Source organism: Balaenoptera musculus, chromosome 5 (genome assembly GCF_009873245.2).
Source record: "Balaenoptera musculus isolate JJ_BM4_2016_0621 chromosome 5, mBalMus1.pri.v3, whole genome shotgun sequence".
Classification (NCBI taxonomy): domain Eukaryota; kingdom Metazoa; phylum Chordata; class Mammalia; order Artiodactyla; family Balaenopteridae; genus Balaenoptera; species Balaenoptera musculus.
Window position 1 is genome coordinate 99,203,983 of NC_045789.1, and position 144,179 is coordinate 99,348,161.

General features: G+C 43.4%; 2 protein-coding genes across 2 annotated transcripts; both read left to right on the plus strand.

The window, feature by feature from the left end:
* Nucleotides 1-47,886: 47,886 nt before the first annotated feature.
* Nucleotides 47,887-103,249, plus strand: BOD1L1 (biorientation of chromosomes in cell division 1 like 1). Its single transcript, XM_036852638.1, has 26 exons — nt 47,887-48,368; nt 53,470-53,594; nt 58,027-58,217; nt 58,715-59,329; nt 59,920-60,069; nt 68,055-68,221; nt 69,367-69,478; nt 70,139-70,277; nt 71,281-71,353; nt 73,216-79,192; nt 81,065-81,129; nt 82,007-82,091; nt 84,244-84,287; nt 85,735-85,792; nt 87,036-87,106; nt 87,722-87,794; nt 88,533-88,612; nt 90,244-90,328; nt 90,697-90,770; nt 92,647-92,722; nt 92,800-92,834; nt 93,925-93,970; nt 95,894-95,943; nt 96,041-96,125; nt 96,532-96,685; nt 101,981-103,249. Exons 1-26 carry the CDS (start codon nt 48,132-48,134, stop codon nt 102,096-102,098), a joined length of 8,985 nt encoding a protein of 2,994 aa, XP_036708533.1. The 5' UTR covers nt 47,887-48,131; the 3' UTR covers nt 102,099-103,249.
* An 18,260-nt stretch (nt 103,250-121,509) lies between these two features.
* On the plus strand, nt 121,510-123,989 carry NKX3-2 (NK3 homeobox 2). The gene is made up of 2 exons (XM_036853952.1): nt 121,510-121,969; nt 123,466-123,989. Exons 1-2 carry the CDS (start codon nt 121,510-121,512, stop codon nt 123,987-123,989), a joined length of 984 nt encoding a protein of 327 aa, XP_036709847.1.
* The last annotated feature ends 20,190 nt before the right edge of the window (nt 123,990-144,179 follow it).

Below are 144,179 nucleotides of genomic sequence, written 5' to 3' on the forward strand. Positions count from 1 at the left end.
CCCAAGTTGGCTGAATCATAAATTGTGCATAGTAAATACTCATTTAATGCTTTTTAGGTGAACGCATTTATAAATTAATGAATAATTTGAAGCTAAGAAACATTATTTATCTTTAGTTGAGAGAAATGCATTCTTAAAATAATAAATTAAGCAAAAGTTACTTTTGAAACATAAAGAATCCATGAGCTATTTCGTTGATTTTATTAGTACACATTTTCTACAAACCTGAGAAGAGTTGCTTGCCAAAAACCTGGAAGATGTCATCACATAAATGTCCATTTTCGTACCTATAATCAATAAACAATCTTTTTGATGGGGAGCATCCTCCGCAGGAGATCATATTGTAATTTTCCTTAGGTTGAGTGTTGCGTATTCTCAGTTTATTGCCAGAGACACAGAGATAGTAAAGTCTTCCAAAATCATCTGCGAAAACCAATGGACCGTGGGAGAGAAGAGGATGGGAGCAGTGGGATAGAAGGAGGCTTTGGTTTTATGCCTGACAGAAGAAGAGAGTCATTCTCTGCTCTCAACCTTGGTCCTGCAGCAACCTTGAGTCTGCAGCTTTCTGGGACAGGCCATAGCTGTTAAAGAATCAATCTTCTTAAATTTTTCTTCGTTTAAAAAAAAAAATCAGCTTTCTCTTTTGAAACCCTTAATGGCAGAATGAAATAATTCGTCTCTCGCTTTGGAGTTCATACTCCGCCGGGTAACTATAGGCGGCCGAGATGTGTGCCCGTGGATCTTTATTTGGTCAAGTTTCAGATCATATTCCATTCTTAATCTTTCATCATAAATCAGTTCTTCTGGTCTTTTAATCACTCTTGTTGCTGTGTTCTGAACTGGTTTCAGGGCAATAAATCAATTAAGAAGTGTTTGTAAAGTGCTTTAAAAGATAAAAATGTGGCTAAGTGCAGCATGTTACAGAAACGGGGCAGTTGAATCTGGTGTTCTAGGTGCGGCCTTTGTATGGGGAGGGGCTTGATTCTAATAAATTTCACAGTAATTACTGAGATGGATTGATTCATTCCCCCTTTGATATTTCTCTTATTTCCTAGAAGCAAAGCCAAATCACATTTCTTTGAGATGTTTGTTTGGGTTGAAGGATAAGGACAGCTATTTTTTTCTGGCTGTGCCATGCGGCCTACGGGTTCTTAGTTCCCCTACCTGTGATCGAACATGAATCCGTGTCCCCAGGGAATTCCCAGGACAGCTTTATTTTTATAGCAGGAGAGACTGTATTTGGATATGAGAACTTTCTGATGGCAAAAGAAGAAAACAAATAAATGGTCGACAAAAGGAGATGGTGGAGATTCTGTCAATGGAGATCTTCAGGAAAATAAACAAGCAAAAAAGAGAGTTCTCTTCAATTAAGACCAGGGATAGCAGATAGACTTCAAGTTAAGTTGACTTCTGATCAACTCTGATCAGTTGGTAGCAGCTGCCTGTAAAAATAGTTTTAAAAGAATGTGGAAGCTACATCCAGACTCAGAGGGAAAGCATCATGATCAATTAGCAATGTCTTCCCTGAGTGCAAAGGAGGCAGGTAAGAGGCATGCATCTTACCTACCTGCATTAGACATTAGACAACCTGAAGGCAAGATTTAGAGGTATGGTCTGACACAGGACAGGTGTTCTCCCACTCTAAAAGATTCCAAATTTTTACTTAAACAGCCTCACAGTATGCTCTACATTGCATAGAGGATGTATGGCCTATCAGCCAACACAAACTGCATACCTACTGGGCATAGAGATGGATGCTAATATTGGAGGTGGTGAGAACAAAATGTATTCCATTTGTGTCATACCTTAAGTTTACAGACATTAACATCTATGCTGTCTTATTTTATACTCATTTTAGTTTTCAACAAGTATGTATTGTGCCTACTGGGTGCCAGGTAATATACTATGAGCTGGATGTAATAGGTAAGTTGAAAATAAATACACTCCCTGCCTCTTGGAGTTAATATTCTCATGGAGGATAAGAGGGATGAAAAGGTAGGTATGGACTTCATTTTGAAGATGAGAAAACTGATGCTCAAATAACATATATAACGCATCCATTAAAAAAAAAATGACATGTGGAAGGACCAGGACTCCAACTAAAGGTTCCCAGTATAATTTTTCTCTCTGTTTATCCCTGGAGTCCTACTCCATTGTTTTACGTAGCCCCTGATCCCAGACCTGGCAGCCACATGGTTCTACTTTCTGATAATCCTGAGGACCACTTATCCCCTGGAAAATGCTGACCTTCTGGAGCTCCCTCATCTGATTCTCTGAGGGCTTTCCCAGTGATGCCCTCAATCCCACAGGCCTCTGATGGCTCCTTCAGAGAATGGTGCCCTGTGTCTGGAATGGAGAAGAGGGCTTCACAAGCAAGATGGAGTCAAGCCAGACTTCAGACAGCAGGTAAGATCCAAGGTGGAGAAGAAAGGGAAAGGCATTGTAATGGGGGAGGGTGGGGGGATTAAGAAGAAATGGCATGTGAAGTTAGAATATTATAAAACAAACATGTGGCTTCAGGGAACAATGCACAAATGAATTTGATTAATCCAAAGAAAAAACAAAATATTTAATTAGCACCTATGCACCATAGGCACCGGAAAATAATTTCATTTAGTCCTCACAACAACTGCATGAGTAAGAAAGGATGCCATCTTCCCACATTACAGACAGGGTAACTGATATTCATCACATTGAGTAACTCACCCGAGGTCACAGACTAGGAAGTGGCAGAGCCAGGTTCATGCCCAGGTCTTTCCATCTCCATGTACAGAGTTCCTTCTGGTCAAGTGTGCAAGGTACTCAATGCACAAGAGGGCGAGATTTATAGAAAGAGTGAAAGCAGACATCAAAATTGGGATGGAGAGAAGAAAGACTACCTTTGCCAATTTGACACTGTTTTTGTTACCTGCTCTTGCCTGATATATGATGTGTTCAGGGGAAGATGGCAGACAACTCTGTCAATTAATCCAAGCCTTCTGTCTGCCACGAAGAGGAAGGCTTGACTGTTACTACTTTGGGGGATGCTAAAAACTTAGAGATGGACTCCTCACAGATCCTCTTTTCTCTCCTGCTGCCTTTTCTCTGCAACAATTGTTCTCTCTCTTTGCCTCTTGCTGAAGATACAGCTTGTTGGCTTCTCAATACTGACCCCCTCTCCCTCATCCTTCCTACAGAACCTCAACTGCAGTCATTCATCCACACTTCTCTGAAGGCCATGTGTGACAGAGGAGGCAGGATGTACCCCCAATCTCAGCAGGTAACTACTGCTTAATCGAAGATGGTCCTGGTGGTCCCATTTTCCTTACCAATGGGGACTTAGGCATGAGCTTGTGATGCAATTGGGTGAATGAGACATGAGGATGAGTTTGCCAGGAAGCTTGTGGGAGAGGGTTTTTATTAATAAAGGGATGCAGAAAGAAATGGCTGCTACTTCCTCTGGATACCTTTCTGTCTATTTGTGATGCCTGGAACTGTGGCAGCCATGTTGCAAACATGAGGGGGCCAGACTAAGGACAGACCATCTTTGCCAATTTAACAATGTTCCCTCACCTAATTTTGTCTGTCATGTGACATATACAGAAAAAGATGGTTCACTGTGCTGATTCACTGTGCTTGACAGAGGGTTTCTTTTTGGGTTTTGACAAATAAGAGCTTCTGAAAATGGAGTTTGGGCCATGGAAGAATGAGACAGAAGGAAAATAACATTATAAGAAGGATCATTTTAGTTATTAAATGGGTACCATATAATGTCCTTTGACAAGAAGGAAAAAATAATGGAATTTAAAAAAAATTTTTGGTTGTTGAACTATGCTTCTTGATTATGACATCACTCAGAAACTAGACCACAATGATCATAATTTCAATAGTATGAAAACCAGCCTAAAGGAAATGAGTCACAACACAAGAGACAGCTCTTATTTGCACATTTGTTGATTTTATGCAAACTGTTCACTGTAGAACAGGGATTGGCAAACTACAGCCCTAGGGCCAAATCAAGCGTACTGTCTGTTTTTGTAAATAAAGTTTTGTAGGAACACAGCCAAATCCATTTGTTTACATATTGTCTGTGTCTGCTTTTGTGCTAAAATGTCAGAGTTGAGTAATTTCAACAGAGACTGCAGGGCTCATAGAACTGAAAATACTTTCTGTCTGGCCCTTAACAGAAAGTCTGCTACCCCTAATTTAGAAGGAAGAGAACTGAACTGACAGACTGAGTATACAAGTAAATACTGGCCAGACCACATAAAAAATGACCACACGAACCCATATGAATTCTGACCCACAGTCTACAGCAACCAGCCCAAGAAACCAATCCATTACCAACAGTAACCAGCTCAGGAAGTCAACCTGCTACCTGTAAGTCAGGCTTGTAGGAAGTCAGACCACTACCTCTGGCAACTCGTCCAGGAAGCCAAACAATAAGTCCTATAATAATCAACCCAAAACAGCTAGGACTTGATTAATAACTGACAGCTTTCCTAACTTTTGTCCCCGTTTCTGACTTAGGACGAACCAGAGACAGTTAAATCTGCATCCCTAACCAATCACATAGGATGTCCTTCTTCTAGGTACCCGGACAATTTCCTCATGCTGCAGCCTCCAATCGGGACACATATGAAGCCTTCCCTTTTTTCCACAATAAAGTTTTTCTATTCCTCTGCCTGTCTTTAAGTCTCTGCCTAAATGTAAGTCATAGTGGCTGACTCCTTTGCTAGAGCAAGTTCAGAAAAAAATAGTCTTTGCTTTTCTCATTTGTTTGATCCCCATTTATCTCCACAGAATTTGGAGTCGCAAGAGCTGAGTCCTAATCCTGAATCTGCCAATCATTCCATATGTGACACTGAATAACCCAACTTTTCTGTTTAAAAGATAGAGAGAAAGAGGCAGGGTCCCTGCCCATCGTAGCTCACAAGCTATTTACTCTTTCAGGGTGAGATTATTGCCATACTAGAAACATCTGGAAAGGACAGAGGTAGTTCTGAGGAAAGAGCAACAGAGTGTATCTGGGTCATTTATCGAGTAATTGTCTGGCATCGATTAATTGATAATCATTATCTTTGACCACTATTAATATAGTTGATAGGAAAATATCTTTCCCCTAAATTCATTAATTTCTTCCTTTTCAAGCAAAACTGTAAGCCACTCATTTCAAAATATGGATAAGTCATTTGTTTGAAAATCCAATTTCACAAATGGCTTATCTGTTAAAGTAATATTTTAATGGATCTTGATTCAAACCTTGATTCAAACCGTTTTTCTAAGGTTTCCATTAGTAGAATCATTTGAGTCTGTCTAGTTTGTTTCATGGATGCTTAAAAATTTCCACAAATGATACACTTCAGAATGTTTTGGATGTCTTTAATATTTTGTAGAAATTTACTTGATTTATGGTATGCAAAACAAAATACTAATTGTACAGAACATTCACTAAGATCTCATTGAGTGCCTTAAGTAATACTTCCACAGTTTTATCGTCCATGAGCAAATGTCTTCATGTAAGTTCAAAAATGTTCATTGTTTAAAAAAGCCTTTTAAAGCTACAGTTGCCATTTCTTAAAAAAGCAATATATGAATACTTGTTTGAATTTTTCAGCTTTAATCCAAATGTTATGGGACATATAAGCAAAGCCCATATTGTAAAATCTGTAATACTCCAAATTCTCCTTCTATATGCAAGTTGAAAGGTACCCTGGACAGTGTGGGAGTCTTGGTTTACAGTCTGGAATCTACCCTCTACTGTCTGAGTAACCTCCAGAAAATAACATCACATCTTTGGACCCGTTTCCTCTCTTGTAGGCTATCACTAAGTTTCATTTCAAGACTAAAAAGCTACCATCAGTCAGCTCCAGGAATTTTAAGAAGTACTAGTAGAAAATGACATTTTCCAGATGCTCAGCTGGGTGGCTTCCATCCTGAAGGAGGCCTGAGCTCATGAAATTTCTACAAGTTTTATACAAGGAGCACTGAATTCAAAGCTTAATCTACAAAGACTTCTATCCAGGTGGTGTTCCCAAGCAAAACAATACTTTGTTAGCATCATCAGCAAAGACTAGGGTAACTGACAAGGTCACTGAGGGGGATCCATTCATAGATCAAGGGCTGAGCTAGATTCTGGGGATTTGGGGGTAAGTAAGACACAGCCCCTCCAGATGCCCACAGCAAGTGAGGAAAGAAATGGATTGCACACACAGAGCAATGAAGACCCAAAGCAGCCATAAATAAATAAATAATTTTTTTTAAAAAATGGATTGCATATGAATAGAGACCATTCACTTGGCCTTGATCTCATTGTATGACCCATTGGAAAATATATGTGTGTATTCTTGTTATTATCAGAGGTGATGCGGTAGTTACCAGCAATAAGTCTAGAACCAGGCTTCCCAGGTTCAAATCCCCACTTTGTCACTTTGTGTGACCTTGAACATGACGTAAATGCCCTGTGACTTAGGTTTTTCCTATCTATAAAGCAGGGATAATAGTAATACACACCTGGAGACCTTCAAGATGGCAGAGGAGTAAGATGTGGAGATCACCTTCCTCCCCACAAATACATCAGAAATACATCTACACGTGGAACAACTCCTACACAACACCTACTGAACGTGGGCAGAAGACCTCAGAATTCCCAAAAGGCAAGAAACTCCCCACGTACCTGGTAGGGCAAAAGAAAAAAGAAAAAACAGAGACAAAAGAATAGGGACAGGACCTGCACATCTGGGAGGGAGCTGTGAAGGAGGAAAAGTTTCCACACATTAGGAAGCCCCTTCACTGGTGGAGATGGGGGTGGCGGTGGGGGGGAAGCTTTGAAGCCATGGAGGAGAGCACAGCAACAGGGGTGCAGAGGGCAAAGCAGAGAGATTCCCACACAGAGGATTGGTGCCAGTCAGCACTCACCAGCCTGAGAGGCTTGTCTGCTCACCCACCAGGGCAGGTGGGGGCTGGGAGCTGAGGCTTGGGCTTCGGAGGTCAGATCCCAGGGAGAGGACTGGGGTTGGCGCCGTGAACACAGCCTGAAGAGGGCTAGTGCACCACAGCTAGCCAGGATGGAGTCCAGGAAAAAGTCTGGACCTGCCTAAGAGGCAAGAGACCATTTTTTCCAGGTGCACAAAGGAGAGCAGCTTCAGAGCACCGCCTAAATGAGCTCCAGAGATGGGTGCAAACCGTGGCTATCACCGCGGACCCCAGAGACGGGCATGAAATGCTAAGGCTGCTGCTGCAGCCACCAAGAAGCCTGTGTGCAAACACAGGTCACTATCCACACCTCCCCTCCCGGGAGCCTGTGCAGCCCGCCACTGCCAGGGTCCCGTGATCCAGAGAAAAATTCCCCGGGAGAACACATGGTGCTCCTCAGGCTGTTGTAACCTCATGCTGGCCTCTGCCACCGCAGGCTTGCCCCGCATTACGTAGCCCTCCCTCCCCCCTGGACTGAGTGATCCAGAGCCCGCTAATCAGCTGCTACTTTAACCCCGTCCTGTCTGAGCAAAGAACAGACACCCGCAGGCAACCTACATGCAGAGGAGGGACCAAATCTAAAGATGAACCCCAGGAGCTGTGCGAACAAAGTAGAGAAAGGGAAATTTCTCCCAGCAACCTCAGGAGAGGCATATTAAACCTCGACAATCAACTTGATGTACCCTGCATCTCTGGAATACCTGAATAGAAAACAAGTCATCCCAAAATTGAGGCGGTGGACTTTGGGAGCAACTGTAGACTTGGGGTTTGCTTTCTGCATCTAATTTGTTTCTGATTTTATGTTTGTCTTAGTTTAGTATTAGGAGTTTATTATCATTGGTAGATTTCTTTATTGATTTGGTGGCTCTCTTCCTTTTTTTTTCTTATATATACATACATTTTTTTTCCTTTTTCTCTTTTTGTGAGTGTTTATGTGTATGCTTCTTTGTGTGATTTTTTTCTGTACAGCTTTGCTATTACCGTTTGTCCTAGGGTTCTCTCTGTTCTTTTTTGTTTGCTTCTTTGTTTTAGTATAGTTTCTAGCACTTGTTATCATTGGTGGATTTGTTTTTTTGGTTTGCTTGCCCTCTTCTTTCTTTCTTTCTTTTTTCTATTTTTTATTACTTTAAAATTTTTTTATTTTTAATAATTCCTTTATTTCTTATTTTAATAACTTTATTTATTTTGTTTTATTTTCTTTTTTTCTTTCTATCTTTCTTTCTTTTTTTCTCCCTTTTCTTCTGAGCCACATGGCTGACAGGGTCTTGGCACTCCAGCTGGGTGTCAGGCCTGCGCCTCTGAGGTGGGAGAGTCAAGTTCAGGACATTGGTCCACCAAAGACCTCTTGGCTCTACGTTATATCAAATGGCAAGAGCTCTCCCAGAGATATCCATCTCAATGCTAAGACCCAGCTCCACTCAACAACCAGCAAGCTACAGTGCTGGACACCCTAAGCCAAACAACTAGCAAGACAGGAACACAACCCCACCCATTAGCAGAGAGGCTGCCTAAAATCATAATAAAGTCACAGACACCCCAAAACACACCACCGGATGCAGTCCTCCCCACCAGAAAGACAAGATCCAGCCTCATCCACCAGAACTCAGGCACCAGTCCCCTCCACCAGGAAGCCTACACAACCCACTGAACAAACCTAACCACTGGGGTCAGACACCAAAAACAACAGGAACTACTAACCTGCAGCCTGCGAAAATGAGACCCCACACACAGTAAGTTAAGCAAAATGAGAAGACAGAGAAACACACAGCAGATGAAGGAGCAAGGTAAGAACCCGCCAGACCAAACAAATGAAGAGGAAATAGGCAGTCTACTTGAAAAACAATTCAGACTAATGATAGTAAAGATGATCCACAATCTTGGAAATAGAATGGAGAAAATACAAGAACCGTTTAATGAGGATCTAGAAGAGGTAAAGAGCAAAGAAACAATGATGAACAACACAATAAATGAAATTAGAAATTCTCTAGAAGGAATTAATAGCAGAATAACTGAGGCAGAAGAATGGATAAGTGACCTGGAAGATAAAATAGTGAAAATAATTACTGCAGAGCAGAATAAAGAAAAAAGAATGAAAAGAATTGAGGGCAGTCTCAGAGACCTCTGGGACAACATTAAACGCACCAACATTCGAATTATAGGGGTCCCAGAGGAAGAAGAGTAAAAGAAAGGGGCTGAGAAAATACTGGCAGAGATTACAGTTGAAAACTTCCCTAATATGGGAAAGGAAATAGTCAGTCAAGTCCAGGAAGTGCAGAGAGTCCCATACTCCTTGGATATGGATAAATCCAAGGAGAAACACACCAATACACATATGAATCAAACTATCAAAAATTAAATACAAAGAAAAAATATTAAAAGCAGCAAGGGAAAAACAACAAATAACATACAAGGGAATCCCCATGAGGTTAACATCTGATCTTTCAGCAGAAACTCTGCAAGCCAGAAGGGAGTGGCAGGACATATTTAAAATGATGAAAGGGAAAAACCTACAACCAAGATTACTCTACCCAGCAAGGATCTCATTCAGATTTGATGGAAAAATTAAAACCTTTACAGACAAGCAAAAGCTAAAAGAATTCAGCACCACCAAACCAGCTTTACAACAAATGCTAAAGGAACATCTCTAGGCAGGAAACACAAGAGAAGTTAAAGACCTACCATAACAAACCCAAAACAATTAAGAAAATGATAATAGGAACATACATATCGATAACGACCTTAAACGTAAATGGTTTAAATGCTCCAAACAAAAGGCATAGACTGGCTGAATGGAAAAAAAAAACAAGACCCATATATATGCTGTCTACAGGAGACACACTTCACACCTAGAGAAACATACAGACTGAAAGTGAGGGGATGGAAAAACATATTCCATGAAAATGGAAATCAAAAGAAAGCTGAAGTAGCAATTCTCATATCAAACAAAATAGACTTTAAAATAAAGACTATTACAAGAGACAAACAAGGACACTACATAATGATCGAGGGTTCAATCCAAGAAGAAGATATAACAATTGTAAATATTTATGCACCCAACATAGGAGCATCTCAATAAATAAGGCAAATGCTAAGAAGCATAAAAGGGGAAATTGACAGTAACACCATCATAGTAGGGGACTTTAGCACCCCACTTTCACCAATAGAGAGATCATCCAAACAGAAAATTAATAAGGAAACACAAGCTTTAAATGATACATTAAACAAGATGGACTTAATTGATATTTATAGGATATTTCATCCAAAAACAACAGAATACAATTTCTTCTCAAGTGCTCATGGAACATTCTCCAGGATACATCATATCTTGGGTCACAAATCAAGCCTTGGTAAATTTGAGAAAATTGAAATCATATCAAGTATCTTTTCTAACCACAACCCTATGAGACTAGATATCAATTACAGGAAAAAATCTGTAAAAAATACAAACACATGGAGGCTAAACAATACACTACTAAATAACCAAGAGGTCACTGAAGAAATCAAACAGGAAATGAAAATATACCTAGAAACAAATGACAATGAAAACCCGACGACCCAAAACCTATGGGATTCAGTAAAAGCAGTTCTAAGAGGGAAGTTTAGAGCAAAACAATCCTACCTCAAGAAACATGAAACATCCTTTTTGACCCACCTCCTAGAGAAATGGAAATAAAAACAAAAATAAACAAATGGGACCTAATGAAACTTAAAAGCTTTTGCTCAGCAAAGGAAACCATAAACAAGACGAAAAGACAACCCTCAGAGTGGGAGAAAATATTTGCAAATGAAGCAACTGACAAAGGGTTAATCTCCAAAATTTACAAGCAGCTCATGCAGCTCAATATCAAAAAAACAAACAACCCAATCCAAAAATGGGCAGAAGACCTAAATAGACATTTCTCCAAAGAAGATATACACATTTCCAACAAACACATGAAAGAATGCTCAACATCATTAATCATTAGAGAAATGCAAATCAAAACTACAATTAGATATCATTTCACACCAGTTAGAATGGCCATCATCAAAAAATCTACAAACAATAAATGCTGGAGGGGGTGTGGAGAAAAGGGAACCCTCTTGCACTGTTGGTGGGAATGTAAACTGATACAGCCACTATGGAGAACAGTATGGAGGTTCCTTAAAAAACTAAAAATAGAACTACCATACGACCCAGCAGTCCCACTACTGGGCATATACCCTGCGAAAACCATAATTCAAAGAAAGTCATATACCACAATGTTCATTGCAGCTGTATTTACAATAACCAGGACATGGAAGCAACCTAAGTGTCCATCAACAGATGAATGGATAAAGAAGATGTGGCACATATATACAATGGAATATTACTCAGCCATAAAAAGAAACGAAATTGACTTATTTGTGGTGAGGTGGATGGACCTAGAGTCTGTCATACAGAGTGAAGTAAGTCAGAAAGAGAAAAACAAATACCATATGCTAACACATATATATGGAATCTAAAAAACAAAAAAAGGTCATGAAGAACCTAGGGGCAAGATGGGAATAAAGACGTAGACCTACTAGAGAATGGACTTGAGGATATGGGGAGGGGGAAGGATAAGCTGGGACAAAGTGAGAGAGTGGCATGGACATATATACACTACCAAATGTAAAATAGATAGCTAGTGGGAAGCAGCTGCATAGCACAGGGAGATCAGCTCGGTGCTTTGTGACCACCTAGAGGGGTGGGATAGGGAACGGGGGAGGGAGACGCGAGAGGGAGGAGATATGGGGATATAGTATATGTATAGCTGGTTCACTTTGTTATAAAGCAGAAACTAACACACCATTGTAAAGCATTTTTACTCCAATAAAGATGTTAAAGACAAAAATTCTAAAAAAAAAAAAAAAGAACAGTAATACCCACCTCATTCTGAGCATCAATTACTCAGCATATGACACATTCATATGGTGCCTAGCAAATTGTAAGCATCCTTTACATATTGGTAATAATTCGTTCCCATTTTATTGAGCATTGTGTAAACAGTGTACACACATGATGTCATTTAATCTTCCCTACAGCAGGTCCTATTATTCCCATTTTATACATAAAGAGAGTGAAGCTCAAACAGCTTAGGTGAGACCATGACTGTATACTGTACAATATTTAGAGATAATGAAGGTAATGTATACCCCTGCATTAACAATAACTGTTTGTTTCACATTAAAATCCACAGTAATATATATCTTAACCTATAGCTATTAGAGAACTATAGTTTTAAAACACAAGTGATGCAAATTATTTTCATGTCCCACAGGAAGGCCAACAGAGCAGTGTAACGTTCATCTAATAATGTACAACAATCTAAATTAGTAATGATGAAACAAAACAAGCTGCCATTTATATTTATCAAGTATAAATAGCGGCATGTGAAAAGCACAAGCTACAGACTGCCCTGATGATACATGATGACTAGTCGTCCTTCCAGAATATAGCGGGAGTGCTGGCCCCCTGGATGCAGCCATGCATGGGAGCTTTGTGATGACACTGCTTGACTTCCTCCTGAACACCAATTCCAGCCTTCCCCATACTCCAGTACTGGCTAGTTTCAACTTCTAAAAGCTAAAACGTAATGTCCCTTAATGACTCACTTAAAAGATAGAAGTACATGGCACTAACTGTGGAAAGGAAAGGAGGGATGAGGGAAGAAAAACCTATGGAGTTTTGCATTGTCCACCAACAAGAACAGAAGAAAGGATATTCTCTGAATTTTTAGAAATCTTTCCTCCCGTAGTCTAGGGTACAATTCTGATCAAGTTTGTTTTTTTCTTCTCACTGGAGCTCATAAACTCTATGAAGCCATGGTCACCCCAAAAAGAGAAATTCCATCAGGCCCTATCTTAAGATTCTGTCACTTCTACTTTACTAACCAAGTAGCAATTCATTATTAAATTCAGAGTGGAAATTCTTTAGTCACTGCCCCTGTGAGATGAAATTATCAGTAAAGCAAGACAAAAATGCATCAAGTTTTCCCACTTTCAGCCAGATAAAGCTTGTAGTAGATATCTGGGGAGGTAATGGAAGTTCCAGTTACTACCATATCCTACCTCTTAGCAAGTTTATGACCTGGGCAAGAAAGACATCCAGCCACTTTATTTGAAAATTCACATGGCTCTTACTGTACCTTTAAAGACAGAACTTCCATGCATCTTTACTTATATCCTTATCCTATGCTCTGCTGGCCTGTTTCCCCTCTCAAGCCCTCTAATTTCCATTTTTTAAATACAAATTATGTCCCGACATAATAGGTATACCCTTCATTTCAGCATATACCAATGTTGAATCCCATCCCAAGTCCTGGTGACTCTAAAATGTCACATCTACCACCTTTTGTCATTAGATTCTTTTACTTCTCATAGTCTGCCCATTTGTATGGAGATCCTGAAACCATAATTTCCATCCTCCTTGAAAATTGTTCTTTCCTATAAGTCCCCAGACACATTCTACACCTCCATTCTTCTCCCTGAGTCATAATTATTATCACTCTAAGCAATTGTTTTCATGAGTGTTTCTCCCTTCCCATCTATATTAATTTCCTAAGGTTGCCTTAACAAATTTCCACAAACCTGGTGGCTTTAAATGACAGAAATGTATTGTCTCACAGTTCTGGAGGCTAGAAGTACCAAGTCAAGATGTCCGCAAGATTGGTTCCTTCTGCAGTCTCTGAAGGACAGTCTGTCCCATGCCTCTCTCCTAGCTTCTGGCAGTTGCCAGCAATCCTTGGCATTCCTTGGCTTGCAGAAGCATGGCTCCAATCTCGGCCTCTGTCTACACATAGCTGTCTTTTCCCTCTGTGCCTCTCTGTGTCTTCATACAGCCTTCTTATGACACCAGTCATTGGATGTAGGGGTACCCTAACTCAATATGGCCTCATCTTAACTAATTACATCTGCAACAATCCTATTTCCAAGTAAAGTCACATTCACAGGTACCAGGGTTAAGACTTCATACCTTTTTAAGGAGACACAATTCAACCCAACACTACTGATATTTACTTCGCATCCCTGCATTTCAGTCAACTACACTTCAGAACAAATAACCTGTTCTTCATGCTCAGAATGGAGCTAGCCCAAGAAGCCATCCTCATCTCCTCCTTAGCTCAGGATGTCAAGCCCATTATTCAACCCAATCTATACAGTGGCCTTGCCTCTCCCAAATCTACCTCTCCATCCCAAGATCAAAATGTCTATCTGGAAACAATGAAAACTTACTTGCACTCTCAAGTTCTCCATCTTTCTGGAGACATTTCCCTGATGACCTGACAGTGCTGTTCTTCCACACATGATTAGGAAGAACTGATAATAAGGTGCAGCATACCCTTGATCACACCCCAGATATACCCATCATGACAACAGCCCGCTTTCATGCGGCCAGACCCGGGGGTAAGAGTGAAGACGCTTCTAAGATAGACCTGGCTATGGATAAATCCTGGCTCTGCCACTTACCAGCTGTGTGACCGTGAACAAGATGCTTGACCTCTTTTTGCCTCAGAAAACTGAAGTTACTAACAGTACTAGTCATGGGATTATTATGAACATTAAAAATAATTAGGTAAAATGTTTAGCTTGATGTCTGTGATGGACTGAATCGTGTCTCTTGAAAATTCGTATGTTGAAGCACTAACCTGCCCCCCAGTACTTCAGTACATGACTGTATTTGGAAAAAGGGTCTTTAAAGATTAAGTTAAAACAAGGCTGTTGGGTGGGCCTTCATCCAATCTGACTGGTGTCCTTATAAGAAGAGGAAATTTGGAGGCACAGAGAGACACCAGGATGCAGGCACACAGAGAAAAGACCACATGAAAACACAGAGAGAAGACAGGCATCTGCAAACCAGGACCAAACCGGACCACACCTTGATCTTGAATATCCAGCCTCCAGAACAGTAAGAAAATAAATTTCTATTGCTTAAGCCACTCAGTCTAAGGTATTTTGGGGCTTTTTTCCTTCCAGCTTTACTGAGGTAAAATTAACAAAAATTGTATATATTTAAAGTGTGTAACGTGATGTTTTTACATATGTATACTTTGTGAAATGATTATCACAATCAAGCTAATTAACCTCACATAGTTACCACTTTCTTTGTGTGTGGTGAGAATACTTAAGATCTATTCTCTTAGCAAATTTCATGTATACAAAACCGTATCATTAACTATAGTCACCATACTGTACATTAGGTTTCCAGAATTTATTCATCCTGTGTTACTGAAACTTTATACCCTTTGAGCAACACCTCCCTTCCTCCCCCATACCCCAGCCACTGGCAACAAACCATTCTACTCTCTGCCTCTATACATTTTACAATTTTAGACTCCACATATCAGTGAGATCATGTAGTATGTCTTTCTGTGACTGGCTTATTTCACTTAGCATAATGCCCACCAGGTTCATCCATATTATCACTAATGGCAAGATTTCTTTCTTTTTTAAGGCTGAATAATATTCCATTGTATATATGTACCACATTTTCTGTATCCATTCATCCATCAACAGACACTTAGATTGCTTCCATATGTTGGCTATTGTAAATAACGTCGCGATGAACATGGAGGGGCAGCTATTTCCTCAAGATCCTGATTTCATTTTCTTTGAGTATATATACCTGGAAATGAGATTGCTGGATTATATATGGTAGTTCTATTTTTAATTTTTTGAGAAACCTCCATACTGTTTTCCATAGTGGCTCCACCAATATGCATCCCCACCAACATTGCATTAGGATTCCCTTTTCTCCACATCCTCACCAGCACTTGTTATCTCTTGTCTTTTTGATAATAGCCATTGTAACAGGTGTGAGGTGATACCTCACTGTGGTTTTGATTTGCGTTTGCCTGATGACTAGTGATGCTGAGCACCTTTTCATATACATGTTGGCCATTCGTACACATCGTCTTTGGAGAAATGTCTATTCAGATCCTTCGTCCATTTGGTAATCAGGTTATTTGCTTTTTTGCTATTGAATTGTTTGAGTTCCTTATATATTTTGGATATTAACCCCTTATCAGATGTATGTTCTGCTGCACTTGCCTTTCTCCTCCACCTATCAAAATCCAAATGTCTTTCAAAGCTTGGCTAAAATTCTACCTCCCGGATGAAAGGTTCCACTGAGAATCATCTGTCCTTTCTCTACCACATCCCAGCAACATGGAAACAGAACCCGAAATCCCTCTCAATTTGCCTTCTCTGTGTCACTGAGCCCAGGGCCCCACGGATAAATCCTTTTTTTTTTTTTTAACGTGTTTATTGGAGTATAATTGCTTTACAATGGTGTGTTAGTTTCTGCTTTATAACAAAGTGAATCAGTTACATATACATATGTTCCCATATCTCTTCCCTCTTGCATCTCCCTCCCTCCCTCCCTCCCTATCCCACCCCTGTAGGTGGTCACAAAGCACTGAGCTGATCTCCCTGTGCTTTGTGGCTGCTTCCCACTAGCTATCTATTTTACGTTTGGTAGTGTGTATATGTCCATGCCACTGTCTCTCTCTTTGTCTTTTTGGAATTAAGCAAAGTGAATGTAAAGCTGCAGCCTGGAGCAGAGAGACTGGGGAGTGCCAAGACGTTGTCTACTTAGGAAATAGCTTTATGTTTGAAAATTTGGCAAAGTACAAAACAGGAAACCCTTACAACTTGAATTCCAAATCCAATTGCATTCATAGGGATGAGATTCTACCAACCCCTCCAAGAAATATGCATCCCTCAGGCACAATGAGGAAAAACCTCCTCCTCCAGTACCTCGAATTCTCAGCCTCTCTTGAGTGAAGAGAGGGGCAAATGGGTTCTAGAGGGGAACCACAGGAGGGGGCCACAGCCTCACTCATCTCTGCAGGGCTGAAGGCCCAAAGCCGAAATGGCTTTGAACGGTAATGCAAGTGAAAAATGGAATAAACTGTAAATGTTGCCAGAGATAAGCTGCAGAAGTCTAAGGTTCAGTTTGCACCGCCCATAACACACATGGAGGCACTGGGGACCCAACCGTGAGGCAGGTAGGCAGCCTGCCTCATGGATGAGACATAAACCGCATGACCACAAGGCCTGCATTCAAACTGCAGCCCCACTGCTTACTGACAGATGACTTGGGACAAATTACTTAATCTTTCTGGGCCTCAGTTTCCCTTTATTCAAAAATACAACCATATAAGTTAACATTAACTGAGTTCTTACCATGTGCCCGGCACTGTGCCAACTGCTCTCCGAGCAGTGTGCAACAGGATTCAAGGAGTTAATGTACACAATGCTCTTGGTTCAGAATCCAGCACAAGGTAGGCATTCATAACAATAAATGTTGGTTATTTCTAAGCAAGGCATTATCCCTATGGCCTATAGGCAGATGGATTAACAGAGTTTTCATTTATCAGAAAGTTCAAGCACTAGTTCTGTCCCCCACCAGCTGCATGACCTTGGCTAAAGTTCTGAAGTATATCAGCCTTCATTTTCTCTGATCACCCAAAAATGCATGACAATCTCTGTTCCACAAGGTTGTTGGGAGACCCAGGTGGAATCTTGGAATGAAAGGCTGTAGAACTTATTGTACTATGCATGTGGATAATTTTATTCTGATTACTGCCCTGCTCCCCCACCACTGGGTTATTTTCTACCCCCATTCCCACAGTAAATGGCCATGACTCAATGTTTAAGGCAAGAGGAGAAATACACCCAGCCGCCCCATGCGTAAGTGAACGTGGCCAGCTGTTACTCCCTGCTATGTCACTTCAGAGATCTAAGCCTTATATTCTCAAATTCAGAGGACACCAATAAGCCACACCCTAGACAGATCAACAGACCAATAAGAGGGTCAAATGTATTTAGTCCATCCGTCTGTCCCCTCCAGTTGCTGTCACACCACTCTGGCTGCAAGGAGGGTCAGTCTAGTCAGAATGTAGTTGCAAGGACTACTTGAGTGACGTGGTAGGCTTTACCAAACAACTGTGGGGTGGGGCTGGGTGGGAAAGAGTAGAAAGGGAATCATAGATTTTAAAGAGACATAGGCAATGTACACTCCTGGCCCTTGTTTAAATGTCACTTCCCAATGAGTTCTTTTTTTTTTAATTTTTATTTTATATTGGAGTATAGTTGATAAACAATGTTGTGTAAGTTTCAGGTGTACAGCAAAGTGATTCAGTTATACATATACATGTACTGCATCTATTCTTTTTCAAGTTCTTTCCCTGTTTAGGTTATTACAGAATATTGAGCAGAGCTCCCTGTGCTATACAGTAGGTCCTTATTGGTTATCTGTTTTAAATATAGCCATGTGTACATGTCAATCCCAAACTCCCAGTCTATCCCTCTGCCCACCCTTCTCCCCTGGTAACCATAAGTTCATTCTCTAAGTCTGTGAGTCTGTTTCTGTTTTGTAAATAAGTTCATTTGTATCTTTTTTTTTTTTTAGATTCCGTATATAAACGATATCATATGATATTTGTCTTTCTCTGTCTGAATTACTCCAGTGAAGTCTGCTGTCTAAAATATCCCACCTCTTCCCATTACTATCCAACTCTTTGCCTCAGCTTCCCTTAATAAATTGAAAGATAATCATTATACCTCTTTTAGTACAGTGGTAAGGATTAAATGTATCATATAGGTAATTGTTTACAACAGGGGTGGCACGTAGTAAGTATTTAATACATTATCAATTTTATTACTATTACTTTTTAATCTAAGCACTATTTCATTCTAGCGTATTTGATATTCTAGGAAGCATTATTTTGGTAATCTTCTTATTTACAAAGTTGTTATCTGACTTCCTAACTAGGTCTTAATCTATAAGGAGGGGCCTAGGTTATCTCCCCACTAAGTGCTTAATGAATAAATAATTTAATGAGTGAAAAGGCGACCACTACTTTCATTACACTCATCCCTCATATCCCAACCACATACTTGTAGGACAGAGTTTTCTTATCGAAATATTAGTCATGAAATAAATAGTGACAGAGAAAAAAACTGAGTGATTTGTTCACACAGGAATGTGAGTGAGCAGCGATCTGGCTCAATGCCAAACACCATGCAAAGCCTGTTGATTGATTTACCCGGCCTTCTGGTCATTCAATCCAAGAACATATGCTAAACTCCTGCCCTGGACCATGCCATGGGCTCCCCAGACCATCCACAAGGGGGAGCTGTCTTTAATCCTTGACTACATCCCACCGTTATGATCTCAGTACCCCCAGGGGAAAGCAAGACTCACAGTGAAGAGGAGGCAGGGGACCACGACTCCCCCACCTCCCCACCCCCCAGCAGGTCCTGAGTGCCTGCGGCTCGGCTGAGTCTTCTCCCTGCGACATCTGATTTCCTCACAGATGACTGTCACAGCCAGAACTGAAGTGTCCCCAGAGCAACAAGGACATCTGGGTTCGGTTTCGTCAGTCTGCAAGTGCAGCTTTGTTGGCTCGGGCGGGGTGAAGTGAGGGGAGGGTGTTGATAAGCATCTCCATAATCGGGACTTGCCGTCCATGACTTACCATTCATTTCCTAATCAGTCATCACATTTTGTTCAAGCTTAGCGCTGACCTACTGCATTTAACGCCACATTCTGCAGCAAAGAGCTACTGCTGCGTTTATTGGGGGGGAACCAGCCAGCTCCTGTCGCTGCTGCTGCAGCAAGCAGAAGAAACTGAGATTTTAAGGATTCTTCCCCGCTTTATCTAGGAGTTTTCATTTTGTTCAAAGATTGTCTCCCCCTCCTCTTCCCTCTTTCCCTCCCTGGTGCCAAGACGACCTGAATTACTTCAAGCAGCCCTTTGTCTAGACTATCATCCTGCCCTGCTATCCTCACTCTGTCTCCGCAGTCAGTACACACTCCCAACGCAGATTATCAGCCAGCAGGACACTGTGTGACCTTGGGCCAGCCATGTCCCTCTAAGCCTCCTTTCCATTAACTATAAAACAACAAGGTTGGGCTAGATTATCCCTTTCTGCTCTGAAATTGCACAATTCTAATTTTCCCATGATTCTCAAATGATGGAGTTAAAGTCACAAGTTGTCTGAGATGGAAGACACTTTAGAAATAATCTGCTACAACAACTCCATATTTCATTTTGGAGCCATTTCATCACTTTTGCTACATGTATATACCACCTACCCTATTATTTGCTCAACTATTTTTAGGTTAACCTTTTTATCAAAATGCATGTGTTGAAGAGGATACTTTTCACTACCATGAGCAGAAAATCATAATCGTTTGCCATAAATAGAATTATAACTAAAGGAAAACAACCTAAAAAATTTCTAGCTGTGTGCTATTGTCCACCCAAAGACCCCGGTCTGCTGCTTGGCCCTCTCTGTTGAAATGGCAGCACAGCAAGTGTTAAAGCATAGGAAAGTCATGCTGGCCTCCAAGGAGACTTTCTCCTTGTCCTACTCAGCACTGGCAAGGGCCACAGCTCTCTCTCCAGGGGGGTTGGTGTTATTCAATACAGAGGATGGACGCCACCCAAGATCACTCCCAAGACCTTCACTTTGGGTAAAATGTCTTCACCACTGTTCTTTGTTCACTATTAAAATTAGTCCATCCAACACTCCACATTGTCTATTTCTGCATATTCACTGTCACCTTCATCTGCAGGCATTGCCAGGAAGCTGGAATGAGAAAACAGGAACACTCAGAAACACAGACACACACACACACACACACACACACACAAATACACAAGCACAAAATACTCCAAAACAATTTGGAAACAGTGCAGTGCCTCCCTTGGCACTTCCCCAAGTCTACAGCTTGAGGAATGTCTGACCTTGGGCAGTTCAATGTTGCTGCCTTTTCTAAAGGAACCTCTGCCTGAGTATAACAAAGACCAGCTTCCACTGAACATTGGGGAGCTCTTGAGGCTGCTGCCTTGTCTCCGTTTTCTCTCTTTACAGACACCATGTGGTGTAGGAAGAGGCTGGTGCACACTTGTGTTAGAGCAGGTACAGAGAAGGGGGTGGGGAGGATGCGGGACAAGAGAGAGTTGAAAGGGAGGCACTGCCTTCTGTTTCTTTAGGATGGTGTAGGGAAAAAACACGTAAATGGTCCAGGTTTGGATGCAATCTGCCTCCCAATTCTAATTCTATCTATTTGCAGCAACATAAATTTAGGCAAGTTGTTCATTGCCTACGAGCGTTCATCTCCTCCTTCTCAAAATGGCTGTAATGACACATCCTTGTTGTCGTGAAGATGTAACAGGAGTTATGGCAGGTGCGGTGCCAGCCAGGCACACAGATAAACACTCAGCCAAAGCTTATTCTCTTTCCCTTTTAGCTTTTTTTTTTTTTTTCACATTAGCACTATTCATGGAGGTCCAAAATTCTCCCTTTTTATTTGTTTGTTTGTTTTGCCTCCCAAATCCTGAGTCTCATCTGCAAAGTAAAAGAGAGAGAGGATGAGAGAGAGGGCTGTGAATTTTCATAATTTAAGGGTCTTTTTCTTTGACTTGATCATGGAAAGTGATGTATGCGAGCTGAGTGGAATGACAAAAGGGGAGAGAGAGAAGAGAGAAGAAAGACTTCACAAGAGCAAACCCAAAACTCAGCCCCTTTTGAATAATCATTAAGCAGCCTGTTGGAAGTTTCAAGTCCTCAAAAGATTTTTGGGACGAGAGAGTAACAACATGAATCTAGAAAATGTGGTACATTTTATCATAGATTTGAATTAGAGAAATCTTGGTTGGTTTTGCCTATTGTATTGGGGAGATAGGGAAAGGCACAAAGAAAAACAGAGAAACACTGCCCCCTGCTGCCTGTGTGGTAAATAGCAACACCGATGTAAAAAATTTCCGTGATCAAATAAAAACACTCACTCCCTAAATGTTTGCGAAGGAATCACTATGTGCAGATATTTGATTCTGTGGAATGCATTTTCCCATCCAAAGCTACCTTCAAAGGTTGTAAAAATGATCAAAGAACAGAGGCATGCTCTCCAATGATTATGTTCTTCACTGGGCTTTGTTTTTTTTTTTTTTTTCATTTATTTATTATTTATTTTTGGCTGCGTTGGGTCTTCGTTGTTGCTCGCGGGCTTTCTCTAGTTGAGGCGAGTGAGGGCTACTCTTCATTGAGATGCGTGGGCTTCTCATTGCGGTGGCTTCTCTTGTTGCAGAGCACAGGCTCTAGGCACCTGGGCTTCAGTAGTTGTGGCACGCAGGCTCAGTAGTTGTGGCTTGCGAGCTCTAGAGCGCAGGCTCAGTAGTTGTGGCACACGGGCTTAGTTGCTCCGCGGCATGTGGGATCTTCTCAGACCAGGACTCGAACCCGTGTCCCCTGCATTGGCAGGCGGATTCTTAACCACTGCGCCACCAGGGAAGTCCCGGTTATTTATTTATTTATCTGAATAGGAAATACATTGATGTGATTTTAAAATCAAAATGATATAAAAGTTATAAATTGAAAAAAATCTCACCCCTTGTTTTTGCCCTCCTAAACCATACCTATTTTTATTAGATTTTCATGTAAATACAAGCAATCGTGACTATATAATTTTTTTTCCTTCTTTCTCGTACAATAGTCAGCTACTCAATACTGTTCTACATACTGCTTTTATCATGTAACACCATGTCTTGGAGATCTTTCCATTTCAGGACAGAGTAAGCTTCCTTGCTCTCTCCTCACAGAATATTTTAAATGTGGAAAGAACACATTGCCAGTTGCAAAACCCTATAAATTGGTTACATTATTGCAAAATGTGAATGATTTAAATTTTCTAATATAAAAATAACCTCCTTCAGCCCACACTTTCCCACAGACAAACACTGTCCATGGTCCTTTGTAATAACCTTGTCTCCTGGTTGTTATTTTTATTCTAGTGCTCCTGGTGATGACAATCTCTCGCCTTGGTACCCACTGTGTTCCATGGCAGAACAGAGCTTTGCGTCACTGAACTTTAGAAGCTAGTGCTCAGAATTAAAAGAGCTTAATGTCACCAAGATTTCTATTAAAACACCCAAGGTGAAGGAAAAAGGCTTCCGCTTCAGCTGAAATGTTCTTGTAAAGGGCAAAGTGGAAAATACAAACACCACTGCCTTTTTGCTGGTTGGATACCACAGCCATCGGCGCCTCCTGAAAATGGTAGGGCTGCCAGCTCTTGATGGAAACCAGGTTTGGCTTTTTGTATTTGAAATGGCTAGAAAACAGTGTCTTCTAGTACAGATAGCAAGCCAGTGAGACTGTCAAGGTCAAAGAAAAACCCAATTATCCATAGCAAACACTGACCATACAATTAAATTATACCAGTCAGGAAAACATTTGATCCTTTGCAACTGGGCTTTTCCAGAAAACTCACCCTGAATCAATCTGAGCCATTCATCAGCTTCTAGCTAACCAATTTCCTTCTGCCACCCAGCATCCTACAACATGTCTGTAGTAGATACTTCATGCTGACCCATATCCCCTTGGTCCACCCTAGAGGTCACCTGCAGCATCACAGGAAGTTCCCATGCACACAGATATCTTACCATCAAGGATTTGTTTCTACCTGAGGGCTTTTTCTGGCTACATAAGTATGCCCTGGAAAGTCCAGGCATGCAGGGCAGGACAAAAGTACCAGGGAGTTAAAATTCCCAAGCAACCCTCAATCAATGAGGGACGGGAGTTGGTAGATAAATATCCAGCCCTCTTGCCTCTTGCTGGGGCAATGCTGAAGTGTGTGGCACCCAGACTCTCAAAGGGACACCAGTGTGATTGAGTCCCAGGTACTGACAATAGTGACCCACTCATTAGTACATTCCTTATTGGCTTTTGTCCCTTCCCACTCTTTCACCTTCTTCCTGTGATCACTTCCTATGACAGTCTGGATCCAATCAGGAGACGGAGCACACAGTAACTTAAACAGAGGAAGTGTAATACAAAGAACCATTAACTATGATAAAGAGTAACTGTAAGATACAAGTAAACTCTATAAGGCACCCTATGGCTTAGGCTGAACACCCACGGAAGGACAAAGTTGGGAGGAATCCAAACATCTTTGGAGAAGGTGTGGCTCAGTCCACAGTATAGTAGAGAAGTCTGCGGCTTTGGCTAGACTAGAGCTGGTCTGGAGGTGCCGCAAGCAGGAATCCACCCTCCAGAGTGCACATGGGGGAGCAGTCAATCAGCACCTGATTATGGGGATGTGGAGCCTGGGAGTCGGGGGGCATAGGAGTCCTTCGGAGCATGTAAGCTGTGCTCCTGGCTCTGGTTTCCATACCAAGGGGGCTGCATGAAGGTTATCACCACACCATGGCTCCAGGACCTTCCCCGAGTTCCAATGGGCAGGTTCAAACAGATGCTAATTAGGGAAGGGAGGGGATGAGGAGACAAGGGAGGAACAGTCAAGAAACAATAGTGCAGCCTTGGGGCAGCGTCCTGGTTCCCCCTCAAGGGATATAAAACAATATCTTTGAGCTGTTTTGCAGATACTGAAACCCCCACCAGGTGGAGAAATTAACGGTATGCTGCCCACAAGCACTTAGACCCCAGACGGGTTGGAACCAGAAGGTTGATGTCACTGACTCACACTTACCTCACCACCCACCAATAAGAAGAATGTCCACAAGCTGATCAAGTCTTCTTTGAACCACTACTATAAAACTTCTCCCTACCCCCTCGGGGTGGGGAGGGAACACACAGTTTTGAGGGCATTAGCCCCCTGTGGCCCCCTTTGCCTGGCAAAGTAATAAAGCTATTTTTTTTCTACTTCACCCAAAACTCTGTCTCTGATATTTAATTCAGTGTCGAGGTACAGAGGCTGGATTCGGCTTCAGGACCATATTTTGGCTTGTGGGCAGGTTCCACAGAATGTCCCCACACCCATATTGAGCCTCATCTGGCACAGAAATGGCAGGAGACCCTCCTTCTCCAGCAATATCCCTCCAGCATCCTTTACTGAGAAAGCTTAATATCATGCTCATGTTAAAGGAGAAATACTTAAAGGAATCCCTTTATCATACACCACATATTCAAGGGTGCATCAGATCTAAGAGGCAATAAATTGATAACAAAAACACCTCCCAAATAAACTGTTTGCACCCAAATCCTTTTCTCAGGGTCTGATTTTGAAAGAACTCACATTAACAGAATGCCCATCAAACCTGATTTCAGTCTTGTTTCTGTGTGACTTAGATGAAGGGCCATAACAGCTCAGTGTCCTCATTTTCTCATATGTAAAATGGAGGTGATAATAAACAATTCCCACTTCACAGAGTGTTGGTAGAATGAAAAATCTAGAACATTCACCATGCATCTGGTACCAAATTTCATCCTCTTTCATCCTTATTTTCAAATCAGTTGCAGCCCCCAAATTTCTTCTTCCATCCCTTAAGTAAGAGGCTAAGTGTCAGGGTGCTCTGACCTACCTAGCTCAAGACATTTTGTCCTTGACTGTGGCTTAGGACAGCTTTAGTGGGGAGGAGGTTAGAAGGACACTTTGCCCTGGAAAGGGACTCTTTGAAGCTTCAGAAACAACGGATAAAGACAAGTGCTTCTCTGTAGAGAAAACTTCAAATGGAGAAGTTCTCCCAGAAGAGGATACACCAATTTCTGTGGGCACTTAAATAAATGAGCTTTAAAGGGGTAATATAATAGCTACCTTGTGTTGAGATCTCATGATGTATCAGGTATTCATAGTCATAATCCTGCTTAATCCTCACAACAAGTCTCTAAGGGAAATGTTAGTTTTAATTCCAATTTTGCAAATGATGAAACAGAGGCTCAGAAAAATGAAGCCATTTGCCTAAGATCAGAGTCAGGATTTGAACCCAAATCTGACTCAAAGCCCCAGCTCCAACTGCTGTGGTGGATGGAGTCCTGATTTACACTAAAGAGTCAGAAGATTGTGATCCATGATTAACCTCTAAGTCCCTGTGAGATCTGGGAGGAAGTTGTTCCTTTTTCAAGGGAGAGATTCCCTCATCAGTAAAATGAGGGAGTTGAGTTAGAACCGTGATTCTTGTGGGGGTGATACCATCCCAAAGGATATTTTGTAAATTTATAGGAATAGTTGGCACTGTGATGAGAAGATGCTCAAAGGCATTTCATGGTTGAGTACCAAGAAGAGTAGACACCCTATACGATGCTTGGAATAATCCTGTCCAATGAAGAATATGCTTCATGCCATGTATATCCCACAAAACATTCTTCTTGCTGAAAAGTTTATCTAAACCTAGACCCCAGCACCATTTTACATAAAAAATAAAGCATTCTTATACAGTTTTAATATACAATGAATTTTTCAGAGCCAATTGGGGGAAGATTGTGCTTTTTTTATTAAAAAGTTTAGCAAGCATTGGTCACCATTTGGAGAATCATATCACTGACACCAATGCAACTCATGATAGGAGTTAGCAGAACATTGCCCCTCTCTCACTTTGCATTTGTACTGATCATATGTATAGTATCTGTTGCAAGTATCTGTGTATTTCCTTATGCCTTCCAATATAGAAGTCCCCAGACATTTGTATATTGAAATACTCATTACCTTACTAGAAATTACTTTCCTTTTATGTTTCCTTCACAGAAAAGTTAGGACACCAAATTGATTAAAAAGAAAATGTACGTGTAGACAGGTTGTATTATCTGTGAACTTTGTTTTGAGATATTTAAGGAGGCATTATAAAAGACTTGTTTTGAAAGGGGAACTCCGGGCACAGGGAGAGAGGTTCTGACCTCTCTGTTCAGTGAAACATGGCAGCCCCCAATACAAAGCCAAGAATCAAGATGCACAATATGCGTGTATTTTCATTTACTCAAAAATAACTCATTAGCACCGACTCTGAGCCAGGAATTGCTGTAGGTTCTGGGATGCCGTAGAGATCAAAAAGACTCAAACCCCTGATATTGTAGAACTCTCACTGGAAAAGGCAAAGGCTCATATCTACCAAAGCTAAATATTCTCCTAACCTATAGCTCAGTAATTCCACTACTAGGTATGTACTCTGGAGAGATAAGGGTACATGCCCACCCAAAGGCATTACAAGAATGTTTATAGCAGCTTTATTCATAACAACCAAAAACTGCAAACAACTCAAATGTCCCCCAAGAAGAGAATGGATAAATAAATTGTGGTGTATTCATACAGTGGAGTAGTACACAGCAATTAAAAAAAAAAAGACAAACTACTAATACCACAGCATAGATGAATCTCACAGACATTTCGTTGAAGAAGCAAGACACAAATGTGAAATTACTATATAATTTCACTTATATGAAGTTGAAGAACAGTCAAAATTAGTCAACGTTGATAAGTATCAGAATAGTGGTTGTCTTTTAGTGGAGAGGTTATTGACTAGGAAAGCACATAGGGAACTTTCCAGAAAGGTGAGAAAATTCTGTAACTTGGTCTGCTTGATGGTTTTACAGGTATATCTAAATTACCTAGGTGTAATCAAAAGTTCTTCAACCGGACACTTAAGATTAATGCACTTTGACAAACCTTAAAATATCCAAATTTCACCTCATTTAAAAAAAAAGACTCTATTTGAACACCTCAATTTAAAAAGTTAGTAACTTCAAACAAAACGTCTCTGAGGTCAGACAGATTTGGGTTCAGATCTCATTGCCAGTATTTTCTACATTGTGGGACCTTGAGAAAATTACTTATCCTGTCTGAGCCTCCATTTTCTCATGTATAAAATGAGAATAATAATTCATCCCTTTCCAGTTGGCTGAGAGGATTACAGACGTAACATATGTAGAAGTGCTACCACTGTCCTTATGCTTCTCCAGGAATTTCACACTCCATTAGCTTTGACTTCCCCAAAGCAGAGTTTGTGTCAGTGATGGCAAATGTAGGACACTCGTGTCCCCCATTGCCCACTCCTGAGCCCTAGGACATAGCTAATCAACTATGACACTCTTCCCTGCTGACCCTTAAAATCCATCTCCACACAGTTCTCCCTGAAGCGGCACACTCCGTGAGAGCTGACATATGAAATAAAACCTATTTGCTATCCTGACCTACATCACATTCATCTTTGCCTTGTCTGCAGCATCTAGCACAAAGACCTGTCGAGCTTGTAAAAAAATGGAAAAAGAACTGATATTTACTCAGCATCTAAAACTCAACATACTCAAGCCAGGTGTTTTTTATGTTTTTAATGGTACCACTTAAATCCTCACAAAAATTCTATGAAAGAAGCATAATTCTTGTTGAGTAACCAGAGAGAGTAAGACCCAAGCTTATTTAAGTGACACCAGTCCACAGGTCAGAGGCAGCTAAACCAGGTTCAAATCCAGAGTCTAACGCCTAAAGTCTGTCTGCCATGGCATGCCATGCTTCATTAACTTGAATGTGCAGTGCATGTCTAACATTAGAAAATAGACAATTGTGGATGAATCATTCAGAACCCAGAACAAGGAAATAGACATGTATTATACCATTAGGAGTGAGTTAAAAAGAGAATATAGAAAATGATTTCATGCCAAGGAGTAAATAAAAATAAGTGAGGTCTGATAATTTAAAAGAAGCAAGACATAATCAACAGTCTGCAAGATTAACAATTTATTGGCTGCTAATTCTGCAGATTGGCTTTTTCAAGCACGAGCCCATTGGGTATTCTGCTAATGGAGCAGAGAGCACCTTGGCTAATCCTGTGAAGTGCAGCTGCCCACACTCTGCAGAGCCCTGCCTGTGTTTCTTGCTTTCAGTTTGGTCTGCTTTCCTGCCAGTTTCATGTATCTCATCAGAGACCAGAGGTGGGAAAGCAGAGATGCTCCCTGACAAAGCAGAAGTCTTTGCAGTGGAGGACCAAGAGGACCAGTGAGCCCAGACCCCAGGCATGTCAGGACCACTGTTTTGAGTCTGAAAATACACATTGCAATGGCTTCTCTCCTGGGGAGACAGAGGGAACAAGAGAAGAGACTGGGAGGGAGAAGAATGCTAGAATGTCACAGCCGGGAGAGCCTCCAGAAGCCATTTTTCCTGTCTTCCCAAATGTCAACAGGTTTGCCAGATGCCTATATGATCTGTACTATTATTGACGTATTCTCCTTCTTTAAATAAGCCCACTTATTTGACTACATTTAGCCTCATCCTAAGCTATAGATCAATAAAATCATACACTTGATGTGCTGGTTATATCTTCCTTATAGATATTAAAATAAACATGGTAACTATGATAATTTTAAATGTTTATCCAAAACCACAATGAGATACCACCTTACACCTGTCAGGATGGCTATTATCAAAAAGATAACAAACGTTGGCAAGGATGTGAAGAAATGGACCCCCTGTGCACTGTTGGTAGCAACATAAACGGTGTGGCCACTATGGAAGAAAAGTATGGAGATTCCTCAAAAAATTAAAAATGGAACTGCCATATGATCCAGGAACTCCACTTCTGGGTACTTATCCAAAGGAAACAAAAATACTAACTCGTAAGATATATGCACCTCCATGCTCATTGCAGCATTATTTAGGATGGCCAAGCCATGGAAACTACCTAAGTGTCCCTCAATGGATGAATGGATAAAGAAAATATGGTATATGTACACAATGGAATATTATTTAGAGAAAAAAAGAGTGAAATCCTGCCATTTGCAGGGCCTTGAGAGCATTATGCTAAGTGAAATAAGTCAGACAAAGACAAATATCATATGATCTCACTTATAAGTGGAATCTTAAAAACAAAACAAAACAAGATACCAAACTCATACAGAGAACAGATTAGTGGTTGCCAGAGGTAAGGTGGGGTGAGAAAAATGGGTCAAGGAAGTCAAAAGGTACAAACTTCCAGTCATAAAATAAATAAATCTTGGATTTGTAATCTACAGCATTGTGACTAGAGTTAATAATACTGTATTGTATATTTGAAAGTTGCTAAAAGAATAGATCTGAAATGTTCTCACCACAAGAAAAATTATAAATATCTGTGGTGGTGAATGTCAACTAGACTTACTGTGGTGATCACTTTGAAATATATACATATATCAAATCATTATGTTGTAAACCTGAAACTAATATAATATTATGTCGAGCATATCTCAATAAAAAAAAAATGTTCATCCACATATCACATAAAACCAGCTTGAATCCCTCTCATGGGACAAGTACCACAGCACTGAGAAATACTGATAAATTTCATCGGATTCTAGCCTTTCTTTTCTTTAGCAGCAGAAATTAAGTGGTAATAGAGGATTCTGAGGAACCCCAATCTATCCAGTAGATAGCACAGAGAAGCTTTGATGAAAGTTGAGTAAGATGGCCAGGAAACCCAGCTCCTTAACATCCTTATTGCCGCCCATCCTGCCCCAAGCCCCCGAGTACCCTTGTAGAACACCCAAAGCTCAACAGCAGTATTTGAACACTGCCCTAGCTCCAGCCTTTTGTTGTACAGAGGAAGAAACTAAGGCACAAAAAAGAGAACTAATGACAAAATATTGCATACAAAATTATTGCAGAAATAGATCTTGAACACAGGGCCTCTGACATACCTCTGGAGATCTGTGCACTGTCCTGTGCCCTGGAAAACCTTCAACCCTGGGCCAAAGAGATGGCACATGGCCTCCCTCCACCTCTATCTCCTTCCACGCCTTCTGGTTTGAAGCAACCTTTGAGGTGAGAGAAAAGGAAATCTATGACTAGGAGCGAAGGCAGTGAGGTGGGATTTGGACCATTATGGTTATGGTGCTGCTTGGTCTGAAAGCTCTTTGGACTGAGAATATAAGACTGATGCATGAGAACCTCAGGGAAACTGACACAGCTCAATACATCTGTACCATTTGGGCCCCCTTTTTCTCCCTTGAAGAACATTTCAACTAGTTGAAGCATCTAGAAGCATGCCACAAACTCAAATCCTATTTCAAAAGCACTGAAGAATAATTTGAGATAGCTTCCCTACTTCTGTCTCCTTCCTCACCTGCAGCTCCTCTCTGACCCACCCCTGTCCAGCCATGCCCCTCCAGCCTCCCTTCTCTGGATCTTTCTCTCTAGAGGCATCCAGCATCTTTGCCCTCGCAGAGCACCCCAGCTTCTGCACATCTCCTCCCCAACCACTGTGCTGCTCCACACAAGACAGACAGCACAGCCCACCTTGCTGATGATGGAGTCTTCCTCCTCCAAAGGCTGGAGATGGCATCATAAAATAATAAAACTTGAACCATTTTTCTTTCTACCAGATTTTAGCTCAATATAAGGAATCATTTTCCAACAGCCAGAACTTCCCAAAAAGGGTGAGTTGGCCCCTTCAGGCAATGGTGTGCCTTCACCTCCAGGGGATCACTTGAGAAGGCATCCTTGGAAGATTCTGGTCTCAGATGGGAAATTTCACTGGATATCCACTAATACCTCCTTCCAACTCTAGAGTTTTCTGATTCAACAGGGGTCTGTGGCCTTTGGGTTGCAGCAAGGGGGAAATCTGAGGCAGTTTTGGGAAGCATATGTGAGAAGCATCTTTGACTCTAGCACAGAGATCATTAAACTTTTTCTGCAAACAGCCAGATGGCACAAACTTTAGGCTTTGCACGTCATACGATGTTGTTCGTTGCAATTACTCAATTCTGCTATTGTATCAGGAAAGCAGCCATAGGCAATATGTAAACAAATAAGTGTGATAATGTTCCATTAAAACTTTATTTACAAAATAGGTGGCATTGACATAGTATGAGTGTGTTTCATGTTTGGTAATTGCAATCATTGTTGCTTTTGTTGTGGTCATCCATGTACAATGCTTGGTGTCAGTCTATTTATCTCTTGTAAAAATAAAATACAGTGTGTGTGTGTGAAAAAAAAAATAGGTGGCAAATGAGTCTTAACTTATTTCAAAATAAAAAGGTAAAAACAAAAATTGGCAGCAGGCTAGATTTGACCTGCTGGCTATAGTAGGCCAATGCTTGCTCTAGAGGAAACTTATCCACCTGAATACCTCCCTCTCCCTTCTTGCTTCATCCACTCAACCACTGAGCCAAGTCAGCACTACCTCCAGAATATGTCTCATGGCCACCTATAAGAGAGACAAGCCGGCACCTTAAGTAATCAAACCCACATATTCCATAGTTAGCAACTGCAGGAAGACCCCCAAATTGACCTTCCTTTGAGAGACATGCACGCATTTCTTAAAATGTCAGTGGTCACTAAGACCCCAGGGTAGAAGTGTTTAGCCATTCAACCAGGAGAACTGTTGTAGGTTTAGGAGTGCTGATTATAAGCTCCTCCCTTCCAGATTCCTGAGAAATAGACAGCAGACCCAAGGAACCAAATGAGAATCAAGATCCAGCAGTGCACTTTCCTAAAAGGCCAGGCAAGTACAAATAGCTTCAATAGTTAGGGCTTTGGGTTTAACATGTTGGAGGACATGGCTCAAACCAGACCTTCCCCAATTTTACTCCTAACCCCTTGAAGACATTTGGGTCTATTCAGAGGAGAACCAAAGTTCCAGAACCAACTCAAACCCATCTGACCAAAAGTTGCTTTCTTGAATTGTTATAACCAGAGCAGGAGGGAAAGACAGCAAGTAATACTTGGGCTCACAGCTCTGCATTTAAGTGAAGAGGCTCCATTACTCTAATTAATGTGACTACCCTTATTGGTGATAGGGTAAGAACCTGGAACCACTGAGTTGTATTGGTCAGGGGTCTGGATCCCTATATTGACTACCGTACAGAGGCAGGAAGAGGAGGGGAGATAACTTGGTCCTGAGGTACCCACTTTTCAAAGGGACAACTCTGATTAGATGCTGATGAGCATTCATAATTAGTAACAGTGACAATAAGACATTACAAATTGCTCTTTCTGCATCTTTTCTCACTTATTTTCAGCCACCCTGTGAGGTTGCCATTCATGTCAACTCCCTTTACATATAATGGGCTGTCCAGAGGAGTTTAAATCCTAGACTTAATTGAAACTAAGAACACTGCCATCTTGGCTATTTTATGTGATTTCTGTGCTCAGGGTAAAAACTTGAACTTACTTTTGGGGCAAGTTGTCTTTTATCTTGGAAACAATCATTTCAGCAGTCCCTTTGAGTTACAGGTGTGCAAAGTAAGTGCATTCCTACCCATTGATTTTGGGAAAGGGACGTCTTCGGTGGAGATGGGGTTTGGAAAGGGCCTGGGTTTAGAAGAGGCTGATACGTAAATTCAGAATGAATCCTCTCTCATACAACAGTTTACATACGTGAAACTACATGGTGGGTCAAGGAGCCTTCTGCGAGAAAATAGTTTGGTATTTTTCTACTTATTATATTCTTTAGAACACATCTGACAAGGGTGGGTCTACTTGAGGCCGGACGATGGGAAGAAAGAGAAGGGTCTCCAAGAGGAAATTCATCAAGAGGGAGGAGTGTGGACTGGGCAACCCAGGCAAAGGCTGTTGAAGCAGCTGGTTCTGGGCAGTGATGCTTTAGCTCACGATACTGCTCTCTGGGGGATGGGCTGGGCCTTAGGGAATGTGGTTGCTTCTGTGTGAAATGAAAGAGCTGAGCTCTGATGGGCCGCATCCCTGGCAACCCAGGCCCATTGGAGAGAAGGGTATCCTTGACCAAGGGTAACCCAGGAGAAGGAGCACTGTCCACTGTTCTCTGTGGAGCCGCGGCAAGAGCTGACATTTCTCCTGACCACAGGGACTGCCCAGCTTCAGCAAGGGCCAGGCATCCCAGGTTTTGTTCTTCTCACCTGCAGAGCAGCAATAGGGGTTCTTGGGCTTCCCAGGAAAGGTCTCTGAAGACAAGGTGTGGGTGTGGGAGAGCCTGCACCACCTGCTGATCTGAACAGGTGAAGGATGGCAGTCACAAAGAGACCGTTAGCAAAAGAGATTCATTTTGCATTTGTATGAGCTGTTGAGGTCTAGGGACTTCCAGCTTCTGAGCATGTGAGCCAACTGAGGCTTAGAGAGGCTTGCTTAATAATAGGATCTCAGCCATTCTTAACTCTCACTCTACACAGAATTACTGGGGAAGTCCTAAAACAGACTGATACTTGGGCTGAACCCAGCCGAACTGAATCAGTCTTTTGGACTAGAGCCAAGGAATCAACTACATTTGAAAAGTTCCATAGGTGAATCTAATGTGTAGGAGGTTGTGAAGTACAGGACTAACCTAAGGCAGATAGATAGATGATAGGTAGAGAGATAGATAGATAGATAGATAGATAGATAGATAGATAGATAGATAGATAGGTAGAGATAGATAGAGATAGCCCCATTTTATGGAAGCTGAAGGTTAGAAAGTCAAATAAGTAGCCCAAGGTAATTCAGCTGATAAGCTTCAGAATCATATGTCAAATCTAGGTCTGACTGATTGCTGACCCCATATTGATTTTACTCTATCATGTTACCTTGAAGATTCTGGAGAATGAGGAAAAAGGAACCAAGATAGAAGAGAACAGAAAGAACCCCCCAAAGACTTCAGCTTCTTACCAGTTAAAAACATCCTTGCAGCGAATAAAAGGAAGATGTTGCACAGAGACACAAAAATCTTCCTTCTTCATGTCAGTGAAAAGCCATCCAGGCCAACTCAACACGCTTCAAGAAAGGTTTCTTTCTCCCACTTCTTTCTAGCCAAAAAGCTTGTCAAGCTCCTTGCACTTGTAGTTACATCCCTGGGAGGCAGGCCTTGAATGAAAGGGAGAAAGTGTGGTTGTTGTGGCTTGGATTACAAAGGAATCCCACCTGGGCCAGGGCTCCCAGCCTCATTGAGCACAGGCAGAAACAGAGCGCCATCTTGTGGGGAAATGGTGCAAGCCAGGTTGGTTCAGGGCTTTGGATCAGAAATGTGAGGCCTCTAGACCCAAGCACATTACAAGTGCCTCAGGGGCAGGAGTCCTCTGAGTGTTTGTGAACACCTAGTAAATAATATCATTTTAATTAGAGCCATCACTTATTGAAACTTACAATGCACCAAGTTCTAAGCAAAGCCTTTCCTGAGTACCCTCCCCATCCCATATACACTTGCAAACTCTGATGTTGGCAATATTATCCTCACTATAGGGATACGGGTCTAGAGATGTGGATAACTGACCAGCCCAAGTCACAGAGCTAGTAATGGATCTGGGATTCAACTGAGGGGAAAATAATACTGAACTTCATTTCCGCTAGGAACGTGGGGTCTGTTTGACTACAGAACTCTTGGCAGTGTATGTGACGCGGGAAAAATGCAGGCAGGAAACCAAATGCCAGCAAAAACCTGTCCTGGAAACCATCCCACCGTTTTTTCATGTCCTCTTGTTCTATAACTAGGCAGAAAAACGAACTAGAAGGGCACTTGCAGTTGTGTACTGCTGAGTGTTTAAAAACTGGCTCTATGGGGTATGAAAGCCCTGATTTGTGGCATTTGCCAATTTCTGTGGTATAAATACTCCCACGGTGGCCAGTTTCAAGCTACCAACTTGGCATCAACTACTTCACAAATTTCCTGAAAATTTAACATGAGCTTATTTAAACTGGTTCCAGTGCATCCAAGGAATCGATTTCATTCTAAGAGAATGATGCTTGTTAGCTAGAAGTAGGGACTTTCCCCATCCTCCAGTCCAAAATAACCCAGAGTATTTTGTTGTTGTTGTTGTTGTTTTTTTTTTTTTTTTGGCTGCGTTGGGTCTTCGTTGCTGTGTGCGGGCTTTCTCTAGTTGCAGTGAGCAGGGGCTACTCTTCGTTGTTGTGCGCGGGCTTCTCATTGCAGTGGCTTCTCCCGTTGTGGAGCATGGGCTCTAGGCGCAAGCTTAGTTTCTCCGTGGCATGTGGGATCTTCCCGGACCAGGGATCAAACCTGTGTCCCCTGCATTGGCAGGCGGATTCTTAACCACTGCGCCACCAGGGAAGTCCCAATCCAGACTGTTTTAGCATCCTTCAATGATCTCATTCAGGATTTTTCTCACAAGGGCTAATACATTGTTTACTTCAGCTTGGCAGACTCATACAATCTGGCTGTATGTTTGGCATTAATCATAGACACTAATGATTTAAATCTCTGGGCTTGGATGCACAGAAGATTCAAGTAAGTGATGTCCTAGACCAGAAGAAAAGATTTTGTGAATCTTGACAAATAGGAGAAAAGGTCCATTCTAGTTAGGATTGGGTTCAGTTAGTGAAAGAACAAATTAAAACCCCTAAAAATCAGAAAGCAGAGTAAAGTGGAGATGAACTACACATACATCTTGGGTGGAATAAAGTGAGGTTACAATGAATTATATAATACCAGCCTTTAAAAATCAATATAAAATAAAACAGATAACAATGGAATTGCAATAAAAGAAAGTATGATTACTGGGGACTGTGCCATCCCTCAGGTTCAGAATTGCTTTGCTTCTTCTTGGAAAACTAGCTTAAGTTGAGTTTGGTCTTCCTGGGGGTAGCACAGTGGAGTGCTTAAATGCATAGGCTTTGGGTGGAAATCTGTGGCGTTGACCAAGTTACTTAACATTTCTAAGGCTCAGTCTCCTTGTCTGTAGAATGGTGATATTAATGATGTATAAACATTTATCCACATTTCATTTCAAGCTTGTTGGCAAAGGGAAAGACTTAAACAACAACAACAAAAAAAGCTAGTTCAAATATTTTCTTTGGGGAAGACACCAAAAGTGACTTAAACACCACTCAACTAAACTTTTAAAAGAGAAATGTCTGGTTTGAAGGTTATTAGGAAAGCATGTGGCTTAAACAGTGTTGTACCTTTGAATATACGGTTAAGGGTTACTGGGCACATCTAAACAAGAGCAGAGTGGAGTCAATCTAACTTCCCAAAAGGAATCTAAATTGCTTTAAAGTCCATCAGAAAAATACTCCGGAGCTTTATTAGGAATGCTAGATCCTTCCCAAAGAGGCTGAAAATCACGTCAACCCACAAAGTTGTGCCCCAGATCAGGTTTGGAATGATTTTCTTTCACAGTAACCATCACATAGGGCTGGTGTGAGGATTATATGAAATGGTAATATCAGCTAAAACATACAGAGTGTTCTTCCTGTGCCAGAACCAGTGGTGAACATGTTACATCCATTATGAAATCATGTCATTCACCAGTTCCCAATTCTCTAGGGGTTTTTCATTGCACTTAAGACAAAACATGTTTCCTATCCTTGTGGTCAAAGCCCTTCGTGATCTGATTCCACCTGCTACTACTCTACCCCAATATCCTCCAGCTGCAATGACCATATTTCTGCTCCTCAAACACATCAAGCTGATTCCTGCCCCAGGACCTTAGCATTAGCAGTTCTTCCTGCACCAGCTACTCCTCATTTCCTCATGGCTGACTTCACTGCAACATTCAGATCTGAGAATGACCTTCTCTAACCTGTGAGCTGCTGTCCAGTCAACCTCCGCTGTATCTCTCTACTTCATCTTAGGCAGAGTACTTATCTCTTCTTGATATTTTATTCACGCATTCGTTTGTTGACCAGTTAATTCCACTAGAATGGAAGCACTGGTAGGGCAAGCGCTTGTCTGCCTAGCTTACCTGCTTTCTCTCCCATGCCTAGAATATTTCCTGGCACATAGAAGGACCCCAAACATATTTGCAGAATGAATGAATTATCTCAGTCAGTCTTCCCCAAACCCTATGGTAGGTCCATTTGTGTATTTCACAAATAAGAAAACAAGACACGGAGAGGTTGAGTGATTTGCCCACAGTCGTAAAGCTAGAAAACAGCAAAGCAAACCCAGTTGTGGCTCCAAAGGCCTCAGGCTCCACCTCTTCATCATCATGCCTGTAAAAATAAGCTTCCTCACTCACCCTTCCTGTTTTATATATTACACATTTAGTCTAAGAAATGGAAGTAAATCTGCCTTTGCTTTAGACTTACTTTAAATTAGCTCCTCTGCCATTCGTTAGTCAAAATGCTATCTACTGTTTTATGTAAATCTAAATTAAGGAAAATGCCCACTTCAGGAGTGAATATGCCTTTAATTGTATGAATATATATTTTCTAGTACTGCCCTAGATTAAGGTACTTAAGGTACTTAACTTGTTCAGGCCTTCCATACCCTCTGCCCATCCAGCATCCATCATTTCTTTCAAAACCAAGTTCCAGGCTGCCTTCCTGTAGATGGCTTCATTGATTAATTCAGTCCATTCCAGCCACCCTCCCACAAATGTACACATTCATTTTCTTCCACTTTGCCCTCATTTTGTTACCGAATGCAAGTTCGTGTACTGGACGCACAGTGAGGCTGAACAAACCAAAACGTCGGAGTTTGGAGCAGAGAAAGGTTTATTGCAGGGCCAAGCAAGGAAAATGGGTGAATTGTGTTCAAAAACCTGAACACCCCAGTGGTTTTCAGGAGAAGTTTTTGTAGGCAAAAGTTGGGGTGAGGGCTGCAGGGTGTGTGACTTTCTTCTGATTGGTTGGTGGTGAGGTAAGTGGGGGGTTCCAGGATTGTGAATCATCAGCCTCCTGATTTCAACCAGTCTGGGGTTCCAGCATGTAGTTACCATCTTCTGAAACAGGAGGGAAGTGGGCAGGGCACAACTTTTAAAAGAATGACATAGCCATAGGACATGACAAAAACTGGTTAGAACTAACTAGATCCAAGATGGTGGAAGGTTTGACTTCCAGTAGACCTTAAGCCTCATTATATGCTCATTGTAATACATTAGCTAAATGACACAACCATCAGCAGCCTGACAGTTCAGAGCTAATCATAAAAGGCCAAAAAGTGGGTGGTGGCCCAATTCCTGGAAATCCCCACTCTTTCCTCTGAAGTAGTTGGAATAATCCTCCCACTCATTAGCCTATGAAATTACCCAGCCCATAAAAACTAACCACGCCATATTTTGGGGCCTCTCGCCTTCCCAGATGGCCCACACTCTGTCTGTGGAGTGTGGTTCTCTCTAAATAAATCCACTTCTTACCGATCACTTTGTCTCTCACTAAATTTTTTCTGCCATGAGACATCAAGAACCTGAGTTTCATTAAGTCCTGAGACCAGGTGTGTGATCTCAATTAAAAGACCATGGGTTCAAGTCCCAATCTTACTTGCACAGTTTCACTTCTACCTGGGTGGGGGCCTTAGTTTCTGTAGAAGAACTCAAAGATATTGTTATGTATCTCCCTTGAGGAGGAACCAGGATCCTGCTTCAATAGCCCGCACTATCCTTTTTCGATTGCTCCTCCTTCATTTCTTCATTCCCTTACTTCCCTGATTAACAACTCTTTGAATCTGCTCTTTGGTATTCAGGAAGGTCTAGGAGGCTGAAGCCTTTATCCTGCAAATAAGAAACTGGGGACATGAAAAGGCTTTTGTACCTGGGAGGGCCCTACGGGGTCCTGCTTAATTTCAACTTCTACATTACCCAACTCCTCTTATTTTATTTCATACATGTATTGTGTGTGCATAACAAGCATGTTTTGTCTTTATAATCAGTGTGTTAGCTCCCTGAGACTGTGGCCCATGCCCATTAGGCTTCCTATTTTAGGGAAATCTACTTAGAACCAACAAGATGGTATAGAATTCCTATACAGTTGCCTAATAACAGAAAACATGTGCATATAAATGAAAGTACACTTTCTTCCCTCTTCCTTCCTTGTTCTGAAAGTTCTGAATTTGGGGAACAATACAAATGCTTTCTTTATTGCAAAACTCACTGTTTAACCACCATTGTAACTTGTTCAACATATTTACCACACCAAAGTATGTGTTTCTAATAACCTAAAATAGTAAAAATTCAAATTTATGTTTAATCTAAAAGAATCTTAGCCATTACTCAGCCTTTTATTATGTTTTTAATGGTTACCTGAATCTCACCTGTTAATTATGGTCTCTTCTTATCACAGAAAAAGAGTGGTGCAAAACATTTCAACACAAACTCCTTACTTAAATCCAGAAGAGTACAATTGTCAGTTTAGTATTCATTGTCTGAAAGAATTATTTGATGAGTATTTTTATTCAATTTTCTTTCAAGAAGTAAGCATAACTTCTCTTTTTCCAAGTAACTCATATCTCTTGAGACACATGATTCAACTCTATGAAAATCATTCTTGAGTCAAATCTTTCTAGCAAGAAAGTTCTTGCTTTTGAAATGAAGGAGGACCCTGCGAGGCTCTCCCAGTTACAAACGTCTTTCCATGACCCCTGTTTCTTGTTTGTAGGGAAAAGGTGTCAGCCTCCTAGACCTTCCCTGAGTTCAAGGGCAGATTCAAACAGTTACTAATTAGAGAAGGGAGGGAATGAAGAAACAAATGAGGAGCAGTCAAGAAACAATGGTGAAGCAATAAAGCAGCGTCCTGGTTCCTCCCCAAGGAATATACAAAACAATATTATCTTTGACTTCTTTTGCAAGAACTAAGGCCCCCGCCCAGGTGGAGGATGGTGACTTCAGGCTGAGCACAAGATTCCCAGAACACCACCCTGTTACCTCACCACCAACCAGTCAGAAGAAAGTCACACACTCTGCAGCCCTCACCCCAAATTTTGCCTATAAAAACTCTTCTCTGAAAACCATCAGGGAGTTTGTTTTTCTTGAGTACAAGCCACTCATTCTCCTTGCTTGGACCTTGCAATAAACCTTTCTCAGCTCCAAACTCCAATGTTTCAGTTTGTTTGGCCTCACTGTGCATGGGGCACATGACCTTGCATTTGGCAACACTTTTAAAGAGTTGTCCCCACCCAATCCATGGCCTCGCTGGAGTAACAGAGGCACTAATATTAAAAAGCAAGCCATGTGGCTTAAAGAATATCAGATTTGTACTGATGTTTTGAAGCATGCCAGCATGGATTAGTAGGAAGTGTCAAGCCAAGGCTCAGTTTACAAAGGGGGCAAATGGTGACAAATGCTGATATTCACTAGGTTCCTGTGCACATGGCACCATTTTTCACAATCCCTTCCCTTTTGGGTCCCTCCCCATCACCTTAACAAGGCATCTTCCATATTAAACAATAGAACCTTTATTAGTTTGAATGTTTTTCGGTATTTGTTTTACATAATCAAACGATGGGTAAGAACAAATATAACTAGGCCTCAGAAACAAGTGGAGGACAGGCAGGGCCTTCACTGTCCATCCCTTATCTGTGCTTCACTCTGCCGGTTGTCAGATGATTTTTCTTCTGCAGACTGGCTCTATCCATATGGCAGAGGAGGACCTCGTGGTTGACTACTCCAGACATCTGCTCACAGTGTGGCCACCAGAGAGGGAAACCAATTATCTTCAAAAACCCCAAGGATAGTTCTAATCGGTACAGCTTGTATGGGGGCTTATCTCTAAATGATTAGCTGTTGTCAATAAACTTCTGTGTTTTCCTCATTTTCTACAAGGAACTTGTGGAATTTAAATTTAAATTTAAAACACGGCCAAGAAAATTTGATGTTACCTGAGATAGACCATCCGGAATGGTCCCACAGCAATATCTCAATTTGTTCACCACAGTGTGGGGCCCAGCCTTCCGTTTTGCAAGGTCAGGGGGTGAATATCAGTACACAAAGTATGGATCTGAATCCCCCATGGTTTCACCATTAACCAAGTTCTTACAGCCTTATGCATAAAAATCATCCATGGGGAAAGATCTAACCACCAGGTGGAGAGCTTCCTATATTTGCTGAACAGCACTTTTTCTTCCTAGATGCAAAGCCAAATGTGAAGCCAAATATGACCCCAAGGTTGTCCAATGATCACAGAGTCAGAAGAGTAATGAATTAGATGATCTTAATGGCTGGCACCTATTAGCAAATGCATGCTTTCTGTAGAAACAATGTCAGTTCTAGACACTTTGGATCCCTGCCTTTCATAGATGCTATGCCAGCCATTTCCCTCTGAAGAGATTCTTCATTCAGAGGTAGAATACTTTCATTTCTTAGGTATAAGATTTCTTGGTTATAATCTACCTTCTTATCCCTTTCAGAATTTCTACACAGATGACCTGGATTAGATTTGGGTGATTCAGATAATATTACATCATTTCTACAAATCTTGCTTTCATTTCTACTTTTCCTAATTTCATTCCTGGAGGTGTGGCTTTCAGTTTGCAGGGAACGATCTATCATCTAGAATATTCAGGAAACACACATACACACACACACACGCTATTTTTAAAATAAAAACAACCTTCTTAAAGACTAACTCTTCTAAATGCAAAATTCCTTTCCATTTTTATAAGCATATTAAGGAATATCTTTTATTTCAAGCCATCTGATACACTGCCATCCCAATTGTCAAAATAGCCCGCAAGTCAGTAACATTAATTGACACTGGCTGCTTAACTTCATAATAAATCTTACTTCTTTAAATCTTATTGTTATCAATACCAGAAGTTTAAATCTTAAAGGCAAAGAAATATGAAAAAAGTAATGTTACCTGCATAAAAGGAGTATCCTCTTCTGAAAACAAAAACATGTTGAAACTAGGAAGTGTGGAATAAAAACCTGACTAAAAGGTAACCAATCACTTAAGGGAACCACGAATGGCCATCAGAGTTCCCCAAACATTGATGAGAAAATTCATATTTTAGAATTCTGTCTCAGCATACCCACTATACCTCCCCCAATGCCAAAAGCAATTTCTTCACAAAGTAGCACATCTGCATGTGTATTAACGGACAGCTTAATTAACTGATGGGGTACGTCACAGAACATTTCTAACAGAAATGAAATAAATATATGATACTAAATGAGCATTTATTGAACATGTCGTGTGCATCCAGTACCTGTACCAGAGACCCAATGTCCTGCCTTGATCTATTCTCATTCACGGTACGACTAGAAACTATAATAAAGGAAAACTTGGACCCTTTTCCTGTAATCTGCTCTTTCCTCAGCATGCAGAGTTTCCCCTCTCTCTTTGTCCAAATTCCACCCATTCTTAATAATTCATTTCGTATAACAAATTGTCAGGTGACAAAATGATGTATGTCACATTGTCATTTATGTGGGCTGGCTTGGTCATTACAACAAGCCTGTGAATTAGGCATTATCTTCACTGTTCAGAGAAGCAACTTCTTATCTAGTGAAAGGCAGACATTCTTGAATACAGGCTTCTCACCTCCAACGCCTCACAACCACACCATTGCTGCCTCCTTTTAGTCCAGGCTTTCGTAAACTTTTTCTATAAAGGCCCAAATGGTAAATCTTCTCAGTTCTGCAAGCCATGCAGTCTCTGTCTCAACTCTGGCCTTGCAGCAAAAGCAGCCTTAGACAATGCAAACAAAGCAAACCCAATGGGTTTGGCTATGTTCCAATAAAACTTTATTTACAAGTATACATCAACCAGATTAGGCCTGTGGGGCACAGTTAGTCTAGTCCAGTGTTTTTCAAATGGTGAACCATCAGCATTTGTTAAAAATTTCAACTCTCAGGCCCTGCCCCAGGGCTACCAAAAGTGAGATTCTAAGAATGGGGCCAGCACTGTTTTAAGAAGTCCTACCGGAGTTTCTATGCACACTAAAGTTTGAGAGCCACTGCTAATCTTCCTTATTACCCACACAGGACCCTCCCACATAAAGTATGAATAACTAAGGTGATGGTTATGCCCCCACTTCACCAGAAAGCCTCTCTCCACCTCCTTCCACTCACATCTTCTGCTCCAAATCATGATTTTTCTCCTCCTCTGGAGTTCCTGCCCCAATATCCCAGGGGCTTATGCAATCCAATCCTAGTATTCTGTTGCCATTATTGCCATCTTGCTGTCCCAGACCCATCTTCCATCTCTCACCTGCTAGAACTCAGCTGCCTTCTTTAATTCTGCAGCTTGTCCAGGTAGCATATGCTCACACAGCCACAATTCCCGAAACACCCCTACTCTTGGGCACTCCTAGCCTGGCAGGGAATAAGGAGGTTTCCCATCTCTGCCAGAACTGACCCTCCTCCTCTCCACCTGACCATCCCCTTGTGCCACCCTCACCTCCAAGTCCTGACAAGCCCTTCAACTTGTTTCAGGAGAAAAAGCAATTCCCCTTCTCACATTAACACTTTATAAAATGTTCTGCCCAACTACCATCTCCACCTTCATTGACTATCGTACACTGCAGCAGAAATATAGAGACTAGCTGTGACCACAGAGTTTGCTTTGGAAAGACAAATAATACATCTTATCCTCTTCCCCACCTCTTACAAAAACTGTTAATGGGGGTGTTTTGAACCCCACCGTAAAACGTGTTATCACTAAAAAAGTGAACTTTCAAGATTTCAACTGAACTTTGAGTTGATGGAGAGTCATTTAGGAAATAATATTCATCAGCCTTTTGATTATGAAAGGCAAGGCCTGGGGCCTGGTTTGGAATGGGGCTGCCCTGCGCATATGCGGGAAAGGGAACAAATGACTCTGCCTAATAAGCATATGGGCTCCCTGGGGTTAGGAGATCATCACTGTAAACTGATGTTTGACTTTCACAGGACTACCCCCAGAAACAGGGTTTGGAGGATTGGGTAGGGGTGGCGATGGGGCAGGCTGGGCTGTAGAAAAGAGAGGAAATCACAGGGGCCAGATATTTGGCAGGTATCTGGTGCCCAAGGACACAAATGGCTACCAGTAATGGCTGCCATAATAACTCACCATTGTTCCCCTCCTTCCCAAAGTGTTTGTAAAGTTCGTTGAAAGTCACTGGAGCATCAGACTTGGGAAACCGAATGAAAGCTCGATCATATTCAAGGAGAAAGTATTTGATTCTTGTTGAGATGCTGTGAATTCAGACATACATACAGTGGGGTAGGGGAGCAATGGCAAATTTTTTTGAAGACCTCACCAAGAGGTTCCCCACTATTATCAAAAATTATATTACTGATTCTAAAGAAATTGTAAGAGAAGAGAACAAAGCAACAAGGCCATTGGTTAGAAATGATGACTGCTTAAAACAGCATTTTTCCCCTCTTTTTTTAGATTTAAATGTACACCATTTTCCCCCTAGGTATTCACGATACTCATCCCTAGGACCTGCCTTCAAGTGGAAAGAAAAGCACCTTGGAACAGACAAAGCAGTACAGATCAGTGACCCTGATTCTTTTCAATGTAACTAGAATGCTTTCCAAGGCTAAAAAATTGTTCAAAGTTACACTGTACCCAGTATGTGTGTAACCAGTGTAACAAATCCATGGATACAAATATTCCCATTTCTTTTAGATTAAGTGTGTGTTATTCAATAAGACAGTTAACATACATTTTATAAAATCAATTGTGAATTATCTATTTAAATTATAATTTTCTACTTTGTCTGCCAAAAGGAACAGAATTTAAAATGCCTTCTCCAATCCCTATAGAGGTCTAAATTAGAGCACTCAGAGCAAGTTTAAGGGAACCATGAAAGGTAAAACTTTTCTTTGTGTAACTACTAGAGACATTTTATAGAGCATATTGTAGAAGTACATTTTCTTAGGAATACTGTTTATAAAAACTCAGTACTTCAAGTGAATTTGGAACATACACAGAGACTGATAACTCTGCAAAATAATAGGCAAAGAATAGGATTAATAGAAGTGGGACAAACAAAAAGAAAAAGAAACCATATTGGACCAGAAAAGGGACCCATCATCTTAAACCACCCATGATTTATAATTTTCACCAATAAATACTATAAAGAGGAATTTAAAACACGTGTGTGTGTGTGTGTGTGTGTGTGTATGTGTGTGTGTATGTGTGTGTGTAACATCTCTGGAAGATTATACCAGACACTGGTAATAGAGGTTGCTTCTGAGTAGGGAAACTGGGGCACAGGGGAGAGACTTAACATTCCACTGTGTTCCATGTGAATGTATTACCTAGTTTTTTAAAAAATTAAATAATTGTATATGCATATATATCAATATAATATCCAAAAGGATTCATACCAACATGTTAATAGTGGTTATCTGAAAAAGAGACTGATTTTCTTTTCTCTTTTGTATTTTATAGTTCTCAAATTTTCTACAATGAGTATTAACCTTATAATTACAAAAACATGTACTTTTAAATGTCTCTAAAAATATGGAATAGTGAGTAACCAATGAATCAAAATAAATAAAATAATATCAATAAAAAAGTAAAAACAGAATATAGTTAATTCTCACCTTATGACGTTTTAGAAAATATTTAGGATTTTCTATATGTTATTTACAAAACATAAAATTATTTACTAGCCACTGAACCAATTCATTTTTAGCAGCAAATATCTTATTGTTTCATTATTTTTTTTTGAAGTTGATCATTTGCCTAATTAAATTTATGGAATTTTGCTGAATTCTTATGGATGACTCTTTAGTTATTCCCAAATAGTTGAGTAAATTTGATACACACATCTATATACACCAAAGAAATACCATGCCTTTTACCATACTACACACAATAAGTACTATAAACATTTAACAATATATTGTATTGCACTGTTGGTAATTAACTAAAGGGCAACATGCCATATTCTCATCTTGTTTTCATAACTAATTTTGAAAATAGATAAAACAATGATATCTTATACCATTTTGATCTTGATTTGCTTTTAGTGATAAAGCTTTTATTGCACGACTTCTGTTCTCTGCAGTCTTCATTATACTCCTCAAAATGCAGGACACTTTATGTGAATTGAAACAATGAAGTCAAACTGTTTCTGATAGAAAGTAAATCCAATCAGGCTGATCTCGCTAGTTTGACAATGAAAATGGCTGTTAATTAGGTTATATGACAAATATTTCCTATAGTTGACAGTTTTAACTTTAATGAGCCGTTTCATTAGCTGCAAAGTTTTGACAAAAACAAAACTGAACTACCTGTAACCAAAAAAAAAAAAAAAAAAATTTATTTTATCCAAAACTATATATGCAAATGAACAATGTTTTTCCCAAACTTTGAGTATATCGGGTTAAACAAGGTACATCTCATTTTTTAAAAAGTCTAATTCATAGTCACTTGATGTCTTCTTTTTTAACACCCTACTCTAATCATTTGATGTCTTGATAAAGCCTACCTGGTATACTTTCTAGAAACCGAAAAAGTGGAAGAATAAGGACTAGGTAAACAAATCCTTTGGCAAGTCGGGTGGTTTTCAATTCTTTGCTTTCAAGAAAATTGAAGGAGGACTAATTGAACAGCCAGCTCAAAGATCATCAAATCTAATTTTTTGAGCGGTATTGCTACAATAAAACTCCGTTCCCAGGTACAGTGCTTGTTTATATGAACACAATTTCTCAGGTCATGCAGCTATGAAAACTAGAAATACGAATAGAATTGTTGCTCAATCCTTCCCGTTCTAGCAATAAGACATATTCATCCATAGATCTATGAATTTTAAAAAGCAACAATATCCATTTCACCAAGAGATGTATTTTCCCATAACTTTTACATTCTATTGAATAATTATGAAAATTTGTAATATTTATTTTGCTTTGATTGTGTACTAAGAATAATTTTAAAGATAACTCCATCAAGAATCAGGCGGTTTGCTCTCTGTGTAACCTTGGACACTTAATCTCTCTCGGATCTCAGTTTCCTGATTTGCAAATTAGTGATAATAAGACCTAATCTAGCGCTGTTCCAAAGACTGGGTGAATTAATGCACATAGAAAGCTCTAAACGCCACGCCTGGCCCTTAGTGCGTGCTATATAAGCATTACCTATTGATCAAACTAATCAATAGCAACACCCTAAAAACTAAAAGCCTGGGGGTTTGTCTTCACGGGTAGGAAGGAGGTGCTGGAGGGATCGGGTTCTAGACCACAGGCACACTCGGAGAGTAACGGGATGCTCAAGAGAAAACGGGATGGGGCGGGGAGGAGAGAGACAGGAGGCCCCTGGAGCTACCTGCCTCGAAGAAAAATGGGCAGGATCACAGATTGAGAACGAAGAGGGCTGGGAGAGTTTAGAATAGCAGTTCTACCAACGGTTCGCATGTCTACGGGTGCGAACGTCTACGGATCTCGACTGCTCCGTAAATCAGGAGCAACAACATCAGGCCTAAATGCCACCGCGGTTGGAACCCGGCTAACGTTTCGCTCCCCCGCCCCGGCCAGGTGCGAGCCGGCGCCCAGTCGGCCCTCAGGCCCTGGGGGTCGCGTGAGTCAAACGCCCGACTGCCCTGGACTCCAGACCCAGGACCCGCGCGCAGAGCCCGCCGCCCGCCTCCGCTTCCCACACGGCCCGGCCTTGCGAGGGCGCCTGCACTCGGAGGCAGCTGGAACTGGCCCCTCGCGGTCCCCGTAGCCGGACCTTCGTTGCTATTGTCACCGCCTTTTCCTCCCTTCCCCCGGTTCCCTTTCACTTCCGGGGTTGCCCTGGATCCGCTGGTTCCGTAACAACATCCCGTTGGCTTACTTCAGTCGGCGAGACCGGTGCAGCCGTCGCCTCCCAGGAGCGCCGCCCCCCCGGGCCCGCGCCCTCCCCAGCCCAGGCCGCCATGGCCACCAACCCGCAGCCGCAGCCGCCTCCTCCCGCGCCGCCGCCTCCTCCGCCGCAGCCGCAGCCGCCGCCGCCGCCGCCCGGTCCCGGGGCTGGCCCGGGCACGGGCGGGGCGGGCGGCGCGGGGGCCGGCGCCGGGGACCCGCAGCTCGTGGCCATGATCGTGAACCACCTCAAAAGTCAAGGGCTCTTCGACCAGTTCCGCAGGGACTGCCTGGCCGACGTGGACACCAAGGTTCGGGGCGCGCGGCGCTGCGGGCGTGCGGGGACAGGGGAGGACCCGCGGGCCGCCTTGATGGGCAGTCTCCCACATCCGTCGATGGGCCGGCGGCGCCTTGGCTTCCCCAGCCGGGGCCCCTCTGAGGCGCATCTCCTCCCGAGCTCCCTGTGCAGCCGCTTCCTCTCTGAGCTGCCGCTTTGTGCCCGGCACTGTGCAAGGCACGCTGTGTTCATTCATTCGCTTAGCCTTTCGTTCGCTTAACAGACTAGCGTTAAGCACCTCCAACGTGCCAGGCACTGCTTACATGCTGGAAATGTAGAGGTGAGCAAGACGGAGTCACTGTTCTTTTGGAGACTCTTTTGGAAACATTAACGTTAACTGTGCTTTCATCTCTGATTCCCCCCACCACCACGTTTACTTTGTATCCCAGTTATTTTTACCTTCTCTCGAAGATTTCTGGTAAGGATCATATCTTTGTTCTTTGCAGAAATTACTAAGTGGTAATGAATCAAATTATTTGCAGTGTGCATTGCTGGACTTTGTGAGGGGTGCAGGGGTGAAGAGGCAGAACTGGGGAGATCAGGACTTTTGTTTCTACCGATGACTGATGTAGGTAGCTTAGGCCAAGTCACTTCTCTAAAGTGAGAAGGGAGGTGGGGTGAGGGGTGAGGAGCAGAGAAAACTGAGTAAAGGATGGAGGAGAGGGGGCAGCAGATACTGAAGTGGAAGAAGGACTGGACAAAAGAGTGAGTTCGGAAGAGTAAGTGGTAGAGGAGAAAGGTCAGCACAGTGGTTCCCTGTACAAAAAGAGTTAGGGGCTAGGAAGGGGAAGGGATTTTGTACCAAATGTCAAAGTGAAAGGAGCATTAGCAGGAACGGGTAAACTTAGCTGGTTCTGCAAGGGATGAGTAGAGGACACCAGGAAGGAGCACTCAGTGAGATGGATGGAAACCCAGCAGAGTCTGGAGGCAAGTGAAGCAGAAAGCTTCTGTTGGAAACAATTGTTTTCTTTCTTTCTTTTTTTTTTTTTTCTTAGGTCTGTTTTGGTTCCCTGGTTTTAGAGTTTTGATGGGGTGAGGGTTTTCTCATAGTGTGTTCAGCTGTTCTAAAGAACCTCGTTTCTTTGAGAAAAGTGCTTTGTGGTGAACTGCGCACAATTCCTTTATCTTCTCTGGGAAGACCTTCCTGCCATGTGGGAACATCTTCCCTTTTAAAAACTCTGGCCCACCTTGTAGACCAGAAATAGAATGTGCCTTTTTTGAGTTGTCAGAGTTTCTGCACCACAGAAAATTCAGTTTACTTGGGGCTATTTATCTATGTAGGAAGTACTGATATGTAGTTTTCTCACTTTTAGAGAATATGCACAACCACCTTTTTGAAAATAATGCCTATTGCCTCTTTCTTCCTTCCTTCCTCCCTCCCTCCCTCCCTTCTTCCCTTCCTTCCTTTCAAAGGACATGGCCAAGTAAATGTTACCCAACTAAATAAAGCCGGTTATTTGTATCCGGCAAGTAAAAATTTCACTTTGCTGTTCTCAGAAACCTACAAATCTGTGTGTTATTGTGTATGCAGATTGAAAATTTAATATGCTGATGGTGGGGGCGAGGGGGCTGCAATGTCTAAGGCTCAACTTTTTCTTCTTCCCCATCCCCACTGAGTGTTATTGTTGTATCTGTAATATCCCTGCCAGATCCTCTCAAAGTGGAGTCTTAAAACATTTCTTGGGCGGGAAGGAGGGAAGCGCAGTGCTTTCTTTGACAATCTAATCAAACTAAGGAAAATGCACATGTTCACATTAACATACAGCCATCAGATCCACCTAATGCTGAGGCTCCTCTGCTGTAGACTACCAGTTCCCAGACCCCTGGAGCAAGCTGAGAGGTTACAAAGCCATTCTGACCCCTTTGCACTGAGTAGAGCATGAGGAGGGAAAATCATGAGAGGCCCATCTTTCGGTCCCAGGCAGGGAGCTCACTGACCAAGTAAATATGGCATCTTTCACCCCAGGTGGTAAAGGCCAATTTTTGGATACTTTCTCAGTTATAAATGGCTCCTGGTCACTATGATTATTGTCTATTTCTTTTTAGATTCAAAAGGAAAATCAAAGACAGAGGTATATAAGTTTATTCACCCAACAAATACTTATTATGTACCAGGCATTGTTTTAGGTGCCAGGGATAGAGCAGTGAACAAAAAGTCCCTGCTTATATGGAGCTTGAATCCTGGCAGAGAAAAACAGACAATAAATAATATGTGAGAGGTTCTATGGAAGAAAGAAAGCAGGATGAGGGTGGAAAGGATTGCTGATGTGTTTTGAGTAAGTTGTTCAGGGTAGATTTCAATGAGATGACATTTGAGCCATAACTGAAGGAGCTGTCCAGCTATCAGGGCTGAGGGTTCCAGGTGGAGACCACAGCAAGTGCGGAAGGCCTAAGGCAGAACCTGCTGCGGGAGAAAGTGACAGGAGGTGAGGTAGAATTGCCCCTCCCTCCCTCCCTCCCTCCCTTCACAGATCTGTCAGGCCTTGGAAGCCTTTGTAAGAGTTTGGCATTTACTGGAGCTGAGAAGCCACTGGCAGGAGTTGGGCAGAAGAAGGACATGATCTGACTTTCATTTTAGATAGCTTGACCTCGTATAATTATTAACAGTGTCCCCTTTGCACCCAGTCATGATCTGGTTTGGACAATAAATTATATGGTTACCCTAATTTTAGAAGATTGGCACTAGCTGCACTGTGGAAAACAGACTTCAGACGAGCAAGGGTAACGCAGGGAGGTCAGCAACAATAATCTAGAAAGGAGATGAGAATGCTCTGGACCAGAGTGGTAGCAGTGAAGCAGGAGGGAAGTGGTCAGGTTCTGGCTGTTTTTTGATGCTAATGCTGACAGGATTTGCTGATGGTTCTGGAAGAGGGGTGGAAGAGAAAGGGAGGAAGCAAGGAGGACATCAAGGCTTTTGACCCGGAGCGCTGGAGAAGGAAGAAGAGATAGATAGCTATTCCCAGAAGAGTAATGGAATCTAAAATATTTCTCTAGTCACTAGGCTTTTTACCTAAAGTAGAACTTAGAAACCAGGAGAATTACCTGTTGTAGTTCAAATTGAAGCTTGTTTTATGGGGCAACTAGAGAGCTAAATTTGTTGTGATGTTCGAGCCTAACTGTTTCTGAGATTTGGGAATACTGCGAAGAAGAATTATGTTTTAGAATCATTGGGGAGAAAATTAATTTTCATTCACATTGGTTTTGGATAAATGGAGAAGAACATGAAAAATGATCATGAGACCGTTTTTGGTAGGATTGAACATAGGTATTAGCAAAAGTCTGGAAATCGGAAGAGATGAAGGGGTGTCACAAAGGGATAAAATCTTTATCATCTGTGTTACCTAGATAGTTACCCAGTCATCTCACCTGACAACTACTTTTCAGTTGCTTATCTGCCTAGCAGTGTGAAAAGGTGTGTGGAAACAAAGATTGAAAGAGTGGGAGGAGCAGGCTTACATTTCAGTAGGGAGATAAATATTCCCCCTCTCCCCAAAAATGCAGTACAACACAAGAATTCCTTGAATGACAGTATGTATAGGAGACAGTTAGTACGTGGGAGAAGGGCCACAGAAGCCTACCTTGGGTGTCAGGATGACTTCACAGATTTGGGTGAACTCCAAAAGCGAGAAGTTTGCCAAATGGACAGGGAGAAAGAATGGTAGGTGCACAAGATTGAAGGCATGAGAACTTACCACTAGAGAATAAGCTTTGAAGGGTAAGGGAGCAAATAGCAGAAGACGAGGCTGTACAGTTTTGCTTAAAATCATTCGGAACACGCAAACTCATCTACGTTAAGAGCCACGTAAAAGAAAGGTATAAACAGCATGAGATGCGGGGGACAGCTTGGAGGAACGAAGCATGCAGTCCTGACTGAGTGGTCAAACATTCCTTCTAGGCAGCATCCTTTTAAGATGAGATGACATAGTATGTGTCCTTTCTCCTGCTTCCCTTATGTCAGGAGTGCTCAGCGCTAGCACAGCTGACACTTTGGGCTGGATAGTTCTTTGCTGTGGGGGTCTGTCCCGTGCACTGTAGGATATTCAGCAGCATCCCTGCCCTCGACACACCGGATGCCAGAAGCAACTCCCCTCAGCTGTGAGAATCAAAAATGTCTCCGGACGTTGCCAGATGTCCCCCCCCAACCCCGGGGGGGTGAGGGGGGCAACAATTGCTTCCAGTTACGAACTGGTGATCTACATCAAATTTAATGCCTAGCTCCAGTGATTGCCACTTCATAATTTCTCTCGAATCCATGTCTTTCAGCCCGTTTTTGCCACCCCAGTACAGACCTTTATTATTCTAGTCATTGCATCCTTTCCTGAGTATATTTTGTGTCTCTTTACTCTTTCACCGTAGGAAGATTAAAAGCTTTATCAGAAAGCTTTTAATTTATCAGAAAGTTTTCATCAGAAAGCTCAGCTATCACATATCACTCTGCTCATATGTGTTGTGGGTTCCCGTTCTCTATCCCATAATTCCAGACTTCGTATACAGGTCCCCAAATCCTTCCAGGCCCTGGCCCCAAGCTCTGTCTCCAACTTCATTTCTCTGCTTTTTTGTAGTCTCTTTTCTATCCAAATTGGATTTAACAATGTGGGGGGCTCCCTAATGCTCCTGACCCCACGTTTTCTCATCCACTTGCCCTTATATTGTTGGGTGTACCTGCAAGGCCTGCCTTTCCTAGTCCCAGCTGCGTTGTGAAACTCAGGTGCTGCGTTCTCAATGAAGGCTTTCTTTCTCTGCTCCTCTCCCTTTCTTTGCTCCAAATCATCTAACAGTAACACTTATTGGTATCTTATTTTCTAGTCCCTTGTCTGTAAATAGGAGGTAAGTCTGTCTTCTTTGTATTCCTCATCTCCAAACATACTGTCTTAGACAAAATAAATGGTATTTGAATGACTCTGAAATTATCCTGAAGCAGTATTGTCATAAACTGTGAAACTTTGTTGCCACATTGACACTGTAATCTAAGAAATGTTTAACATTGTTAAAGATACTCAAATTCCTGAGACTATCGATATTGTGTAACAGCGGAGATTTTTAACATTTATGTCTTTTTTCTTCTTTCTTTCTAGCCTGCCTATCAGAATCTGAGACAACGTGTTGACAACTTTGTTGCAAACCACTTAGCAACTCATACGTGGAGTCCGCACCTCAATAAGAACCAGCTAAGAAACAATATTCGACAGCAAGTGCTCAAGTAAGCCTCAGAATTGCAGAGTTTCTACAAGGGCTTGCGAATGTCACCATATACTTTGCCTGAAAGCAGAGACATTGTGCAGAAGTTTGTTCACCTGGTGATAATTTTTGTCAAGTTTGGTGTGACTACTTTATATTATGATACAGTGTGATTTTAGAGTAGGCTCTAATCACTTCACATTTCCCCCATAAATTTAACAGTCTGATTTCTCCTGTAGACCTTTGGAAATATTGAGGGAAGGGAATGACAACGTGACTTCAAAAAAAAAAATAAAACCCTCTAGATATGATATGAATAGATGGTTAATGCCAGATTGGTACATATATCCTATACAGTTACATTCACAATTATTCTCTTGGCCCTAAAAGAGCAGGCTTTATTATTCCTGATTTACAAATAAAGACATTAAAGGTCACTGAAATTAAAACATTTTTCCCTGATTTGAGGCTGTGTCTTCTGTGTTCTAATATTGCCCCTCGCTTTTTCTTTTTTCTTTTTTCTTGCATTTTACTGTGATTTTACCTGTGCTTTTTAATGATGACATATCTAAAAAAGGTGGGAGAAGTGCATTTAGACATGTCGGAGTCGTTTTTGGTAAACATAAAGAGAGTAAGAAAAGCTGGAATGTTTAGAGGGACCTAAAAAAATCATATTTATTCCTCCAAAAGCAGATTAACAATATTATCTTGTTCTTGAATATAAGTATTTGCCAAGACAAGAAGACTTGGACCCTCTATCCCTGCTTCACACCCCAAAAAAGTGACTACATTGTTTAAAAACTGCCTTAGTCTCCCTGCCTTGACAAATATTTACAAAATGTGGCTTTTAAACAGTTAAACAAATGTTTTTACAGCTGTTACCTCTTTTATTTATTTATTTATTTTATTTATTTATTCTTGGCTGTGTTGGGTCTTTGTTGCTGCACGTCGGCTTTCTCTAGTTGCGGCAAGCGGGGGTTACTCTTCCTTGCGATGTGCGGGCTTCTCATTGCGATGGCTTCTCTTGTTGCAGAGCACGGGCTCTAGGTGCACGGACTTCAGTAGTTGTGGCACACGTGCCCAGCTGCTCCGCAGCATGTGAGATCCTCCCAGACCAGGATTCAAATCCATGTCCCCTGCATTGGCAGGTGGACTCTTAACCACTGCGCCACCAGGGAAGTCCCTACAGTTGTTACCTCTTAATTCCCTCTTGTCCCTCAGGAACCTTGCAAACCTACCTACTGTGCTACTCCATTGATAGTTCCACCCACAGGAAGCCCCACAAATAAAACTTTACACTCTGACTCAAAGACCCATTTAGCCACAGGTAATACTAGATACTAGGAGCCTCGGGGCTCAGACTCTGTGTCCTAGTAAATAAGAGAAGAGGGAAATTTGACAATAGCTTTGTTGTCTGCATTTTAAAGGATGTTCAGGAACCTGTAAAAGAGTCCAGGTAAGATGAAAGATGCCATTAGAGGGCTGCATAATAATACCTTTTGGGAAAAAGTCAAAGCCTTTCCTGTTGGGTGGCAGGCCTGGGGGGGTTACTCATTTCCAGACCTTCAGGAGAACAATAACCAAAATAGTAGGGGGGTGGGAGGCTAAGGGTGGGATGGGGGAGGGAAGCTTACTGACACTGTCCACACTTGCAGAGCACTGTCCCACAACAATTTGCATATCTGCTTCCCTCTCACAAAGGATGACATTGCTTTAAAAGCGGAAGGGGAGAGTCTTGGATTCTTTTTTTTTTTTTTTTTCCATATATTGAGAGACTAAATGGAAGGCAAATTTCCTGGAATTTACTCCTTAGCATACAGAACCTATAAAGTAGGGAAACAGTCATTTATTCTGTTCTTCAAAGGGAACTAAACTCAATCGTGCCCATGTAAAATCAAGCACTTAAAATTGTTGTACCAATATAAGGCATTGTTTTCACAGAATCTTGTTTGGTGAGGGATTGCTGGGCACATCAGCAGAGGGTTCTTGTGACTGTCAGCAATTAACACTACAGCAGTCCACCTATGGGTGATGAGGACTCTCCTCTAGAGACATTTTAGAACAGGGGAAATAGCTGTCTCTTGGGTAATATGGGCATTGCTCTTACTGTGATAGCTGTATATTTTTTTCTAGCTCTGTTACTTATTTTTCATAGAACTGTTCTCTTATTTAAATTCCATTAGTAAATTTATGTCTCTTAAATAACATGTTAAAGTTTCTTAAAAGAAAAAGACTAGTTGTGTCTAACTAATGGTATAAGGATGGACTATCACCTATAAATACAATTTCAGACAGTTTTTCTTACATATACTTTGAGAAATACTCAGTTGACTCTGTTAGATTGAACCATCTACAATTGCCATTTTTGTAGGACAGAACAGTCTAATATCAGCAGTTTTGGATGGTTCAGCTTAATAGCCAATCTGCCAACTCAGTAGATGGAAAAAAGTTTTATTTTATTCTATTTATGCATTCGTTTGTACAACAGAACCTAAAAATGCTAGGGAGCTCAGAAATAATGACCTTAACTGTACAGTGTTTAAAAGGAAGACAAGGAAGTAGCTTTAACCAAGGCAGTGCCAGCTACTGGCATTTTGGCTTTGCCCTTGGACCTAGAAGTGTGACTTCTCCTCCCTCTGGTGTGGCAGCTCTGGCCACACCTCAATGAAGTGAGCCCACGAAGAGCAATGTGGTCGCTAGCACTGGCCTCCGTTTTTGTTTTTGTTTTTCCTTTAACATCTGTATTGGAGTATAATTGCTTTACAATGTTGTGTTAGTTTCTGCTGTATAACAGAGTGAATCAGCTATATGCATACATTTTTAAGATCAGAGCTGACCTCTGAGTGAGAGTAGACGAAAGTACACAAGGGCCCAGAACATAAGCATCAGGGAAAGAGACTGAAGCAGTAATTTGGAGGTGGGTGGGTTTTATTTTTTATTTTGTGCCTTTGTGCTTGTGCCTTAAATCAAAACGTTTTTCAGATTGCTTGTCATTGCTTCTTTTCCACCTGCTACATTTTAAAGACACCTCTAAGATGCAACAACAATGTTTTCAGGATTTTTTTTTTTTTTTTTTTGTATCATATCTTAGAACTTCAGAAAGCAGGTTACCTACTTTGGGCAGCGTTGACTCATTTTTCTCTATGGCCCACATAAGTGGAATTATAGTATCCCAGGGCTGCGAGGTGCCTCAGGAAATGAAAATCACATCCATCCTGCACTCCAGGCAGCGCTGCACTCAGAAATAGCATTGCAAAGTATAAGGAGAGACACCTCACCCGCTATGCAGGGAGAGCTTGAGGCCTCGGAGCTGCAGAAGACCAGCAAGCACCACGCTCTCCCAACTCTATCCAGGGAACTGTGACTCCTCAGGTTCTTTGTTAGAAAGGAACAAGGTGGAAGTGTGTTTCTTCAGATAAATTCATGTCATCTTATTTTGCTCAGACGACTTTGTGATTTTCTGCACAGTTCAGACTTTACTGTCCCTTTTGCTCCTCTGTCTCTTATGTATGATATTTCTTTGTGCACTTTCTTCCCCTTCTCTTCTCTGGAAATCAAGCTTTCCTTAGGAAAGCTTTTGCAAATAATCTCAGACATAGCTAAAAATAATAATATCCTACTGTTTTCCTACAGCGTATGGTGTGTTCTAGTGCCTATCATGTTGTATTTTGTTTGTGTCTCTCTCTCCCACCAGAACAGGGACCAGGTCTGATTTGTAGTGGCCCAGTGGCTAGCATGGTGCCTGTTGTGTAGATGACACTTGGAACATAATTGTTGAATGAATACATCATTTAGTTTTTATAGCAAGAAGATAATAAAAAGAAGGCCAGAAGTCTTAAGTTTTATTTTTGTTCTTCTAAAGTTTTCTTTCTTTTTCTTTTTTTTTTTCCTTTTTTGTAAGTTTGGTAAAATTATACTTTGTGTATATTCTTCAGTTTTCCTGGAGGCTCTAATACTTACAAGAGGCTTACATTTTTCTGGTCAAAAAAAAAAAAGAGGTTGCAGAATCCATAGATTTATTTTATACCCAGAGCTCAGCTTTAATGATCATTTATTCCTATCACTAAATGATCACTAAGGTCATTTAGTGAGATAAGCCATGGGCAGGATTGAGGTAAGATAAGCATCACCTACAAGCCTGGGCTTTAGGTAATGTGCTGTGTCTAGTTCTAAGGGTATTTTGTTTTGCTTTTGTTCTGTCTGCCTTAGTATTTCCACTGGTGACACAGTGGTGGGAAGTTTACATATTTTTTTGCAGTATGGTGTATTAAATGCCACTGTATTGTGAAACGTATTTTCTTTTGGGTATTCTTTCTGTATATTCCAAGTGAATGGATTGGAGGCAATTTAAGGTTGAACATATATGTAATAGATATGGCTTTACTTAAAAGTAATTAATGCAAATAATGTAGTATTATCTTTTTCACCTTTCTGTAAATTACCCTGTGTTTCAGATCAGGAATGTTGGAGTCTGGTATTGACAGAATTATTTCTCAGGTTGTGGATCCAAAGATTAACCACACATTCAGACCTCAGGTGGAGAAAGCTGTGCATGAGTTTTTGGCCACACTAAATCACAAAGAGGAAACAGGTGGCAGCACAGCCCCCGATGATGAGAAACCAGACTCTTCCATCGTTACACAAGGTGCTTTGCTTTTACTCTTGCTCAGTTCCATTGCTTTCCTTCTTGAACTGAGTATCAAGTTAGGGGTATTTAGTTCTTTAAAACATTTATCTATTTGGCTACTCTAGTGAAATTATATTTATTTTAATTATCACCCAGATTCTTCAACTGGCATAACATTTTTTTTTTAATGATAAGCATTTTAGTAATGTAGTGTTTGTGTGTGTGTGTGTGTGTGTGTGTGTGTGTGTGTGTGTTTCAATAGAGGGGATAATTAAAATAATTAGAAAACACATCCTTTTTCTGAGAACTAGACTAGTCTCACATTTGCTGGTGCCTTTCCTAATATACTGTATTACAGAGGTAGAGAATTTAGAATGTGTTAAATACTAGCACCAGTACCTGAAAGTCTAAAGGTGTATGTGTCATATGAAGATGACAGTGGCAAGTGACCTTGATTCAGCAGAGCGGTTTACCTTCTGCATAAATTTATTCTAAAATATGTCTTTCCCTCGAAGGTGTCCCTGCCCCTGGGCCCAGTGCGAATGTGGCCAGTGATGCCATGTCAATCTTGGAAACCATCACTTCTCTTAACCAAGAAGCTAGTGCTGCCAGGGCTTCGACAGAAATGTCAAATGCAAAGACCAGTGAGAGAATATCCAAAAAACTCCCATCTCAGCCAAGCACTGAGACTACTGTTGAGAAAGAGAGAACTTCAGAGGACACGGCTGATAAAGAAAAATCTACACCTGACTCTGCAGGGGAAGGACAGGAAACAGTCCCTAAGTCTGAAGAATTTAGTGATCTCCCTTGTCCAGTTGAAGAAATTAAAAATCACATAAAAGAAAGTAATAGTTCAGTTCTGCTAAATAAGGATGTTCAACAAGAAAGCAGTGACCAAAAAAATAAATCAACAGACAAAGGTGAAAAGAAGCCAGACAGCAATGAAAAGGGAGAAAGAAAGAAAGAAAAGAAGGAAAAGACTGAAAAGAAATTTGATCACTCAAAAAGGAGTGAAGATGTCCAAAAAGTAAAAGATGAAAAACAAGCAAAGGATAAAGAAGTAGAATGTTCAAAACTTCCTTCAGAAAAAAACAATAATAAAGCTAAAACCAGCGAAGGGACCAAAGAAGGTAAAAACTTGGAAAAATCAACAACAGTTTAAAGAACAAATGAGTGTCCACTGGGGGCACATCAAATTTGCCTTCAAATTTTGATAAAATGTACTTGATACGTGTGTTTTAAAAGCCTGAAAACTCATATGCTCTTTGCTAAAAGATGAGCAATAAACATTTGTATATTTCTTTTCTATACTAATGTACCAATTCACAAAGTAAACGAACAGAGAAGTTCTAAACCTTATAATGTAACTCTTGTAATTTATTCATATACATTATTCCAAGCAACTTAATTCATAATCTTTAAAATATTAGATAGTACATACTTTCAGTTCCTTACTTAAAATTTCCTTTGTTTATATTATTCAGACCATGAATTATGAGTTTCATTAATTTTACAGGATAATAGTTTGCCTTTGTATTTTCTGCAAACAACTGTACCTTATTTGATATTAGTTACTAATGGTGAGAGATTATTTCTGAAGTTGAAGTTCTTTGACAGTATTTAAACCAGAAAGTTTTAAATGTAATTTAGGAATTGGGTGCTGTGTGTATTCTTATATAACAAGATGATTTATTTTCTATGTTTTATTTTCTTCTTGAAGATTTCTCTGTGATAGATTCTGATGTGGATGGACTTACAGACATCACAGTTAGCTCTGTCCACACCAGTGACCTTTCATCTTTTGAAGAAGACACTGAGGAGGAAGTTGTAATGTCTGATAGCATGGAAGAAGGAGAGATTACATCAGATGGTAAAGCATTTTACTTAATAATGCCTTTGTGAAGCTTCCCATTGAGCAGTATTTGTATATTCAGACGGCTGTATCACGAAAGACAGTGTGGTATAGTGGCAAGAGCACGGGACTTTATAGTTGGAAGATTTGTCCCTGAGTCCCAGCCCCGAGGTTGTCTGTCTGAGCAAGCTAGGTAAGTTACTAAACCTCAGCAAGCCTTGGTTCTCTATCTCTTAACTCCATTCCCTAGGATTATTGTAAAAGATGAGATCTTGTACGAATATGCCATGTGTCAGTGGCACAGTCCACAAGACTGCCCTCATGTTTGACACCAATTGCAAATTCGGAGTCCCCAAGACCACCTTTAGGTTTGGTAATCACTAGAAGGACTCACAGAGCTCATTGAAAGTTGTTAAACTCATAGTTATGGTTTATTACAGCTAAGGGGCACAGATTAAAATCAGCCAAGGGAAGAGGCACATAGGCTATAGAGTCTGGCAAAGTTCAAACACAGAGCTTCCACTTGTCCTTTCTTTTTTTTTTTTAAATTTATTTTATTAAAGTATAGTTGATTTACAATGTTGGGTTAATTTCTACTGCACAGCAAAGTGATTCAGTTATACATACATATACATTCTTTTTCATATTGCTTTCTATTATGGTTTATCACAGGATATTTTTTTTTTTTTTTTAATTTATTTATTTATTTATTTATTTTTGGCTGTGTTGGGTCTTCGTTTCTGTGCGAGGGCTTTCTCTAGTTGTGGCAAGCGGGGGCCACTCCTCATCGCGGTGTGCGGGCCTCTCACTATCGCGGCCTCTCCTGTTACGGAGCACAGGCTCCAGACGCGCAGGCTCAGTAATTGTGGCTCACGGGCCCAATTGCTCCGCGGCATGTGGGATCCTCCCAGACCAGGGCTCGAACCCGTGTCCCCTGCATTAGCAGGCAGACTCTCAACCACTGCACCACCAGGGAAGCCCAGGATATTTTTTTTTAACATTTTATTTTATATTGGAGTATAGTTGATTAACAATGTTGTGTTAGTTTCAGGTGTACAACAAAGTGATTCAGTTATACATGTATCTATTCTTTTCCAAATTCTTTTCCCAATTAGATTCTTACAGAATATTGAACAGAGTTCCCTGTGCTATACAGTAGGTCCTTGTTGGTTATCCATTTTAAATATAGCTGTGTGTACATGGAAATCCCAAACTCCCTAACTATCCCTCCCCCCCATTCTTCCCCCCCTGGTAAGCATAAGTTCGTTCTCTAAGTCTGAAAGTCTGTTTCTGTTTTGTAAATAAGTTCATTTGTATCATTTTTTTTTTTTAGATTCTGCATATAAGCGATATCATGCTATATTTCTCTTTCTCTGTCTGACTTACTTCACTCAGTATGACAATCTCTAGGTCCATCCATGTTGCTGCAAATGGCATTATTTCATTCTATTTAATGGCTGAGTAATAATCCATTGTATATATGTACCACATCTTCTTTATCCATTCTTCTGTCAGTGGACATTTAGTTTGCTTCCATGTCTCGGCTATTGTAAACAACGTTGCAATGAACGTTGGGGTGAATTTATCCTTCCAGACCATGTTTTTGTACAGGTATATGCCCAGGAGTGGGATTGCAGGATCATATGCCAGCTCTGTTTTTAGTTTCTTAGGGAACCTCCATACTGTTCTCCATAGTGGCTGCATCAGTTTATATTCCCACCAACAGTGTAGGAGGGTTCCCTTCTCTCCACACCCTCTCCAGCATTTATTGTTTGTGGATTTTTTGATGATGGCCTGGTGGTGTGAGGTAATATCTCATTGTAGTTTTGATTTGCATTTCTCTAATAATTAGTGATGTTGAATATCTTTTCATGTGCCTCTTGGCCATCTGTATGTCTTCTTTGGAGAAATATCTATTTAAGTCTTCTGCCCATTTGTCAATTGGGTTGTTTGTTTTGATGATATTAGGCCACATGAGCTGATTATAAATTTTGGAGACAGATCCCTTGTCACTCACATCATTTGAAAATATTTTCTCCCAATCTCTGATTGTCTTTTCATTTTGTTTGTGGTTTCCTTTGCTGTGCAAAAGCTCTTAAATTTAATTAGGTCCCATTTATTTATATTTGTTTTTATTTCCATTACTCTGGAAGATGGATTGAAAAAGATATTACTGCAGTTTATGTCAGAGAGTGTTCTGCCTGTTTTCCTCTAAGAGTTTTGCAGTGTATGGTCTCACATTAAGGTCTTTAACCCATTCTGAGTTTATTTTTGTGTATGGTGTTAAAAGACTGTTATAATTTCATTTTTTTACATGTAGCTGTCCAGTTTTCCCAGCACCATTTATTGAAGAGACTGTCCTTCCTCCATTGTGTAATCTTGCCTCTTTTGTTGTAGATTAATTGACCACAGGTGCATGGGTTTATCTCGGGGCTTTCTATCCTGTTCCATTGATCTATAGTTCTATTTTTGTGTCAGTACCATACTGTTCTGATGACTAGAGCTTTGTAATATAGTTTGAAGTCAGGGTGCCTGATTCTTCCAGCTCCAATTTTCTTTCTCAAGATTGCTTTGGCATTTCGGGGTCTCTTTTGTCTCCATACATATTTTAAGAGTGTTTGTTTTAGTTCTGTGAAAAATGCTATTGGTAATTTGATAGGGATTGCGTTGAATCTGTAGATTGCCTTGAGTAGTATAGTCATTTTGACAATATTGATTCTCCCAGTCCAAGAATGTGGTATATCTTTCCATCTGTTTGTGTCATCTTTGATTTCTTTCATCAGCGTCTTATAGTTTTTGGAGTGCAGGTCTTTTGTCTCCTTAAGTAGGTTTATTTCTACGCATATTATTCTTTTTGATGCGATGTTAAGTGGGATTGTTTCTTGAATTTCTCTTTCTGACCTTTTGTTGTTAGTGTATAGAAATGCAAGAGATTGCTGTGTATTAATTTTGTAACCTGCGACTTTACGAAATTCATTGATGAGCTCTAGTAGTTTTCTGGTAGCGTCTTTAGGATTTTATACATATAGTATCATATCATCTGCAGACAGTCAGTTCAACTTCTTCTTTTCCAATTTGGATTCCTTTTACTTATTTTCTGATTGCCATTGCTAGGACTTCCGAAACTATGTTGAATAAAAGTGGCGAAAGCGGACATCCTTGTCTTGTTCCTGATCTTAGAGGAAATGCTTTTAGCTTTTCACCGCTAAGTATGATGTTAACTGTAGGTTTATGTATATGGCTTTTATTATGTTGAGGTATGTTCCATCTGTGCCCACTTTCTGGAGAGTTTTTTTTATCATAAATGGGTGTTGGATTTTGTCAAAAGCTTCTTCTGCATCTATTAAGATAATCATATGGTTTTTACTCTTCAATTTGTTCTTGTATCACATTGATTGATTTGCAGATATTAAAAAATCCTTGTAACCCTGGGATGAATCCTACTTGATCATGGTGTATGATCCTTTTAATATACTGTTAGATTCAAGATTGCTAGTATTTTAAGGATTTTTACATCTACGTTCATCAGTGATATTGGCCTGTAATTTTCTTTTTTTGTGATATCTTTGTCTGGTTTTGGTATCAGGGTGATGGTGGCCTCATACAATGAGTTTGGGCGTTTTCCTCCATCTGCAATTTTTTGGAACAATTTCAGAAAGATAGGTGTTAACTCTTTTGTAAATGTTTCATAGAATTCACCTGTGAAGCCATTTGGTCTTGGACTTTTGTTTGTTGGGAGTTTTTTAATCACAGTTTCAATTTGAGTACTTGTGATCAGTCTGTTCATATTTTCTATTTCTTCCTGGTCAGTCTTGGGAGATTGTACCTTTCTAGGAATTTGTCCATTTCTTCCAGATTGTCCGTTTTATTGGCATACAGTTGCTTGAAGTAGTCTCTTAGGATGCTTTGTATTTCTGTGGTGTCTGTTGTAACTTCTTGTTCATTTCTAATTTTATTGATTTGAGTCCTCTTCCTCTTTTTCTTGATGAATCTGGCTAATGGTTTATCAATTTTGTTTATCTTCTCAAAGAACCAGCTTTCAGTTTCATTGATCTTTGCTATTGTTTTCTTCATCTCTATTTCATTTATTTCTGCTCTGGTCTTTATAATTTCTTTCCTTCTACTGACTTTAGGTTTTGCTTGTTCTTCTTTCTCTAGTTGCTTTAGGTGTAAGGTTAGGTTGTTTATTTGAGATTTTTCTTTTTTCCTGAGGTAATACTGTATTGCTATAAACTTCCCTCTTAGAACTGCTTTTGTTGCATCCCATAGGTTTTGGATCTTTGCTGTCATTTTCATTTGTCTCTAGGTATTTTTTTATTTCCTCTTTGATTTCTTCAGTGATCCATTGGTTGTTTAGTAGCATGTTTTGTAGCCTCTACATATTTATGTTTTTTTACAGTTTTTCTTTCTTTTAGTTTATTTCTAATATCATAGCATTGTGGTTGGAAAAGATGCTTGATATGATTTCAGTTTTCTTAAATTTACCAAGGCTCTCTTTGGGGCCCAGCATGTGGTCAATCCTGGAGAATGTTCCATGTGCGCATGAGAAGAATGTGAATCCTGCTGATTTTAGATGGAATGCTCTATAAATATCAATTAAGTCCCTCTGGTCTAATGTGTCATTTAAGGTCTGTGTTTCCTTATTAATCTCTGTCTGGATGATCTGTGCATTGCTGAGAGTGGGGTGTTAAAGTCCCCAGCTATTATTGTGTTACTGTCGATTTCTCCCTTTATGGCTGTTAGTATTTGCCTTATATATTGATGTGCTCCTATGTTAGGTGCATATATATTTATAATTGTTATATCTTCTTCTTGAATTGATCCCTGTATCATTATGTAGTGTCCTTCTTGGCTCTTATAACAGTCTTTATTTTAAAGTCTATTTTGTCTGATATGAGTATTTCTACTCCAGCATTCTTTTGATCTCTATTTGTGTGGAATACCTTTTTCCATCCCCTCACTTTCAGTCTATGTCCCTAGGACTGAAGTGGGTCTGTTATAGACAGCATATATACTGGTCTTGTTTTTGTATTTATTCAGGCAGTCTATGTCTTTCGATTGGAGCACTTAATCCATTTACATTTAAGGTAATTATCAATGTGTAAGTTCCTATTGCCATTTTCTTAATTGTTTGGGGTTTGTTTTTGTAGGTCTTTTTTCTTCCCTTCCTCTGTGGTTTGATGACCATTCTTAGTGTTGTGTTCAGGTTGCTTTTTCTGTGTGTGTGTGTGTGTGTGTGTGTGTGTGTGTGTGTGTGTGTAGTAGTTTTTGGGTTTACTGTTCCCATGCAGTTTTGATATAGCCGTCTATGTATGTACAAGATTGTTTTAAGTTGCTGGTGTCTTCCCCGCCTAGAGAAGTTCCTTTAGCATTTGTTGCAAAGCTGGTCTGGTGGTGCTGAACTCTCTTAGCTTTCGCTTGTCTGTGAAGCTTTTGATTTGTCTGTCAAATCTGAATGAGAACCTTGCTGGGTAGAGTATTCTTAGTTGTAGGTTCTTCCCTTTCATCGCTTTAAATGTATCGTGCCACTCCCTTCTGGCCTGCAGAGTTTCTGCTGAAATATCAGCTGATAACTTCATGGGGATTCCCTTGTATGTTGTTTGTCATTTTTCCCTTGTTGCTTTTAATATTTTTTCTTTGTCTTTAATTTTGTCAGTTTGAATACTGTGTGTCTCAGCATGCTCCTCCTTGGGTTTATCCTGACTGGGACTCTCTGTGCTTCCTGGACTTGAGTGACTGTTTCCTTTCCCATGTTAGGGAAGTTTTTAGGAATTATCTCCTCAAATACTTTCTCAGGTCCTTTCTCTCTCTCTTCTTCCTCTGGGACCCCTATAATGCGAATGTTGGTGCATTTAATGTTATCCCAGAGGTCTCTTAGAACTGTCTTCATTTCTTTTCATTCTTTTTTCTTTATTTTGTTCCGCAGCAGTGATTTCCACCATTCTGTCTTCAAGGTCACTTATCCGTTCTTCTGCCTCACTTATTTTGCTATTAATTCCTTCTGGTGTCTTTTTCATTTCAGTTATTATATTGTTCATCTCTGTTTGTTTTTTCTTTAGTTCTTTAGGTCTTTATTAAACATTTCTTGCATCTTCTCGATCCTTGCCTCCATTCTTTTTCCAAGATCCTGGATCATCTTCACTATCATTATCCTGAATTCTTTTACTGGAAGATTGCCTATCTCCACTTTACTTAGTTGTTTTTCTGGGGTTTTATCTTTTTCCTTTACCTGGGACATATATACCTTTACCATTTCATTTCATCTAATTTTCTGTGATTGTGGATTCTGTTCTGCAGGCTGCAGGATTGTACTTCTTCTTGCTTCTGCTGTCTCCCAATTGTCCTTTCCTTGTGGTGGTGTGGACACACTGCCCTTCCTGGCATTGACATCTGACAGTGTATACAGATTATTGCCAAGCAGGGAAACTCACTGGAGTCTTGATGTCTGAAGTTTTTATTGGGACTTCATCATGTACACCTAGTTGACTGCCCATGTGTCTGGCCTCAGCCTCCAGCCCCTCTGGAGGTCAAACTGATACCCCATGACCCAATGCTCCTACCCTAAATCACACTATTAGGCAATTTGGCTTGACCCATGACCCTAGGTAAATAAGAACACTCCTCTCAGGCATGGCATTCCAAAGGCTTAGAGATTACCTCCCAGAATGGAGGAGAAAGACCAGACCTCTCTTTTATTATATAGTTTGTTTTTCAGCCAACACTTATTAAGTACTTAGTGTGTTCCAGACACTGTGCTCAGTTATCACACTATTGTATAGGTGCAGGTGAGGAAACAGAGTTGCCAAGACAGGGTGTCTCGTCCAGGGTGATATAGCTAGTGAGCACAGCGCCATTTCAAACCTGTGTCTGGGCTTATAATCAATACCTTATGCTGCTCTTTACCACATGATTAAATATTGTTTATGACCTTTTGAAAAGTCAAAAATATTGAATATTATTTGCAATTGCCTGTAGGTAGCATCTTGTAACTTTGTTGCTATCTCTTGGATAGAATACCTAGAGAGAAAACCATAGGGGAGAAAAAGTAGAAGGTTTTAATGCCACAGATGTATTTTTCTGTATCTCCCATTTTTCATTCTTTTCTTAGTATCCATTAAAAAACTGAACTAGCAGCAATCTCCACTGTTCATAATTATCCTCATGAGGTCATTTGAGTACCGATGTAGGAAGAATGCTCTCATCCTGTTAACACTCCACTTTCTCTAGCCAAATGGAAATTTTAATTCTAGATCCTTTATTGAGTCTTTTCAAGGTTTTTCCTGGACAGAACTAGATTTTCTATGTACGGGATCCAAAAAGTAAGAAAATGGCTCTTTTGAGAGTACTAAGCAGTACTTAGTACCACTTCTTTGCTTCTTGCTGTGCCATGGGGAACTTATCCTCCTTCCTAAGGTAGACAGGGGTTTTAGTATATACTTGGTGTAGGGCCAATTATTGATTCTTCCCTCTTCCATAAAAGAAAGATCACAGGTTGTCATTAACATCTCAAGTTTACTTTAAAGTGTTGCTTCAGGTGAATTTGTTCAATTAAATAGTGGTAAAGCATTCATACCAAGTCTATTTTCATACAAATGAGGATTAACTATTTGTCAAAGAAACATAAATAACTATAAGGCCTAATTTTTCTTTGCCTTTTTGATATGTGGGAAGCTGAAAGAAAGGAAAAAATAAGTCAAGAGGACTTACCTGGTGGTCCAGTGGTTAAGACTCTGCATTTCCAGTGCAGGGGGCACAGGTTCAATCACTGGTTGGGGAAGTTCCACATGACATGTGGTGCAGCCAAAATAAATAAATAAATGGATTATAGCCTTCACAAATGTCAATATCTGGATGTTCAGATACTGATATTTCTCCTGTCAGACCTACAAATACACACTCAAACTACATTGATACTACTTTTGCCTCCTGATGCTGATCAAGCATAATGTTGATCTTATTGCTGATTGACAGAAGTGCTCATCTTTCTATTGACTTTCTTCCAGACGAAGAAAAGAACAAGCAGAACAAAACAAAAACTCAAACCAATGATCCCAGTGAAGGAAAAGCAAAAAGTGTACGGCATGCTTATGTTCACAAACCATATCTTTATTCAAAGTATTATAGTGATTCTGATGACGAGCTTACTGTAGAACAACGGCGGCAATCTATAGTAAGTCAGATTTGATCTCTTATTATTTTAACCTATTAAATCAGGTTGGCAAACTTGACTAGTCTGTTTACAAGGTACTGGTGAGCATTTGGAACAGTGACATATAGGTTCTACTTTCAGGAACCTTGTCATTTAACCAGGCAGAATAGACATAAACATATGATGGAGGCGTTTGTATCATGATTAATGTTAGTGAAAAACTGGTAACAACCTAGGTGTTTCATAGTGTCGAAATGTTTGACTCAAATATGGATCCAGCCATAAAGAGAGGTGACATCAGACATTAACATAATATTAAGAGGGAAGCGCAGTCCATCCACATATTTCCTGCATTTGAAAATACTTCTAAGATGTGCTATTAACAGCTTTTTAGAGAAAAAAAGTGCTACCTTGTTGTATATGTACATCAATTTTAAGATGGCTTACGATTTCAGAAACGTTAAAATATGAAAAATTGTGCATCATAGATTGAGGAAATATTACTACATGAAAAATGACTTGAAGGAAGTGCACCAAAATGTTAATAGTGGCTTATCTCTTGAGGTTAGTTGATAAGGAGTTACGCTTAGGCTTAGGATGTTTGGTGCTTTGAGGCTTTGAGTTCTGGGTGGGAAAGAGATGGTGGAGTAACACACAATGACTGGATTTTCCCTGGCTTTAAAATATGACTGCAGAAAGTCCCATGTCTAAAACCTGGGTCTGAAATCATGACCAGAAAGTCACATTTGTTGTAGGACTAGCCTGTCACTTGAATCTGTATTTCAACTTTCTTTTTTGAGAAAATAAAAAAATTATGGAGACCTACCTCTACACTTGATGCTCATAGATATTTTTAAAGCTATCCTTTTAACTGAAATAGCAGTTTATTAAGCCACCACTTCCCAAAATGATACCTTTAAATTGATGGCATTCTTTAAGAGTAATGAAAAATTTAACTTCTCTCTCTTTTATTCTTCTGGTAGCTTCCAGATTGAAACACATGCACACGCACATACGCACATATGTATATAGTAGTAAATATGCACTTTTGCAGAGCCCTTTAATTTGTAAGAACATCTGAAGGGCAAGTGTACTTTTTTCCCCAAAGTGTTTTTGCTTTTGCCTGATAATCTGTCAGGATAATTATGAATATTTTGTGGTTTTAGGCTAAAGAAAAAGAAGAGAGGCTTTTAAGAAGGCAAATTAATAGAGAGAAACTTGAGGAAAAACGAAAACAGAAAGCAGAAAAGACAAAGTCTTCAAAAGCTAAGAATCAAGGTATGGGAGATGTTAACTTTTAATATTTTAAACTACCTTATATACTCCATTATTTTCTAGCTATTAATATAACTTATGAGATATAATTTTGATTTTATTTTATCATCATATCTCAATAAAACTTCACTTTTTTAAGTTACGTATTTTAAGGTATGGAAGATTTCCTTTTTAATCTGATGTGTTTCATCACTTTCTTAATTATATTTCTGTATCTAAAGTAAACATTCTATCACATACCAGATAATACACCTCACATGTTAGCAATTTATTTTCCAGTGATGGTGGAATGAATTATCACTGGAAAATGTATTGTTAACCTGTGAGTCCTCAAGCCTTGCAGTGATAATAATGGAATTCATCTATACTTTATGTTAACTAAAATGTCAAACATTTATCTGGAATATTTCATTGAACAAAATTGAACTTCCTCTGGACACTGATCTTGTGTGATATAAAATACACAGATGTACATATATGAACATTTGAAATAAAAAATATGACTTCTCCATCTAAAAAATTATTTTTATTCTAACACAGCTTGGAGATATTAAAGCCATTTTGCATTTTTACAGTGATTAGAAAATCTTAATGAAAAATAAATATTACACTGTTTTTAAAACTCTGTTGTGAGATACAGTTTATTGATTGCTTCTTTCCCAGGCAAAAGCAGTGTGGACTTAGAAGAATCATCAACAAAGAGTTTGGAACCCAAAGCACCCCGAAGTAAAGAAGTCCTTAAAGAACAGAAAGTTTTAGAGAAAAAGGTAGCCTTAAGCAAAAAGAGAAAAAAGGATTCCAGGTACATATTTTATCTGGCCACATTCCCACTGTAACATTCTCTCGGCATGCTTTCAGAAGAGAGGCTTTGAAAATGACAGTAAAGAGTGAGACCTTTAATGTGTATGTTATGCCATGTTTATGAAAGACCTTAGGGTTTCCTTTTCAGTATCATAATTCATTGTGTTAATATCTATAATATTTCAAAGTAGTGTATACTAATCTTTTGAGGGGGGCAGGCTTTTTTGATAATCTGACGGAAGCTTTGGGCTCTTTGCCCAGAAAAATGCACATGCATAAGCACACAGTTGTCCCTAGAGTTTCAGAGAGTTTATAGACCCTCTGGAAGTACTCAGGAAGTATCCCTGTTCTGGACATTCAGTTACCTCTTACTGACAGTGACTGCTTCCATTCTCCAGTCTTTCCAGGCAGTTCACTTCACCAGAATCTCATACTTCTCCCCATAAACCGGAGGTCCGAGCCAAATTTTTTTTAGCACTGCATTATCATGGTTAATTCTATAAGAATTACAAAGCTGAAGAGATTGAGAGTGGCTGTCTAGGCATGGGCTATAACTTTGCTGTTCCATCGTGATGCAGTTATATAAATTTATCTTAAACTTGAAGATAGCTGAATCAATCATTTGCAGAACTCAGTGGGAGGAGTTAGCTCTCATTTTTCTCATAGACCTCATTCCAGTTGATCTGAATAAATAAAACTACCCTGTTTATTCAAAAGATAAGACTTTCAAAATGAAATTGTAGCCCATATCATATTCATCTTCAAGCAAAATTCAGGAAATTTTGTTTCAAGAATACTTTCCTATAGGGCCAAGAGTGTTCCATGTCACATTTGGGATTGAGTTCTTCACTGTTGACCAAGAATAGGATTTAAATTGAAATGCACAAGTCTGTATGTATAGATTAAGTGTTTATAGTAAAGAAAAGCTAAGGTTTTTTTTTAATCTTCCCGAGAAATTCTGATATTTGATTCAAAGTTCATATTTCACTTTTTCCCCGACCTAGGAACGTTGATGAGAATTCTAAAAAGAAACAGCAATCCGAAGAAGATTCCAAAGAAACCCTCAAAACAAATGAGGTGTGTCTTAATTAGTAAAACCCCATTTTAACTGTTCTTTTGTTAGATATACGCCATTCAGTCCTTTGTAGTAAAACTTAGAATACAATCTGATTTTTGCAAGTTCAATAAAAAATCCATCACATTCAGCATTCTAGCACCCCCATCCTATTATGACCTGAATTCCTCATTTTGGCAAGTTGATTCATATGATCTTTTATCTGGATAATAGCTACTTTTCTACTCCCTTCCCTTCCCCCAACTTCCCCACCTCTTATTTCCTATTTTGGCAATAATAAAATTGCCAGGAATAATAATGAAAAAGAAAAGGGAAAAAAAGCTAAAAATCCCTCCGCAAATAGATTATCTGTTTTATTCTCTTCCATTTCTCATCAACATATGTTCATAATTTTGTAGAGTAGATGTAATCTTGCAAAGTGTTTTTAATGTTCCCTCTTTACTCATTGTATGCTGTAATTTCCTAATTATAATATTTGATTGTATATTATATTGAATACCATAATTTAAGCATTTCCCCTTAGTTGAGCACTTAGATTGTTTCTAAGATGTGATCATTTTAAATAGTAAAAATACGTACATAAAACTACCCCAAAAATGTTCAATAAATACATTTCTTCTCCTTTTTGCCTTATTTTCTTGGGATAAACTTTTGTTTTCACTGGGTTTAAATGTTTACGTATACTGCCATATTTATAACTCTGTAGCTGAACTATCTTAACGCTTGTAAGGGAGACACTAATGGTTTAGTAATTATTTATGCATAGCCAGTAAATGTTCTTGATGTCTTTATCCAGAAATTAGAGGCATATTTATAAGTATATCCTGATATTCTAATGGCATATCTTTAAATATTTAACTTTATTTTATGAGAAATTTCTGTGAAAAATGATCTCATAAAATTTTATTCACATTAATTGGTTAGAACTTACTGTAAAATTAGGTTGATGAAATCCCTGTTCTTTCTTTGAGGAGTTTAATTTTAAAGTACTTTTTTAAGATCTTGCTATGTCCTGGTCCCAATATTAGTAGTTGTTGAAATGTAAAAAGGTGCAGTGATATACTTACCCAGAGACACAGAGGGCTTTCTGAGGACTTCAGCCCATTATTTGAATAAGAATAATCATAGCTAGTCCATAAGTCTTTATTAGAGTGTGCTTAGTCATTAACATTAATCCCCTCAGTGCTGTACTGTGGGGTAGGGAGGAAAGTTTGGATGTTTTGGTCTATCAGTATCCTCCCTTGGATACATCAATGTATACATACGTTATATATAACATTATTATTACCGTGATTTATTGTGTGCATTTGAAGCTTCCTAAGTAGCTTGTCTTGCAGGTAACCTAAATTCATGGAGTTCCCATAAATAATTTGGGTTTCTATATTAAAATATAAGAAACCTTTATTTCATTGCAAAATTTTTAAATTGCCTTCATTAGGTTTTCAGCTTTTGGACTAAAAAGAACATTGCTTTGTCATTCTTTCAGCTTATATTTATTAATGACCACTGGGCATTAGTGGGCTTTAGCAACTTAGAGTTTAAGAAGGCCTCCTAAATGCATGGACGCATCTCAGGAGAAAGAACTACTCTCTAAAAAGATGCTGCAATGTAGTGGGAAGGGTACCACACTCAGATTGAAATCATCTGAACTCGTTGCTGGGTGTCAAGTTATTGAATCATGCTGAGTTTCAGGTTCCTGATGCATAGAATGAAGTTAACAATATCTACTGGCTGCTGGCAAAGGTTAAATAAGTAAGGTGTAACATGTGACAGCACTCAACGTACTATATGCACCCAAATGTTAGATGTGAATATAAAAATTAATGTTAGTATTTCTTATATTTTAACTTTTATTTTCTTACAGCATTGTGAAAAGGAAAAAGTATCTTCTTCAAAGGACTTGAAGCACGTTCATGCAAAGAGTGAACCAAGTAAACCTGCTCGGAGACTTTCAGAGTCTTTGCATTCAGCTGATGAAAACAAAAATGAATCCAAAATAGAAAGGGAACATAAAAGACGGACATCAACCCCTGTTGTGGTGGAAGGGGTGCAGGAAGAGACTGACATGAGAGATGGGAAGAGGCCAGTGGAACGGTCAGAAGGTGGCACAGAAGAACCCCAGAAACAGAAATGCACACTTAAAAATGAAAAGCATCCAAAGAAGGATGATTCTGAAACACCACACTTGAGAAGCCTGCCTAAGAAAGAGACAAAATCCTCCAAGGACAAGCCTGAAAAAGAGAAAACTTTGTCAGAAGACAAACTGTCTACAAAACATAAGTATAAAGGTGACAGTACACATAAAACAGGTGATGAGACTGAGCTTCACTCTTCTGAGAAAGGCTTGAAAGTTGATGAAAATATTCAGAAGCCAAGTCAACAAACAAGGCTTTCTTCAGATGATAAAGCTGAACGAAAAAGTAAACATAGGAATGAAAGGAAATTATCAATTTTGGGCAAAGATGGTAAACCAGTTTCTGAATATATTATAAAAACCGATGAGAATGTTCGTAAAGAAAACAACAAAAAAGAGAGACACGGGTCAGCCGACAAAACTAAGGCAGAGCACAAATCAAGAAGATCAAGTGATTCTAAAATTCAGAAAGATTCTCTGAGTTCCAAGCAACATGGAAGCACATTACAGAGAAGAAGTGAAGGTTACTCAGAGGATAAATGTGATACGGACTCGACTAATGTAGATAGTATTTCAAAAGCAGAAGAGGTTGTTCACAAGGAGAAGCGAAGAACCAAGAGCTTGTTAGAAGAGAAACTGGTGTTAAAATCTAAATCCAAAAGCCAAGGCAAACAGTTAAAAGCAGTTGAAACAGAATCACAAGAAAATGTCATGAAACAGGTGACCACTTCAAAACCAGATAAGGAGAAGAACACAGAAGAAAGTGACCCAGATAGGCTGCGGAAGTCTAGAGTTGAAGACAGACCTTCTGAAGAAAGTGGTATGGAACCTGCATCAGAGAGCATTGCCTCTTCAACACACGGTGCACAGAGAGAGTCCAGTCACAGAGCGAAGTTACCACTGGCAAAGGAGAAGCACAAGGGTGATAAAGAGTCAACCTCCGCCAGACTTGAGAGAAAGTTATCAGATGGGCACAAAAGCAGGAGCTTAAAGCATAGTAGTAAGGATGTGAAAAAGAAGGAAGAAAATAAATCAGAGGACAAGGATGGTAAGGAAGTTGACAGCAGTCATGAAAAGCCCAGAGGAAACAGTTCAGTCGTGGAAAAGAAATTAAGCAGAAGGTTGTGTGAAAATCGAAGAGGAAGCTTATCCCAAGAAATGACCAAAGGAGAAGAAAAACCAGCAGCAAACCCTTTGGGTACTCCCAGTAGTTCCTCCCTTCAGAGACCCAAAAAAAGCGGTGATCCTGCCTTGATGCCCGAGCAAGAGCCAATGGAAATTGATCTGGAGCTGGCCATGGAAAATGCATTGGAAGTACCCAAAACCCAAAACATCAGAAGCAGTAGTTCTCAGCAAGACTTTGACTCAGAAAATATTACAAAACAAAAAACCAGCACTACAGTTCTAAAGGATGAGTTACGAACTTCCACGGTAGATTCAAAAACAGCAGCGCCAGCCTGTAAATCAGGACGTGGAACAGGAACCGTTGGTAATTCTGAAAAGCACGCTGATCATAAAAGCACCCTGACCAAGAAAGTGCAGCTCCAAAGTGCTGTGTCCAAACCGAATCCCGGGGAGAAAGAGCCTGCTCAACAAGGAACTCATGAAATGAATGTAGACTCTGAAACGAGTCATCGATTGTTACCTCGTGCCCTGTCAGAAAGCGACAGGGCACAAAAGAATTTGAAAAACACCACCAGACCCACTGAAGAACGTGTTGCTCAAGGAGATACTGCTCTTGAACATTCCACAAATGTAGACTCCTCCCCGTCCTTAAGTTCTGTGACTGCTGTGCCTCAGAAACAATCTCATGATTCAGGTGTAACTCCTTTAGTTGACAAAAGAACTGTTTCAGAAGGTGGCACAGCCAGCACCTTGCTTGTGGACCACTCTGAAATCCCTAACCAAAGCTTGACTGTTAGGGAATCAGAAGGCCCTAGGACAAGTGACAGCAAAGAAGGTGATGCAGTTTCCACAGTAGATAAACCAGCAAAAGCAAGCATGGATAACAAAAGACACATTCCAGAAGGTTCCCAGGCCACTGTACTCTACAGCAAACAAGGAAAAGTAAACACGCCTCTTCGTAGTGAGTTAACAGACATGACTATGCAAAATGAGAATGTTATCAAAGAAGGTGGCTCAATGGACGTGGCTGGGAAAGGAAGTAACTTGAGTTCAAAGCAGACAATTAAAGCTTCTGTAGAAAATGGCCAAAAGGATGGCATTGCTGTTGATCGGGTGGTAAGTGTGAGTACAGAACAAGATGCTGAAACTGTTGGACTTAAGCATAATAGAGGCCCAGGTGAAATAGAAAACATGCCAACTGATGCTGACAGAAGGAATGAAAACAGTGAGGTGGACACCAGTGCTGAAAGCAACACTGTATCCTCTGTTTTACACCAAAGGAGCGGGAAAGCTGAGACTGCAACAACTGGGTCTGGTAGAGCAGAAAAGACTTCCATTGCCACCAGTACTGAAGGGAAGGACAGAGGTGTTCCCCTAAACCCAGTAAAGGCGGGGGATGCCACAACCACGTCTGCAGAGACAGCAGAGGGCAGGGTGGCTGTGCCTTGCACAAGCATCGAGGCGGATGAAGGCCTCACGATGGGTGTGCACTCCAGAAAGCACTCTCTTCACGTCAGGCTGGAAGCCAGGGAAGGCACCATCTTTGCTGCAGCAGAGGAGGGTGGGGGTGTCGTCACAGAAGGATTTGCTGAAAGTGAAACTTTCCTCACAAGCACCAAGGAAGGAGAAAGTGGAGAGTGCACTGTGGCCGAGCCGGAAGAAAGAGTGGCTGACCCAGTGACGGCTCCCGCAGGGACCACCGAAGATGACGTCAATAGCGCAGCACCAGAAGAGAAGGATGATGCTGTGACCAGTGCAGGCTCCGAGGGGAAGTGTGATGGTTCTTCAAGTGGAGACTCAGGACTCGTGGAGGGAACGGTTACTTTTATTAGCGAGGTTGAAAGTGATGGAGCGGTAACAAGTGCTGGCACAGAAATCAGAGAAGGGTCCCTAAGCAGTGAAGAGGTGGATGGATTCCGGAGAAATATGATGAGAATGGGCCCCAAGAAGGAAACTGAGGGGACTGTGACGTGTACAGGAGCAGAACGGAGAAGTGATAGCTTCGTCATGTGCTCAGTAGCTGGTGCAGGGCCACAGGAGGAGCGGAGGGTTACAGGGGCCCCTGAGGTCACAGTAGATAACGACACGCCAGCGGAAGCCAGTCCCACCCAGGAGGGAGGCGGGTCTGTGAACGACGGCCCAGAAGGTGAAAGCGCGGTCACCAGCACAGGGATAACAGAGGAAGATGGGGAGGGGCCGGCAAGTTGCACAGGTTCAGAAGAGAGCAGCGAAGGCTTTGCTCTAAGTTCCGAATCAGAAGAAAACGGAGAGAGTGCAATGGACAGCACGGTTGCCAAAGACGCCACTAACATACCATTAGTCGCTGCTGGTCCGTGCGATGATGAAGACATTGTGACCAGCACAGGCGCGAAGGAGGAAGATGATGAAGGGGAGGGTGTTGTGACCAGTACTGGAAGAGGAAATGAGATAGGGCACGCGTCAACATGCACAGGGATCGAAGAAGGAGGTGAAGGGGTGTCCGTTTGTGAAAGTGCAGAAGAAGGGGATGGTCGGATTGGCACTGCGGTGGGGCATGTGGAAGCCGAGGCCGGGGCTGCCATCCCGAATGCAAATGAGAGTAATGTTGATAGCATGAGCAGTGCCGAGAAGGACATTAAAGATGCAGAGATCTGCTCCAGCGCCAAAGGGATTGTGGAAAGCAGCGTGACCAGCGCAGCTACAGGAAAGGGCGAAGTGGCTCCAGTTCGTGAAGGTTGCGAGGGTCCCATGACTAGTGCAGCTTCAGATCACGGTGACAGTCAGCTCACCAGAAAAGAAAAAGTCGACGATACCAGTATTTCCACTGGCCTGGTGGGGGGCAGTTATGAGGCTCTTGTATCCGGTGCAGTCCCGGAATATGAGGCTCATCACACATCACCAGGCGAAAAAGCAGATGAAGGTATCATCACCTCTGTGGAAAATGAAGACTGTGACGGCCTTGTGGCTGCTAAAGCCAGTGTCAGTATTACCAACCAGGCTTGTTTAGCCAGCGGTAAAAGTCAAGGTAAAGGCTTGATGATTTCTACCAGTACAACAAATGATTTCACCCTGCAGCTAAACACGATGGTAGACATGGAAGAAGGTCGTTCAAGTGCCCTGAGAACTGAAGAAAGTGTGGAAGGCCCCAGAATGAACGTGGAAGAATTCGAGGTCCCCATGCCTAGCGCGGTGTCAGGCGATGAGAGCCAACTCCCGGCTGCTAGAAACGAGGAGAAAGACGAGTGTGCCATGATTTCCACAAGCATAGGGGAGGAGTTCGAAGTGCCCATTTCCAGTGCGACAACCATCCAAGGTGCCGAGAGTCAGCAGCCAGTTGTAGCAGTTGAAGAAAGAGCTAAAGGGCCAGTCTTGATGAGCGCCGATGACTTCGATGTGCCCATGCCCAGCGCACCTGTGGAAGTCGAGAGCCCCCTCGCTTCAACCAGCAAGGAGGAGAAAGATGAGTGTGCCCTCATTTCCACCAGCATCGCAGAAGAGTGCGAGGCCTCCATTTGTGGTGTGGCTGTGGGAAGGGAACATGAGCGATCCATCCCGGGCATGGAAGAGAAAGATGGGAGTGCCATCATCTCAACAAGCTCAGTAGAAGACTGCGAGGGCCCAGTGTCCAGCGCTGTCCCTCAGGAGGAAGTCCATCCCTTGGTCACACCAGCGGAGGAGATGAGCGACACCGCCATGATTTCCACCAGCACCTCGGAAGGACGTGAGGCAGTCATGGTGGGCGCCGTCCCACAGGATGAAGATCAGCCCAGCATTGCGGGAACAGAGGACTTGAGTGATGCCGCCATCATCTCCACCAGCACAGCCGAATGTGTGCTGGCCGCCACTGGCCTAGACAGGCACGAAGAGCATCAGCTGACTGCAGGCAGCCCTGAAGGAAAAGATGACCTGTCACCCTCGAAGATGAACAAGGCTGAGGCCCCTCTGCCAAGCCTAATTGCTGAGGACAACTGTCAGTATCCTGGGCCATCAACAGGAGGAAAGGAAGTGGGCCCCGTGGTGGCAGTGGGCACCAGGGAAGGGCACGACAGGGTGTTGGTCAACGTGCTCTCTGCAGGTGCTGGGTGTGCATCGGAGACAGAGAAGTCTGGCAAGGACTGTGCGGGCAAAGTTCAGAGAGAAGATGAAAGCCCTGAGGCAGGGACATCGGGGGACAGCACTCAAGGCGGGTGTCCAGCAGGCGTTAGTGTGGACTTGCCTCTCGACCCTCGAGGACCAGAGCAGGCAGCCAAGGACTCCTCCATCAGGGTGCTCTGTTTGACAGCCATAAACACTGGTGCTAAAAAAGCTGATGATCAGCAGGGGCCTGAGGGCAACTTGAAAACCACCACCACTGAATGTATCAATGGCCAAGAATCAGAAATTGCTCCTTCTCATATGACAGTCCTTCCTGCTACCTACGCTGTAGCTCCCTCGGCTCCTAAATGCAAGCAGGACTTGACTGTCAGGAGTGATCACAGTGGCAAGTGGACTGCTCCGGCGTCTGCTGAGAAAACAGGAGATGGTAACAGCATGACCATGTCCTTCCAGGAAGAAGGAGGCCTTGAAGTCACTGTTTCTTCTGAAGAAAATTTGCATAACATAGGTGAGAATCTCTTAAGTGCAAATTGTCGCATTTTACAAAGATAGTTGTGTGTAGAGGACATTTAAGACAATCCTCCAAAAGATGGTTTGGGTTCTAGGACGTCACAAAATAGCTCTCATCCAACTTGAAGGTCAAGCTTCTCTAAAATTGTGTTTAAAAGCTTAAAGCCTTAGACCTGCTTCTCATGTGCGATGAGGCCAGAGGCTGAGAGCCAGGTCATCAGCTGGCCAAGTGTTGTCTGCAGGACTGTTGCAAGTCACTAAACCTCTTGGACCTTCAGGTTTCTTATCACTCAAAATGAAGATCCCTTACAACAACGTATGAAATCACCCTCATTTTACAAATGAAGAAAAAGATCCAGAGAGTTTAAATAACGTGCATAGTACTCAGGTGCCTCTTAGAAAAAAATTACTTCTGAGCCTCAGTTTTCTGTTGTATAAAAGGGGATAATAGTACAAAAACAAGCATCATTCCAACCCTTATCTGACTCACAGACTTGAAATATGTGTCAGCTCAGTCTGGCTGGCTACTTCTAATCAGGGAGCACATTATTTTTTTTAATGGAGTTTATTGTTCATATAAATGAGTTAGTTTCCGGTTTAGAATTGTTTGAAAAGGAAAAGAAACGCGTTCCTTCCTGGTAGATTTCAGAGAGTGCTGGTCTTGTTAGAAACAGTTGGTAACTTTCAAAGGTGTAAGCTTTGAGCTCGGTCATTCATACGCTCCCACTTCAGACACATTACACCAGGTACCACTATGGATTCAAAGATAAATAGTCAAGATGGGAAAACAGCTGTGAATCTAGCCATGTATAGTACATAGGCCATGACACTGCAGTGTGACAGGTGCTTAGAATAGGGTTAACCACAGAATGCTGTGAGAACTCGGAGGGGGCACATGGGCTGGACTTGAAGGGATCGGGGATGTTGTCTTCCTTTCTACTCTGATCGTATAAATTGTAGCATCCTGGACTTTTCAACTGGAATAGACCTTAGATACCATCTAAATGCAGCCTCCAGAGGCTGAGGCCAGTAGGTTTAGTCCTGTTCATTATAGGGACTTAGATAGGAGACATTAAGAAATGTTCCAAGGGTTGAAATAAATGACTAAAATTTTTCATTGATTTTAGCTTAGGGTAAATGGAACACTGTGGAAGTTTTTATGACTCAACCATTGCTACAGTCTATTATTCCTCCTGCCTCCCCTCTTTTCTTCCCCCTAAAGGAACAGAAATAGGAGGGCTTTTAGCAAAGGCAAGCTTGCAGCCTCTTGGAGAAAGGAAGGGTTTTCTTTGGAGGCTTACATGTGGGCAGGTGAGAGAAACTAGAAGTCACAGGACAGAAGAGAGAAGGAAAGAAACGACCAAGACAGGGATAGGTTTGAGTCTCTAGCAGAGAAAATTCTGTTCTCTTTTTATCCACTTCACAGTTTTTAACTTTATGTTCAACTTTGCTGTGTCAGCATGAAGCAAGTACAGTGAGTCTATTCACAGATCACCTTCTTTATTGGGAATATACCACAGTGGCCTAGAATATTTTCTTTTAGGGACAAACTTGATGTAGATCACTATAGAAAAATTCTTGGAAATAAGACATCCTCACAAATAATATTGTATCATTCTTTGTGGGCAGCCATCTTAACAGCAAAAAAACATTTTCACACCCCCTCCACCAAAAATGAGTAAATGACCCCTTGCCGTTCATCTGAGAATTTTCGTATATATTCTTTTTTACTGTTTTCTATTGACAGCAAAATAAAACAGCAAAGGAAGAGGGCATGGAGTACTAGATAACAACATTCTGTTACCTTTTGATTCAGGATGTATTTTGCAAGCAAATTCTTAAATTGATTTAGTGCTTTGAATTTCTTTAGGCACTGAAGAGTCTCCATTGAATGATTTGGGAGGATTGGGACTGAAAGCCAACTTGAAAACTGAGGTATGGCTGGTAATTCAGTTATGCTGAACTGTCAGTGGTGTAAGTACCTTTTCACCATATATAGACATATGTACACTTGAGCAGAATATATTTCCTGTATTCTGTATAGCTATACAAGCAGAGTATAGCTTCTAATTGTACTTAAGACATTTAAGTTTTGTTATTGTCACATCCTATAGGGGAAAAGCTAAGAACCTCAATAATCTCAGTTAATAGTGCCATCATCAATTCCATCCACTCAAACCAGAAACCCAAGAGTCACCCTCAGTCACCCCACATTCAGTCCATTTCCAAAATATAACTTGAATCCATCTATTTCTATTTCTACAGCTTCCACGTAATCTAAGCCACGACTTCAGTAGTGTCCCCATTGGACTTTCTTCCTCTCCGGTCCCTCCTCTAGTCTTCACACAGCCCTGAGAGCTATCTTGAAAAACATGTCATTGCTCCGCTTGAAATTTCCAGTGGCTTCCCATCATACTTAGAATAAAATCTAGTTTTGGGAGTGTTTTTTGTTTTTGTTTTTGTTTTTTTATCACAGCGGGCACTGCAGTGGTTCAGGGTGAGCTGTGGTGAGACTTGAGCCTCTTGAGGAAGTGGGGCAGATCAGGAAAGGCCTGGTGTGTTGTACTCTTTTACTTTAAAGCAATAGGAGAGCCATTGATGGATGAAATTAGTTATATCATATCTTATTTTATTTTTTTGTTTCTGAAGGTTGACAGTATTCATTTTTAAATTTCACAAACTTGAAAGTAGACTTTTATATTGTCACAGGATGCTGGGTGTTTTTTTTAATTCACTTGAGGTGAATTAAACTTACCTTCTTATTTCAAAAACCTCATTTAACTTATTTGTTATGGTGCTTTGGACTTTTTAGGTATTTGTGCCATCAGAGGAAGAGAAAAATCATGAAATTCCAGCACCACCAGAAAGTCCAAGTGGGAGAAAGCTGAGTGGAATCGGTAAATTCCTTTTAGTGGTTGTTCACATTACTTTTTCCTTGCATGTGGTTTTATTGTTTATTGCCACATAAAATTAGTAGCTAACTTGTAATACGACATCGACAGGCTATATGGATTTACCTCTCACTTTTTAACATAGGTTAGAGAGAACTCTTTTCTATTTCATTTTTAACTTATACTTTTTCTCATGAAGTATCAATATTATGTCAATCAATGCTATGTAAGGTAATTGTTTAAATCCAATGTCTCCAAATAATTGTGGCCAAACAAGTTGCTTTGGAGCAAACCCTTGCTCTAGCTCACAAATGTGTCAGTGTGGCCCTCCCTGTCCTTTCAGGTGCTATCACAGTTCACTTCCAAAAGGCTAGTCTCCGGCCCCTGTTCCCACTTTTTTTAACCTCACGCTCATGGCTCCTGGGCTCTGGCAGTTGCCCAGTTACTGAAGCTACTCCCCACTTGCATAGCCTCTTCTCAGTCTCTCTGTGCAGTAGTATTCGGTGTCCACTAAGTATTTTTTAGGGGAGAGCCTCAGTGTCAGACGGGATTAGGACAGCGGCTCTCAAACACTTTGGTCTCAGGACCACTTTATACTTTACAAATGACTTCATCTAAATCTGATTACCTCCCAAAGGCCCTAACTCCAATACCATCACATTGGGGGTTAGGATTTCAGTATATGGGGTGGGTGGCAATATAGTCCATGTGAGGGGGACAGAAACATCCAGTCCATAGCATTCAAAAAACTGAAAAGTTCGGGTAAAGCATGATCCTGGAGCAAAGACACAGCTTGCAAAGGCCCAATTTCTTATCTTCTCCTTTAGCCCCCAGCAGAAGTAATCACTTTCTCATTCTTGGTCTTTAGGAAGATATCTTTGTGCTGTCAATCATGGCTGAAATCCTGAGACTTATTCTGATTCAGTTTAGGTACCTGAATTATACTGTTCTATAATTTTTTTTTAACTCAGCCATGTATTGTGGGCAGCCTTCATTGTCAGTGTACACAGATCAACTTCATTTGTTTTAATAGTGGTCTGTAACGCATTTTCCCATTTGTTATTTCAGTGGTCTCCAGTTTTTGTAGCTTTTACTAGCTGCAGTGAGCTTCCATATGCATGTAACCATGCATTTCCCCAAGTGTTTTCATAAGAGTGAGTTGAGAGGTCAAAGAATATGTAAGTTTTGCATTTTCATTTCAAGCACTTGATACTCCCCCTAATTTGGAGGCAAATACTGAAGGATAAGTAGGTGTATATTCGGTGGACAAGGCAAAGAGAAAGGCAGTGTGTATAAATCCTCACCTGGAACTATCTGGGGCAGTCAGGGTGGGGACCTTCCAAGGCACAACCGTCTGAAAGGGCAGCCTTCAAAGTATGTGACCTCAGAAGCCTTATAAGCAAAAGTACCAGGCAGTCCTGGAAGACCACCGCAAGACCTGGTAAGCCATTCATGCTCACATGTTAAAACCCTAACGATGACTAATCTATCCAAAACTTGGACAGATGCATTAATTAAAATTTGTATGTATGTGTTATAATACAAATAATTAATATCTCATTTGTTAATTGTCAAGAAGGTAACATTTTTGGATTCTGGAGTCCTTTGTTCCCCCAGTTATATTTCAGGTTACTTTGCTGTGTTTAGGTACGGTTGAATAAGAGATCTACTTACGTAAAAGGAAGTTGTTTTTAAAAGAAAAATGTGTGTTCTGTCATTGTTGAGTAGAAACAGTAGACCTTGTACTTCAGGTTTCCAAAGAATATAAACAGACCATTGCTGTTTGAAGGGATAGGATCTAACTTTTCATTTGATGGCATTATTTTTAAATGAACCAGTGTTACACTGTCGCTTAACAGTTACAGCAAAGGCCTTCCTTCCACCGTCCTTCTAAGCTTCAGATCGCTGACATGGTTACATCACTATAGTGATTTAATGGATCACTGCCATTACTGTAAAAATGCAGGCAACATTGTTTTTCTGGTAGTACGACAGAACACGGATTGTAGAATGTAATTGGTCAGAATTTTATATTTCACAAAAGCAGCTAGGCCACTTAGCGACATATTCCGACTTAACTAAAAAGCTCTAAATTTGTTTCTCTGTGGTTCAGAAACAACATTCAGTTTCCTTATTTCTCATTTTTATTTTTGAACAGCTGAACTACAGAGGGAGCCTTTGTTGGTGATTGAATCACTAAATGTAAGTCATTGTAATGGTTAGAGTTGTGTTGTTTTTAGTTGGGGTTGCTTTGATTTGGGGTTTTGAGAGCGATTACATTTAGGGGAGGGGCTGGCTGTGCATTTCTTTAGGAGACAGGACGTGCTCTCCATTCAAGTTCAACCTACTGACACCTTCAGTTTCATGTTCAACTATATCCACTGATGTCAGGAAATTTAGTTGTTTTTCTCAGAAGAAAGGAGTCACTCTGAATTCAGCAGCACTGTGTTCTAGTGGCTCTTCAGGCCAATGTCATGAAACAGCACTAAGGAAATAGAAAGCGGCCCAGATCCCTCAGACTAGGGAACTCCCCTGGTAATCCTAATGAAATCCTTCAAAGAGCTAGGAGCTTTCTATTTTTTTATTACTATGATGGGATTGCAAATTGGACTGTGATGTCTTAAATTATCCTGGTGCTGTAGACCAAACCGACTTTATTTTAAGAACTAAAGTTCACTTTATGTCTTTAGAAAGCTTTTGTGAAGATACTAAACTATAATTGCTATATATACATATTTTTTCCCAGCTGTGGCTCTCATAATCCCTTTTGTGCTTGAAAGAGTTGGGTTTGTGGTTTTTTTTTTGTTTTTTTTTTTGTCTTTCTTAATACATAGAGAAGTGAACATTTTGTAAAATGCTTGCAAATCACAGACAGCTACATTCTTTCCAGTGCCCCTAGAGGACTCAGAAGAGCTTTGCTTCCTACCAGACAACTGTGGCATTAAAGGGCTTACCTCACCCTGTTGAGACATCCCAGTCTGTATCTAGAAGCTCACACACAGTCCACTGAGTAAAAGGAAGAGAAAAGCCCCACTTGGTTCTGTTCAGGTTTACCCTCCAGGAGTTCAAAGGATTCTAAATGTGGCCGAAACCTCCGGAGCTCCCCAGCATCCGACCTTGTTTCCCTGAATCCCCCAGCAGCTGGCTTTTTCCCGTCTAAGCACAACTGTCCTTTCCAAATATGAAATTCTGTAGCTAGGATTTAGAATATCGTAGGATATTCTAAGACTTCCTCTCTGTGTAAAAAAAAAAAAAAAAAAAAAAAGTACAGTTGACAAGATTTGCCAAAGGGAAACCTTATGACAGAATGACAGAATCCCTCAACATTTTTTGGTAAAGAAAATCTTCAGGGATTGTTGGATGGGAAGAGAAATCATAGAATTCAGAAATTTTTTCTCTCTTATTTCTTACTCTTTTGCCATAACCATTTTAAAGACAAGGAGAATAAACACAGTGTGATGCTAATTTGTTAAACTGAAACTTCTTCAAAAGGAGAATGCCCTATGCTCTTGAGCTTCTGAGTGAAATTTTAAAAAAAAACACGTACTCCATTTCCTTTAAGCGTTCCCACACACGGCCAGATTATTTTCTAGATATTCAAGATTTGTGTGAGATTATCCATAAGTAACTTTCTCTATTGCGTGTTTAGGTCGAAAATTCAGGCTCAAAAACAAATGAAATTCATAGCAAATCTCAAAGCAAAGAAGGTAAGTTAGTGAATTTCATAGTAGTAATTTTAATATTATAATTATCATTTGTTGAGTGCCTTCTGTGTGACATGCCCTGTGCTAATTATAATTAGTTTGCAAATTTTCACTCATCTAATTTATATGATCCATTACAATGAGTGTTAACAGCATCACATCTGTAGTTGAGGAAACTGAGGCATGGAGTGGTCCAGTGTCTCATTCAAGGCCACATAGCTTGTAAGTGGTGCCTTGCCTTAAATAGCTACTAGAACTTTGCCAGAAACCTCACAGTGGATTTATCCAATGTGGATACAAAATGTATAGCCCCCAGTGGTTTGTATCATAGGAGAGGCTCTGTGCTGAGTACTTAACCGTTGATTTCTGACAAGCAGTCTCAATTTGGTAGCAGATCAGGGACATCACATTTATGAGGCTCATCGCCCAGGAGTCAGGCCTCATCGCACGCAACCTGCAGAGACTGCCGACCCCAGAGGGATAATTCTCTTCTCAAAACAAAATATAGAATTTTGTTGAATCCTACTGATTTTGTTGATTCCCTATTCCAAGAATGGGGAAAGAGGTCTTAATCCCCTATACAGTTATTTTTATAACATGTTATACCATATTTCAAACCAAAGTAAAGCGGCAATAATTATAAACACCCATGTACCCATCACCTAGTTTTGTCATATCTTAAAATGCAGTATATTTGCTTCATAACTTTTTAAAAATATGTTACAGATATAGTTGAATCCATATTATACAACCCCCTCCCCAATCCCAATCTCTTTTTTGTCATGTTGACATGTATAACTCTAGTTACTTTACTTCAGTTGCTCTTTAGTATTCCATGGTGTGAATATACCACAGTTACTATTTTGCTTCTTTTGTTAGTGGACATTGAGGTTTTTTGCAACTTGTCCCAATTACAAAGAGAGCTACCATGCATGATCTATTGTTTTCCTTGGACACTTGTTCATACTGTGCTGCTACAGGAGCTGGGGGGAGAAATGGCTTTGAAATTTGCCATGTAAATTCCAGTGATTCTCTTCCCTCCTTCAACTCCATTTACTCAAGTCTAGAAATGGAAATCATGGAACTTACCTGACATAGTTTTTGTGAGGATCCCACCACAGTCATTTGTAAAGTATTCTTTCTTCTTTTCCTTCCCCCTTCCACACACACCCCTAAAATAAGTATTGGAGTGAATACTTAAGGTGGGGTTTTGTTTTTTCTTTTTTCTTTTGTATTTATTACTCAGAGATATCCAATAGTGGAAAAGACAACACAGAAGCCATAAGAAGTCATAATGTTGAAACAAATCCTAAAGAGGTGGGTTTTCATAAGAAACTCAAGTATTTCATGTTTTATGCATAGTGCTTTCTCCTGTGCACAAAGGCTTTTACCTCTTTGTGTATATAAGAAATTCAATGTATGTATTAAGAGTTCTCCATATCACTGTTACTTCTTTATGTTCTTGTAAGGTTTAGGTAATTTGGCAGGTCCCAGGTTATTTGGACATGTCCCTACGGTACAGTCAAGGATGTTTTTTCATATAACTCCCATTCATCAGCCCTTTAGTAGGCCACCAAGAGGGGAGAAAAATGATGCCAATTAATTTATGACATGCCATCAATTGTAAGACATAGTTTGACTTCAGAGATGGTAAAATGAGAATTTTTTTTAACGTATTTTAGAATTGTTGAAATAACAGTATGTAACCAGAAATAGATATGGATATTTTGTATGGATTTATATTAAAATCTTAAAAAAAAAAAAACCCTCAAGCTTACAAAATGAGTCTAATCCAAATCTAGATGCCAGAAACATTATTCTAGATTTTTAAAAAATTTATTTCAAGGGCTAGAAACTAATACAGTGTGCCCCTCTTTAAGTAGATTTGGATCCAAATTCTACTGCCTTTAATATAGTCACTCTTAATTCTAGGTTGAAGAGGAAGAAAGGCACATGCCTAAAAGAAAAGGAAAGAAGCAGTACCTCTCTTCAGAAGATGAACTGGGTATCTAGAATATACATGTTCCTGTTTTAGATATCTTTGAAAATCATATTATTTTCACATCCAAAATAATGGGCCGGTAACATAGAAAATTCTTGAGGGTAGCAATTGTTTACAACTCTTAACTCTAGTGTGTTTCCAGACCAGCTTGACTCCTCCAGGGTCTTTTCTGGACTTGATCTAGAAACTAGATTATTCCCTGCAGAAGACCCAACCCCTGGAAATCACAAAAACCCAGGCTTCCTGTGTAACCTGGGCCTGGGCCCCAGCCAGGTGCCATCACGTAAATCTGATTCCCAAGAGCATGGTCTTAATTGCTAAGCCATACCTCTTAGGTGCTAACCCATTCAGGAAGTTAAAAGTATCTGTGGACGGAGATTCCCTGGAGGTCCAGTGGTTAAGACTTGGCACTTCCACTGCCGTGGCCTGGGTTCAATCCCTGGTTGGGGAACCACAGCCACACAGCTCAGCCAAGAATAAAAGAGTCTCTGGAAACGCTATGTCCTAAGCCTTCTGCACAGAACCTCCTGCTTTGTTGGTGCCATTTGAGCATTTGTAGATTTTTTTATTTTATTTTTTTGGTTTTGCTAGGGCCAAGGCCAGTGTTCAGTGCTCAAGTCACATGATATCATAAATGCCTAAGAAAGAAGTCTCAAACTGTCATTTTTTAAAATAGAACTATGCATTTCATTTTTCATTTGGCTTTTATTCCTTTGTGATTCTGTGCAAACTGATTTACAGATGATAATCCAGATGTCCTGGATTCCAAAATAGAAACAGGACAGAGGCAATGTTCTGAAACTGAGCCACAAGATACAAAGGTACTTTTTCCACATATTAATTTTAAGTTTTAGGGGTAACCTAATTACATCACTGTGTATACTTATTTTGTATTATATATATGTGTGTGTGTGTATATATTATATATATAGTTCTAATATCCCTTTTACTTTATGTATCTCTAATAATAAAAGGTGTACATTTTTTAGGCTCTCTCAGAGGAAAAAAACAAATGTTGTACTTTATAATCTTAAACTGCAAGATTATATTAATATCACAGTTTAGATATAATCATTGCTTAGGTTTTTGTTCATATTATTGACTTCCTTAGGTTTCTAGGTCCTTTCTTCCCAAGTGTAATATGCTTTATTACAGATATACTCACATGAGAACAGTGAAATACAGTGATACATACTGTTTAAAAATTTTAATATTTGGCTTTCTCTTTACCATAACTCCAGCCCCTAAAATATAGGTAGTCCAAGGATGGGCCCTCCCTCATTGCCTCTTTTTTCCTATGAGCTTATTTTCACCTTGTGACTCAGGGAAGCGGCTCACAAATTTTCATTTCTGCTCTTACCCTGTCTTTTGTTCTAGGCCCAGATTTCTCCATTTCCTGGTAGATAACCTCTTCTTGGGTGTTCTTCCATTTCCGAGACTCAGGACTTCTCAGTGTCTATTCCAGTCCACCTCCATCTTCTCGTTCTCTCTCCTTCCCTAATCTATTGTTTTTCCGACTTGTTCCAAAAGTATTTAAGTCACCTTATAAATATATGCAGCTGACTTCCAGCTCACTAAAACCAATTTATAATCTCTTTTCCTCCCGATAACTGATAAACTAAATAAAAAGTAGTAAAAGAATTTTAACAACCGAAGAGGTAAAGTCACATATTGTCATGAATTTCAGTTGGTTGTGGCCAAGGAAAGATACTGGGTTTTAAAAAAGCCCATCACTCCCCCTGCCCTATCCAGAGCAAAAATCTTGAGACAGTGCTCCTGAATTTGGAAAGAAACAGATTAAAGGGTATCCTTTTATTTTCCCTTCAACTTTATGTAAGGTTTTTAATGTTAAGTTTAAATATACTCTGACTTAATTATTTTCATTTAAAAATCACATATACATGTAATATTCTCAATATAAAACAGTACTCTGATTTTAAATTTAACTTGTATATTTTTATTTACACATTATATTAGTATCATAGTATAAACAATTTGGTATTTCATGCTCAAAACTTCTTTGCAACTAAGGGCAAATAATTTAACCATTGAGAGATCATTGCTCTAAATCAGCCCAGCTGGATACCCAGAAGTTCTCTTTGGCATCTTCTGCTTTATTCCTTTCCCCCAGTCCCTCCCCTCCACCAACAAAGAAAAAAAAAAAAAATCTGTTGTAAATTCCTTTCAGTTCTTTCTTTGGAGTTTCTCTTGAAAAGTCCAGGGTGAGGGAGGAGAGCAATTTCCATTTTGCAGGGGAAAAAAAATGGCCTTGTTGCTTTATAGCCTTATCTCATGCTTTTCTGCCTTCAGATTTTGTATCTTTTTGTGTAGTCTCCCAAGCAGCAAGATTGTTACTTTTTAAAAAATTTCCCACAAATACCTAAAAGACTGCTAGGAAATTATTGTTGAAATAAGAAAAAGAAGCTTCTTGTCTTGTTCAACTTCTCCATAGGAAGAGAACTCTGGAGATTTGGAAGAGTTACCTAAAACAAGTTCTAAGACAAACAACACTGCTTCAAGGGCCATGGAAGAAAAAGGTGAGTAATACATCTACTTAGATAAATTGTTTTAAGAGGAGACTAATCCTTCAAAGCAGTCAGCATATCTCTCACCAGGCTTCGCCAACTGAAACTGCAGTTTGCCGATCTGCCTTCCCTTTATAACACAGTACGTCGTGCTGAGTATCAGTAGCGCTTGGGAATCATTTTTAATCTGGCTCCTGTTTTACCCAAAGTGTGCTTCTTATCGGTTAACCAGACTCTGGCTTATTAACTTTGGTGTGTCCACCTGAGAATGGAGTCTGTGTGCATGTGTGATGGGGACGACGTAGGTCACCTTGGTAGGTGTCCTGGCGCTGAGGCTGAGTGTAGTCCCCAGCAGTGAACGAGCTCTGCTCTTTCTGCAGATGAATACAGCAGCAGTGAGGCTGCTGGCGAAAAGACAGAGCAGAATGATGATGACAACATAAAATCTCAGGAGGTGAGAAATGTTTTCTATATTTATTTGTTCAGATTTATTTACGTACTGCAAACAAATAAAATACATTCAATGCTCTTACCCAAAGTTCTTCTTAAATGCTTTTGAAGTAGCTCTTTTTTTTTTTTTAGTGCACTAGGACAGCATTTCATGCAGTGCACTTTATCAGTGTCATTTTGATTCATTTTGTTCCCTATATCTTAATTTTATCCAAACATTTGTATGAGACCTACTTCTGTCAGCCACATGGGATCAGCCCAGATCTGTACCTCAGTGTCCATGTCACTTCCTGACCCAAAGGCTTAGCACAACCAAGCCAGGCAGCAGCTCAGGTCAGAGAACAGGGAGCTGCAGAGCCCTGGAGTCCAGCAGAACGAAATGGGAGCCGCAGCAGCAGGATGTGCGGAAGGCCTGCAGCAAGTGCCAAACGGGACCCAGTTTGACAAGGTGAGGTCAGGGATTCCTAGGAGGCTGCGGGAGAGGCAGACCTCCATCCCTGCCCCCTCCAGGCCCCTTCGGATTTGCAGAGAGCCCAGTGGGACACAGAATCACAGTGACCTGAGACGGAGGCCCATAAATCAAGGGAAACAACTTGTACACCAGCCAGATCTTCTAGATAACCATTGCCAAGTTTGCCAGTCTTGATATAACTTCTTTTTTTTAACATTTTTATTGGGGTATAATTGCTTTACAATAGTGTGTTAGTTTCTGCTGTATAATAAAGTGAATCAGCTATATGTTTACATATATCCCCATATCCCCTCCCTCTTGTACCTCCCTCCCACCCTCCCTATCCCACCCCTCTAGGTGATCACAAAGCACTGAACTGATCTCCCTGTGCTATGCAGCTGCTTCCCACTAGCTATCTATTTTATATTTGGTAGTGTATATATGTCAGTGCTACTCTCACTTCTTCCCAGCTTACCCTTCCCCCTCCCCATGTCCTCAAGTCCATTCTGTACCTCTGCGTCTTTATTCCTGTCCTGCCCCTAGGGTCATCAGAACCTTTTTTTTTTTTTTTTTTTTTTTAGATTCCATATATATGTGTTCGCATACAGTATTTGTTTTTCTCTTTCTGACTTACTTCACTCTAGGTGTGACAGACTCTAGGTCCATCCACCTCACCAGAAATAACTCAATTTTGTTTCTCTTTATGGCCGAGTAATATTCCATTTTATGTATGTGCCACATCTTCTTTATCCATTCATCTGTTTATGGATACTTAGGTTGCTTCCATGTCCTGGCTATTGTAAATAGTGCTGCAGTGAACATTGTGGTACATGACTCTTTTTGAATTATGGTTTTCTCAGGGTATATGCCCAGTAGTGGGATTGCTGGGTGGTATCATAGTGCTATTTTTAGTTTTTTAAGGAACCTCCATACTGTTCTCCATAGTGGCTGTATCAATTTACATTCCCACCAACAGTGCAAGAGGGTTCCCTTTTCTCCACACCCTCTCCAGCATTTATTGTTTGTTGATACAACTTTTTAATAGTTCTGTTTGTTTTCAGTGGCCTCCTTTATTTTTTATAAGGGATCCCATTTGGTCACAAGTGACTAGGACTAAATCCACATTTAAGTGGACATACATATTTATTACAGAAGTAAAAGCTGACACTGAGCGCTTACTTCCATTATCACATTATCTCATAATCCTCAGGACTCCGTGAATTCATACTCAGTTAGCATTGTTTATCAAGTGAGGGGACTGCACTGAGAGAAATGAAGCACTAAGCCTAAGGTCACGTATTTTTTAAGAGACAAAGCTGGGATTTGAGACCTCTTAGGAGGGAACTCTAAATCCCATTTTGAGAAAGCAAACTATTCGTATAATAGAGGATAAAACTTTTTATTGCTTTTTTTTCCCTTTCCCCCTTAGGAAGATCAGCCGGTAATTATTAAAAGGAAAAGAGGAAGACCTCGTAAACACCCTGTAGAAACATCATTAAAAACAAGTAGGTATTTGGTGTGTTTTCAGTTCGCACAAAAGAAATTTTCAACTGATTTTCTAAGTGAGATTTTTATTTTTTAGAAGATGACTGCAAAACAGATGCTGGCATTGTCACTGTAAGTAATTGCAAAAGATGAGAATTCTTCAAATATCTGCTCTTGACCTGGAAAGAGTATACTGCAATATTAGTATTTTCAACTGTCTTTTTAAAAAAGTATTTGAAAAGCTTTAAGAGATTTTCTTAAATAAAACATCAAATAACCATTCAGATTATATTATGATTACTAATAGCTTCATATAAATATAATTATATTAATTGTAATTCACTCTGATTCTATCCTCACCTGTCAGTTCAGTTATATAAATTATCTAGGGACTTATCTTCTTGTCATCCTTGATTAAAATACAGAAAATAGCTGTTTTATATGATTTTTACATAACGCCTTCTTTATGGAAACCTCCAAAGTGTCTATCTTACTACTTTCTATGGAGGCCCTTTTATAATAGAATGTACACCAATTTTGATGCAGGAAAATCGGCAGTAATACTTTATCTTTTTTAATATTCTTTATCTTTGACCCTGAGGTGTATACCCAACAAAACCATTGTACCAAGACATCATTGCATGAGTTTCCAATGATAGCATTATTAAGAGGACAAACATGTCCACTGACCTAACAAAAGCAAATGGGATTCAAGCCTCAGCTCTGCCACTTACTCCCACATCTGTGATACTGGGCCAGTCATGTGACCCTCTCGAGACTCCCATTTCCTTGGATATAAAGTACTATAACAATATCTGCATTAATTATCTCACTAGAATTCTTATAAGACAACAGAACCAAAGAGCCACATGTAAGAGTGTGAATGCATTTACCAACACATAAGATGGTTTACCGGGCCGGGTTGGGGAATATTAACAGCGGGCCATGCGTGTCCCTCCAGTGCTCGCCCCCCGGCGTAGCAGCACAGTGGCTGGGAAAGAGGCTTGTGGCAGCCCTAATCCTCCTTGTGGAAAGACCTGTGTGTTCAGAATCATAGGCATCCATATTTGCTTGGTATGTTTAATCAACTGCAGGAAGTAGGTTCCAGATATTCTGCCTACATAATAAACAGAGGTCCTATACCTTCTTTACATTGTTGATTAACTTTCTATGTGATGATAACAAACTGCTGACTCCAGTTTTTCTCTTTGTTTAAATTCAGGTAGAACAGTCTCCCCCTGGCGGCAAACAGAAAGTAATGCAAGCAGGTGTGTACCTAAAAGCATTGCTCTGCGTACGAGCTGAGGAAGGGGTGGGGCAGCCTGGCTGTCGCGGACGGTTTTAGAATTTCATTGTTTTTCAATGAAGTGGGTGGCTTCCTTGGTCAAAGCAGCTGTCCTTGTAGCCACGAGAGACTCTGACTATTGGCTTTTCCTGTGATCTGAGTCATTCTCAGTTTTGTTAGTCTGGGAAGCCTTCAGAGAGGAGGGGGAGGGCAGCACGGAGCAAAAGAGGGAAGGCACTGCTGTGTCCAAACCATACTTTCGTGGACATGTTTTAGGGAGAAATAGATCAACCTGGGACTGGGAACTCTTATCAGGAAGACAGGAATTCAGCCCAAGAGCCTATTGTTTTCAGAAGAAGAATTTTGAAAGCAGCCTGTGCAGCTTCCAGAACTAGGATGCAAGAGATAAAATTGTTTCAATGAAGCGTTTTTGTCCTCATTCCAAGGAGAAAAAATGTTCCAAAATGTTGATAATGATGAGCTCCGGGTGGTGAGATAGTAGGGACATTTCATGTTTTTACAGTTGCCTGCATTTTCCAGAATTTTTACGATGTGTATATATTAATTTCATGGTTTAAATTTTTTGATACATAAAAGCAAAAAATAGCCATTGATGGGTTTGAAAGTGCTGACACAGGCAAAAAAAAAAAAAGAATATGACAAGTATTTTGGACCAAATAAATAGCATGGTCATATCAGGAAAGTACATATTTTGATTAGCAAGGTAAAAGCAAATGTGTAATTTAAAATTTTTTCCACATTTAACTATGTGTGGGATCTTATGATCATATTTTACTTTTTCTTGCCTCTTTGAAAATTAAGGTTTGTTTATTTTTTTTAACAAAAGGAGGTTTTGCTTATGTTTTGTTTGTAACCATCTTTTATTCATAATTTTATAATATTTTATATCCATACAACAAGAAATCTTTAGAACTCAAATGCCCTTTAAAGAGTCTATTGTAAGCTATGCAATTATGTTTTAGTATTGTCGTTGGGCAGTCGTTTTCTGAATCTGGGTAATGATGACCAGTTAAAGACTGGATTCTTCTTTGTGAGCCTTTTTCATGGTTTTTAACTCTTCTACCTATGTTAGTTTAGTGAACTTGCAGAAAAGGCAGCTACACAGTCTTCATCACTAATAAGTCCACTTTTGGGTTGTTGAGTGTCTAATCAACATCCTCATAATCTTAGCTTCAAACAGTGCATTGAACTTCATTTTTCTTACCAAGATACATTCTCAGAAAATGGTAACATCTACAGAAAGGAAATACATAAAGAATAGGTATTCACAACCTAAAATAGGCTTATAAAATGTACTTTTCTAGATACCATAAGTATATGGAGTCATAAGAATTCCAACTCCCCCCCACCTGCTAGTTATGTGACTCTGAACAAATTACTTAAGTTACTCAAGCCTCATTTTCCTACCTATCAAATGAGGGCTGTGCTATTTATAGAGCTCCATTACAATTTGAGTAAAGTCTGGAATCCTGACCTGCAGTTCCTGCTGTTTCTTGGGGACTCCCTAGATGTACCCTTCCTCCTCCCTTTCCAGGTTCAGAGCATTTGAGCTGAAAGAGAGAAACCATGAAGGCAGTCTAACCCAAATCCTCATCTCACAGATGAAAAAACTGAGGCTGAGGGAATTTAAGTAATTTGCCTAGATCACATAGCTTATTCATGACAGATCTGAAACGCAAACTTTGGTATCCTGACTTTCATTCCGACATGCTTTTTTGCTTAGGTATTCCACCTCAACGTTTGCTTGGCTGATACAAAAACAATGATAAATCGTGTAAGAATACCTTAATTAGCACTGGTACATTCACAGACAGCAAGCCAGACTGCTGAAATTTAATTTGACACTAATTAAAATATTAATGCAGAGATCTTCCTTTTCTTAAAGATGAGTCCAATAAAGAAACATCTAACCTACAAGAACGAAGTGGAAGCAATGTAAGTGTTAATTTTCTTATCAAGACATGTCTTTTACAAATAAACTTAGTAAATGCTCAAGTGACCACCATTTCAACTTTAATTTTATTGCTTCTAGGATGACAGTGAAGAAAAATCTGTAGCAAATGTGCGTCGGAGAGGAAGAAAGCCCAAGCGTTCGCTCACTCTATCAGATGATGCTGGTATGTTCCTGGCAGAGTCTTAATTACAGAGTCTTATCATTTCAGAATCACCTTTTTAAGAGTTTTTCTTTGGATGAGGAAAAATCCAGGGGGTGCAGCTAGTATTAATACTACATAAATATGTGTGAAATGGCTCTAATCCTGTGTCAGAAATGGTACATCCCAGATGCTTTTCTGAGTACATGCGAATTTTTTGCAAATGCTGGCTGTGAACTGCCTAAGTAAACTATCCCAGAGATTAAATTAAACAGTTGTGAATTGCAAGTGCTGAAACAAAAAGGAAGTGGAAAACCACTTCTTCTGCCTCCAAAGCCCTAATATCCTTTGTTCTAAACTCTGTGACTCTGTCCTTTGTAAGTGTCTTTGGGAATTGTACAATCCAGGTGTTACCCTTCTATCTGAACAGAATCCTCAGAGCCAGAAAGAAAACGCCAGAAATCAGTTTCTGAGGCAACTGAGGACAAGAAAGACCAGGAGTCTGATGAGGAAGAGGAAGAAGAGGAAGAGGATGAGCCCACAGGAGCCACCACAAGGTCCAGCACCAGATCAGAGGCTCAGAGGTAACAGGGGACGAAGGAGAGCGTCCAGAACCTTCACCAGCTTCTCCATCAGAAAATAGCTGCGGGTTTCATGGGATTCTCTTGTCTTTGACTCACTTGTGCCACAGTGTGAGCTCTTTCCTTTCGTTTTATCCTCAGCAGAGAGCACATGCTCCCAGCCCTCTGACATTTCAGTTCCTCTGGGAGAGGCTATTTTCCCTCTTAAACCATTTTTGAGGATCACTTTGGAATCTTTTCCGGGCTTTAGATACCTGTTTGGTGGAACCTATTTAGTTCCTTCATAAATATTTATCAAGGATGAGGAGATGTCTCAGATGCAGTGCTAAGCACCGTGGGTGGAAACACAGATACGGACAACACAGTCTCTGTGTGCAGCGTGCTTAGCTGCGGTGAGAGAGAAATCACGAGCCCACACCCGTTGTAAGATGCACCTCACAGTGCTGTGTGACAGGTCCGTCACGTGAGATCGCCAGTATGGCCACCATTTTCCACTTACATAACTGGCAATTTCATATGTTTCCCATAGTACGTTCTCCCAAACCCTAGTAGAGCCAGAGCCTCTGGAGAAAAGAGGACCATGGTCAAGTGAGTTTGGGGAATGCCTCTGAATTTTCTCTCCTTCTTAAGCCATAGTGTACATTACCATATTAAGGGCTTGTCATGGTCCTAAAGGAAAGAAACCTGTTTAACTTTGTCAGTTATACTTTGCCCACCAGCCCCTGTTATTATACCTGTTAACATCAATCAGTATTCCTTTCCCCACAGCCCATTTTGAGAAATGTTGCATCACCTTACAGTTTTATAACTTTTTCTGAAGCGTGAATATTTTCCATTTTTAATGTGATTCACAAGGTGTTAATCTTGGTATCATCATCTATAATTTCATTATCCAAGATTTCAGGAATATTTATTTCAAGAGTATCACTTATTAACATCTGCCACTGTAGTATAATAGTAATAATGTGTTATGTTTACATAAAGACTTAAAATGAGCCTATTTCTAATTCCTCTAAACTTGTACATTATTAGCCATTCATGATGTGGTTTAGTTTCTCAAAGAATGAGATTTTAGAGCCAGAAGACTTTAGGAGCTCACAGGGCTGCTGAAGGTGAGGTGTCTCACGGTTGTTTTTTAGGTGGGGCAGCTCAGATAAATAGGAATCATAGAATTAAGATATCTGCTGATCGAGAGGGTGCATTTGGGTACAGACACCCCTTCCTCTTTTACACTCGTGGAAAGATCATCCAGTATAGTCGAGCCCAACTCAAAGTTCCACAGGCCTTCTAGGCATCTTCAAGTGAGTGTCTAAAAGTAGCTAACAGATTTGCCCTTTAAAATTTATTCTTCAAAAATAAATCATATTTGACTTACGGTTCTATAATCACCCGGATTATCAATGCTTCTCCATAATGCACTTTAGGAGCTTGTGATTTACAAATGGATTCTTTTCACTTTAGATTCCTTGGCATTGGTTGATTGGTTCCAGGGCTCTGGCATCTTTATAATCTCACAGATTCTCAGGGTCACATGGGGTCTCAGTGGGTCCATACTGCAAACGCATCAGTACCTCGATCATGCTGCCAGCAGCTCCTCTGAAAAAGTATTTCTGCTTCTGCGTGTTACCTCAGGGCAGGAAAGCCACCTCCTCATGGCATTCTCTTGTGTTCAATGGATGCTGGCCTCCTCATAGCTTCTACCTTTGGAGCCTCCTGTACAACTTTCCCTTAAACACTGGAGGGCGGCTTCCAGCTCTTCTCTTGTTTTGAGCCCCCTCATCATCCTGTTTGTTCTCCTCAATTTATCTGTATTCTCTTTAAGAAGCAAATGTCTACACCAAGTGTGCGCTGATGAATCTAGAAGAGGCCTGTCCACCTGATTTTCTAGGCTGTGCATCAACACGCATCCAACTCACTGGGCTCCCTCTGCCTGGGCTGCACACCAACTCAGCACCTTCTTTTTCCTCATGGGGCATTTCTCCTCTCACCTGATACTTGTGCAGGCGACTGCTTGGACCCGGTTCCAGGGCCTTAACATTCAGCTTTGTGAATTGTACTTTCATCGATCTTGGCCCCTTATTCTGCTCTGGTGAGCACTTTGGGATCTTAACATCATCAGCCAATATATTTTCTGTTTATCACAGATTTATCTTTCTCTAAATCACGATATACTATCCCACACAGTGAAAGCAAAGCTAGAGTCATATAAGCAGAGTTAGTCTCAGGTGACATGAAGACCTGCTTACCAACAGTGGTCCAGAAAACCAGCCATTTTCCTACCTTTAGTCCCCATTCTCTGACTTGCCCACGAGGAGCCTCGCCCTTTCTGGAGTCCCAGGGACTGGAGTGTTCAGTGCTGCCATTGCCCAGTGTTCCTGTAATCTGCTTCAGAAAGCATCATAGTGAGCCATCTGCACGTGCAGCATCCAAACTTGGCAGCCCACAAACAGTTTCTCCTAGAAATCACCAAAATTTAGCAAAAGAGAAATGATCTACCAGTGAAAAAGTTAGTAAATCTCCCCCATTAGGAAGGTAAGTCCCTGCTGACGTTCAAGTCACTTTTAAACCCCTGAGACTGGTTTTGGTGCAGTGATGCTTTCTCCCTAAGTCTAAGGTTCTTGTCTTGCCAGATAACTGTCTTTGGGAATCATTTGCTTTCCAAATGAAACCTACTCCAAACAGAGTAGGAAGGGCGGCCGGAAGGAGTCTCAGTGGCCTCACCAGTCTGCCCCCCTCACGGCCCTCCTGCACAGGCTTTATCCTTGACACTTGTGAGCCTTACCTGCCAACTCCTGCCCCCCAGAACCAAAGACAAGGCTTGTTTCTCCCCGAGTGGTCACAGACCTGAATGCTTGGTTAAATCAGTGCAGCAGGGTCCAGCAGGTAACAGCCCAGGGTCATTTCTGTTTTGCCCAGAGCACTGGAGAGGTGATGAGGTGACAGCAAAGCACTTGAGGCGCAGCCACGAGCCAGCTTGCACCTTCAGCGTGGCCTGGTTCATCTTCCCGCTTCCCACAGGTTGTGCCGACCCCTGCTCCTTGCCTCTGCTTGTGCTGGTTCTTTCTTGAGGAGCGCCCTCACCAGCAGCCCCCAGTCAGCCAGGTCCTTCCATCCTGTACACCCACCCCCTTCAGGACGCCGCCCTGCCTGCTTCAGCCCATCCTCACCTCCTTCCTGCTGCCCTTCCAGTTGGGGCTGTGCAGTTGACAGCGGCGTATACCATTGCTTTAAGTGTGTTAGTTTTGTTTTTCCTCTCTGGTCCATAAGCTTCTTCCTTGAGGTCAGGGACTTGCCTTACCTTCTGTACATTATAGCATCAAAAAATAAAAGACTTCACATTGTATAAAAACTGTTTTCATGTCTCTTATCACATTTGATCTTCATAGCATACTTGTATGTATGCATTATTATCCCCATGTTATAGAAAACGAAGCAAACTGAAGTGCCGGGCACCTTTCCCGTAGATTCTCCCATTAATCCTCATTAAGTAAAATGTAGTATTTATCCTTATTTTATATATGAGAAGACTCTCAGAAGGGTCTGGTTCATTATTTCTCAAACGTGAATGTGCAGGCCAATCGCAGAGGCTCTTGCTAAGGTGCCGGCTCTGATTCTGCAGGTCTGGGGCAGGACCTGACGGTCTGCGTTTCTCACAAGCTCGCGGGTGCTGCCAGTGGTGCTGGTCATAGGCCACCCTCTGAGTGGGAAGAAAGGGTCTGTCAGGTGACCTAGCCAAGCTCACACAGCTAGACGGAAGCCCCTGCGCAAAGCTTCTGTTCTCTGCTGTATGGCATCCAGCACAGTGCTGGCACACGCCCACTCCTCGGTAAGTAGCTGCGCACTTAGTGGCTGATGCCTTTCCCTGGTCATGGTTTGAAATGGGATATTGACAAGCACTGGTTTTTAGCCGTTCTCAACACATGCGTAGATAACATTATGCTGAAACTACATCATATACAACAATATTTGACTCTATTTGAGCTTATGTACTTCTGCTGTCAAAGGAACAATAAGCAAAACATGTCTCCACATCAGTAGAGTCCCATCTCCTGCAGTTTTATTTTCCAAGTGTCTTCACTGATATAACATTTACTGCTCGCTCACACGTGTCAGGCTTTGTACTAGGCGCTGGAGAGAGGAAAAGGAATAACCTCAGCAGCTGCCCTGGAGAAACATCCTGTCTAATGGGGGGACGTATGTGTACCTGACTTTCAAACTTTTTTGACAGTAAGCAGCTCATGTTAAGAATGTATTCTGCAATATTGTCGCTGTCACTGAAACAAAATTTTCATGAGCCAAACTGAATAGAAGTGATATCAATGGTCTATTGTGTTCTATTAATACATTGTTTTAAAATAATGGCTCTAGCCTGCAATTTGAAAAACCCCAGTGGATAAATTAACCACGGAAAGTGCTGTGGCGTTTCCGAAGGGCAGCTTGCTCTGTGATGAGGAAGGCTCCCCAGAAGGAGTTGCTTTTGAACTGGGGCTTCAGAATGAGGTTTGCCAGATAGGAGGTGTGGCGTTGTTCCAAAAACAATCACACGCCAAAATATGAACGTGTCAGAGAACACTTGGTGTTTGGGAATGGGGCTACTCTGGCAGGACTATAGTCCAGAATGGTGCAGCAGTTGAGGGCAAATGGTAAAGGACTTTGTGTATTGCCTCCTGGATGACTTTGTGCTGAAAGCATCAGAGATCCTAGAGAAGAGATAACCAAAACAAGACGGTGATATTGACATGATTAACTGAAGTTTCCGACAAATTGGTCTAATGGCGGAATGGCGAGCAGGGCTAGGCTGCTGGCAGGGAGACTGGGTAGGAAACTCTTCTCAAGTTCCCATGCCTTTTCTAACACTGCCAGCTGTCCTCTGTGGTAACGTCCTGGGAGACACGGTTGTGCGCGTGCTCAGACGGAGGCCGCCATCCCGCTGTGTTCTCACCAGTTGTTTCAACATGGGACTGGCCGTTGATTTCTTTATTGTATAGCTAGAAGAACTAGGGCCTAGAGAAGAAAGTGGTCTTGATCAAGGTCCACACCCAGAGTAGGACAGAGCCGGAAGCAGAGTACAGGCTTCCAAACTCCTCCACCCGTGCCCTGTTAGGATGTGAGGCTGTCAGCAAATAACCAGTCAGCATAGGCTCTTCTAGAGTCTCCTTGTCCTGTGTGTAGACCTTATCTAGGTTTTCTCTTCTTGGCTCTCAAGGTCAAAAATCTTCCAATTTTTGAAGAACTCCCAAATTACTTGAAGCAGCTCTTTTTAAGTCTTACCACGGCCTTGACTTTTGTTTACTGCAGGTCAAAGGCACAGCTCTCCCCTTCTACCAAGCGCAAGAGAGAAGCCAGCCCTCCCGGGGCACGCACCAGAGGCCAGCAGAGGGTGGAAGAGACCCCGGTGAAGAAGGCAAAGCGGTAATCTGACTGCGGCCACCCCTGGCTGGTCCACAAGGGGACGCGGTAGAGAGAAGAGGGACAAGCCTCAGGGCCACAGGCTGTTGTTTTTAACCAGGGGAAGGCCATGCATGTGCTCCAAGTTCCTAGGTGCAAGCTTTTTCTTGTTATGTTTTAAACAGCTTTATAAACTATTGTTCATAGAAGTATTATGTACATTTATTTCAGATAAAGGAAAATAAGTTTACTTTGTACCTGAACTCAAAACAAAGTAGTTGTATATTTTAACATTTGAAATTGGGATTTCCCGATGTGACACATCACTCACGCAAACCCTTCCAGCCCATCAGACACCAGGCTGCCAATTGGTAATCTGTGTACAGTATATAAACATGTAAAAACAGGTTGTATTTTACTGTATGTATGATGCTAATCAATGAACACTTTATTTATTTTACAGAGAAAACTTATCTGTGAACTTTGCTATATATCTGTTTATTTTATTTTATTTTTTTTAATAAAAAAAAAAGGGTTTTAAATGCTATGCAGTCATTAGTAGAGATGTTTTAGGACTCTGCCTGCCCTGTAACTATCTGAATCTCATCTGGCAGGAAATACAGACTCTTCTCGCATGTATCCAAGTAAAGTAGTTTAGCTCAAGAAGGGGTCTCCATTGCTTTTCTGTTCACAGTTGTGATTCTGTTTTTTAAGAATGTAACTTGTTTCTAGATTATACTCGCATCTGTGACTTTACTACTAGCCCCACTGACGTAGGAAGTTCCGGTTCAAGTAAAATTACATCTGTCACCTGCGGCAGCAACCCCTGTGTCGGTGTCCATTCCTCTCTGTGCTGCCCCATGTTCTTTCCATAGTGTCTTTTTCAGTGAAGAGAAATGCATTGAAGATTAAGTCACTCCTGTTTATCGAGCTTCAGGATTATATGTTATTTTATACACAGTTATTTCAAGATAGAAACTGGCTTTATTGCCAGATTCTTTTTTAAACATGTTTTAACTCTCATATGAGCAAACTGTCCAACTTAAGTTTTTCATAAGATTAAGCTTTTCTTAAGATCAAATTTGCCTCTAGCAATGATGTGATGAGTTGCCAAATAATTGAGATTGTTTTAAAATGTTTTGTTCATATTCTTGTTTTATAATTAAAATTTACATTCAGTGTGTGTGATTTTTTTTTTGAACTCTTAATGTAAGGTGGATATTTCTGTCATTTTACATTGTTTCTTACTGAGATTTTTATATATAAATTATAAAATGTTTCCCAAAACTTGAGTGGTAAGAATTTTTTTTCCCCTATTTTAAAATTTCTCCCTGTGAAAACTGTTTCATCTCTCTAAATAATTGGTCTTAGATATATTGTTCCATTTTCACATTCAAATTTGAGTCAGTGATGGCCTCTCTCTCTCGGTAGAATTGAATGTTAGATCTGGAAGGGGCTTGGGAGACAAGGAATGTGAGAACTCCTTATTTCCATTTATATGGTTGAGTTTAACCAAAGCTCAAAGTTAGTTAAGGGTAAGAAGCCAGACTAGGTTCCAAGGCTCCAGACTCCTTGGCAAACCATCTTTGCACTGGATGGTTCTAGATTGGTTGACCAGAAGTGCTCACCCGAGAATGTATTCTCCACGTGAAACCAGTCTTATTCCGTTTAGTAACGCCCTCCCTGGGCACGACCTTATGGGACTGAGTAGCTGGGTTGTGAGGAAATGCAGGCTCTTAACAAAGTTGGAAGTAAACATTGCAGCTGCATAAGGAATTGTCTGGTGGGGAACTCAGCTGGGTCACTTAACCTCCAGCTGTTCTGAAACCCATGTAGGGAGGAGCTGCCACCCCACGGGGCACTGGAACTACACAGGAGCGGTTCTTGGTCATCACAAGGATTTGGCATCACTGATCCACGTTTAGTAGAAGGGAGGAGGTTGGGAATGCTGAGTGTCCTACAATGCACAGAACAGCCCCTGACTCCACAGCCCAAGATGCCAGGAGCTTCCCCCTGAGAACCCACTGGGAAACACTTTCACACCACCTCAAACTCTCCATTTCCCTCGTCTCAGCTTAGTGACAACTGCCATGCCTCGTGGCTCCTCCGTAGGCAACCCGAACAGCCACGCATCTGTGGAGCTGACACAAGGCTGGGCCAATGCAGCGGGACGTCCCAAAGGGGCAGCCTGTCCCCAGACCGAAAGTAATGCAGCCAGTTCCTCGGCAGCTGAAGCTGGTCCTTCCCTGCCTACTTCAGGCCTCTTTCTTCAGGGTGATGCCGCTGGACCCCCCCCCCCCATCACCTAGACTTCTTCAAGATTAGAACCTACTAACTCTGGCTTGCCAAGGCCAGCCCTTAGGAATGGCTGTCTGGTGATCTCACAGTGAGCCAAGTTGGGACTGAACTCCTATCTTCTAACCCCAGGTCCAGGTTCTTTCTGCAAAGCCCCAACAGAGGGAGGATGGCTCTTCCTACCTCAGCAGCAGGCTCACTCACGGCAGGACCACGATACAGTGGAGGAATCCCCAAACATCTCCACAACTGAAAACCTAACTGATTTGAGATGAGGTGGGGGGGATGATTCGAGCTCAATGATTTAATTTTCATTTGTTTTTTATTTATTGTTCATGCTGAGTGCGAGAGCACCTTACATTTCCTAAAATTACTGCTTAGCTATCCTTGTGTAATTAAATCAAGAACAAGAAGTGTTTCCTGACGCACTGAGTGAGACACTTTTCTCAGGGGAAGGAAATGGTTGTATAGCCAGCGTCTTCCCGCTGAAACTGCTGCGCTGGGATGCACATTTGTTGAGCTCCTAGCCCAACACCAGGGACACAAGTGTGAGCCCCAGTCCCAGGGGTGACAACACGTGCGGCAGACAGCTGTGCTGCCCTGGGACTGTGCCGCAGGACACAGCAGCGGGGAAGACAGTTACCTTCCTGAGAGAAGCTGGCCAAAGGATGAACTCCTGGTGGACAAGAGAGTCTTTTTGTTTGTTTAAGTATAAAATGGAGTTTGAAGCAAGGTTAGGACCTAAAGAAGAGAGCATTTTGAAAGCTGAGGAGCAGGCTGGCAATGACAGGCCCCATTCTCACCGCCAAGTCAACCTTCCAGAAACTTCCTGGAGGAGAAGCACACAGATAATAATATCTACATAGCTCTAACCACACAAAACACATACTAGCTCCAAAGGCTGCTTCCTCACACTGCAGACCTTCTTGGAAATTCATTAGTCACACGAGCACACATGGATTTCTAAGAAATCTGGTTAACTTCGTTTAACCCAGAATTTTCCAAGGTTGTCAAAACCTTAGAACCCCTGCTTCCTCCCCGTAACACACCACATACACACACACAAGCTCAACAATTTAACATCTATTTGACAACCCTGCTCCCACCCAGTTTCTGGACATTTACATAAGAACCTGGGTTGAGGATTCCTGCCCTAATTTCCCGCTTTGCTTTTCCTGGGGCACCTTTTAAAATAACCACTTAGGGGCTTCCCTGGTGGCGCAGTGGTTGAGAATCTGCCTGCCAATGCAGGGGACACGGGTTCGAGCCCTGGTCTGGGAAGATCCCACATGCCACGGAGCAACTGGGCCCGTGAGCCACAATTACTGAGCCTGCGCGTCTGGAGCCTGTGCTCCGCAACAAGAGAGGCCGCGATGGTGAGAGGCCCGCGCACTGCGATGAAGAGTGGTCCCCACTTGCCGCAACTAGAGAAAGCCCTCGCACAGAAAAACGAAGACTCAACACAGTCATAAATAAATAAATAAATAGAATATAAAGTTAAAAAAAAAAAAAAAAAAAATAACCACTTAGAGTTGAGTACTCAAAAAATAAGTGACCTCCGCCCCAAACACCTTATAAGGAACAGGTGCTTGGTACCCCACTCTCCATCTCCTGCTCTCTTGTGATCTGGGACAGAGGACTGCCCTTCCCCCAGCTCACTGCACCTCCCTCAACCCCACCTCCATATCTGTGATCTGTAAGCAACAAATCTTGGGACTTTACTTCCTTTGTATGAATGTATTGAAACTGCACATTTGATCAAAGTGACCCCGGGGTTTTCACTTCCCCAGAGTGGGAGCTGGGATGCTGGAAGAGCTACCTGCCAACCCCATGAGGGTGGTTTGTGCCTCCTTGTTCAGCAGATTATAATCTGTACCTTCTTTATTTAATACACCAGCTATGGGCCCCCCAACACATTGAAACATAGAACGATACTCACACCTTGTAAGCTTCCTGCGTGCCCCCAAGTTTACCACCATTCTAAATACAAGTTTATCATTTTACTGTATATGTATATACATCCCTAAACAATATTTTAAGTTTTGAATATTTTTGAACTTTACATAAATAGAATCATATTTTAAGGATCATTTGAGACTTGCTTTTTTCTTCTACACTGTGCTTTGAAATTCGTCTGTGGTAATGTGCACACCTTCTATGGTAATATGCATACCTCCAGTTAGTACATCTTTGCTGCCATATAGTATTCCGTTAAAAGAATACATCACAATATACTAAGCTGTTCATTTGCCTGTTACTGGTCTTTAGGTTGTTTCCAGGTGAAACAATGCTTCCATGAATATTTTATGGATATTTTATGGGCAGAACCTACCAAACTTATCATCGTACATATAGAAGATGACATTTATAGGCACATTAAGGTAAGCGGAAGGAGCAGGCTGGTTGCTGCCTGAGGCGACCATTAGCCTGTGAACCAGAGGACCACTCAGCCACTTCAAAGGCTGAGGGATTAGTAAATATCCCCATTACCCACGCCAAGACACACCCAGCTTTCTGCTTCAGTGTACAACTGCTAATTCCTAGAGTAAGCATATTTTCAGGTTCATAAGATAATGCCAAATCTTTTCCCAAATGCTTTTACCATGTTGTACTCCTACCAGCAGTGTGTTTACCTCCCTGGACATTTGGTAATATAGGACTTCTTGATTTTTGCCTATCTAGTGGATGTAAAATATCTCATTGTGGTCTTTATTTGCATTGGTTATAAGGAGGTTGAATATGTTTTCATGTGTTTATTTTCCATCCTTATTTCTTCTTTTGTGATATGCCTGTTCATGTCATTTTACCATTTGGTTCTTTGTGTTTTTCTTATTGACTTGTAGGAATTCTTTATATATTTAATATAAAGATATAAATATATGCCTTTATATATTGGATAATAAACCTTCATGTAAATGTGTTGCAAATACCACTCCCCCAAACACACACACACACACACACACACACACACACACACAATTGCTGGTTTATCTTTCCACTTTCTTTATGGTACTTTTTCGTTAATTTTAATGTAATTGAATATCAATTTCACTTTGGAATTAGATCTTGTTGTGTCTTAAGACTCAAGATCAAACAGATATCTCTATCTAAGTTTTGATGTGTTGCCTCTCACATTTAGAGCATAGAGAAGAAAGCAAGAGGTGTTATCAGTGCATGACCCAGGCAAGCCAAGTCTACTAAAGAATTCAGGCCAAACTCGAAGTCACCACTAGATTTTAAAAGATGCTCCATGGCTGGAAGGATCTGGCTGAAAACAGGTTTCAGCCTATTAGTCGTTTGAGTCACACCCCTCCAGTCTGGGCTGGCTGCCGTCTCATCCTGGGTCTCCTCTCACCATCCTGGGGATGCCCTTCACCACTCTCATCTTTGGGAGCCTCTAGGATCTGCATCCCCCATCTTCCTCTTGCTTGTTTACTGCTGTATTTTTTTTTTTAAACACATAGTGAACTTTATTTTTTTTAATGAATTGACATGTTTATTTATTTATTTTTGGCTGTGTCGGGTCTTCGTTTCTGTGCGAGGGCTTTCTCTAGTTGCGGCGAGTGGGGGCCACTCTTCATCGCGGTGCACGGGCCTTTCACTCTCGCGGCCTCTCTTGTTGCGGAGCACAGGCTCCAGACGCGCAGGCTCAGTGATTGTGGCTCATGGGCCCAGTTGCTCCGCGGCATGTGGGATCTTCCCAGACCAGGGCTCGAACCCATGTCCCCTGCATTGGCAGGCGGATTCTTAACCATCGCGCCACCAGGGAAGCCCTACTGCTGTATTTTGATGAAGCCCCAGTAGCATTATGAGAAGTGGCCTCTGTAATACCATAAAGGACCAACTGTCAAATCAGACTCATCAGAGACCATAGCCAGCACCAAGCTTTACTAATAATTTCAAGGATATAAGTAGTTGCTTGGTGCCGTCAAGCATGGAGATCCGGGGTAGCCAATTTACTTCCCTGGCCCTTTCTCATCAGGATGCACATGTGCCCAGATTAACACAAGAAGTCTCTAAAACAATACCTGCAGCTACTCTACTTCCACAGGAAAAAGTCATTTCAGTTACTGAACACCTCTACTCAGAAGGTTACACAGCTTGCGTGATGTTTTCCCGGGAGCCAAGCCCCATAAATCAATAGATTCCAAGGGGTTTTTTTCTTTGTTGTGTTGTGGCTATAAGCAATCCTGGACAGACCAGGTACATCCTGTTGAAAGCATTTCCGAAGTATCAACTCTCCCACTAGCAAAGACCATTCATTGTTTGCCTAGAGTCCACTCATTAGCAAATTTACAAGAATTTTTAACTCCAGGTCACCTTATTTCTTTCTCAGGAGCAGCTCTCAGTGCTGGATTGAAGGCCTGTTTTGAACCATATTCTTCCTACTACATTATAGGAAATCATTTCAGGACCGTTTCAATCATGGTCCAGTCAGCTATTAGAAACTATATCAGTTATTTTAATAAGTAATTTAATATTGGCAATTGGTTTCAGTAGCTATTAGAGGACTGAAGAGCAAAAGAGTAATCCTGACATGATACAGAGTAACTTCAGAAAGCAACCACCATCACTGCTCGGCTTGGGGAACAGAAAGGAAAGATTGAGTTGGGTAGGAAACTGAAGAAGAATCTGAGCAGTGGTGACGAGCAGACCCCTGAGGGGTGTGGCCGGGTTGGCGGGACAGGGTGGCTTGTCCTAGAGTCGGGGAAAAATGGGAAATTGGAGCCAACTGTGACTGCAATCGGCTGCCACTGCTGGAGTGAAGAACCGTGGCTGGGGAGAGGCTAACAAGAGTGACCAAACAAGGAGAAGCAAGTCCCTTCTCCAACTTCAGCCTCCTAGTCTGTGCTTAGTGCCCCAAATTGGCAGAAAGAACCTGGAGAGCCATCTGGCTAAGGAGAAGTGGGGTTTGCCTAGTCCCAGCCCAGCCAACACAACATGGAATAGAGAAGGTAGATTCGAAACTAAGAGACGATAGCTTAATAATTGGCAAAGCCACACCTCTGACTACTCAACTCTCTCTCCCACCCTACTACACATACTTAAACTTCTATACACGAACAACTGGCTTGTGGATTTCCCTTATGCTGTAGCAAGCTCAGCACTGCACTTTAAGGATGCAATTCAAGTTTGTAATTCATCTAGCATCTGGGTGTTTTGCTACAGTGGGGCCTTGACAAATACCTAATATGCCATGCTTTCTAAAGTGGAAACTCCAAATACATTTTTCACATTCTCTGCAGAAATCATCTGTGTTCTCATTCACTCAGTTTTTATCTCCGGAAGGATCAGCCTCTCCATTAGCTTTTAATAAATGTGCCCCCTCTGATCACTGGCAGAATCTGTCCCATGCTTTTTTGCAAATGTCATTCTTTCAAAATAAGTAGTATATCATCAAAGCTCAAAGTTGTTTTTATTTGCGGAAAACAATTTGTCACTCTTCAACAAGTCTTACTTGAAAGAGTCAAATAACATTTTTTTTCATCCCAAAAGAAGTATTCATCAAGAATTTGCCTTTTCCTATTTTGGGCTCATGTGTCTCTGTTTACCCTCAAACATTGTTTTTCATTTCATCCCTGTCACTTGGGGGTCCTCTGATCCTTCAAAAAGATTCTTTCCCCAGTAAGCATTCTTGGAGTTTAAAAGGACATATAATTGGTCATTTCAGATTTTTTTTTCATTTTTATTTTATATTGGAGTATAGTTGATTTATGATGTTGTGTTAGTTTCAAGTAGACAACAAAGTGATTTAGTTATACATATACATATATCTATTCTTTTTCAGATTCTCTTCCCATATAGGTTATTACAGAATACTGAGTAAAGTTCCCTGTGCTATACAGTAGGTCCTTGCTGATGATCTATTATATATAGTGTGTGTATGTTAATCCCAAACTCTTAATTTATCCCTCCCCCGCCTCCACCTTTCCCCTTTGGTAACCATAAGTTTGTTTTCTAAGTCTGTGAGTCTGTTTCTGTTTTATAAATAAGCTCATTTAAAATTTAAAAAAACAAAAACTAACCTTTAAGTGAAATTCAAGTCTCAATAAATTCGTCCACCCTCTGCCCCCCAGACCCCTACTTCCTTCTGAGCTAAATATGGATTGATTCTGAAGAGAAGGCTTTTGATACTGCACTAAGAGCCCGTTTTGAATGTACAGGAAGCACGTGTCTCCATCCCTGGTTCACCTGCTTTTGTGCAGGGATCGTGCCTCAAGCTTCTTCCTTTGACAGTTGCCAGGACAGCTCAGTCCCATCTGTTCACTTGATGTTCCATTAAGCCCGTGTGCTACCACCATATCCTGTTCTCCCCTTCCTGTTTCTAGCCACACTTACTCAGACAGAATGACAGAGTTTGCTGTAATTCCTCGACATAAATCTCTCCAGTAAGCTTCCCCCCATCCTAAACCCGTTTCTCTGAAAGTACAGTCTTCTGGCCCCTTCCCTTTCAAAACCCAGTCTAAAATATCCTATAATGGAAATAAACATCTCCAAATTAGGCCTCAGAAGATGATTTAACAACAGCAAAAGAAGCTGAAATATGTTATTTGTGCTAAAAGACTAAGAGAACAGCTATGTAAGTGAGGGGGTTAGAGAGCTAACACGTTTTACCGAGCAGGCTGCCTTAGCAGGGATCCTGATGCAGCAGCTGTGCTCTGCGTGATCTTGAATAAATCACTTGGCCTCTCTACGTCTCAGAGTCCTCATCTGTAAATAGAAATTCTGATAGCTGTCCCTCTGATCTCAGGTTGTGTGAGGATAAAGAGACCATTCATTTAATAAATATCTGCTTAGAGCCTACCATGTACCAGGCCCATTCTAGGCACTGGGGACACCCAGGTGAGTGATCGTGAGGTTTGTCCATACGGCTGCAAGGCAGCCTCAGAGTGGCTCATCCTCATGGCTGAGTAGTATCCTATGCTGTGAATATAAAACACTTGACTTATCCTCCTCTTGATGAACATTTGAGTAGTCTCCGCGTTTTTGGAAACTGGGAAAAGAGGCTTTGAGCATTCTAGCTTACATCTTTCGGGGAACTTTCCTACACATTTCTGTTGGATCAATTCCCTTTTAGTTTTTCTATTTACGTCTGAGAGAAAGTCTCAGCTTGGTGCTGGCATGCTATAATGTCTCTCTAGCTCTTGTCAATCTGTCCTTATAACAGAGAGCCAACCTCAGGCCCAGAGCCTTCAGCATCCTATTATATCAAACTAGTGTATCAACACAGTTCTATCAGCATTATATACATATATTTTTAAAAGATTATATTTGGTAATAGGTTAGTGATGCTTCATATATGTATATATTTATATATGAACATATTCACATTATTTATGTTATTTATACAAAGGTTCTTTTAAAAATGAGTTTTTTTCAAGTTTAAAACGTAGTCATTTAGACACAAATGAACCTATCTACAAAACAGAGACAGACTCACAGACATAGAGAACAGACTAGTAGTGGTTGCCAAGGGGGAGGGGAGTGGGGGAGGGATGGAGTGGGAGTTTGGGATTAGCAGATGCAAACTATTTATAGAATGGATAAAAAACAAGGTCCTAATATATAGCACAGGGAACTATGTTCAATATCCTGTGATAAACCATAATGGAAAAGAATATAAAAATGAGAATGTATACATGTGTATAACTGAATCACTTTGCTGTACAGAAGAAATTAACACAACTTTGTAAATCAACTATACTTCAATAAGAAAGAAAGAAAGAAAAGAAAGGAAGGAAGGAAAGTAGTCATTTAAATAAAGGTATTAAGTAAATAGAGATTATAGATGGATACACACAGAGGGCAAAAATGTGAAAAGGGGTTGAAAAGGGTTGTAATTTAAGAAATGCTACTCTAAAAAAGACACTCTTTTGAATCACACATCTTTGTTTATCATCACTGAGTGGCAACTTGCCCAGATGAGTCGGTTTAATGAAAGACAAGGTCTCAGGTTGGGGGCATGGGCAAATCATTCTAATGTAGAGGGTTTCCTTGTTTCCAGAAGGAAAAGGTCACAACAGGTAGGGATGGGAGACTCCCAGAAGGACTTAGGACTGAAGTAATATGTGAGCTGAGCCAGGCAGATGGAGAACAGTATCTTTTTAAAATAGTGCATTTTCCTGTTTCTGTGTTCTTTGCCAGACCTGGTGGGTCAGTGGGGTCTCCACAATGAGGAACAGGACAGAAGGCCCGTAGGCGGGAGGAACAGGAGTGAAGGTTTTGAGGGGTTTCAGAGGAACATCAGGAGTCACTTGGCTGTGTCAGGAGCTAGGGGAAGTCAGGCAGCACCCCCAGGAGTCAATGCTCCAACCATCACCATCACCCTTGACCTCTGTGTCACTGATAACCTGCGGACCTCTGCAACTTGACTAAGTACCCAAATCTATGACCACTCCTCTTTCCAACTCACATCCCTAATACTCACACTCAGACTCCAGCAACTGTTTTACTCTTCCAGGACTTCTAATCCATTGATCCTAAATCGATCAATTACTTTCCTTGTGTCACTATTTTTGCCCTGATCCAGCTTAGGTTCCATGATTCTAAACCCTCCCTCACAAACAGCCTTAAATTCCTGGCTGCTCTTGTTAATGGCCCCGCCTTGAGTAGCCCAACTATCTACCCAACCTATGCTATGTGAGTGTGTGTGTGTGTGTGTGTGTGTGTGTGTGTGTGTGTCTCTATTTCCCTGAGCAAGGGAATGTTGCTGGAGAAAAGCAAACACCTGTGCTAACTGGTCACACTTTAAGGTCATGGACGTGAATCCGGCTCAGCTGTTCCACCTAACTACCCTGATTTCTTCCCTTCCCATTGTCCCAAACAGCTTTTCGCACCTTCTCCCTATCCCCCTAATCCTCCCTGCCCCACTCTCTGTGCTCAGCTTGCCTCATACTTGTTGAGAGAACTAAATAAAGTAATAAGCATTAAGCATTTGAACAGTACCTGGCTCATAGTATGTGCTCAGTAAATGCCAACCATGGTTATTATTACATCATTGTCAGTCACCGCAGTAACCAGCCTAAAAGCATCTATATCATTCTCTTTACCAGAGACCAACTGCTCTCACTTTCTCAAGGACTTTGCAGTTTTCTCTTCTCTCCTGCACTATCAGTTATCCTTCTTGGGACTTGCTTGGGGGTCCAGTGGTTAAGACTCCGTGCTCCCAATGCAGGGGGCACGGATTCGAACCCTGGTCAGGGAACTAAGATCCTGCATGCTGCGTGGTGTGGCCAAAAGTTAAATAAATAAAATTTTTTAAAAAATTGGGTTACTGCAATAATAAAAAAATTATCCTTCTCTTTTGGGTTATTTACACCGACATAAAAACATATTCTAGTATCTTCTATCTAAAGATAAATCTCTGGTAGTAAATGTGGTTATCAGGGAATGAGAAGGGAAATAGGACAGATGCTTAAGGGGGATGCAATGAGTAGTAAATAATAGAGATCCAATGCACAGCATAGGGAACATAGATGACGATATTGCATTATAATCAACAAACTTGCTAGATTAGATCTTAGTTATTCCAACCACTAAAAAGAAGTGATAAATATGTGTACGTGCTAATTATCCCTACAAGGGCAATCCTCTTACAATATATAAATGTATCAATTCAACATGCAGTACACCTTAAATTTATACAATGTTATTTACTGTATAGCAGAGGAGACTATATTCAGTACCTTATAATAACTTAAAATGAAAAAGAATCTGAAGCTGTACACCTGAAACTAACACAATATTGTAAATCAACTATAGTTAAATTTAAAAAAATTTAAATTTATACAAAGTTATATGTCAAACATATCTCAATAAAAATAATTAATTAAAAATAAAAGTAAATCTCAACAATCTACTAAGTGGGAGAAAATATTTGCAAATGATATGACCGATAAGGGGTTAATATCCAAAATATATAAATAGTCCATAAAACTCAATATCAAAAAAAAAAAAAACAACTTGATTAAAAAATGTACAAAAGACCTGAATAGACATTTTCCAAAGACATACAGATGGCCAATAGGCACATGGAAAGATGCTCAACATCGCTAATCATCAGAGAAATGCAAATCAAAACTATAATGAGATATCACCTCACACCTGTCAGAATGGCTATCATCAAAAAGAACAAAAATAACAAACGTTGGCGAGGATGTGGAGAAAAGGGAACTCTTGTACACTGTTGGTAGAATGTAAATTGGTACAACCATTATGGAAAACAGTATGGAGGTTCCTCAAATAATTAAAATAGAGGGAGTTCCCTGGTGGCTTAGTGGTTAGGATTCAGGGCTTTCACTGCCGTGGCCCAGGTTCAATCCCTGGTTGGGAAACTGAGATCCCGTAAGGCACACGGTGCAGCCAATAAATAAATAAATAAAAATAAAATATAAAAGTTTTTTTTTAAAAATAGAACTACCGGGCTTCCCTGGTGGCGCAGTGGTTGAGAATCTGCCTGCTAATGCAGGGGACACGGGTTCGAGCCCTGGTCTGGGAGGATCCTACATGCCGCGGAGCGACTGGGCCCGTGAGCCAGAACTACTGAGCCTGCGCGTCTGGAGCCTGTGCTCCGCAACAGGAGAGGCCACGATAGTGAGAGGCCCGCGCACCGCAATGAAGAGTGGCCCCCACTTGCCACAACTGGAGAAAGCCCTCGCACAGAAACGAAGACCCAACACAGCCAAATAAATAAATTAATTTAAAAAAAAAAAAAAAATAGAACTACCATATCGTTCATATGGGTATATAAGTGAAGAAAATGAAAACACTAATTCGAAAAGATACATGCACCCCAATGTTCATAGCAGCATTTTTACAATAGGTAAAATAAGGAAGCAATCTAAGTGTCCATCAACAGAAGAATGGATGAAGAAGATGTGGTGTACACACACACACACACACACACACACACACACACACAGACACACACAGAGAGGAATATTACTCAGCCGTAAAAAAGAATGAAATTTTGCCATTCGCAACAACATAGATGGATCTGGGGGGTATCCTGCTTAGTGAAGTAAGTCAGATAAAGACAAATATTGTATATTTTCACTTATATGTAGAATCTAGAAAATAAAACAGACAAATGAATATAACAAAACAGAAACAGACTCACAGATACATACAACAAAGTAGTGCTTACCAGTGGGGAGAGGAGTAGGTGGAGGGATGGGGGAGGGGCAAGATAGGGTAAGGGGATTAAGAGGTACAAACTATTAAGTGTAAAATAAATAAGACACAAGGATGTAATATACAGCACAGGGAATAGAACCAATATTTTATAATAACTTTAAATGGAGTACAATCGATACAAATATCAAATCACTATGTTGTACACCTGAAACTTATATAACTATACTGAAATAAAAACACAAATTAAAAAATTTTTCTTTTCTTTTTTTAAATAGCCCCAAATCACCCTCTGTCAGATCACTCTAATTTTCTTCAGAGCACTTACACCATCTGATGTTTCCTCCATTCCTTTATGCAGGCATTTGCTGCTTGATGATATTTCTCCACTCGAATGTTAGCCTATTGAGAGTAGTGTCTTACAGGGCCGTGAGTCCCAGAGCCTAGAACAGTAGCTGAGCCACAGTAAGCACTCAAATATTTGTTGAACATTTAAAAATAAATGATAGGAAGAGACTACAGAAAGGGAAATTGGCTGGAAAATTTTGTAAGGGAACCCGCATAACACCATGAAGGCCCCCAGGATAGTTACTTAGAGACAGAAATACAGTACATTCAGAAGACTTTCTTGTTATTTTACAAGCATCTCAAACTCAGTACAAGTAACAGCACATAGCATCTTCCCCTTTATCCACTCAGATCTCCTTCTTCTCCTTAACTGCCCCCTCAAATAGCACCATCATCCGCCCACTGTCTTAACTGACAACCCAAATGAAAAAACAAAATCTGAGAGACAAGACGGGCTTGTTTGCAATGCCTGAATTTACTGATATTTAGGGTGAAATACCCCAATTAGTCTCATGAAAAAGTTAGCTTCTGAAAAAAATGAAAAACTCGCCTATGAATTCAGTAAATCTCTGCATGTACCTTATATCGCCATCCAGCGGGCGCCCGGGTCCAGTCTGCACAAGAGGCAGTCAGCGGAGCTAGCAGAGAGGAATCAAGGAGATGTTAGACCAGGAGATCTCTGGGCTCCCACTGCAACCGCCCCATCGTTTCCCCCTCCCCTTGAGGGAGGTGAGTCTTCAGTGGGGGTCCGGACTGTGTCTGGCTGAGTCTCTTCAATGCAACACCTCGGTTATTATATCCCTGACAACATGAGACTGTGGAAACATAAAACTAGGAGCGAAAACATTCCGTTTTATGAAACCAACATTCTCTTTTTGACTCTACTTATCACACTACTTCTCTACCTTGGTATCCTCACATCCCTCAGAGGTGCCCGCTAGGTGGCGCTCGCCCTCCACTGTACCCAGGCGAAAAGGGTACTTTTCTTTTTAAGCCTGAGAGGTGATTTCCAAATCTGGCTTTTTACAGGTAAGAAAACTAGCTCCAAAGGAAAAATGTCTTCCGTGAGGACGTATCGCAGCATCTCAGAGCCTCGAGCAAAACCCAGGTCCCCATATTTCTGAACTCAACGGAACTTCCATCACCTGCTGTCTCCCTCTACACATGGTTTAGTTTATTAATTAGAATAACAATGGCGTATTTCTTTCCTTCTACATAACAAGGTTTAGGTTCAGATCCACAGGCCATAGGGTTCTTTATTTTCAAAAGTACGAAACTGAAAAAATCGTTAGATTTTCCTGCCTGAATTCTTTCTTTGATTTCCTTAAGTTCGAAGTTCCTTTTCTGATGAATGCGTAGCATAGAAATAAGTAAGGAAGACGATGGGAAATATTTAATGAGAATAAACGTGAAGGTTTATGAGGAAAAGCGGTTAGAGTAGAAAACCCAGCTGGGTCGGCATTACACAAATTCAAATTTGAATCCTGATTTAGCTGCTTACTGATGGTGAAATCATTTAAACTCCCTGAGTCTCAGTTTCTTCATCTGTAAAATAGGGATAATAATGTCTTCTACTCACTCCACCCTCAAGGTTATGTAGATTAAAGAAAACAATAAGCTGCGGTCCCGGCACATTGTTGGTGAGCAACATTTGTTTAAATATAAAACTACCTCGGCCTGTAGTAATGGTCTGATATACCTGGACCACGTACGTGAAAAATCCTGGTGGGGTGTGAAAACGGATGACTTAGGAACCCAGGAGTCAGTGTCTGCTGGCAGGAAAGTGGCGTGTTGCTTGATGCTTGGGATTCTTCGGATGCTTGGAGTGCCCTCGGGAGCCTGTGGATAGGGACAGAGGGTAAGTGCCGAGCGCGGCCTGCCTTGGATCTGGCTCCTACCAGGCGAGCCAGCACCGGCATCCTCTCCCCGCCCTTCAGCTCGCGCAACTTAGCAACGGCATCGGAGAGCACCGGGTAAAAACCCTCGTTTTAAGGGACTGGAAACCGTGGCCAAGAGACGGCAGGTGACTTCGGTCACCGCCGTTGGCGTCTGAGAGACGCGCCTGGCCTCCCACTGCAAAACAGCCTCTGGCGCTCGCCCTCGGGCCGCTCTGGGCACAGGAGACGGTCTCCTCTCCGGATCTCCCTCCATCCTGCCCCGGGCGCAGGTGGAGGGCGGCAGGGACGCTGCGCGCGGTGGCCCCACAGGAAAATCCCCGCGGACGCGGGTCCCGGGAGCGCGGGAGCGTGCGTAGCCGCTTGCGGCGTGCGCCCGAGTAATGGGGTTTGCCTCCTCCCGGGCCCCTCGGCTCTCCCACCCTCATCCTGCGCTGCGCTGCGGCCCGCGGAAGCCCCACCATCCGGCAGCGCTTCGGCTCGAGGCTGTTCCCGGGGCTGGAGAGTACGGCATGTAGGGGGCGCGCAGGAACCAAACTGCCGAGGAGAAAGGGGAGGTCGAGGGTGGAAGTCGGAAAGGAGAAGGGGAAGATTAGGACAGAGCTGAGCGAGGGGCCGGGGAGAAAGGCACCGGCGCAGAGCAAGCCTAGCGCCCCCTCGAAGACTGGCCGGCCGAGGGGGGTCCCGAGCTCCGCAGATTCCCGGGGCCGGCCCAGGCCGGAGCTCGGCGCCCACCGAACCTCAGGCGCCGTCAGGCAGCCGTGGGTCCCCGGAGCTCTCGGTCAAGCGCGGAGCAAATCGCCCTTTATGGACTGGAAGCGGTGCCCCGGCGCGCCCCTATCGCCGCGATCTCCAAGCCCTGCGACATGAGCTGACCTGCTGAGCCCTCGCCACACACCCCCACTCGCCGGCCTTGACTCTGCACGTACCCGGGGAAGCCTCTGTGCATCCGTGCACCTCCGCTCACCGGCCCCCAAAGCCTTTTCATTCCCACCCAACCCCACCAACAGCTTCTAGTGGTAGTTCCAGACCCGTGTGTTTACTCTCCGCCAACACCCAACTCCCGGCCCTGCCTGCAGCCATTCCCCAGACCTAAAGATTGACTAACCGCCGCAGTTGCCCGAGATGACACGAGCCTCCGTCTCTGTGAGCCTCCTGAAGACTCGGAATGCGGCCACTTTCTTATATCCCGGGCACACACCAAAAAACGGACAACTAAAAGTCACCGAATTGCATCTTTCTAAGCTTTGAAAATCTCTACCCAAGCCTGTGGCAAGGGGTATATTCTTCTTTGATTTGGGGTTCTTTAAAAAAATTGGCGGGGGGGGGGGGCGGGCAACTAAGTGGTGGTTATATATTCAAGTAAGTCTTTGTATAGCCCCCAAATTCACTCTAATACTCAGTCACTCAACCCGCAAACATCTCTGCCTGCCTGTGTGTCCGGACTCATTCTATGTTTGTCCACATCAAGTCCTAACCCCACAAAGGAATGGCTCTTTGCGACAGGCAGTTCACACCTGCCCGTTTCTCTCCTTCTGGGTGAACTGTCTCAATCAATCTCCTCCTCAACTCGCCCCCAGAGAGTGACAACAAATTGTGTAGGGTGGTGGGAGAGGGGTGTAACTTAATAAATGAAGGTCCGCGGGAGGAAGGAAAGGACAGCTTTCTTTTGAAACCTCTTAAACATTCTGTTCTGTTCCCCCTCTGGGCCTGAAGAGCATCCCGTTCCTTACACTTGCCACCTACTGACACCAAATTTAAACACCTTTCCCTCAAAACTGAAGCAGTAGTAAAGGGCTATAAATGGGCAATGACCTCTTCAAGGATGAGGCTCCCCGCCCCCAAATACACTACAGGATCTGCACTGTAGTGTATTTGGGATGCAAAAGAGCATCACGTGGCTGCAATGCTGGAAAGTATAGATGCTGCGAAGCCCCCCCACTGACCCTGAAAACTACTAATGTATTTCATCCTGAGGTGTAGAAAAAGAACCACCCAAAAGAAAGCTACAAGGGCGAATATTATTTGTTTTAGTGGCACCAAAACCACCAATCTCAGCAATTTACTAAATTAAAATCACAGTTCTTTAAACGTATTTAATGGTTCAAATTGTGTATTTGGTTTTAACGTAAATCTCTGGTAAAATTTACGGAAGACAGTGAAGTATGTTCCTTAAGCAACTTCTTCATTTAAAAATAAGTAATATAAATAGGCAACAAATGTTTTGAGATATCCACAATATTTGTGTTTCTTAGCCTGGCTTCTTCTACTACTTAAAATAATGCACTGCTCTTTTTTTTAAAGCGCATTAATGTCATCAGTTCAGAATCTTTACTATGGTGGTTCCCAGATATTCTTTTAAACAAAAACATATTTTTTCAATTCACAAGTAACAGAATATTTAAAGAACAAAGTTTCAATTTTCTTCCTCGTGTAAAATTTAGCAAACTCCAAGTGCATTCAGTTTTGACAGCCCAGGGAAATGACCGCGCAATTTCCAGAAACTCTCCCAAAGATGCCCTCTAATTTCTCTCCTGACTTTAGCTCTATCTGTACCATCTTTTCCTTTTTAATTCTTCTATAGAAATTGAAACAAATAAAATCCGGTGAGGAAAGAAAACTATTTCTACAGTGATTTTAATCCACTTATTATTTCAGAGAAAAGAATTAATATTCCAGTGAGGAATCCGCGAAAGTATAAGGGGAGAAGAAGAAGCATTTCATTCTTCGAATCTATAAACCTCCCTAGAGAACAGAAACTACGCGCGCGTTTTATGGAACTGCGTTAACTTTGGGTTTCCCTCCTAGATCTGACTCAACTAAATATCGTGTTCCATAAAAGTGCTAGAATAGGTGGCTACATCTGTAGAGGTAAGAATCGTGGTTTTTTAGCGTGTCTAGGTGGGTGAGCCTCTCTGTTGCTGGAGGATGCTTCGAGGACCAGGCTTGGGAGGAAAGGGGTTAAGTCAGACCCTGACTTTCTCCGCGCAACGTGCCCCGTTTTGTCTGTTCAAGTCGACGTCGTCCAGCCGGAGCCAACCAATGGACGGCCGGGAGCTCCCGGGACAGCCCAGTGAAGGGGCGTGGCCTGAGGCTGTCACTCAGCAGTGAGGAATGACACCCGTGCGGGAGGGGTGGGGGGGGCGGGCTACGGTGGAACTCTGGGGAAGGAAAGAGAGAAGAAACAGATAAAACCAAGACAGGGGGTAAAAGGGTGCCCCGCGCCTCTCGGAATCCAGCGGCCGTCGTCGCCGCCGCCGCCGCCTCTGGGGGTGGGCTCCGGAAGAGCCGGCCCAGCAGGGAAAGGAGACGACGATCCAGAAGCGAAATCCTGCAGGCGGGGAAGAGACAGAGGAGCAAAGAAAAAGTGACTCGGGCGGTGCACCCCGGAGGCGCTCAGGAGGGGACTGCAGCCGCAGAGGGGCCTCACTGATCCTCCCCCCACGTCCTCCGAGGGCCAGACCCCGGCCCGCCCCTAAGGGCGCGAGGCAATGAGATAATCCAGCTGAGCTGCGAAAGGAGAGCTTCTGGCGCTGGATTGGGGGGGAGGGGGTCTCTGGGCGGGGTGGGCCTCGGAAGTGGGGGTGAGGGTCGGCGCTGATCCGGGGCCAGAGGGGGGCGGAGGCTGCTGGGCAGCCCAGGAGTGGGCTGCAGGGGCCTCGCTCGCGGGGCTCACTCGCGCTGCGGCGGCCCGCGCGCTCCATTCAGCTCGGAGCTGCCCCGCGCCCCAGCCGCCCGCCCGGCCGGCAGCTCCGGCCCGCGGCGCAGATGGCTGTGCGCGGCGCCAACACCTTGACGCCCTTCTCCATCCAGGCGATCCTCAACAAGAAAGAGGAGCGCGGCGGGCTGCCCGCGACGGAGGGGCGCCCCGTACCCGGCGGTACAGCGGTGGCAGCGGCGCCCGCTGTCTGTTGCTGGCGGCTCTTTGGGGAGACAGACGCGGGCGCGCTGGGGGGCGCCGAGGACTCTCTGCTGGCGTCGCCTCCTGGGACCAGAACGGCTGCGGGGCGGACCACGGAGAGCCCGGGCGGCTGGGATTCGGACTCGGCGCTGAGCGAGGAGAACGAGGGCGGGCGGCGCTGCGCGGACCCGCCGGGGGCCAGCGGGGCCTGCCGTGCAGGGGCGACCCTGGGCCTCGGCCAGCCGGTCTGTGAGCTGCCTGCAGCCAAGGACCTGGAGGAGGAAGCCGCGGGCCGGAGCGACAGTGAGATGTCGGCCAGCGTCTCAGGTCGGCTGAGGCTTCGCGGGGAAGGGGGCCGGGCTGAGGGGTTGGGCAAGGAGAGCAACTACGCCGAGTGGGGTGGGCCTGCTGTTAGCACCTTGTTCCCTGGGCCCCCCGGGTTAGCCAAGACCCTAAGCTCTGCGCACCGGCGCGGGCTGCTCTAACTCTCCGGCAAATGAGCCCGAGAGAGGACCGAGAAACTCCTCAGAACGCTGCGTCCAGGGGTAAAGCCTCAGACGACGTCGTGGGGCAGTGTGCTTTAGACCAGACTGGGAGAGAACCACTGCACCCTGGCTCTGAGTCCATTGCCAGTGCCTTCGGCCGAGTCTGTCTCCAAATCCCCAAAATCGAGGAAAGGGAAGAGCGAGGGTCCCAGAAACCTCGGGTAGCCAGTATCCAGGCCCTGGCCCAGAGATCAGAGATGCTCCCAGCTCGAGGTCTCAGAGCCCGCCCCGCAGCTCAAAGATAGGTAACGAGGGATAATTTCAAGTGAGCCGAAGGCCAACCGAGCCCGAGCTTCGGGAGGAGGGTTTATTTAGCTTTCCCAGACCCCAGGCCCAGGAGACCTGTGCCCGGGCTGAGGACCCAAGAGCTGGAGGCAAACCCTGCATCCAGCTGAAGGCAGAGGGGCTTGATTTAGGTCATCCCAGACTCAGCATGGGGAGGAACCTCCTCAACCACGAGCTGGCACGTCATTTGGTCAGAAAGACCCCCGTGCCTGCCCCGTCGGTTGGACGGTGCCGTAGGCCTCATGCTGGCCCCAAGCAAATATTATCTGCTGCAGGACAGAGTGCTGGACCTCCCTGCTAGGGTTCTGCGGGGAGAGCGGGGAAGAGGCGGAGGAGCTGGCGTCAGATTAGGGTCCAAGGATTCGAAGCAGGGACACCCCTCTACCCCCAATCCCAGCCCTCCTTTCATTGCCTTTGTAAGAGAGGGAGAAGCCTACCTATGGTCTTGGCTCAGCCTATTGCCATAGCCCTCCCACAATTCCGGGTGGATGGGGGCGTAAGACTCCGAATACTTCTGTCTCCAGGATCCGTCTCCCCACTTGCTCTTTACGTGCAGCCAACACGTGTGTGCTGTGACGATGCGTGTGTGAGCCTGAGTGTGGGGAGGCGGGTGAACCCAGGGAGGGTATCCGAAACGCCATCTAGAACCCCAGGGCTGAGGGCGGAGAAGGCTTGCGAGGATGCTCAGGCCCAATGCCCACATTGCTGAGAGGAGCCTGGAGCCCAGAGAGGGCGAGGAGCTGGATCTTGGCAGCACAGCGTTGATACAGCGGCTGAGTTCGTTGCCGGCTCACAACAAGATTAGCTGCAGGAAGCGAGTAGGGCAGGGATCTAAGACTTGCCTCCCGGACCCGCGGCTTCCAGGCCCTCCCCACCACTCCCGCGGCATGAAAGTGTATTCCCGCCCCCCACCCCGACCACAGCGGTTGAGGCCGGACCTCACTCCTCTGCGGCACTGACAGTGTCTCGTTTCTCTTCCCACTGGGTCCACAGGCGACCGCAGCCCGAGGGTCGAGGAAGACGGCGTTGGCACAGGAGGCGCACGCGTGCCCACGTTGTGCAGCGGCAGCGGCGGCGGGCCCGCGGGCGGCGCAGAGGAGGAGGAGGAGCCCGTGGCGCCCAAGCCGCGCAAGAAGCGCTCGCGCGCCGCCTTCTCCCACGCACAGGTCTTTGAGCTGGAGCGCCGCTTCAACCACCAGCGCTACCTGTCCGGGCCCGAGCGCGCAGACCTGGCCGCGTCGCTGAAGCTCACCGAGACGCAGGTGAAGATCTGGTTCCAGAACCGTCGCTACAAGACCAAGCGCCGACAGATGGCCGCCGACCTACTGGCCTCGGCGCCCGCCGCCAAGAAGGTGGCAGTGAAGGTGCTGGTGCGCGACGACCAGAGACAGTACCTGCCCGGAGAGGTGCTGCGGCCTCCTTCGCTGCTGCCACTGCAGCCCTCCTACTATTACCCTTATTACTGCCTCCCCGGCTGGGCACTCTCCACGTGTGCGGCCGCCGCGGGCACCCAGTGAGCCGGCCTGGGGTGAGGCAGCGAATGATCCCCGCGCCCCAGCTCCAGACGGGCGCTGATGGCTGTGCAGGTTGTGCCCTGTACTGGGGCGCCCCGCGGAGGGGGCAGGTGGAGGATGAAATCCAGCCCTGGCTCTGCTCTCCAGGACGTGCGCCCTGGCAGCGGGACTGGGTCTACCCAGAGGGGGGCGCCTTTTTCTAGTTTGAACAGAGGCATCCTATGGCCTAGGGACCCTGTTCCTACCCCCCACCCCACTTGCTTGGAAGCCCTTGGACATTATTTATTACCACCATAATGTTGGGTTTGGATTGTGTCTGCCTGGGGATGGCGTTTCCCAGAGAGGAGAGAACTCCTGGAGACCACACAAGCCTGAATCCCAGAATTTCAGGCCTGCCGGGAGCTTCGTGCGCTAGGCCACACTAGTTCATGGTATCCATGCTACCAATCTATGTGTATCTACATATCTATTATTTTTGGAAATTGCAATTGTTACAAAGGGGTTTAGAGCCCTGGCAGCCCCAAGGAGCCCCAGGCTAGGGGTTCATTGAACCATGAAATGTTTGGTTTGCGGGCCCTCCTCCCCACCCCTCCCCGGTGTCAGAGCTCGGGTGGGGGCGCCTAATTGGGTGCTGAATGTATGGAAGGGAGCCTCTGAGCACAGGGCAGGGCAAGGGCCCCGCATCTTCCCTCTCGGAGGTCCAGGCTGCGACCAACTGGGGGAGCTCCTGGGAGCCCCCGAACCAGGAGAAAGGAAACCCAGGAGTCCTTCGCAGAACCTTTCTTTCTTTCTTTCTTTCTTTCTTTCTTTCTTTCTTTCTTTCTTTCTTTCTCTCTCTCTCTCTCTCTCTCTCTCTCTCTCTCTCTCTCTCTCTCTCTCTCTCTCTCTCTCTTTCTTTCTTTCTTTCTCTCCTTCTTTCTTTCTTTCGGAGGTTAAAACTTGTAGCACTTTTCAGTTGCTTGTATTCAAATGATGGTTATTTTTGTATTCAATGTGAATATCCTTGACCGGCCTTTCCTCGGCGTCCTCTGCAGTTCGGCCGCTGGGCCCAGTCTCTACCGTTTAGCCTCGGCGACTCCTGCGTCCTGACCCAGGATTCTCCCATCCCTGTCCCTGCAACCTAAGACAGGTGATCCTGTCAACCTCGTGTCAACCTCGCCGCTTGTCGCCTCCTTAAGGGCACTGTGCACTCAACTAGAGTATTAACTTTAAAAAGATTTGTGAAATTTGGAAGTTCTATTCGTTGTATTTTTTTTCCTTTAATTTATAAACTTTTAGTTTAACATGCCCTCCTGGACGCCGTGTTTTCTCTGAGCCTCTCTCTGTGCGGCTTTGGGGGAACCGGTAACGTGGGCTCATTTTCCCAACTTGTTTTCAGTCCAGGACAGGACACCTCGCTCCTCGCGGAAGTCGCCTCGCTGCTCACCCTCAGGAAGCATTTAAATCCGCGCAGCTCAGGGAATCGTCATTTCTGGGACTTTGCAGGAGTCACAGAGGAATCTTACTGAATCCGGAGCAAATACCTAGGATTCCCGTTTTTACTCGTGGGCACTAGTGTCAGAGTCTAGGAAGCATCCGTAGCTGAACCCGCTCCCAATTTCCATCCCCCACCCTAACCTTTTCACTCCTCCACCTGCCAGCATCCTCTCTGCTTTCGATTTTCTGAGCGTTTTCTCTAAGCGTTCCTGTCATTATTTCATTTCCAGAATAGGCAAAAACTCTCGCTGGAATTCTGAAGCGGTTAGGGGAGAACGAGGAGCTAATAAGGTGTGTCCCGGGGAGGGTCACCTGTGCTTTGACCCCTGCCGGGTGCAAATGACGCTGCACCTTGTTCCAAAGCGCTTCCACTCACTCCCTCAGTGACACGTCGTCACTTGATCCGCACAGAAGCCCACCGTGGGAGCAGAGGATGGGCAGGGAGATGGTTATTTATTACTCCATTTTAAAGATGAACGCGCCCCGCCGGCGTTCCCCAGAATGACTCCCCAGATGCCAAGGATTCACCGGAGCGAAGCGCTCACCGCTACACGCCCCTCACATCGGGTCTGGGGAGAGCAAGGAAGAGTTAATGCCACACTGCAGGCGCCAAGGCCCCCAGTCCGTGGCCTCAGTCGGGAAAACACTGAAACCCAGGCCCGGGCTACTTTCAATTTCATCTCAGCAGATAGGCCGCCTCGCCCTCCTCCTCCGCCTGCGATCTTTCCCAGCCTTGGACCCTCGGGCCTTGGCACCCCAAAGGCCTTGGCCGGGCTTCTGCTACCCCTCAGCCCGGAGGGGGCAGAGAGTCGCGACAAAGGCTTTACGAAACGATCCCCGCTTCTGGAAACAGTGAGACGCCAAGGGAAAAGCAAACGCCCTCAGGAGATGCACACCCTCGCCCCCAAGTCCAACTACTTTCCAAAGGATTCCTGCAATCATTTTGTTTCTTTTTGACATGTTTTTAAAATTCCACTTTAATTTCATCATTAATCATGAATGCATTTTCCTTATAGAAAGTTATAAGTTTTCCAATAATGCTAGAATCCCTTTTCTCTCCGGAGATCGCCATTACTGAGGGTTTTTTTTAGGGGGGGCAGGTCTTTTTCCCCCTTCTGAAAACGTCAGTTGTTTGTGGCTGCGTCCTAAGAGGGTAGTTTGCTCTCCATCCTTGCGGATTTGGAATCCAGAGGACTGGGGAGTTTCTTCCGTAGGCCAGGCGGCGCCCCTTCCCTTCCTCGTCCCCTCTCCGGCTCCCTGCCTGGGTCAGTTCTACTGGGCTGGCTCGAGTCGCTCGGGAAAAATGACTCAAACGAATTCAGTTTGACCCGGATTGTGGCAGTTTCACTCTGAGCTGCTCGGCGGCTGGCGTTGGCGCGAACGCCGTTAAGATCTGATTCCAGGAGCTGGAGGCAGCCTCCGGGTCCAGCCCACCCTCCGAAGATTTCCCACCGCATTTCGTGACCCAAGATGTATGTCTCTACCTGGACCCCAGGCCGCAAATGCGGCTCCTGTTGGAAATTTTCGGTATTACTTTCTTCGTTTCCTTTTCCTTCTCTACTCCCAACCCCGCCCTTTCTTTGAAGATGAGAAAGTTCTGCTTTGTGCCCGCCCTGCTTCCTGTCCAAGGGGATCTTCCTCATCCACTCCCTGCGACCCTGGGCCCCGCTGAGCCCTCTGGGCCTTCTCACGACTTGGTTGCCAGGAGCAGTTGTCACCTGAGTCAGGTAGACTTTTGGCTTCATCCTTCTCAATCCCTTTCACCCTTAGTGAATCTCAGACCTGCCCTTAAAGATCACTGGGTTCGACCCACACACTTAGATGGGGGAGCAATGGCTGGGAAAGGGGACAGAACACCCTTTCACGGGTCCACCCGTGACCCGTGCGGAAATCAGTTCCAAGGAATCAGGCTTAGACTAAAAATCTTGCTCTGGGCAGCAAATTTGGGATGATAGGCTACCAAATGTCACTGGTGTTGTGTGTGTGTGTGTGTGTGTGTGTGTAACTCAAACTCCCGACCTTTTCACCATGGCGATCCCAAGCCGCGTCTCACTCAAAGTGACTTGATTTGACGGGTTCATGGACCCCCGGAGAGTATCTCTAAAGAGCTGGGTCAAGCAGGGAGAGTTTGGGGATAGATTCCATTTAAGAAAATAAAGGGCTTCCGGGCCACAGCGAATCCCGCTCCTCCACTCTAGCAAGGGAAAGAGGGTGACAGCGAATCTGACTTCATTTGAGAAGGTCGGAAGAGAGCTCAATACACGATGTCCCCGCACCTCTGAGAGGCAGCTTAGTGGTAGCCGTGCCCCGAACCCCGAGAGGCTGGGCCCTAGGAAGAGCGGCATCTAGGGGAGCGGGAAACTGGCAGACTGTGTCAGAGCCACACGGAGCATCCCACAGAGGCAGGACCTCATCCAAGTTCTGCAGACGTCCGCGGGGTGGGGACCCCAACTGGCCACCGGAGCTCGGTCCGGCCAGGCCGATACTCCACCCGCGTTTCATCACCAGGAGAAAGGTAGAAACCGACCTCTCTCAAGTCCACGGAATTCACCTCGCCTTATAGAAAGGCTCCTGCCTCGGGGAAACCTGAGCAGTGGGGAGAATCACACGTTCCCGGGAACCAGAACACTGGTGGAGCAGCTTCTGGGCCCGAAGGAGTGGAGGGGAGCGAGGCAGACCCGTGCTGGGGCTCAGGCCTATGCCGAGGAGCTGCAGGGCTTCAGTCTTGCAGGCCACCAACCTCCCCCTGCTAACAGTCTTCGTTGGGAACCACGTCGAGCTCCGTGGGGCCTGCTGGACACAGCATATGCTTGAAAGAGCTGAGGGCAGGCGGGGCGGATTGATGCATCGCAGGTGTAGCCGCGCTACTGCAGAAGTCAGGCCACCAGTGAAAGTGTGAAGGCCGCACCGCCAGCGGCCAAGGAAACAAGAGCAGAGGCCGGAAGGAGCAGCCAAGCAATACTTACCACCACCACCAACAATGAAAACAATAACTATAACTCTCTTCCTTTGTCTGGGACATTATAAGTGAAAAAGTGCTTCCTGCATCCTGTCCCTCGGTAGTTCCTTGAGGCCACCTTTTAGCTGGGTGGACGTGACCTCCATTTTGCAGGTGGGGAAACTGGGGCTCAAAGACGCAATGTGACTTGCCCAAAGTCACAGGCCATTAAGAGGCCAAGTCAGAGTCATTCAAAGATTAGAAGCATATTTTAGGATTTGAGGCAGCAGGGTGAATTGTCCTTCAGCTTCAGAGCTAGCATTCCCCACGTTTGGTTTCAGGGTGGTTGGATCACAAGAGGGTGGGTGTGCTTTGAAAACCATTAATCACTGTGCAGCTGGTGTGGACTTATTATTATTGTTGCCATGATTATTATTATGAACTTCTGGGCAATGCTGAGTTGGCTGATCTTAAACAATCTTCCTTGAACTCCTGCATCCTTCAGAGGTTTCTAAGTGCTCTGTGGTGTGCTCCACGAAGGGGCCCTCAGAGGGATAGATAACCTGGGCCTCCTCCAGTTTTCGAGTCTCCTGATAAATATGTTTTTGAAATGAAGAAACGCCAAAACAGGGTTGCAAAAAGTGTATTATATTGTAAATGGTTACATCATGTAATAAATTTTTTCCCCCTGTAGTCACACATAGAAGTTATTCAACATAAACTGGGTCGTTAAAAATCATTAAAGCATTTATTAAAAAAAAAAAAGATAACAAGCGGGGTGGTCCAGTGCGGGATCCAGGTTAAGCTGAACAATGAACTTATTTCAAACCTTTTGGGTGTATGAAGGAAGGGTCGAAAGTCCAAATTTAGGGCAATTCACGAATGTGAGAACTGCGGCAAACGGCCCTGCAGCCCCGCACCCCTCCCGAAGCGCTGTCGTTACTGTTGAAGTTTTTGGCTTTGAATCGGGCAGGGAAAGGCAGGAGCGTGGCTTCTGACCGACCCGGAGCTGACCCGGAACCCGCGGCATGGGCGAACAGCACCGTTCTATTGCTATTGGAATGTCAAGTTCAAAGGGGATATTCGGTAGCCGCGGGGACGTCACCCCGGAGCCTCCAGCGAGGTAAGCTCCGTGCTGGGCTCCAAGTTCCCCCCACGCTTGCGTGAGTGTGCGTGACACACTCACCCGCGCAAGGCCCACGCTCTCTCACACTCTTCCGCCTACAAGCGTCCGGGTTTTCTCCCTCCGCGACCCCGCCCACAATCCCGGGTGCGGCCCGCAGCCGGGCGGTTAGTGCGCCAGCGAAGCCAAGAGCCCGTGGTCTCTGCACAGGCCTCACGGTCTCCAGCGAGCGCCTGCATCCCTCCCTGCTGTTGTTGCAATTGCAACTTTAGTTTTTGGCGTGAGGATCCAGCGTAGGGGTTGCTCAAGGCCTCGGGGCTTCTTGGTGAGTCCTTTCCGGCTCGGCCCCCTCCCATTGCCACAGCCACATTCAGGCCTCCTGGCTGAGCAGCGCTCCCTATGACTTGGACGTGCGCCCCGGCACTTAGGGAAATCCCGGCCCTGGAAATCTGGGATGCACAAGGTGAGAGCTTCTCTCTCCATCCTGCATATTCGAGGGTGAGAAGTGGTCAAATCGGGCTCAATGGCCCCGTAGATCCATAAAGTGATTCTGCTTCGGACCTGGAGTCCGCAGGAGAGAAGCAGCTCTGCCACTCACTTCAATCTTAGGAAATTAATCTCTTTTCTCAGAATCTCTGTTTTAAAAATTAAATAAAGAAGAAGAAGGAGGAAAGAAAAGAGAGTTGTGAGATGCTCTTTCAGGCTTCTGGGTAGTGTTTGGGGTGTACACTCACCCCCGGCTTGAAGTGGAAGTAAGGACAAAGCCCTTCTATATTTTACTTTAAATAATGCCATCCCCTTTATAAGCAGTTTTTTTTGGGGGGGGTGGGGGTGGAGTTGTTTTATTTTTACAAAGAATTTGGGTTCCCCAAGATGCTGTCTACAGGCCTTCCCAAGGTCCTTATCTTTGGGCCTCCTTTATCTGCTTCCCCGGCCTGGGTGGTCAGCTGTTTTGAAAAGTCCAGCTTTTTCGATGCGAGGACTTCTCCCCACCCACCAAGCTTGGGAGGGAGACCTGAGGCTATTCTGCTTCTGTGGCCGCGCTGAGCTCCAGAGAGTCCCCTGTCCTTGGATGGAAACCGCGACGCATTAAGAAAAAAAAAAAAAAAATTAATGCCACAAGTGTTTTCTCTCCCGTGGTCCACCAGAAAGCAAGGGTGAGCGGCACGCTGTAAAACAAGAGCCAGTAAAGCCGCTTATTTTAATCAGCTTATTAACATTTTTGAATGGCTTCCCTTGTGCGCTCCGAGGCCCCCTCGGTGGCGTGGCAGAGCTGTGCGGCCGGGATTTTTACGCACGGAGAAGCATACCCGCGCGCGGTGCCGCCGCTCTTGGCACCAGGGGCTGGCGGGGCGGGGGTGGCCGGGCGGCGCCCACAGTGCCAACTCTGGACCTGGGCGTCCCCGGCTTGTCCACATCTTGCTGCGCGCCCTTAGCAAGACTGCGGCCTTCGGAGGATACAGGGCTGCGTGGGTTCAGAGGTTGCAAGGGAGCTTTCGAGACCCTAGATGTGACCCCGAATTGTACCCACAGCTTCGAAGGAGCTGGACGATCTGAGGGTTTGTCCCGCTTTATCACATTTGTGCTTTGTTTTTGCAAAGGGTGCTGATGGAATTGATATTCCTCCCTGCACAGGTGTCGAGCGTATTCCTGCTGGCGTGGGCCGGCGTCCGGGCTTGGTCCAGCACATCCTGGACCCGGTGTAGGCATGTCACCAGGGTGACTGACTTCCAGGAATTCTTCCTCCTTAAGGAGGCCCGGGACGCTGCCCCTCTTCTTTCCGGGAGAAGTTGAGCGACGCGTCCTTGGCCCCTGGGACCGTGGGAAACGAAACTAGAGACACACAGAGACAGGTGGTGAGAAAGAGTAGAGAAGAGACGCGCGTGGACACAGGGCAGGTGAGAGAAAAAGCGGGCTCAACGGAAGCCCTCTCCAGGTGGCGAAGAGCTCAGTGTCTTTCAGGTCTCAACTTACAGATCTCAGGCCTTCCTGGGCAACCCTCCCCGCAAGTTTCGATTAAAAATCCCTTCTAAGTCCGTCCCACCGTCCCGGTCCTTATTACTTGCTACAGTGATAAGTGATATTGGGCCCACTGTCGTGCTCCGGCATAGTCTGGCCTGGCCTAGCAACACTTGGGAAGTTGGAGCCGGGAGGGCTTGTGCCTGCGGTGTCCCTAAGTGCCTAGCGCAGAGCCTGTCGCTCTGTGACATTCAATACGTACTTACTGGCCGGACTCATGAATAAGGACCAAGATCCTCAGCTTTGTCCTTGTCTGTCCCCGCCACACCCCACCTGCACCTCGGGATCTGAGCGCCTGGCCACAGGCGCCCACGCAGAGCTAGCGGAGGACAGGAGGGCCAGCGGAGCTTTCCTGAGCTTTGCTAAGTTCTTTTCTCCTGGCTGGCTGAGTGCAGGCCCTGGGGAAAGGCCGAGCGTGAGAGCCGGCATGCCTTGGGGTCAAGTTATGCCGCCTCAGGCTCAAGATTCTTCCTGGAGCCTGGGCAGCCCGCTTAGCTGCCAGCAAACTCCAGAAGGCGTCTCAACCTCAGATTTGATCGTATTAAAATGCACATAAAATCTGACCAGCTAAGGGCTGACAAAACCAGGGCCCTGAATAAACGTTCCGTTTCCGGTTTATATGAGTGGGTGGGTGGGGAATGGTCCAGTTTCGGAATTGGACAGGCGCTGTGGTTGGAGAGGGCCAGCTGGCCGGCAGAGCGCAGAGAACCGGGCGGGGGCGCGGGGAGGGGGGGATGCGGAGAACACCCTTGGAGAGGTACAGGCAGTGGATCAGGTGGCGGGACTGAGCCCTCAGCGGCCCTCGGCAGAGGGGCTTCTCGAGACGCTTAGGGGTGAGCCCGGGCTAAGGCCCCGGGGCGCGGTTGACAGTGCTCCTAGTTGGGATAGCAGCTTTCCAGCGACTGTCCTAGCTCTTTGGACTCCCAGCTCAGGGCCTGGCACATAGTAAGCACTCAAAAGTTTTTGGATTGCTACTGTACTGTACCTTATGCTTCAAGAACGGATTCTCTGGGCCACTTCCATTGAATCTCAAGGCAGGTAGTTCTGGTTCCGTGAGAAGGCACAGGGTGGGAGAAGGTGGTGAGTCCAGGAGCGCTCAGCTGGAAAGGCCAAACCCAGGCCGAGATCTTTTTGATTCTTCAGAAGGGAAGGCAAGTGAGAGCTTCCTCTTGAAAAACCCAGTAGGAGCAGAGCGTGGATTTGGAACCAGGCCCTTCATGAAGATCGGGCTTCAGCTTCACTGCCAAAAATATGGATAATTACCCCCCCCCCGCATACACCCTACCCCTGGTAGTGATAATCTAAGAGCCCCGTGCTTCCTGGGCAGTAGGTGCCAGGAAGAGCTCATAGCCTAACTGATAGTAAGTTTTGCAAAGTTAAACAAGGACATTTACCATTTAAAAAAATTATCTACAGAGATGGTAAGGGGTGGACAGGGAGTGTTGAGAGAGAGTAAAAATCACCAAATGAGTAAGAACAGTCAACCCCTAATGGAAACTTTTGAGACAACAGGTTCTGTGCATCCTTTGCAACTGCAGTTATGGTTTTTAAATAAATTCAATACATAGACTTTTAAGGTTTAGAAAAGAAATACATTAATCTGCTTTCCAGTGGATTCCTTCTGTCCACAAGAACTTGCAGAAGAATTTCTTTAAAATAATTATTTCCTAAGGTGTGCATTATTTATTTGATTAACAATAATTGTTTTCCATGCCATGCTGGTACTCATGTTTGTGGGAGGCTGGCGTCCTGCCTTCTGGTGGTTCAGTCCTGAGGAGAACGCACCCCCAGAACATACCTAGGAAGACCCCCACAGGATACATACAGAGGCCAGCGGGGGTCCTATCCTTCCCAGGTGCTGGGCCAGGAAGGACCTCGAAAGAAAGCTCCCAGGGGAATCCTAAACATAGAGTTTGGGGCGGGGGGCGGTGAAGAGAAAAATCTTTGTTGTGGAACGGCTGTCTGACCTTCTCTTTTTCCTTCTTTCTGTCCTCATTCATTCATTTGTTCAAATATTCAGCATTATTTGTTAGGTGCCTACTTTGTGCCAGGGATACAGAGGAGAAAGGCCCCGCCCTGGTGGAGTTTACCGTCCAGTGGGAGACTGGGATAGAAGTGCCAAAAGGAAAATTAAGCAGGCTGTGTGTTAGCGCAGGAGAGTGCAGGGTATTATTTGGGAGGCTAGTCAAGGAAGGTCACTGAAATGTCAAATATTTTCAGGAGCGCTCACGGTGCGCGCCGATCGCTAGGGCTGGGTCGCTGCCTTTCCGACTCCATGACAGGGTCTCTATTCCGGGCTAAGTCTCTGTCCCTTCTTTTTCAGGTCCTCTCGGAGCCTTCCCTACTTTGCGTGTGCGTGGGGGCGGAGACCAGGCCGAGAGCTCTGAGTGCCCTTTTAAACACCCGCTCCATTCCGGGAGGCCTGCGGGAGGGTCTGGGAGGCGCAGCCCCGAGATCCGGGCGCCCTCGGGAGTCAGTGTCTGAGGTCCCCGATCACTAGCGCGCTGAGCCGCTGGAAACTCCGAGAAGTTTCAGGAGGAGCTGGGGGGCAGCTTCTCCTTCTTCCCAGACAGAAGCCCTCCAAGCCTGCGCGGGCCAATCACCGTCCTGGTAACCGGCGCTTTATTTAGCACTTAATCTGTTTGCGCTTAAACCGTTTCCTTAAGTGCTTTACGTGAATTATTTCATTCATTCTTCCAGGCAGCTCGATTACAGTTACCCGACGTTGGGGATCGACCCTACGCTGCGGCTCTCGCTGGAGGAGCTGGGGTTCGAACTAGACTGTCTGGCTCCAGACTGCTCAGCGCTGGCCACATTTCCGTTCTGTTCCCCACCGCAGAGTCGCGGTGATGAGGATCCCATTTACAGAGAAGGAAAATGAGGCCCGGAGAGAGTAAGCTCAGTCAGGAGCCGAGCTCAATGGTTGACGTTCCTTAGCTCATGTCATTTGCACAACCTCTCTGAGAAGAGGAATTCGCGCGCCGGTAGCAAAGGAAGAAAGAGAACTAGATAAGGGACGGTTGGTTGGCCTTGGCTGTGCAGGTCGAAATGGCAGCGTGGTGTTAAGGCTTTGGAGGCAGGGCTAGCCTTGGCTCCCGCTTCTGCTTTTTCCCAGCTTCCAGGCCTTTGGACGAGTTCCCTAACCTCTGGCCCTCAGTTTCCCCATCAGAACAATGGAGACATAGGTTTGCTGGAAGATAAAAGGAGATAATGTAGGCAAAGCCCTTGGAGTTGGTTCTGGCATAACAGCAAATTCTCAGCAGTGATAAGGGTACGAGGCTGAACAGGAACCTGCCTTCCTAGACTCTCACCCTGGTCTTTCCTCCCTTCTTTTCCATTTACAAAAGGGGGAGAATTTCCCCCAAACTCATTATTACAGAAGCATCAGGAGATAGTAAATTGCCTTTTTGACTTCAGGGGATCTGAGACACAGACTGTAGAGGAAGGCTTCTTAATCCAGGCTCCATTTACTATGTTCCTCTCCTTGGTGACAGTGTGATTCCTGGCGACACGATGGATCCTTGTGGGCTGGTGGCTGGCACAGGCCCTGGGAAGGGTGGAGGACTCCACACCCCTTTTCCTATGCATTGTGATAGGGAGTGGTGTATAAGATCTACTGAAGGCACATCAGTTGCTGTGCGTTCACCCCTCCCCATTTTTTGAAGATTCTGGCTTCCTTTCTCAGGGCCTGATTGGAAAGAACTTCTCAGCTTTGTTCACTCAACCCCAATCTCCAACCCCTCCCAACAAACACTGCAGCCCCCATCACCAAGGTCCCCAGCAGCAGAGACAGGGAGCTCCAGGAAGGGTAAAGAGGTCTCACAGGTCCAAAGCACTTCTACTGCTCTGCTCTGACCATATTTGATCTTGTTTCATCCTCAGGAGAATCCCATGAAGTGGGTGAGATTATCTCTCCTTTACAGATACGGGCGCAAAGTTCAGGAGGGTCAAGTGACTAGGGCAGGGTCACACAGCTTGCAAGGGCTGAGCAGGGAACTCGCCCATGGGGCCTATAGGACTTCAGAGGTTCCAGCTACTGCCTGCGACACCTACATGCCCCACTCCCACTACTAGGGTGGGGTCTGGCACTGGGCAAAGGAGGAGGAATCCCATGGGGAGTGAAGAAAGGGGTATTAATTCTCTGGGCGGTTTCCTATTAAGAAAACACCTCGCTCTGGCCTGCTTCTTCCCAGGGGCCGCTGCTCGGCCTCCTGAAGGCGAGGCCTGTATATTTGTAGTTTGATTCCGCCCGTCAAGGCTAATTTCTCCCCACAACTTAATGGACTCGGCTTGACATGCGTAATGATTCCTAATCACGAACATTATTTTCGCTAGCGCGGAGACATGTTCCAGTTGTTGTGACAGATCGCGTTTCAGCCATAATGACGGAAAATTACCATTTCTAATTCTCCGGTTTTTGACACCTAAATCCACAGACCATATGTGGCAGCGGGAACTCTGGGCCCCTCGGTCCTCCCTCCCCGCCATGGCAGAGATCTTGCGGTGTGGTGCTTCCACCCACCCCCCTGAGCCGCGCCCAAAGGGGTGGAGCGGCAGAGGCCCTTGGGATGGACCCGTCTTTTCTGGCTCCTCAGCCTTCCGGCCCCTCCCTCCAACATGAGATGCCCAACCACTGATGACAAAAACTGGAACTTGGAAGGGGCCTCAGAGACTCATGCATTTTCAGGGACCCGTTTTACAGATGGGGACACAGAGGGGAATGCAGCTAGTCCAATATCTCATGGCTGGTAATTGGAGGCTAAGCTTTTCTCAGAACCATTCCTGGAGTTCCCTAGCAGTGAATGTCCCTCAGCCGTCGAGAGGGAGACCTGGATTGTTCCTTTATTTGCAAGCCTCAAAACCATCAGAGAGGCAAAGCTTCCTAGGGAAAGTTGATGAGAGCTAGTGCAGAGGAAAAAGTTGAGGCACAGAGCGGTGAAGTAAATTGCCCCAGATCATAGCCCTGGTAGAGATGGAGTTGGGCCCAGCGCCACTGCTCTTAACTTCTTTCTAAGCTGCCACAATTCACCTTGACCTCTCACCCACCGTAGGTGTGAGGAAATTGAGGCCAGCAGGCAAAAGGCTGAAGCCAAGACGCCCATGTCCATGCCCAGGTCTTGCTCACTTTAGAGGCCCCCGGGAGGGATGCAGCGAACCCCACCATTGGCCAACACTCTCCAGCCTGCCTCAGGAGTCACTTCTGCACGCCTCCCAAACCCCCACTTCAGGCATGAGTCAGAGCGAGGCCCTGAGGATAGAAAAGGGAAGAGATAGAACCTCCACCAGGGGTTCACAGTGAAAATTACTCGTCACACAGGCCTGCGGGACCTAATAGTGACCGATGCGCTTTGTTCTAGGGAAGCAGGAAGGTTCATGGGGCACGAGGAGTGTCTGCTCAGAATTTACTAATCCTGCCTTGGGAATATGTCACAGAACCTCAGATTCATCGTCCTCTGTAAGACCATGGTGAAAATGCCCACCTCCGAAAATGGCTGCGAAGTTGGTAGAGGCCTCCCATCTAGGCACTGGGGACCTTCGCAGCGGCTCCATCCCAATCAGTCCCTAGAAGCCCCTGTGCCACACCCACGGTGATGGGTGGGGGAATGCTGCCAGGGCTGAGGCGCGGACCCCAACCAGGCAAGGAAGTCGCGAGCTTTCTTAAAGGGTTCGCTGAATCCCTGAAGGTTATCTGTCGTCCGTGGGAGGCCCTGAGCTGAGGGTGACGCGAGCGCGGAGAGGAGGTCGCGGGCGAGTCCTGGGCTCTCTCCGAAGTCCGCTCTGCGAGTAACCGCGCGAGTTTGCGGTTCTAAGCGCGCTCCTCCTCGCGCAGAAGCAGCGATGACCCAGCAGGGTCAACCAGACCAGGAACCCATCCCGGAAACGGAGAGCTGGAGAAGAGAAATGACACGCCAAGGTCTGAAAGCTGGGCGCGGGTCTCCGCCTCCACGTCGCCCCATTCCCGCTATCCATGCGCCAGCTGGCCCTGGCGCGGTGCCTCCCCCTGGCGTCTGCCCCACGGTCCCACGCGGATGGCACCACGCAGGGCGTCTTTTCCTGCACCCAAGGTGTGCTGGGACCACGCTCTGTCACTACCGCAGCCTCGATTGTTGTTTCCAACTCAACGTCTTCGGAGTGCCCTGGGAGGCGGTGGTGTATAAATGCTAAAGTAGCTGGCTTCTCTGTAACACCTACCCCACCCTACCCACAAAGTCCGCCTTTGTTGGTTAAAAAGAAGTGTCTTGGGAATACATTTTTTAGATACAAATAAGTTGGAGGCTTCCACGGAAGGAGGCTGAAGATAATTAGCTATCAGGATAAACTAGGAGCCTTGCTCATGCCCTTGGTCGGCTTGAAGCCAAAGTGGTCACGTCCATGGAGATTCTGGGTTTCAGTTCCTTACTAAAGGTGAAAGAATAACAGATTTCTGCCCCCCCCCCACACCTTCCACAACAGAGAGCGCAAAGGAAAGGATGTTCATGAAAGGACTTTGTAACCAGAGGGTATGCAAAGAGCCTGTAGATGTAGTTACCTACAGGGGCTGCCCAGAGGCTGTGGAGAGCCCTCTTGGCCTTCCTGTCATTCAGGCTCCGGGCACAATCTGCATGGCTCAAACCTACAAGAGTTGCATAGCCTGTTAATTTTACCAACTTGGAGACTGAGGCCAAGCCTGAAGGGAGTGTCTCACCTCTTTTCTTTTAGGCTGCTTGAAGCTTTAGCTCAGCAGAGAAACTCCATCAGAGAGGCCATCACTCTAATTGGGAAGAAAAAAGATGGCAGATAGTGGTGCAAAGACCTCTGAGCAAAGGGATCTTCCATTTTCGAATCCAGTACAGAATCATTTACATGCCAGAGTACCTGGGAGTCAAACTCAACTCTTCATATTACTGGCTGTATGACACTGACTTCAGTATGGTCAACTGTAATTGGGGGTAGCAATAGAACCTACCTCATAGGGTTTTGCTGAGCATTAAATGAGTTAAAACTTGGAAATGGCTTAGAATAGTGCCTGGTATATAGTAAGTGCTCAATTACTGGTGTCTGGCATATAGTAACCAATCAATACATGTTAGCTGTTTTCAAAGACACCAGGGCTCACATGGTAAGGAATCTCAGGTCTTTGCCTGGATTTAAACAAACAAATATAGAAGCCATCACAGACCAATGGAACCTAAAGACATCTGCAAAGAGATGCTTCAAGTGTTGCCTAGAATGGCAGTTTGGATGGTGGTCTCTCCAGTCAGGGGCCTGGATGTCAATTTCAGCTCTGCCACTTAATAGCCAGGTGACTTTAAACTAATAGATACTTAGTCTATTTGTGCCTCAGTTTCTTCTTTGTAAAATAAGTTTTAAAAGATAGATGTAAAACATTTATCTCACTGCCTGACGCTCAGTAAGAGTTCAATATTGTTATCTCTTATTCCTTGTTGGTATATAAACTGCCCTTACCGACACTGCTAGTGTAGAGGGAGATGATGTAATTGGTTAATGCTCTGGTAACTGGGTGTGATTGCTCAGGGCCAAAGAGTTTAGGGATGATCTGAACTCAACACTGACATGACCACTGGGTGGCCTTGCCCCAGTCACAGCCTCTTTGAGCCGGCTGTCACCTCTGCAAGGAGGATAATGATTTTCACTTAGCAGCAGAGGCTCCAGAATTTCCTAATAGGAAGGGCTCTGGGGTCTGGGGGCTTTGGAAGATTGCCTTAAAGCTGTTCTGACAGAACAAGCAGGCTCTTGACTTAGATTGGATGTATGCTTGTGATCCAGTGGAAGAGAGACTGCAGGCTTACTCTGCCCTTTGCTGCTCAGTTCATTCAAAGAGAACAAAATGCTATGCTAATGTTCCCATCTCAGGTCTGTGGGTGGGGCAGACAGGGTGGATTAAAGTCTGATTGAGTGGGGAACTTGCTGCTTAGTCCTTCATAAAATGCCAGCAGAAGGGCAGAATTCATCTGGGGTTCACAAACCCTTCTTCTAGAGGACAATCTTGATCAGAAATCCTGACCTAGGATTACTAGATCTTATGACCCACTTTTGATTTGCCTGCAAGGTACTAAAAGGCCCACAGGCTTCAGCAGCTATTTTGTAGATTTAGAATTAGAGCATGTAAAATGCTTGGCAATGTGCCTAGCATGCAGTACTGGAAAAATGGGAACCCTCTCTATTAAGTCAGATCATAAATGCCTGAAACGGCTTAAGCAGGACCTTCTGGGATATATTCACAAGAAGGCTCACGGTGCATTTTTAAGCGTTCCAGGAAGAAGCTTTGCAAGGCCTGTGGTGCAACTTCTGTCCATTTCGCTAAGGACATCCTGAGGTTTAGAGACCTTTCCTACTGGAATCTCCCTCAGATAGGAGGCTATCCTAGGGGTTCACTTTGGAAGAAGCTCGGCTCGGCCCGAGTCTCTTGGCGCTTGCTCCTTGGCTCCCCGTTGCCCAGCGCCGATGCTCAAGAAGGCTGGGGAGAACTGTGCGGTAGCCCCACCTGCGGCTTCACTCGGGCGCTCTGCCTCTGCGCCAGCGGTTAGTTCTGGGGCATCTCATACGCGTCGGGTGCCCGGCGCACTGCTGGATCGCCTTGGCTCATAGCCAGGACTCCGAGGCCTGGGAGAGCCAGCAGGATTTCTGTGGTTTCGTCTTTCTGGTTCTGTAGGCAGGGGCCAAGGGTTGGCAACCGTCTGAGCGCCTAGCTTGCGGGCTCCTCTGTGCGTTCTTCACGTCTGCATCTCTTTGCTCTGATCCTTACAGGAAGGTTGTTGGCAAGTCGCGTGGACATCACGCTGCACTTTGAAACAGGATAATGAGAGTGACAGCTCACGATTTGTTGAGCTTTCGGTAGGGGCCAGCCACCATGACAAGCTATCTATCTCTGCCCATTAAAACATTTGTCACACCTATTCTATGAGGGATGCATCGTTATCAGCCCTATTTTACAGTTAAGAGAACTGAGGTACATATAACTGGATTTCTTTGTGGTCGTACAGTTAACCAAGTGATGGAACCCAGATTTAAACCTTGGCAGCTCATGTCCATAACCACGCCCCTATGCTTTTTGCTGTGTTGCTGGGGGCCAGAACAGTGCCTGACATTTGGTAGGCTTCTTTGAATATTTGTGGAAAGAGGAGGCATTGTTGTCCTCATGTTACCGATGATGCAAGCGGACAGAATTTCTGGGCCAACCCTGGCCAGGAAGGGGGTCAAGGCCCCTTTGGCGTGGTCTTCTCCCCTGCATCCCAGGTGGACTCGGGGATGGTAAAACGTCACTAGCCTGGTACATCCTGCCTTCAATACCCGGGTCCTTCCTTCCCAAGAGGAACATGAGGGTCTGTGAGTTAGGTCTCTCCGCCTGGAGGGTAGAGGACGCTGATTTAGTTTTATTTCTTGAGCGCTCCAATAGGAAGGCTACCCCAGTACTCACCACCGACTCAGTGGTTCCCCACCCCCTGGCCCCCAAACACTGAGCCAGTCCAGGGTGCTGGAGGCCGAGGCGCGCTTAAGCTGGGAGAGTGTGGGTGGGACGAGTGGCAGGGTGGGCGGGGGGAACGGGGTGATCCCAGGGTTCCCTTGGCACCGCGGACATAAAGGATTAGGCCGAGAATCGGTCCCGGGCTTGTGGCTGGAGCAAACGGCACGGGTAGGGTGGGTGGATGAGTGACGCAGGGAGGGCGTGAGTGGAGTGGAACCGGGCCGGGGGCGGAGGCCCTGCCCGAGTGGGATGGAATGGGGGTAGGGGCCGCGGGCGCGGCGTGGTTTGGTAGGGATTGGGTTGAGGGGTGCAGCCCGGGCCCTCGCGGAGGTCATCGGGCGCGGATGCGCAGGCACCAGTCAGGCCAGTGCCCCCTCTCCCACTGCTACTTCCCTTTTGGCCGGGGTCGCCGCAGGTGAAGCTGGCTGCAATCAGCCTCTGCCCTCTACGCTGGGCGCTCCTTCTCGGCCCCTGCAACAGCAGCCGCGTTTCCAGGATCGCCGGCAGTCAAGGCCAGGGAGGGGGGCAGGTGGAGGGGAAGTCGGTTCAAGCACTCGGGAGCCGGAGCGGTGAATCTCCCAAATCCTAGAAGTGCAGATCCCTGCCTGACGCTGCGCTGGTGCGGAGAGAGCCCCAGCCGCGCAGGGCCGCTTCCGCGTGGGGCCTTGGGTACCAGCAACCCGCTTTGTGCTGCAGGTCCTCCTGTAAGACAAGGCTGATGATGTCTCCCTCTTACAGAAGCTGAAACGGTACAAAGGCACGATAAAGCTGCGGTTGGCGTTAGGGCCCAGCCCGCCTCCAACTTCAGCACGCGTAAAAATTCAGTGGGGAGTGTACTTGGTTTCAGTGGGTGAGGGTGAGGCCCAGGATCTGCATTTGTACCCCTCCGGCGGGCCTGGTGCACGCAGTTCAGGGACCTCACAGGGAGACGCCGAGGCGGAGGCTGCGGGGCGGGGAGGCGAGGGGAGTGGAGTCTGGCCTCGGCTCGATCAGCTTGCCCTGAGACCCACTGTGCCAGGGGCACTGGGGACACAGGGACGGTCAAAGACCTGCCCTCGAGGAAGTGACAGTTTAGCAGTGGAGAGTCAGGCCTGGGACCAGAACTCTGTGTTTAAGCCACTTACTCCAGCGGGGCCGCCACGCCGCGGTGTCTGCAGCGCCGTTGCCCCGCCACGCGCGCCTGTTCCCCGGATCCCTCTCTGCCGCCAAGTCGCCTTGGAGCGGTCGAGTCTCCGGGCGCACGCCGTGCGGGGCTGGAGACAGTACTGAGGCTTTGCTGGGGGCTCTGAGCGCTTTGGCGAGCACCTTTGCAGACCCAATCCGGCGACAAGGCCTTTTCCAGCTTGGAGGGTAGGAGGGAGGCGGTCGAGCCGCTGGGGAGCTTGGGAGCGTCGAGTCTTCCCTAACTCGGGTCTTGCGGAGGTTTGCCCCCGGGAACAGGAGCAAACCGGGCCCCGCTGCAGCCGACTCGCCGAGAACAGGGGCGCTGCTTCCTGCCAGCCTCGGGGAGGGTCAAGTCAGGCTTCCCCAGCAGGCGGGTTTGCGCCCGGCTTTGCTGCCAGGAGAGCCACCTGTGGAGGCCGTGGGCAAGAGTTGAGCTGAATCCACACCTGGAACGTACCCTTCCCCAGTTCCCTTCTCAAAGCCCTTTCCTTGCCAGTCTGAAATGAAGCGAGAGGCTCTGCCCCTCCCTTGGGTAGAAGGCAATGAAGTTGTCAGGGATTCACAAGCAAACAGTGTTTGCTCGCCTTTACCTATCCAGGTGAATTATTTGCGGTGACTTCTAATTTCCTTCCCCCAAAGAAAACCATGTCTTCCCACCTTTCCACCTTTTTTTTTCCCCCTTTAAGCTTAAATGCTTATGAAAAATTGATGGAAAAACATCTTCAGTGGCCTTTGGGTTCTCCTAGAAAAACAACCCAAACCCAGACCTCACTAGTAATAGTGAAAACTTTAAAATTCAGCTCTTTATCCCAGGCTTCCCCAGTTTTCAAACTGACAACTCAAACATGTTTGGACTTCAAAATGTCAAACTTGATATCTGGCTCTTTTACAAAGATGGCTTGGCTGAGAAATGACTGAAAAGGTAAAATGTTACTTCTGACAGATTTGGAACTCTCCTTTATGTTTTGCTAATCTCACTATCGGCTTGCTGAGTGACCATACTAGAGCTGAAAGTTTTGTGTCAATATATTGGCAGTTTATAGAAAATAAAAAAGGTAGAATATCGAGCTAATGAAATTTAGCAAGAATACTATTAGACTTTTCCCTTATTCGTCATTCCTCCTTAGTTCTTTTACGTGGAATTCCATATAACATATAAACGATTTATATAAAAGTTTGCAGAGTGTTACATTAACCAAAAATACAGGGAATGGAACAATTAAGGAGCACATATAGGCATATTAATTACCCCACCTCGCACATGAAGCTACATGTTCTACATGGCGTTTTCATTACTACATGAGCTGTTAAATGTATAAAGTAGGTACATTTGTGGGCATATTAACACACTATGAGAACTTGAACTTGTTCATTTCCTGGTTTTTATGGGCCTCGTTGGGCTGTATGGGCTTGCTTTGCACATGCTCACATGCCCTGAACTCACATTGACTTCTAGAGTCCCCCCTTCATGGATGGAGGGAGACAAGTAGAAAATGGCATAAACTGTATGGTGAAGCGTAAGCTGGCCAAATCTGTGTTGTATATGCCTAACCTTAACTGCATCCCACAGTGGCCCTGGCCCCAGGACAGAAGGAAGCCCTTGACTCATGAAACTGGGTCTGGGTGCTTTTCTTCAACCAGTTGTCTTTTCAGAGACCACATGGTAAGTCCATCATTACATTGGAGATATATATATATATTTTTTTGCCATTGGTTTGACTGGGCTGTCCTCCCAACTTTACCTGACAAATATGAAACCTAAAATGAAGCTGCCCTGCTCCCTAAGCAGAGTGCCCAGTTCTCTTCCTTAGTGCAAATGAGTTTGAAATAATTCTCACCTCTTCCCCACACAAAATGAGCCACCTGTGGTGCTTACCTCTGAGTTTCTATACTCCTTTATTCTCAATCATAAAATTGAAAATAACGTTAATAGGATAATTAGATACCTAGAAATGGGTTACTCGGTAAAGAACAGGTAGATTGGTGTAGAAATAAATAATCTTGGGT

Bases quoted from the DNA above. Each gene is read 5' to 3' on its own strand.
- BOD1L1 (XM_036852638.1), top strand. From the start codon at position 48,132: ATGGCCACCAACCCGCAGCCGCAGCCGCCTCCTCCCGCGCCGCCGCCT. The intron at 79,193-81,064 runs GTGAGAATCTCT...GAATTTCTTTAG, and splicing joins AGAAAATTTGCATAACATAG to GCACTGAAGAGTCTCCATTG. The intron at 92,835-93,924 runs GTAAGTAATTGC...GTTTAAATTCAG, and splicing joins CAGATGCTGGCATTGTCACT to GTAGAACAGTCTCCCCCTGG.
- NKX3-2 (XM_036853952.1), top strand. From the start codon at position 121,510: ATGGCTGTGCGCGGCGCCAACACCTTGACGCCCTTCTCCATCCAGGCG. The intron at 121,970-123,465 runs GTCGGCTGAGGC...CTGGGTCCACAG, and splicing joins GATGTCGGCCAGCGTCTCAG to GCGACCGCAGCCCGAGGGTC.